This window comes from Gigantopelta aegis, chromosome 6, assembly GCF_016097555.1.
Source record: "Gigantopelta aegis isolate Gae_Host chromosome 6, Gae_host_genome, whole genome shotgun sequence".
Classification (NCBI taxonomy): Eukaryota; Metazoa; Mollusca; class Gastropoda; order Neomphalida; family Peltospiridae; genus Gigantopelta; species Gigantopelta aegis.
The window spans coordinates 101,820,189-101,964,367 of record NC_054704.1 but is presented as its reverse complement, the minus strand read 5'-3'; the positions used below and the strand labels follow the sequence as shown (position 1 = coordinate 101,964,367).

The 144,179-nt window shown below is 36.2% G+C and overlaps 2 protein-coding genes across 3 annotated transcripts in view; both read left to right on the top strand.

The window, feature by feature from the left end:
- Positions 1-22,380, top strand: part of LOC121375779 (protein patched homolog 1-like) — a 48,645-nt gene extending 26,265 nt beyond the window's left edge. Inside the window, exons 13-20 of one of the 2 annotated variants that reach the window (XM_041503410.1) lie at positions 1-125; positions 476-603; positions 3,482-3,661; positions 8,527-8,652; positions 9,820-9,964; positions 13,763-13,884; positions 14,828-15,007; positions 22,278-22,380. The exon at positions 1-125 is cut by the window's left edge and continues 7 nt beyond it. In XM_041503410.1, the coding sequence (XP_041359344.1) occupies positions 1-125; positions 476-603; positions 3,482-3,661; positions 8,527-8,652; positions 9,820-9,964; positions 13,763-13,884; positions 14,828-15,007; positions 22,278-22,298 (1,027 nt within the window). In that variant the 3' untranslated portion in view covers positions 22,299-22,380. Of the gene's footprint in view, positions 126-475; positions 604-3,481; positions 3,662-8,526; positions 8,653-9,819; positions 9,965-13,762; positions 13,885-14,827; positions 15,161-22,277 lie in introns of those variants that run through there. The other variant, XM_041503409.1, reaches the window with a different exon arrangement.
- Positions 22,381-69,667: 47,287 nt separating this feature from the next.
- LOC121374736 lies at positions 69,668-120,609 on the top strand. The gene is made up of 3 exons (XM_041501844.1): positions 69,668-69,861; positions 119,508-119,677; positions 120,389-120,609. The coding sequence occupies exons 1-3, from the start codon at positions 69,733-69,735 to the stop codon at positions 120,501-120,503; spliced, it is 414 nt and encodes a 137-aa protein (XP_041357778.1). The 5' UTR covers positions 69,668-69,732; the 3' UTR covers positions 120,504-120,609.
- Positions 120,610-144,179: the final 23,570 nt, after the last annotated feature.

The following is a 144,179-nucleotide window of genomic DNA, read 5'->3' as shown; positions in this document are numbered from 1 at the left end:
GAGTTACTATGACTATTCTATGTCTATGGACTATGTATACCAGCATGCAGCAGGCAGTGTTTATGTTCAGAACGGATCCATTATCAGCTGGTTCAAGGCTTTTAAAGACTGGAGACATTCTCAAGGTAAATATATATTTCAAATATCAAATTAAAACGTTTCTAATGTTTCATAGTATAAGTACAAATAACAAGAAGTTTACTTGATTTTCTTATAAGCAACAATTTACTTGGTACATGCATGTTTCTGCAAGCTAGGGGTGTGGAGTTGAGCTGTTTTTATCAAAACCTGGAAATGGTTGTCAGTGTTGTTATTAAAACCGTTCTGTGATGCCAAACACGTAATACAAGATGAAACGAGATGATACACATCTTCACCTTTCTCTCATGTACTCTTCTCCCTCCAGTAAATAAGTTAGACTTTTTTTACTTAATTGAATAATCACCAACCATGAAAATGCTCTTTTTATTTTTAGCGATACCAGACCCATTTTCGGAGAGTGACTTCTATGATAAACTGTACACATTCCTGACAAGTCAGTATGGAATACACTATTCCCGTTACATCAAACTGAATTCCACTACACCTCCAGTTCATATTGAGGTAAACTATGTGCAAATGTATCCACCATAGTTTGATTGTCTCACTATTTTTTTTTAATATTGTGCTGTGATTAGTGGAACCAACTGTAGTTAAATCTGAGCCTAAAGCTGCACTCTTTCAAGGTTTAAACTAAATCTAAAAAACATAATAATCATTTGTCAAATTTGTTCAGAAATTTGGTAATGATTTCCCCCAATTGTGCTTAAAACATATAAAAAATCTATTTTGGAAAGACTGTATCATTGCATTCTGTGACTTCTCGTTATTAATTAATGTTTCATCTTTTGAACACTTTTTATCAGAGCCAATTTTTTATAATTTCAATATAAAAATTAACAGCAAATCTTTTTTAAAAAAGAAATGGCTTGGGAAAGGTGTATCTCAAATCTGTGATCTTGTTGATGAGTACGGCAACTTTAAAAAGAAATGGCTTGGGAAAGGTGTATCTCAAATCTGTGATCTTGTTGATGAGTACGGCAACTTTAAAAAGAAATGGCTTGGGAAAGGTGCATCTCAAATCTGTGATCTTGTTGATGAGTACGGCAACTTTAAAAAGAAATGGCTTGGGAAAGGTGCATCTCAAATCTGTGATCTTGTTGATGAGTACGGCAACTTTAAAAAGAAATGGCTTGGGAAAGGTGCATCTCAAATCTGTGATCTTGTTGATGAGTACGGCAACTTTAAAAAGAAATGGCTTGGGAAAGGTGCATCTCAAATCTGTGATCTTGTTGATGAGTACGGCAACTTTAAAAAGAAATGGCTTGGGAAAGGTGCATCTCAAATCTGTGATCTTGTTGATGAGTACGGCAACTTTAAAAAGAAATGGCTTGGGAAAGGTGTATCTCAAATCTGTGATCTTGTTGATGAGTACGGCAACTTTAAAAAGAAATGGCTTGGGAAAGGTGTATCTCAAATCTGTGATCTTGTTGATGAGTACGGCAACTTTAAAAAGAAATGGCTTGGGAAAGGTGTATCTCAAATCTGTGATCTTGTTGATGAGTACGGCAACTTTAAAAAGAAATGGCTTGAAAAAGGTGTATCTCAAATCTGTGATCTTGTTGATGAGTACGGCAACTTTTTAACTTTAACCACATTTAATAATTTATACAAATTAAATGCATCTTTTTTTAGAGTATCAAGGAGTTATTAACTCACTTAAGGCTTACCTTAGGAAGACGAAACTGAATATAATAGAAACAAATATTCCTTTAGATGATTCTCCTGTTCAACGAAAACTTTGATCTATCAGAAATGGCTTGAAACTATATTATTACACACTTGTAACTTCTGAAAAGCCAAATTCTGCAATATCAAAATGGCAAAATTGTTTTATTTCAGACCTTAATTGGCACACTATTTATTTAAAACCATTTGTAACCATGCAAGAAATAAAACTTAGATGGTTCCAATATAGAATACTTCATAGAATATTAATTACTAATAGTTTCGCATATAAATTAAAATTAATTGACAGTGAAACGTGTATGTTTTGTCATGAAGGAAAAGAATCTATAGTGCATTTATTTTGGGAATGTAAAATTGTTCAGAACTTTTGGAATGATTATTTAAATTGGTTATCAAACTCATGTAAGCATATATTTAATTTAAAGCCTTGTCTTGAGCTAGTGATATTTGGATGTAAAGATAAAATTAAAACAGATAATGTTTTTGACCTGCTACTATTATTAGCTAAATATTTTATATATAAATGTAAAGTGCAAAGGGTCCAGTTAAATATTATACACTTCCAAAACGAAGCTAAACAAAGATATAAAGTAGAAAAATGTATTTATCTTAGTAAGAACAATCTTAATAAATTCTTCATCAAGTGGTCAGTGTATTATTCTCTCTTTGAACAGACCTAATGTTTGTAACTTTCCTTGTGCATCGTCTTGTTCCCAGCGGTCCATGCATTAATAATGTAGATAAATACATATATATATATGTATGTATGTGTGTATGTGTATATATATATATATATATATATATATATATATATATATCATGTGCGTATTTTAAATATTTATGTACATCGTTCATAGAATGGAAAAGGATAAAAGTGTGTTGGCTTTTTTGCGTGAGAGAAAGATAAATGGATAGCTACATTGATTAGATATATAGTGAGAGAGAGAGAGAGAGAGAGAGAGAGAGAGAGAGAGAGAGAGAGAGGGAGAGGGGATAAATGGATAGCTACATTGATTAGATATATAGTGAGAGAGAGAGAGAGAGAGAGAGAGAGAGAGAGAGAGAGAGAGAGAGAGAGAGAGAGAGAGAGAGAGAGAGAGAGAGAGAGAGAGAGGGAGAGGGAGAGGGGGTGGGGTGAGGTGGGGTTTGCAAGCCAGTACCCTAAAGTATTATATTATGTTGTTTTATTATTTTTATGTTTTACCCTTGGCATGTGTTGTTCTGATTGTAAACAAGGGCTGGCAATAAAGCTTGTAAACAATAACAAACAATTAAAAAACAAAAAACAAAAACAAACTGAGCCTAAAGCTGCACTCTTTCAGGGTTTAATATATACCTAAAAAACATAATAATAATTTGTCAAATTTGTTCAGAAATTTGTTGCCAAGTTTGAGTTAATCAAACAAAATATAGATATAGAGGATACTAAATGAGTGGCCATTTGATACCATTTATCTTAAAAATGAAAGAAAGCTATTGATAATTGTAAACTGTCCCTAAAGGCAACTATTTAACCTATTATGAATAATTTAGATGAATGGCAATATCAAAGTGTTAAGTTAAGCATAAATGATGCAGTTTACTTGAAATAAAACTAATAATTTATGAATGGCTTCAGCAAACAAATACTTGAAACACAACCATAATAAAATGCAAAGATTCCAGTTTTGATCTGTTGTAGTTTTCATTGTAGGCCTCGTATATCACACTGAAACACCAACTACAACCCGACTCTGCGGGTGAAATATTGTCGATGGACAATCTACGTGGTATCGTGGATAACGCTGCGTTCCCGGTTAGCACGTTTTCCGGTCTACCAGTGACCGAGTGTTTTGCCTACAGCAGAAACTACCTGACATATGAAACTAACAAGGTGTCTTCTTCGTTCATTTTATTCATAATAATATTAATGAAAATAAATATTAGACTGTTATGGTAGTCATAGATAGTGAATGTCAATATTAGATTGTTATTTCAAAAATTGTGCAGAATTTAAAATATTCATCTATTGATACACCCCATCCAACCACCCATCCATTCATTCATATATTCATCCATCCATCCATCCATCCTTCCATCCATCTTCCATCCATCCATCCAATCACAATATTAATATATATAATATATCAGCTGGTTATAATATATAATATATTGTTTCTGTAGAATCCAGTAGACTTGTGATAATTCATTTATTTATTCATTTATCCATCAAATCAAATAACTAAGCATCTGTCCATCAAACTATCAAAACAAGACCTTTCGTGGGATTTGAAAATAAATTCATTGTCCGTTTTAATAATCCTTATTTAATACAGGAAAAATAATTTTATGTCTGTTAGTTTTCATTTCATTTAATTATTTTATATAATATTTGAAGGTGTTGAAGTTTTAATTTTCATATATAATAATATGATCTGTTGATGATAAAGTTTTAATGTTCACACATGATGATATGATCTGTTGTTTGTAGATGGTGACGTTTTAATGTTCACACATGATAACATTATCTGTTGTTTGTAGGTGTTGAAGTTTTAATGTTCACACATGATAACATGATCTGTTGTTTGTAGGTGTTGAAGTTTTAATGTTCACACATGATAACATGATCTGTTGTTTGTAGGTATTAAGTTTTAATGTTCACACATGATAACATGATCTGTTGTTTGTAGTTGTTGAAGTTTTAATGTTCACACATGATGATATGATCTGTTGTTTGTAGATAGTGACGTTTTAATGTTCACACATGATGATATGATCTGTTGTTTGTAGATGTTGAATTTCTTTTCAACATCACCTGTCCTCATAATTAGTGCATATTCCCTATGATTAGTAGACTGGTCCGAACATCCCAACAGCCGATGGGATGGCTTAAAATTCTTCCACTGTGTACCTTTCCTGTTCCGATCACATGACTTTAACTTCCTTCTTTTTCCTTCGCTTCTAGCAGTTCAGATGGATGGTTTTGCCGTTTGGCATTTTGGTAGTTTCATTGGCTGTTCACAAGAATAACAGCCTCAATGGCGCGGGTTTTCATCAGCAGGGTATATCATTTTACCCATGCCTGGACGACTATCTTTTGAAGTGCCAGAACAAGACGAAGTTAGCGGGCCAAGTCAGCTACGTACTTCAGTTCTTGAACCGTCTCGGATGGATTGTCGACCAGAGAAGGTCTCTACTGCTACCAACACAAAATCTCCAATTCATTGGATTCAGATACGTACCGATCTGGGACACCTTCAGGTTCCTGCAGACCGATGGAACAAGATTCATTTAGCGGTATCCAAAGTTCCAGTCGAACCTGTGACATTCCATATGTGGCAAAGCCTTCTGGGCCTGTTGACTTCAGCCCAGGACTTGACCTTACGGGGTCGCCTACAGTTACGAGGTTTACAAGTCTTCCTGAATCCGTACATAGTATTGAACAACCCCAGTCTGTTGATTACTCTACCCGACAATCTTCGACACAGTCTACAATGGTGGTTGACTCTGTTGAACGTCTTAGGAGGAGTCTCTTTGATGCCATTCCAAGTGACTCACCATCTGTTTGTGGACGCTTCAAGAGAAGGTTGGGGAGCACATCTCAACAGTCAGACAGCGTCAGGGCTGTGGTCTGCCAAGGAATCAAGTTTTCACATCAATGTGCTAGAGCTTCTGGCAGTGTTCAATGCGATACGTCATTGGCATCATCTCTTGATAAATGCAACACTAATGGTAGCAGCCGACAATGTGACAGCGGTGGCTTACATCAATCGTTTGTTCAAGATGACAGATGCCATTCCGCTACATCTCAGAGCACGACACATCCCACGAGTGTCAAATGTTCTGGCCAACACATTGTCCAGACCGTCCGCTCCTCAAAGCACTGAATGGATGCTCAATCCGGAAGTGTTCCGGTGGGTTTGTCAAAGACTGTGGACCCCGAATGTAGATCTGTTCGCGACTCGGTTCAATCATCAGCTAAGACCGTACGTGTCGCGGGTACCGGATTCCAACGCACTGGATCTCGACGCCTTGGCCATCAGCTGGGACAATCTGGACGCGTATGCTTTTCCGCCTCCAATATTACTACCACGAGTCCTCCAGCGATTTCAGGAGTTCCATTGTTAATTACTCCTCATCATTCCAAATTGGCCAAGCAGAATCTGGTATTCAGACTTTCTACGTCTTGCGGAACCAGATCCTTTACCGCTACCAGATTGCGATCGCCTCTTGCTTCATCCCACATCGAGACAGCATCATCCAAATCCAAGCTTGTATCAACTACACGCGTGGACATTATCTCCGAGGGTTTAAGGAAGAAGGGATTCACTTCACAAACCACATGGGCGATATTGAAAGCACACAGAGATTCTACAGCGGCTGCATAGAACGTTCGGTGGTTATGCTTTCATCGATGGTGCCTCAGAAAAAACCTAAAACCTCAGACTATTCACATTGAAAGACTTGCTGATTTCCTGCTCGGGTTTGCTACAGCAGCAAGAGTGTCGGAAATACATGCTTTAGATGTCGACATGGTGCGCTTTAATCGCGATTACTCTTCAGTGTCATTGGGACTTTTGATGAACTTTGTTGCTAAAAATCAACTGCCTGATCAATGTCCTCGTACTTATGATGTTACAGGACTCTCTTCTATCGTGGGTTCACACGACGTGGAAGACTTGTCGTTGTGTCCTGTTCGAGCCCTTAAACTGTATGCAAACATCGAAAGAGATTGTTTCTCTCTTGTAATCAGAGACATCTAAAAGACATTACTAAGAACAAAGTGTCTACTTGGATCCGATCCACGATTTTGTGTGCCTACAAATCAGCTGGATTACCTCCACCGTTGGCTGCTAACCCACATGAACTGCGTGCCTTAGCCGCTACTATGTCACTGCATTGTAACACTTCGGTTTCCAGTATTGTATCTGGGTGTTATTGGGCCACCAATTCCATCTTTGCTAACTACTATCTGCGGGATGTATCGACCAAAGATGTAGAAGGATTCCATCATCTGGGTCCGGTGGTTGCAGCTCAAACTTTGGTTAACTCTGGTCGTCCTCGTCGGATTCAGGACTGTACCCCAAGATGTCCATTGAATCGACAAGTGAGGACTTCATTTGACAAATTGTTTTTGCACACCTTTCTGAAGTTTTGCACTGGTTGGTGTCGGAACATTTTGTATGGATAACACTAGTTAGTTAATGCACTGCACACTAACAACCTGTTTTCCTATTAATTGAACTAACTTCTCCACCATTTTACTAGTAAGAAAAAATTGGGGTTTTGTTGGTTTAATGTTCTAATGGATGCTTCCACCATATTTGTTTCCGTTTGGTATACAATTATTGGTTGGTTGGTTACCTAACACCTGCATCCGTGGTGGTGACGCTTACCCACCTTTCAGAACTTCCTTGTTGTAGAACAAATTTGTGACCTTTTTCGTGCTTCACGACTTCGTTCCTCCACACCACTGACGGATGCCTTCTTCCCACTGTCAATACTAACAGCATGGATATTGGTTGTTATGCATCGTTTGGAGGATGGGCTAATTTTGGTTGGCTTTCTTTCTTCCACTGTCAGTTCTTTCCGGTCCATGGGGTGAACACTTGTACATCTTTGGAGTATGGAACCTGCCACCATCTGTTGAATGCTGCACTAGTTATGAGGACAGGTGATGTTGAAAAGAAATGGAGAAAACTTGAGGTGTTTTCTCTTTTATAGATACATCACCTGTCCTCATGGAATGATTTCCCACCCTTCCTCCCCTCTTCCAGTTCTCCGTGCGATTCGCTCAGGGAAAAGAAGGAAGTTGTAGTCATGTGACCGGAACAGGAAGGGTACACAGTGGAAGAATTTAAGCCATCCCATTGGCTATTGGGATGTTCGGACCAGTCTACTAATCGTAAGGAATATGCACTAGTTATGAGGACAGGTGATGTATCTATAAAAGAGAAAACACCTCAAGTTTTCTTCAGTTTTAATGTTCACACATGATGACATGTTCTGTTGTTTGTAGGTGTTGAAGTTTAATGTTCACACATCATATCATGATCTGTTGTTTGCAGGTGTTGAAGTTTTAATATTCACACATGATGACATGTTCTGTTGTTTGTAGGTGTTGACGTTTTAATGTTCACACATGATGATATAATCTGTTGTTTGTAGATGTTGAAGTTTTAATGTTCACACATAATGACATGATCTGTTTGTAGGTGTTGAAGTTTTAATGTTCACACGTGATGACATGACCTGTTGTTTGTAGGGGTTGAAGTTTTAATGTTCACACATGATGACATGATCTGTTGTTTGTAGGTGTTGAATTTTTAATGTTCACACATGATGACATGATCTGTTGTTTGTAGGTGTTGAAGTTTTAATGTTCACACATGATATGACATGTTGTTTGTAGGTGTTGAAGTTTTAATGTTCACACATGATGACATGTTCTATTTTTTGTAGGTGTTGAAGTTTTAATGTTCACACATGATATCATGATCTGTTGTTTGTAGGTGTTGAAGTTTTAATGTTCACACATGATGATATGACCTGTTTGTAGGTGTTGAAGTTTTAATGTTCACACATGACGACATGTTCTGTTGTTTATAGGTGTTGAAGTTTTAATGTTCACACATCATATCATGATCTGTTGTTTGCAGGTGTTGAAGTTTTCATGTTCACACATGATGACATGATCTGTTGTTTGTATGTGTTGAAGTTTTAATGTTCACACATGATAACATGATCTGTTGTTTGCAGGTGTTGAAGTTTGAGCTGTACAGAAACCTGGTGCTGGCTGGGAGTTGTGTTCTTCTCGTCACCCTGCTGTTGATTGCCAATCTTTGGACATCTCTGTTAGTCTTTTCCTGTGTCATCTTTACATTGGTGAGTCTAACATGTCAAACATCAGTTGATCTAAAGCAGCAATGTTTGTAAACACTGAGGTAGGAGAAACGTAAACTAGTAAATATTATTCGAATGAACTCTGGGGGGTGTTAGAACTCGGGGGGGGGGGGGTGTTAGAACTTGGAGGTGACTATTGACACTGCAAGCAGTATTCTACTGATTCTATCAGTGCTCTACAAAGCAAGTTCAAATTTACTCTTCCCTGGCCAGTAAAGTATAATATTTTAGTCTCCAGCCACTTATATTTAGTAGCCAGCTAATATATACTTGTAATTAAATCGATTCATCTGACATTTTGTAGCACATTACTAATGCCGTAATTGTTATTAGGACAGCATTCGAATGAACTCTGGGGGGTGTTAGATTGACACTGCAAGCAGTATTCTACTGATTCTGTTGTTGACAGATTGCTGTGGGTGGTGGGTTACACTTCGGTGGGGGGGGGGGGGTGACTGTTGACACTAAGCAGTATTCTACTAATTCTATTGTTTACAGATTGCTGTGGGTGGTGTGTTAGAACTGTGGGGGGTGACTATTGACACTGCAAGCAGTATTCTACTGATTCTGTTGTTTACAGATTGCTGTGGGTGGTGTGTTAGAACTGTGGGGGGTGACTATTGACACTGCAAGCAGTATTCTACTGATTCTGTTGTTTACAGATTGCTGTGGGTGGTGTGTTAGAACTGTGGGGGGTGACTGTTGACACTGTAAGCAGTATTCTACTGATTCTGTTGTTTACAGATTGCTGTGGGTGGTGGGTTAGAACTGTGGGGGTGACTATTGACACTGCAAGCAGTATTCTACTGATTCTGTTGTTTACAGATTGCTGTGGGTGGTGTGTTAGAACTGTGGGGGTGACTGTTGACACTGTAAGCAGTATTCTACTGATTCTGTTGTTTACAGATTGCTGTGGGTGGTGTGTTAGAACTGTGGGGGGTGACTATTGACACTGCAAGCAGTATTCTACTGATTCTGTTTACAGATTGCTGTGGGTGGTGTGTTAGAACTGTGGGGGGTGACTGTTGACACTGCAAGCAGTATTCTACTGATTCTGTTGTTTACAGATTGCTGTGGGTGGTGTGTTAGAACTGTGGGGGGTGACTGTTGACACTGTAAGCAGTATTCTACTGATTCTGTTGTTTACAGATTGCTGTGGGTGGTGTGTTAGAACTGTGGGGGGTGACTATTGACACTGCTAGCAGTATTCTACTGATTCTGTCTGTGGGTCTCGCCGTCGACTACTCCGCTCACGTCGGCCACACCTTCATGACTTTGCAGGGATCTCGAGAAGGTAATGTTTCTTTTCACTGTGTCTATCAGCTTGAATAAACAATGTAAAAATGTTTTATACGAGTGCAGATATTTTACCCCATTTGGGTTTTTTGTTATGTAACCTGAAACATTTACTATATATTCAAAACTGCATTCATGAATAGCTGAGAACCCATTCTCGTCACACCACTTTGTGAAGTTGTGTGGGATTTTAGAAGGTAAAAAAAACCTCTTCAAAATGTTTAGCAACTCATTCCCCGCACCACAACAGTTTCAAATACATGGTTAGAGGGGACCTCATAGTTATCCAGAGTTACAAGTTATCCATCCACCCATCCAAACATCTATTTATCCATTCATTCATTCATCCAGCCATCCAGCCATTCATCCATCTATCCATTCATGTAGCCAGCCAGCCAGCCATTCATTCATCAATCCATCCATCCATCCATCCAGCTATCTATCCATTCATCCATCCATCCATCCATCAATTCATCTATCCATCTATCCATCCATCCATTCATCCATCCATCTGTTCATCCATCTATCTATCCATCCATCCATCCATCCATCTATCCATTCATTCAGCCATCCATTCATCCATCCATCTATCCATTCATCCAGCCAGCCAGCCATCTATCCATTCATCCATTCATCTATCCATCCATCCATCCATCCATCCATCTATCCATTCATCCAGCCATCCATTCATCCATTCATCCATCTATCCATTCATCCATCTATCCATTTATCCATTCATCTATTCATCCATCCATATATCCATTCATCCATCCATCCATCCATACATCCATCTATCCATTCATCCAGCCATCCATCCATTCATCGATTCATCTATCCATCCATCCATCCATCTATCCATTCATCCAGCCATCCATTCATCCATCTATCCATTCATCTATTCATCCATCCATCTATCCATCATCCATCCATCCATCCATCCATCCATCCAGCTATCTATCCATTCATCCATTCATCCATCCATCCATTCATCCATTCATCCATCCATCCATTTATCCATTCATCTATCCATCCATCCATCTATCCATTCAGCCATCCAGCCATCTATCCATTCATCTATCCATTCATCCAGCCATCCATTCATCCATCTATCCATTCATCCAGTCATCTATCCATCCATCCATCTATCCGTTCATCCATCCATCCATCTATCCATTTATCTATCCATTCATCCAGCCATCCATTCATCCATCTATCCATTCATTCATTCATTCATTCATCTATCCATCTATCCATTCATTCATCCAGCCATCCATTCATTCATCCATCCATCTATCCATTCATCCATCCATCTATTCATCTATCAATTCATCCATCTATCCATCCATTCATACATCCATCTATCCATTCATCTATCCATTCATCCATCCATCCATCTATCCATTCATCCATCTACCCATCTATCCGTTCATCCAGCCAGCCATTCATCTATCCATCTATCTGTCTATCCATCCATCTAATTATTCATCCAGCCAGTCATCTATCCATCCATCCATCCATCCATCCATCTAGCCATCTATCCATCTATCCATCCATCCATCCATCTATCCATTCACCCTGGCAGCCAGCCAGCCAATCAGACACCAGACATCCACCAGCCAGACACCATCCAGCCAGACACCCGCCAGACAGACACTATCCAGTCAGACACCATCCAGCCAGACACCAGATAGCCAAACACCATTCAGCCAGACACCATCCAACCAGACACCAGATAGCCAGACACCATCCAGCCAGACACCATCCAGCTAGACACCATCCAACCAGACACCAGATAGCCAAACACCATTCAGCCAGACACCATCCAGCTAGACACCATCCAACCAGACACCAGATAGCTATCCATCCATCTATCCATTCATCCAGCCAGCCAGCCAACCAGACACCAGCCAGCCATCCAGACACCAGCCAGCCAACCATCCATTCATCCAGCCATCTATCCATCTATCCAAACATCCATCTACCCATTCAGCCATCCAGCAAGCCATCCAGCCATCCATCTATTGATCTATCCATCCATCCAGACACCATCCATCCATCCACCCATCTAGATACCATTCATCCATTCATCCAACTATCCATCCATCCAAACACCATCCATCCATTCATCCATCCATCCAGACACCATCCATCCATCCATCCATCCATCCATCCATCCATCCATCCAATCATCCAGCCAGCCAGCCAGCCATCCATATAGACACCATCCATCCAACCATCCATCCATACACCATCTAGCCATCCAGCCATCCAGCCATCCACCCATCCAGATACCATCCATCTATCCATCCATCCATCCATCCATACATCCACCCATCCATCCATCAAGACACCATCCATCCAACCATCCATCCATCCATCCATCCATCCATCCATCCATCCAGACAACATCCATCCAACCATCCATCCATCCATCCAGACATCATCTATCCATCCATCCATCTATCCATTCACCCAGCCAGCAAGCATTTATCCATTTACCCATCAGTCTATTCATTCATCCTTCTATCCATTCTGAATTCCACCTATTCAATCATCCACTGTTCCATCTGTCCATCCATCCATTATTACACAAGAATCACTGTACAGTACCTTGTAGATTGTTCAAGACAGGTAAATTGATGTTTTACCAGCAGAACCAATTTAGGGACCATGCCCTGTATCACCCGCCCCACGTGTGCTCTTGTCCTCTTTCAGAATTTAAATATTTACAATGGTTCTGCATATATCTATGAGCATCCATGATTTCAAAAATGTTCATGGTAACTTAATTAATTGCTTCTAGACGTGTGTACATATATGTATGTCATGGCCTTCTAATGCCGATGTCAGTCAGTGTTTATATGTACGACCAACTCTTCAACACACACCTGTCCACTTCAGTGTTTTTTAAGCAGACCTCTAACAATGTATTATTGATTCTACATTCACAACAACAACAAAAATGTTTTTACAAATATTTCTAGAATATCAATTATTTAATTCTTTTGGCACCAGTGACAAATTTTATGTGAGCTCCAGTTGACAGTTTGTAGCTGATGTTAGTTATTGGGTGTCCAAGCAACACATTTCCTATGCTGTGGTCTGTCACTGAAAGATGGGCTAATTGGTGGTCTGTTCAGCATCAAGCAGAAAACCAGTGATACAGTGTCTGCTACAAGTTAGAATGTTTGCAAGGTCTCCCAATTTGGCACTGATAGTTGCTAGTGTCTGGAAGATGTCTGTCCTTCAAAGAACTGTGTAGGCAAGAAACATCTCAGTAATGACATATGAACACATTTTAAAATTTAGATGTTGGTCTCATGATTATTTTGACTCTTAGTCAAGAAAAGACAGATGGAGAGAGAGAGGGAGAGAGAGAGAGTTCTGTAACTAAACAGGTGTAATTACAGAGTTTATGGCCCTTGAACGAAGGAGATAATTGTTGAGCCCAGTGGGTGACATGTTTTGTTTTAGCAGTACTCTCAGAATGTTTGTTTTTATTTTTTGTGTGTGATTTTTTTTTTTTACAATGTTTTCATATGCCAGCATGAGTGTTTTGTACTGTAAAACCTTCAAAGAACACATATTCTGTTATATCAGTTATTTAGTTCTTTTTGGCACCAGCCAAAACTTTAAGTACTAACACTGAAGATCATTGGGCCGGCGGTGTTTAATGGTGGTTTCAGCACGTTTAATGTGTTTGTGTTTTCAGAGCGTTCAATACTGACTCTGAAGATCATTGGGCCGGCGGTGTTTAATGGTGGTTTCAGCACGTTTAATGTGTTTGTGTTTTCAGAGCGTTCAATACTGACTCTGAAGATCATTGGGCCGGCGGTGTTTAATGGTGGTTTCAGCACATTCCTTGCGTTCGTCCTGCTTGCAAGTAGTACCAGCTATGGATTTACACTTTTCTTCAGGGTAAGTCCAATTGTGCTGAGAATAATAGTTTTGGGAGGTTTATTGTCCAAAAAAAATATTGCATTTTATGTTGTATAAAAATAGTAGAGTAAGTATGCAAATTTTCATTGACAGATATTTTTATAGCTATTATTCTTAAAATGATGAATAATATTGATCAATAAATTCAGTTTTTCTCTACTATAAATTCTTGGATTTTTAATAATAGATGATTAGCTGACATGTGTTATGGTCACAGCAACTTTTTCATGAAACAATTTTTACTTGGGGTGAGCTTTAGCTAGTAACAAATGAACATTATTTTATGAATGACAAACTTGATAATCATGGTCTAATAAAAGGGTTGGGTTTTTTTTGGGGGGGGGGTTGGGGGGGTCTTTAAACTGTATTTTCCATGACCATTCTAACTCTTCAAGAACTAAGAGCACTGTAAAAAATTCCTGGAAATAGCATTGCCCTTAAATATCACATCTGAAAAACATTTACTAACATGAAATATTGAAGAAAAGCCTTCATATAATGAAGTTTGTGCGTTGTACAGTATATTCCACTTCACTTCAAAAATAAATAAATAAATGAAAAACCCAAAACTTCTCTCCCTTCCATGTTTTTGGATAAGAAAGGGCACTCACCATTGCTTTTTGTTTTCTCGCCTTTATGGAATAAAAATATGAGATATAGGTATTACTGTTCGACAGTGGTGACGATGTCGTCAATTTGTATGTTAAATTGTCACGTTTAGATTAGTTTCTCACAAACTATAAGTCCTAGGTCACTGAAACTTGGTTTATAGTTGCATCTATGGATGTTCATCACAATGCACTGGATAGGTTGATGATAGGCAAGACATTTAATTCTGTGGAATTCTTGTTTTATGTGGCCTAAGATAAAATATAAAAAATATAAGTTTTTCCAAGAGCTGACATGATTAATGTGATTTCAGGTTTTCTTCACGGTTGTCCTGTTTGGCCTGTTCCATGGTCTGGTTTACTTACCCGTGGTTCTCAGCTGGGTTGGTCCCCAGCCCTACACTACCGAGCCACCACACACATCCACCTCTAGAGAACTGCAGTCCAGACACAGCAGTGCAGAGGACGCCAGCGTACAGAATGGCTGTGCCCAGGTAATGACTGACTGTCAGGTACACACGGTCTTATACAGTGCAGACCACAATTATTTACATTATGTATTATTATTATAGTGTTAGTGGCTATAGTACTTTTATCAATATCAGCGTAGGCTACATAAATAGGGTCTGTGGCCAGATGTAGGAGTGTTTGAGGAACTGGGCTGCAGCTTACAGACAAGGGCACCTACTCTATACATTATATAAACTCTGGGAGAAACTTTCATGTGCATGTATTGCACCACATATATTTAAAGGGACATACCCTAGTTTTTAAACACTCAGGCATATTTTTCACTATTAGAGCCATTTATGATCACTGAAATCAAACATTACTTATATTTTATTGTTTAGATTATCCATTTCCGTACAGCTGAAGTGTTTGTGGTTATCCTGATATTTCTAATACAGTGGATTCCACTTAACTGCATGTCGGTTTATAGCATAAATCGGTTATTTGCATATTATATGGCTGCACAGAACCGTTTAGCATTAAAACAGTACAAATAATATTGCTTAATTGAATGACCTTCTGAGCGTACATGTCGGTTATTTGCATGGAGAAACTGGAAAAAAATTATCTTCAGTCAAATGTAAAAGGTGGAGAAAAAAAAAAAAAAAAAAGGAGAGGGAGAGAGAGAGAGAGAGAGAGAGAGAGAGAGAGAGAGAGAGAGAGAGAGAGAGAGAGAGAGAGAGAGAGAGAGAGACACAGAGACACAGAGAGAGAGACACACGAGAGAGAGAGAGAGTGAGAGAGAGAGTGAGAGAGACAGAGAGAGAGAGAGTGAGAGAGAGAGAGTGAGAGAGAGAGAGAGAGAGAGAGAGAGAGAGAGAGACAGAGAGAGAGAGAGAGAGAGAGAGAAGAGAGAGAGAGAGAGAGAGAGAGAGAGAGAGAGAGAGAGAGAGAGAGAGAGAGAGAGAGAGAGAGAGAGAGAGAGAACGGAAAATCACGACGTTTTTTTTGTTGCTGAAGTAAGCCGATCAAAATCATATTATCCAACATGTGAAACCGTAGATTGTGCTACGATAGGAATTAACACTTACCAAATCTTTTGAGTTGTTTATTACTGTACACTGTTAATTGTCAGTCATTTAAGTTACTAGAATAACACCTGTCACATTTGTTAATCTCCATCACCGACTCCGTCTAGCCAGAGTGTCGCAGACAAAACATCAAAGCTCACTGTGTTCACTGCACAGCCTTGCCGGGCTTGCTTGGTTAAGTACACAACAATCGATTGCTGTCATTTGTCATAGCCAGTGTTTTGTAAATAAATAAACATCATTTTAGTGTATTACATCTGAGTTCCTTCATGAGATCTGTTAGTTGTTGTTGTTTTTAAAACGTAATCGAGTAAATTAATGCCTTCGAGTACCACTGTTATTTTTAACTTCAGCACGTGCCGAGATAATGCTTGACGTCATTAATTGAGGCCCTACTTGGGAGAACAGTCAATAGATGTTTTGATAATCAAATGATCAAATAAAATTGTATACAAACAAGCTTATAGTTACACATTAAGATACGAATAGATATATATTTCTTCACTTCTCAGTGCGTTAACCTGTAGGTAACAAGACAGTTCATGCTCTCGAATATGGCAAACAAACGCAAAAGAAACGATTTATCTCTTGCAAACAAATATGAAGTTGTAGAAATGTTAGATAAAAAAATATCGCAAACGGACATCGCGAAGAAACTTGGGTGTTCCCAATCGCAAATTTCTCGACCAAGAAAGAGGAAATTCGTAACCAGTATCACAGCAATGCTAATCCAGATAGAAAACGGCAGAGAACAGGAAAAGTAGCGAATGTTGAGGGGTCCCTTTCTGAGTGGTTTGCAAATAACCGCCTGAAAGATATACCGTTATCTGGGCCGATTTTAACTGAAAAGGCAAAAGAACTTGCAAAAATATTGAAAGTGGATGACTTCAACCCAACTAGTGGATGGCTGTCACGATGGTGTGGTAAAAACTGCACTTTACACACTAATTTGACCGAAGCTAGTCTAGTACTAGGTCAGCTTCATAAATAGGTCAAATCTGAAGTGAAACAAACAAGATTGCTAGCCTGTACGAAACTTTGTAGCCCCAAAATAACAACAACACTCAGGTATATAACATTTATTTCATTAATTCACATAAAAATGAACTATGAACAATCATATTATAATAGCATATATTGTTTTCTCATTGGGAATGCAAGATGTTTACATTTCCTCTGTTATAGACTGGTGATAGGCTTTTATATGGTTACAGCCGACTATATGAACTTTACATCCGGCCAAATGGTTTATTGCATACGCCGTTTAATGGCATATTTTTTTAATTTTAAAAATGCACATGCTTCTGAGAAGTAACTGTTATGGAGTCACATTTTAGTCTGGGCTATTTCAGCGTCACAAACTCTTGTTTCACTCTGTTGTATTCAAATGTGTTACAGGTTTGTAAATTAACCAAACTTAATGTCAGTTTTGACAGGTTGAAACTAGAGTCGAGGTGAAAATTATGCCTTAGTGTTTATAGACTAGGGTCTGTCCCTTTAATGGTAATGAAGAAAAAATAGAATTGTTTTCAAGAAATTAGTTTACGTCATTCGTAAACACTATCAGCAGGGTTTACCCTACAACAAATGTTAGTTTAGGTCATTCGTAAACACTATCAGCAGGGTTTACCCTACAACAAATGTTAGTTTAGGTCATTCGTAAACACTATCAGCAGGGTTTACCCTACAACAAATGTTAGTTTAGCCCATTTTTAGATATGTAATGTATTTCCTTGAAAATTATTAAATTGTGGTTAATTTAATGAATCTTTTATTAACCAAAGACTAAATGTTGTAGCCACTTTGTATAAAAATTAATAATTGTCTAATTTGGCAAAGGACAAGGGTGAGCCCTGTATGAGATGATTGACACAACTATTTTGATGACATCTGTCAAATTTCAACAAAGCACAAACTTTGCATTTGGTTTGATACCATTTTATTTGGTCCACAGTAACTTTTTTTCTGCAAGTATATATGACATTCTATTACAAGACCATCAAGCCAACCAAGATATTACATCCACTGAAATCACATATTGACAATATATACATGTATTAAACAAGGTATTGTTTTTAAACACAACTGTTATCTTTCATTTTAGTCGAATAAACATGATGGAAAGAAAAATAAATGTCAGTAAAGTCATTTATATTACAGTTGGTTTGTAGGAGTTTTGTTCATAACTTAGCATTTTCATTTTTAAAAATAAAAAAGTAAAGTGTGTTTTATTTAACGACGCCGCTACAGCACATTGATTTTTTCATCTTATCATCGGCTATTGGACGTCAAACATATGGTCATTCTGACACAGTTTTTTAGAGGAAACCCGCTGTCGCCACATAGGCTACTCTTTTACAACAGGCAGCAAGGGATCTTTTATTTGCGCTTTCCACAGGCAGGATAGCACAAACCATGGAATTTGTTGAACCAGTTATGGATCACTGGTCGGTGCAAGTGGTTTACACCTACCCATTGAGCCTTGCGGAGCACTCACTCAAGGTTTGGAGTCGGTATCTGGATTAAAAATCCCATGCCTCGACTGGGATCTGAACCCAGTACCTACCAGCCTGTAGACCGTTGGCCTAACCACTGTACCACCGAGGCCGGTTTTTAAAAATAGAGCATACATCTAGAACTGCATGTGTTGACATTTAAACCATGGGGAAAGATGATAGCCAAGTAGATGGCAATTTAGAGGAATATCATTTGAAAATAAAAGGGCTGACAACATAACAAGTCTACCAGACATTACAGACACTTCTTGTACTATAATTAAACTGAATGACTCAACAACAACAAAAAATCTATAATGTATCAGACGGTAATTTACAGTTTAATAAAGAATTATTTTATTACTTGACACTTTAATTTTTATTGCTTCTGTTTACATTACACTTTACTTTACTATTGTTAAACATTAAAAATAGCTGTGTTCTGATTTCCACATATTTTTAAATAACAGTTCTACACCTAGCCCTAGTTCTATACGTATAAATACAGTAATATATTGATATAAAGTTACTAACAGATGATTGTAAATTCTAATGACAGTAGTTCTATAAGTATAGATACAGTAATGTATTGATATAAAGTTACTATAAACAGATGATTGTAAATTCTAATGACAGTAGTTCTATAAGTATAGATACAGTAATATATTGATATAAAGTTACTATAAACAGATGATTGTAAATTCTAATTACAGTGGTTCTATAAGTATAGATACAGTAATATATTGATATAAAGTTACTATAAACAGATGATTGTAAATTCTAATGACAGTGGTTCTATAGGTATAAATACAGTAATATATTGATATAAAGTTACTATAAACAGATGATTGTAAATTCTAATGACAGTAGTTCTATAAGTATAGATACAGTAATATATTGATATAAAGTTACTATAAACAGATGATTGTAAATTCTAATGACAGTAGTTCTATAAGTATAGATACAGTAATATATTGATATAAAGTTACTATAAACAGATGATTGTAAATTCTAATGACAGTAGTTCTATAGGTATAGATACAGTAATATATTGATATAAAGTTACTATAAACAGATGATTGTAAATTCTAATGACAGTAGTTCTATAAGTATAGATACAGTAATATATTGATATAAAGTTACTATAAACAGATGATTGTAAATTCTAATGACAGTAGTTCTATAGGTATAAATACAGTAATATATTGATATGAAGTTACTAACAGATGATTGTAAATTCTAATGACAGTGGTTCTATAGGTATAAATACAGTAATATATTGATATAAAGTTACTATAAACAGATGATTGTAAATTCTAATGACAGTAGTTCTATAAGTATAGATACAGTAATATATTGATATAAAGTTACTATAAACAGATGATTGTAAATTCTAATGACAGTAGTTCTATAAGTATAGATACAGTAATGTATTGATATGAAGTTACTAACAGATGATTGTAAATTCTAATGACAGTGGTTCTATAGGTATAAATACAGTAATATATTGATATAAAGTTACTATAAACAGATGATTGTAAATTCTAATGACAGTAGTTCTATAAGTATAGATACAGTAATATATTGATATAAAGTTACTATAAACAGATGATTGTAAATTCTAATGACAGTAGTTCTATAAGTATAGATACAGTAATGTATTGATATGAAGTTACTAACAGATGATTGTAAATTTTAATGACAGTGGTTCTATAGGTATAAATACAGTAATATATTGATATGAAGTTACTAACAGATGATTGTAAATTCTAATGACAGTGGTTCTATAGGTATAAATACAGTAATATATTGATATGAAGTTACTAACAGATGATTGTAAATTCTAATGACAGTAGTTCTATAGGTATAAATACAGTAATATATTGATATGAAGTTACTAACAGATGATTGTAAATTCTAATGACAGTAGTTCTATAGGTATAAATACAGTAATATATTGATATGAAGTTACTAACAGATGATTGTAAATTCTAATGACAGTGGTTCTATAGGTATAGATACAGTAATATATTGATATGAAGTTACTAACAGATGATTGTAAATTCTAATGACAGTGGTTCTATAGGTATAAATACAGTAATATATTGATATGAAGTTACTAACAGATAATTGTAATTCTAATGACAGCAAACACATTTTTCATACATTGTATTGCTTCTACTGTGTCCTTGAAGAAAGGTTATTACTGTTTACTGGTTGCTTCATTGCAGGGGTATTTTTTCTTCTAAATAAGTCAATAGCAATACCACTTAAATATATAGCCATATCACTTAAATATATAGCAATACCACTTAAATATATAGCCATACCACTTAAATATATAGAGGATTCGTCACGAGTGTTTTTTAACATGAAAAATATCAACTGAGTCTATGTTAATCGGTATTTGTCGAGGCTCTGCCGAGACAAATACCGATTAACTAGACGAGGTTGATATTTTACATATTAAAAAACACGAGTAGCGAATTCTATTTATCCTATAACACTTCTAAAATAACATTCTAATTAATTTTTTTGTAAATCACAGTACAAAAGTCGCTGGCATCGATAATATGACGTCATCACGATTAGCACAGATAAGTTTGACGTCACGCATTTTAAACAAATATTTGAAAACGTTACGCTCAGGTACACGGGTCTTGTTGGCTTATAAGTAAATGACCCATCCACAGCAACACATTACCTAGAGACCTTGTAAATTTGCATACCATTATTAACCAGGTTAATAAAGTAAATTATCACATGGGTTTATGACATGGATATCATGGGTAAGTTATAGGATAAATAGCCATACCACTTAAATATATAACAATACCACTTAAATATATAGCCATACCACTTACATGTAAATATATAGCAGTACCACTGAAATATATAGCAGTACCATTTAAATATTGTAGATACTGAAATTAATGTGTCCCCAAAATTTATGCGAGTGACGATGGGCAGACTAAAATGTGACATGAAATTAATGTGAGTGGCCTCCCTTTAAAAGATCAATTTCCTAACAACACATGTCTGTGTACTTCTCTATTAAATCTGAGTTACAGGGGTTTTCAATAAGATCAACTCACTAACATGTCTGTGTACATATTAATTAACCTGTTTAGTCCGCAATGTTTTTGGTGAGATCAACTCAAAGCATGTTTTTGCAATAATTTACATAACCTGTATAGTTACCTAAATCTGGCTAAACATTAGCATACATGTACCATTACAACTGCATGTATCTTCCTTATCTGTGAACGGTGATTTCAAAATCATAATGAAAGAACAATTCACAAAGTGGTATGCCGACAAACTTGCAATGAACTTGAACAGTAAAAACAAAGAAATGGTCAACCTCAGGATTAACATGCAAAAATCCATTCACGTGCGATGAATCATGTCGGTTTTTGCCAGGGTGACTAAAGACCTTGCAATCATCACACGTGGCTGGCATCTTTCTAGACTATCGGACAATTAGTCTGTCTCACCTATGATGAATTGTTTTCCAGTTGTGTTTTATAAATATGTTAGAATTTTAATCTTTGTTGTTGTTGTTTTCTAATAATGTCGGGACACATCTAGACAAAACATAAAAATAAATGCATCATATTATTAATACGAATAACACAAACTCGCATTTTTTGCATTAATATTATGATCGTATTAATTTCAGGATCTACAGTATATAGCAATACACTAATGTGACTTGTTTATTTTAGCCACTCTATGAATGCACATAGCACTTCTACCAGACAGGTCAAGTATGTTAACACTGTGTTCTCCTTCGTCTTCCATTCACACTAACACTTTGTCTCATTTCAGTCTAGTCCATTATTCCATCCCTTTGACATCACACACCTGATCTTGTGTTATTTTATATTACCTATTAATGTGTGGATTTTTTATTTTATTTTATTTTATTTTTTCGTGTGGGGAGGAGGGAAATAGAAATACTTTTCTTTAAATTTTGAAGTGGTACGTGTGGTTTGTGTGATGTAATGCAAAATTTTAAAATTAAAATCAATCAAGATTAAACAAATAGGTTTTTAATGATAAAAACTATGCTCTTATTAAACTGCTTGTGTGTCTTTCATTCTTGTTCTCGGTGGGTTTCTGGACCAAACCTTTTATATGTGGTTTCTGTGTGGTGGAGATAAGCATGTGTTATTATGGTCTTGATTGGATTATTAACTCAGTAGTAAAACTTTCCATCATACATACTGGTGGGAAATAATCCTGTGCATGATTCAATGAACACAACCGAAATAAACACCTTCAGGCAATGTACATGTGGTGCTGTCTTTTTCATTAGCTTTTCTTTATTATTATTTTTTAAATTATAATTATTACAAATGCCTGAGGAGTGTAGTCTAATACTAACTGAGATACCATCTGTAAATAAAGATTTTACTATTAATTGTATTATTAATTTCAGCCAGACAACTTCAATAATTCTTCATATATAGACTTTTTTCTACTCACTCATTTATGATAACACACCGAAATAACTGACATGCATGTAATAGCAAGGTGATGACCTGATTACCTCAGATATACCATCCAAACAAATAGGCATGATCGAAATTGATAGTTCTGTGACATGTAAGTGAACCTGAAATTGATTGCTATGTGACATGTAAGTGAACCTGAAACTGATTGCTATGTGACGTGTAAGTGAACCTGAAATTGATTGCTATGTGACATGTAAGTGAACCTGAAACTGATTGCTATGTGACGTGTAAGTGAACCTGAAATTGATTGCTATATGATGTGTAAGTGAACCTGAAATTAATAGTTCTGTGACATGTAAGTGAACCTGAAATTGATTGCTATGTGACATGTAAGTGAACCTGAAACTGATTGCTATGTGACATGTAAGTGAACCTGAAACTGATTGCTATGTGACGTGTAAGTGAACCTGAAATTGATTGCTATATGATGTGTAAGTGAACCTGAAATTGATAGTTCTGTGACATGTAAGTGAACCTGAAATTGATTGCTATGTGACATGTAAGTGAACCTGAAACTGATTGCTATGTGACATGTAAGTGAACCTGAAATTGATTGCTATGTGACGTGTAAGTAAACCTGAAATTGATTGCTATGTGACATGTAAGTGAACCTGAAACTCATTGCTATGTGACATGTAAGTGAACCTGAAACTGATTGCTATGTGACATGTAAGTGAACCTGAAATTGATTGCTATGTGACGTGTAAGTGAACCTGAAACTCATTGCTATGTGACATGTAAGTAAACCTGAAATTGATTGCTATGTGACATGTAAGTGAACCTGAAACTGATTGCTATGTGACATGTAAGTGAACCTGAAACTGATTGCTATGTGACATGTAAGTGAACCTGAAACTGATTGCTATGTGACATGTAAGTGAACCTGAAATTGATTGCTATGTGACATGTAAGTGAACCTGAAACTGATTGCTATGTGACATGTAAGTGAACCTGAAACTGATTGCTATGTGACATGTAAGTGAACCTGAAACTCATTGCTATGTGACGTGTAAGTGAACCTGAAACTGATTGCTATGTGACATGTAAGTGAACCTGAAACTGATTGCTATGTGACGTGTAAGTGAACCTGAAACTGATTGCTATGTGACATGTAAGTGAACCTGAAACTCATTGCTATGTGACATGTAAGTGAACCTGAAATTGATTGCTATGTGATGTATAAGTGAACCTGAAACTGATTGCTATGTGACATGTAAGTGAACCTGAAATTGATTGCTATGTGACATGTAAGTGAACCTGAAATTGATTGCTATGTGATGTATAAGTGAACCTGAAATTGATTGCTATGTGACGTGTAAGTGAACCTGAAATTGATTGCTATGTGACGTCTAAGTGAACCTGAAACTCATTGCTATGTGACGTGTAAGTCAACTTGAAATTGATTGCTATATGATGTGTAAGTGAACCTGAAATTGATAGTTCTGTGACATGTAAGTGAACCTGAAATTGATTGCTATGTGACGTGTAAGTGAACCTGAAACTCATTGCTATGTGACGTGTAAGTGAACCTGAAATTGATTGCTATGTGACATGTAAGTGAACCTGAAATTGATTGCTATGTGACGTGTAAGTGAACCTGAAACTCATTGCTATGTGACGTGTAAGTGAACCTGAAATTGATTGCTATGTGACATGTAAGTGAACCTGAAATTGATTGCTATGTGATGTATAAGTGAACCTGAAATTGATTGCTATGTGACGTGTAAGTGAACCTGAAATTGATTGCTATGTGATGTCTAAGTGAACCTGAAACTCATTGCTATGTGACGTGTAAGTCAACTTGAAATTGATTGCTATATGATGTGTAAGTGAACCTGAAATTGATAGTTCTGTGACATGTAAGTGAACCTGAAATTGATTGCTATGTGACGTGTAAGTGAACCTGAAACTCATTGCTATGTGACGTGTAAGTGAACCTGAAATTGATTGCTATGTGACATGTAAGTAAACCTGAAATTGATTGCTATGTGACGTGTAAGTAAACCTGAAACTGATTGCTATGTGACGTGTAAGTGAACCTGAAATTGATTGCTATGTGACATGTAAGTGAACCTGAAACTGATTGCTATGTGACGTGTAAGTGAACCTGAAACTCATTGCTATGTGACGTGTAAGTGAACCTGAAATTGATTGCTATGTGACATGTAAGTGAACCTGAAACTGATTGCTATGTGACATGTAAGTGAACCTGAAATTGATTGCTATGTGACGTGTAAGTGAACCTGAAACTCATTGCTATGTGACATGTAAGTGAACCTGAAACTCATTGCTATGTGACGTGTAAGTCAACCTGAAATTGATTGCTATGTGACGTATAAGTAAACCTGAAACTGATTGCTATGTGACATGTAAGTGAACCTGAAACTGATTGCTATGTAAGTCAACCTGAAATTGATTGCTATGTGACGTTTAAGTGAACCTGAAACTGATTGCTATGTGATGTGTAAGTCAACTTGAAATTGATTGCTATATGGTGTGTAAGTGAACCTGAAATGATTGCTATGTGATGTGTAAGTAAACCTGAAATTGATTGCTATGTGACGTGTAAGTAAACCTGAAACTCATTGCTATGTGACATGTAAGTAAACCTGAAATTGATTGCTATGTGATGTGTAAGTGAACCTGAAATTGATTGCTATGTAACACATTAGTACAAATGCTGTTAATATATTTTACTTTAAAAGAGTGTTTAAAATTTGTTTTAAACCTGGCTTTTGAGGATATGTAAGAAATAGCATACTACATTAACGTCTGTTAGATACCATTTATCTTGCATCTTATTTAAAATATATACAACTAACTTTCGATCATTGGATATATTTGAAACAACTCATTGTAAGATAAATGGTACCTAACAGCCACTCATGTAGTATTTATGGATAACAGGGTTGAAAATTAATATGAAAACCATGGTCGCCAGCAGGGCCAGTTAAACAAAAATCTTACTGGCCCTTCTCAAATTCAACTAGCCCTCCAGTTATGATATTGAAATTTGACTGCACAGCCAGAATCAAAACTCGAATGTTCTTTGTTGAATAGTAATCATGTGCATACCATATGTAGTCCGTTTGCGTCAAAAGGATGCTGACGAATAGGCATGCAACTTCATAATGAATAAAGTTAAAATTCATATAAAAACAATTTATTAAGTTTTAAACCCATACCAACTCAACTAACATTTTTTGAAAATGAAATCCAGTATAAATATATATTTTGTTTTACAAATTACCATTAAATTATACAGATTAAATCTCATTTATAATACAGGGGTGAAGAGAGAATGCTATAACAGCCGATGTTTGCACCTTGACTTGCAATGTCTCAGAAATAATGCAGTACAAAGAGACTAAAAGTAGAACTGTGCATGGTTCAGTAAACTAGTCTGCGAGTGGCAGTCCTCCTTGTGATGATGCAAGAGGGATGAAATCGCCAGTAAAGGATTTCCTCGTGAGTGGCTGTCCTATATATGAGGCACTAGATAGATATATTATAAATGCTACAGTTATTAGGCTACTAATAAAATAAATATGAAAATAAAAATAAATTTATGACGCTCCACCAAAAACCCCACAAAAATCCCCCCCCCCCACCCAAACCCAACATTGTATCAATTAAAAAAAATGATGCACTTTATTATCATATTACAAAGCATAAACACTTACTTATTGTTTATTACAGTAATATTTAGACGGTTATGTCATCATGTAAGATCTGTTCTTATTGCATGGAAATTTCTTAAACTGAAAACGATACCGATAAAGACAATCAATTTTGGAATAATTGCTGTACTAATGGAAAATCCCATTGTTATTTTTATATGCGTGCATGCGCTCACATTAGTATGAGTTAAAACTGCAAGATAGATTTTGATTTTGTCCCAGAATAACATAAGCTAATTAAATATAATTAATTTGTACCATAACATTTAATAACAATTGTTAAAAAGTAGGTTCACTAGACAATTAGGGCGTATCCAGTCCATTCCAATAAGCCGACGACTTCAAGATTTAAAAAATACATGCAGTGTCTGCAATACGTTTTGAGTTTTATTTTTAGAAATACCTGGTCCAAAACCACAGAATATGAGTCTGGCGTTGTCAAAATATAGAGAATGTTTTATGTTTTCTGCTGCCAAATCTGTAGACGTGGTGTGTTTTGTCACATTCGATTCAGTTTAAGTGTGTTTCGTTTTAACTGGTACCATTCTCGCCAGACCCTAAAATCGATGGTCGCCCAATGGACTACCTTTGTAAAATTCTTAGTCACCCTTAGCCAATAAAGGTCACCACGGGCAACCGGGCAACTGCTAATTTTCAACCCTGGTATAACATAGCTAAAGTCGAACAATTTTTGTAAACGTTCATTTGTAGGTGATTCTGTATAACCGCCACCTACCTATAAAGTATATTTCAGTAGGTTCCTTCTGTGTACAGAGAGCAAACTTCACAGTATAAGCTGGTGACAATGCTGTATGTAGTGGGCTGCAATGGGCTCCTTATAGAAGAAATTGTGTTACAAATCACTATAGGTGCATTAGGTTCCTTCTGTGTACAGAGAGCAAACTTCACAGTATAAGCTGGTGATATGTAGTGGGCTGCAATGGGCTCCTTATAGAAGAAATTGTTTTACAAATCACTATAGGTGCATTAGGTTCCTTCTGTGTACAGAGAGCAAACTTCACAGTATAAGCTGGTGATATGTAGTGGGCTGCAATGGGCTCCTTATAGAAGAAATTGTTTTACAAATCACTATAGGTGCATTAGGTTCCTTCTGTGTACAGAGAGCAAACTTCACAGTATAAGCTGGTGATATGTAGTGGGCTGCAATGGGCTCCTTATAGAAGAAATTGTGTTACAAATCACTATAGGTGCATTAGGTTCCTTCTGTGTACAGAGAGCAAACTTCACAGTATAAGCTGGTGATATGTAGTGGGCTGCAATGGGCTCCTTATAGAAGAAATTGTGTTACAAATCACTATAGGTGCATTAGGTTCCTTCTGTGTACAGAGAGCAAACTTCACAGTATAAGCTGGTGATATGTAGTGGGCTGCAATGGGCTCCTTATAGAAGAAATTGTTTTACAAATCACTATAGGTGCATTAGGTTCCTTCTGTGTACAGAGAGCAAACTTCACAGTATAAGCTGGTGATATGTAGTGGGCTGCAATGGGCTCCTTATAGAAGAAATTGTGTTACAAATCACTATAGGTGCATTAGGTTCCTTCTGTGTACAGAGAGCAAACTTCACAGTATAAGCTGGTGATATGTAGTGGGCTGCAATGGGCTCCTTATAGAAGAAATTGTTTTACAAATCACTATAGGTGCATTAGGTTCCTTCTGTGTACAGAGAGCAAACTTCACAGTATAAGCTGGTGACAATGCTGTATGTAGTGAGCTGCAATGGGCTCCTTATAGAAGAAATTGCACCCCCTACACAGAAACACAAAGAAGTCTTAAAGACCAGAAATAATATATTCACGGAACTGAACTTCATTTCATATTAAAGCGTGTTTATTGACAATGGAAAAGTCAGCAAGTATTTGTAACCAAAAGACTGTCATCATCATCTGCATTTCGAACTTTTAGCATTTGTTAAAAAGTTGGTAAAAACTTCACTTATTTTTTAGCAGTTAACTATCATATCTGGTAAGTTTGCTAAAGATATCACTACTGTTTGTGTAATTTACAAAAATACATCTTAAATAGGTTGCAGTGTGCACATACAGTCGGTTGATGTCAGCTGCAAGATATTAACAGTGGACATTTTTTCTTTTTACCTCATCTACAAAATTCCCCACCATAAAACTCACACCCATGTTAATTTTCAAAAAGCATATATTGCTTGGATTATACATTTATTAGTAGTGTGACAGTTTTGACTTTAAAGGCCCATAGGAACTAAGGGGGCTTGTGTTCCCTACTCAAGGATGAAAATATGTGGGGGTTTTGGTCTTACTCTATATAAATAAAGATAAACATTTGGCTTGTGCCCCCTCCACTAGAGATTGTGCCCCCACCCCCACCCCTACTCCAGATGTCATTCATACAGGCCTACATTATCTTGGGAAAATTAATAAACAATTTTTTATTTTGTTTTTGAATTTTTAAACATAAAATCCTTGACGAAACATCTATTTAAATTAGTTGTATATTGAGGTTGTTTAGATTCAGCAATAATTTGAGTGAATTGTGTTGTAAAATACTACAGTAGTTAATACCTAGTCTTTTCCCCCTGTTTTGTTACAGGTTATCTAAACACAGTGAGTGCTTTTGTATTCTTCAAACATTTTCTTGTTAATGCATTTGTTCAGTTTTGTGTTACGTTATATTTGTTGTTTCTTTCATGTTTCATTGTGTTCATTTATTGTATTGCTTAGTGTAATGGCTGCAGTAAATTGGTTTTGTCTTAACTGGGAATATAGCAGTTACCTTTCTATAGATGTATATTGTTAGCATGCTTTGGCAAAACACGGTTGGGACGTAGACCAGTGGTAGAGCACTTGCCTGAGGTGTGATGGGTTGTTCTATCATTTGGCATTGGTAGACCTAGTGGATTTTCCCCATTCTGTTAAAAGTTATGGTATGTGCTGCCCTGTATATGGAAATGTTCATACACAATATCTCTTGCTGTTGTTTGGTAGGAGTAGCCTCTGTGGTGACAAGTTTCCTCTCACTGCCTACCAGGTATTGAAATGTCCACAGAGCTGTTTGTTTAAACATGCTTAGGTGTTATTAAACTAATGTTTTTTCCTTTCTGTGGTGTGGAAATAGTGACTTAACTGGTTTTAAATAAAACCATTTGTCCATGGGGTGTGTGTGTGTGTCATAACAGGAACACTGAGGAAGATCTAAATGTACATTAATCACAACTTATGAATAGTGATATATTGAACATTTAAAAACATGGTGCCTGTGAAATATTATATTGTGTGCTGTTTGTTTGAGTGTTGTAGACGTATGTACATGTGTGGTGGGATGTAATTTAGTGCTGGCTTGGTTTGTTTGAGTGTTGTAGACGTATGTACATGTGTGGTGGGATGTAATTTAGTGCTGGCTTGGTTTGTTTGAGTGTTGTAGACGTATGTACATGTGTGGTGGGATGTAATTTAGTGCTGGCTTGGTTTGTTTGAGTGTTGTAGACGTATGTACATGTGTGGTGGGTACATGTGTGGTGGGATGTAATTTAGTGCTGGCTTGGTTTGTTTGAGTGTTGTAGACGTATGTACATGTGTGGTGGGTACATGTGTGGTGGGATGTAATTTAGTGCTGGCTTGGTTTGTTTGAGTGTTGTAGACGTATGTACATGTGTGGTGGGATGTAAATTAGTGCTGGCTTGATTTGCTTGAGGTGCAGTATGGCATACGATCGGTCACTTTAGGTGGCATTATTCCAAAAACAGCCCCACACTGGTATACATTTAGCCATATAGTGGAACACCAGTTAGCCAGTTTAAGATGAGCTGAAGTGTCATTAATCAGATATTCCTTTCTTTGTTTTCTTTTTAGTAGTTATAAGCTCTAACATGTCTCAAGATAGAGATTTTCACATTCTATGGGAGAAATTTTTTCGGTTCCATGCCCTGTGGTCATCAAAACAAATGGGAAACTGGGTTTTGGTAATCATAGTGGTGGTGAATTATCTTACATGATAATGGGTAACAGGTTTTCGGTTCCATGTTTTTTTGCCAATACACAACTGACACACTACCAGGGTATGCACTTGGGATTTTTTTTGACTGTCAATCAGGCCACTCACAGCAACACTTTGACTCGCCCAAAGAACTTTTGAATGGCCTGCGACCAAATTTCGTTAAAAAAAGAACTTACTTAAAATGGACTTTAAAAACATGTTATCATATCATACAAACAATAATAACAACACAAGAGAAGGAAACAGAACTTGTTTTAGTTTTATTATAAACTGTTGTAATTAAATTATAATTATTATGTTGTCCCTGGGGTAGCTTCTTCTCCCATTTTCTTTAGGACAGCAGTCTTGTGTGCCTCATTCTCTTCATGTAACTGAAAGATGTTAACAGACTGAATCACAATTGACAACATTCAGCAGGCTTTATTATTTTATTCATGCAATATACTGATATTGGAAAAAATATTTTAGTTATTGAGTATGCTTTTCTTGACCATTGAGTAACAGTTGTACGTGAATAGATTGTGAATAGATTGTAATGTGGTCACCAGAATGTAAACATTGTCCGACTAGAGTAAATGTTTATTGACAGTAGAGTAGTATATTACAGTGGCAGTAGAATTCTATGTGAGTTTGTAAATTAAATTCTTCACTTTCCTGATCTATTTATTTATTTTTATCACTTCAAACATTTTTATTTTTTAATATTGGAGCAGATGTCTATTTTTTATGATTTTTATTTTTTTATATTGGAGCAGATGTCTATTTTTTATGATTTTTATTTTTTAATATTGGAGCAGATGTCTATTTTTTATGATTTTTATTTTTTTATATTGGAGCAGATGTCTATTTTTTATGATTTTTATTTTTTAATATTGGAGCAGATGTCTATTTTTTATGATTTTTATTTTTTTAATATTGGAGCAGATGTCTATTTTTTATGATTTTTATTTTTTTAATATTGGAGCAGATGTCTATTTTTTATGATTTTTATTTTTTTATATTGGAGCAGATGTCTATTTTTTATGATTTTTATTTTTTAATATTGGAGCAGATGTCTATTTTTTATGATTTTTATTTTTTTAATATTGGAGCAGATGTCTATTTTTTATGATTTTTATTTTTTTATATTGGAGCAGATGTCTATTTTTTATGATTTTTATTTTTTAATATTGGAGCAGATGTCTATTTTTTATGATTACCCTTTTTGATATTGGAGCAGATGTCTATTTTTTATGATTTTTATTTTTTTATATTGGAGCAGATGTCTATTTTTTTATGATTTTTATTTTTTAATATTGGAGCAGATGTCTATTTTTTATTGTTTTTTTTTTTTTTTTTTTTTAAAGAGACAGATAAGAGAGATTTAGTTTTATCCAACATTTTAACAACACTTCCTTGTGCTATTTGTATAGCTGTTTACCCTGTGTGATAGTGTGACTTTTAAACTGTTTGTATTTGTATAGCTGTTTACCCTGTGTGATAGTGTGACTTTTAAACTGTTTGTATTTGTATAGCTGTTTACCCTGTATGACTATTAAACTGTTTGTATAGCTGTTTACCCTGTGTGATAGTGTGACTATTAAACTGTTTGTATTGAACATACATATCCTAACTACTAGTACGTGTGTATAACTTTATTTGACTCTCAGTAACAGATTTGTATTGTTTCATGCTTGGTTGCTATTACATAATTAATTAATTTGAAAATCTTGAATAAATACATCTAAGACTGATAATTAATGTGCATGCTTGCGTGTGTGCATGCACTGTGCGCATGCAAGCATGTGTGTGACTGAGAATGGGTGTAGTCATGGCTAGTGTGTAAATATTTACTAATATGGCATGCAAGTTACTGACCATATTTATATGTGATATATTGCATGTATATACTAGTAGCAGTGTGCTCTAGTGGTGTCGTTAAGCAAAACAAACTTAAGTACATGGTATCATATACCTGTATAGTTATTCCTAATTAGCATGGTGTATTTAAGACAATGGGTTAACAATAGCAACAGCAATCAATTACTAAATGATTTTCATATGATTTGTATGTCATCATTGGTGGTTATATATTTAAAAATATTTGTTGACCTTTTAAAAAAAAGAAAAAAATAATAATAATAATAATATTATGTTCTTGAGATTTTTACATGAAATATGTATGAATGTGGTAGTCATATTTTAGATGTATTTGGGTCAAGGATATCTGCTGGACTGTTGACCATTCTCCCTAGCCTCCACTCCACCCCCCCCCCCCCCCCCCCCAACCTAATGTACCCATGCACAAGACTACTACCAGCCTAACTATATGTATTTAGTTTATTGATATTTAGTTCTGAGTTAATGATGGATTCAGTAAGGCAAATGAATAATTAAACCTGAGTGTTTAGGGATGTCAGATACCTTTAGTCCAACACATCTAAAATGTAACTGTTCATGTAATATATAATTACATAGAAATATCCAATTGAAGTATTTTCATTATGTGTCATTTTGTGAATTTCCACCGAGTTATAAATCCAGTTTTCATGTTTGTGTACTCCTTTAACATGCCCCTGTCATATCAAAGTCTTCCTGATCATGGATTTCCACTTTATACTACAAGAAATCCTGTCATTGGTAGATGCTGATGTAACATGATGGCGATTTGTTATCAATATTTAGCACTTTCATTAAAAAAAGAGAGGATTGTACTCAATGGTTATGGTGCAATGCCATTTCAAAGAAACCCATGAGATTGTCGTTTTTGTCGTTGGGTAATCGAGCTCAGTGAGTAGAGCATTCGCCAGATGTGCTGGCGTCATGGGATCGAACCACCTCAGTGGACCTGTTCTCCGATTGGGTTTTACCATCCCAACCAGTGCCCCATGACTAGGATATCAAAGGCTGTGGTGTGTGCTGCTCTCTCTGTTGGAAAGTGCACATAAACAGATGCTAATGAATAAAATGTAGCGGGTTTCCTCTTTAAGACTATATGTTAAAAATTACCAAATGTTTAAAATCCAATAACCAATGATTAATAATAAATCAGTGTGCTCCAATGCTGTATTTGGTTTCCATACAGTAATGTTGGATATAGTCAACAGTTATTAATAAATCAGTGTGCTCCAGTGATGTATTTGGCTTCCATACAGTAATGTTGGATATGTCAACAGTTATTAATAAATCAGTGTGCTCCAGTGATGTATTTGGTTTCCATACAGTAATGTTGGATATGGTCAACAGTTATTAATAAATCAGTGTGCTCCAGTGATGTATTTGGTTTCCATACAGTAATGTTGGATATAGTCAACAGTTATTAATAAATCAGTGTGCTCCAGTGATGTATTTGGCTTCCATACAGTAATGTTGGATATGTCAACAGTTATTAATAAATCAGTGTGCTCCAGTGATGTATTTGGTTTCCATACAGTAATGTTGGATATGGTCAACAGTTATTAATAAATCAGTGTGCTCCAGTGATGTATTTGGTTTCCATACAGTAATGTTGAATATGGTCAACAGTTATTAATAAATCAGTGTGCTCCAGTGATGTATTTGGCTTCCATACAGTAATGTTGGATATGGTCAACAGTTATTAATAAATCAGTGTGCTCCAGCGATGTATTTGGTTTCCATACAGTAATGTTGGATATGGTCAACAGTTATTAATAAATCAGTGTGCTCCAGCGATGTATTTGGTTTCCATACAGTAATGTTGGATATGGTCAACAGTTATTAATAAATCAGTGTGCTCCAGTGATGTATTTGGCTTCCATACAGTAATGTTGGATATGGTCAACAGTTATTAATATATCAGTGTGCTCCAGTGCTGTATTTGGCTTCCATACAGTAATGTTGGATATGGTCAACAATTATTAATAAATCAGTGTGCTCCAGTGATGTATTTGGCTTCCATACAGTAATGTTGGATATAGTCAACAGTTATTAATAAATCAGTGTGCTCCAGTGATGTATTTGGCTTCCATACAGTAATGTTGGATATGTCAACAGTTATTAATAAATCAGTGTGCTCCAGTGCTGTATTTGGCTTCCATACAGTAATGTTGGATATGTCAACAGTTATTAATAAATCAGTGTGCTCCAGCGATGTATTTGGTTTCCATACAGTAATGTTGATATGTCAACAGTTATTAATAAATCAGTGTGCTCCAGTGATGTATTTGGCTTCCATACAGTAATGTTGGATATGGTCAACAGTTATTAATAAATCAGTGTGCTCCAGCGATGTATTTGGTTTCCATACAGTAATGTTGGATATGGTCAACAGTTATTAATAAATCAGTGTGCTCCAGCGATGTATTTGGTTTCCATACAGTAATGTTGGATATGGTCAACAGTTATTAATAAATCAGTGTGCTCCAGTGATGTATTTGGCTTCCATACAGTAATGTTGGATATGGTCAACAGTTATTAATATATCAGTGTGCTCCAGTGCTGTATTTGGCTTCCATACAGTAATGTTGGATATGGTCAACAATTATTAATAAATCAGTGTGCTCCAGTGATGTATTTGGCTTCCATACAGTAATGTTGGATATAGTCAACAGTTATTAATAAATCAGTGTGCTCCAGTGATGTATTTGGCTTCCATACAGTAATGTTGGATATGTCAACAGTTATTAATAAATCAGTGTGCTCCAGTGCTGTATTTGGCTTCCATACAGTAATGTTGGATATGTCAACAGTTATTAATAAATCAGTGTGCTCCAGCGATGTATTTGGTTTCCATACAGTAATGTTGATATGTCAACAGTTATTAATAAATCAGTGTGCTCCAGCAATGTATTTGGTTTCCATACAGTAATGTTGATATGTCAACAGTTATTAATAAATCAGTGTGCTCCAGTGATGTATTTGGTTTCCATACAGTAATGTTGGATATGGTCAACAGTTATTAATAAATCAGTGCTCCAGCGATGTATTTGGCTTCCATACAGTAATGTTGAATATGGTCAACAGTTATTAATAAATCAGTGTGCTCCAGCGATGTATTTGGTTTCCATACAGTAATGTTGGATATGGTCAACAGTTATTAATATATCAGTGTGCTCCAGCGATGTATTTGGCTTCCATACAGTAATGTTGGATATGGTCAACAGTTCTTAATAAATCAGTGTGCTCCAGCGATGTATTTGGCTTCCATACAGTAATGTTGGATATGTCAACAGTTATTAATATATCAGTGTGCTCCAGCGATGTATTTGGTTTCCATACAGTAATGTTGGATATGGTCAACAGTTAATAATAAATCAGTGTGCTCCAGCGATGTATTTGGCTTCCATACAGTAATGTTGGATATGTCAACAGTTATTAATATATCAGTGTGCTCCAGCGATGTATTTGGCTTCCATACAGTAATGTTGGATATGGTCAACAGTTATTAATAAATCAGTGTGCTCCAGTGATGTATTTGGTTTCCATACAGTAATGTTGGATATGGTCAACAGTTAATAATAAATCAGTGTGCTCCAGTGATGTATTTGGCTTCCATACAGTAATGTTGGATATGTCAACAGTTATTAATATATCAGTGTGCTCCAGTGATGTATTTGGCTTCCATACAGTAATGTTGGATATAGTCAACAGTTATTAATAAATCAGTGTGCTCCAGTGATGTATTTGGCTTCCATACAGTAATGTTGGATATGTCAACAGTTATTAATAAATCAGTATGCTCCAGTGATGTATTTGGCTTCCATACAGTAATGTTGGATATGTCAACAGTTATTAATAAATCAGTGTGCTCCAATGATGTATTTGGTTTCCATACAGTAATGTTGGATATGGTCAACAGTTATTAATAAATCAGTGTGCTCCAGTGATGTATATACTACTCAAAAGAATTTAAGGGTCAGACGATATTTTCGACATTATTTTCTGAATGTCAATTATATTAGCTAGACCATAATGTCACGCATGGTATTGTTCCATTTTGACGAAAGTGGGTCTAAGCAACCCATAAATGAATTAAAATCCACTGTCATTGACACTGTCGACTAGTTCTAATGGCGAAAACATGCTTACATTTGCACGTAAATTAGGGCAAAAGCGAAAGGTCTGCTAAGTGCCCATAACTTGCTTTTTCACAAAGCGCTTCATTTGCACGCTTTGCACGTGTATTCCATGTTCCCAATGCTGAATTTCCATATAATTGGAGCTTGCGTTCGTGTACGGTGCACACTCCAAATTCGACAATGGTACGACTTCAACTGACTATCGAAGATCGAGGAAGGGCTATTGCTTGGCTTCAGGATGGCAATACGCAAAGAAATGTTGCTCTGAGACTTGATGTCAGTCAGAGTGTCGTTGGCCGACTGTGGCAACGGTACCAAGCAACGAATTCTGTTCGAAATCGTCCACGTTTGGGAAGACCCCGAAGCACTACAAATAAAGAGGACCGCTACATCACCAATATGGCTCTACCTCAACGCACAACCACTGCATGCCGATTACGTGACAATCTGTGGACTGCGACTGGAACTCAAGTGTCTGATCAAACCATACGCAATCGTCTGAGCGCCAATAATCTACGCTGCCGTCGCCAGGCTGTTCGACCACCACTCCTACCACGTCACAGAATGGCCAGACGTCACTGGTGCACGCTTCATCTGCGGTGGCAACGTGTTCAGTGGGGTCGAGTGATGTTCACTGATGAGTCCAGGTTTAGTCTCCAGTTCAACGACGGTCGGGTTCATGTCTACAGACGTCCTGGGGAGCGCTTTACTGACGTTAACGTTAGACAACGTCACTGGTTCGGTGGTGGCAGCGTCATAGTGTGGGGCGGCATCTCTATCCACCACAGGACCCCCCTCTATGTGGTGGATGGCAATCTGAATGGAATCCGCTATCTGAATGAGATTATCCGGCCATTGGTTCTCCCAGGCCTTCAGCAGATTGGCGGTGGGGCAATTCTGCAGGATGACAATGCCAGACTCCACCGCGCCAGGGTGGTAACGGACTTTCTCAGACAACAAGGTATCGCCAGGATGGATTGGCCAGCATATTCGCCTGACTTGGGCCCAATAGAGAACGCCTGGGACGAATTAGGCAGAAGAGTTCGGGATAACCATGCCCCTCCGGCCAACCTTCATGATCTGGGTCAACTTCTTATGGCAGAGTGGCAGGCCATTCCCCAAGAGTTCTTCAGACGTCTTATCAACAGCATGAGGCAACGATGTGTCGAGTGTATTCGTGCCAGGGGTGGATTCACACACTATTAAACGAATGTTCTAATGTGTAAAATCCATGTTTGACAACCTTCAACTTTGACAGCATGTCATGTGACTTTCTTGTATACAGTGACGTTTATTTGTGGTTTTTTGTAAATATGGAACAATAAATAAAAAATTTGGTGTAGTTTACATCATCAATCTAATACACTCTGAAACTTATTTGGTTATAAATTTTTGACCCTTAAATTCTTTTGAGTAGTATATTTGGCTTCCATACAGTAATGTTGGATATGGTCAACAGTTATTAATATATCAGTGTGCTCCAGTGATGTATTTGGCTTCCATACAGTAATGTTGGATATGGTCAACAGTTATTAATAAATCAGTGTGCTCCAGTGATGTATTTGGTTTCCATACAGTAATGTTGAATATGGTCAACAGTTATTAATAAATCAGTGTGCTCCAGTGCTGTATTTGGTTTCCATACAGTAATGTTGGATATGGTCAACAGTTATTAATAAATCAGTGTGCTCCAGTGCTGTATTTGGTTTCCATACAGTAATGTTGGATATGGTCAACAGTTATTAATAAATCAGTGTGCTCCAGTGATGTATTTGGTTTCCATACAGTAATGTTGAATATGGTCAACAGTTATTAATAAATCAGTGTGCTCCAGTGCTGTATTTGGTTTCCATACAGTAATGTTGGATATGGTCAACAGTTATTAATATATCAGTGTGCTCCAGTGCTGTATTTGGCTTCCATACAGTAATGTTGGATATAGTCAACAGTTATTAATATATCAGTGTGCTCCAGTGCTGTATTTGGTTTCCATACAGTAATGTTGGATATGGTCAACAGTTATTAATATATCAGTGTGCTCCAGTGATGTATTTGGTTTCCATACAGTAATGTTGGATATGGTCAACAGTTATTAATAAATCAGTGTGCTCCAGTGATGTATTTGGTTTCCATACAGTAATGTTGGATATGTCAACAGTTATTAATATATCAGTGTGCTCCAGTGATGTATTTGGCTTCCATACAGTAATTTTGGATATAGTCAACAGTTATTAATAAATCAGTGTGCTCCAGTGATGTATTTGGTTTCCATACAGTAATTTTGGATATGGTCAACAATTATTAATTTTCCTGTATTTTGAATGCTATTAGCTCGTTATTAGTCCCCTACCAGTCCATCCGGGGGAGACTATGTTTCATCTTCATCCTTTCTGTCTGTCCGTCCATCTGTCCATCCGTCCCACATACAGTTTTCTGGGTGTTTTTTTCACAAAGCCTTGAGCTATTGAGCTGAAATTTGTGTATAGCTTTAATATTTACTATTACAGATCAAGTTTGACTTTCATAATGATTTACCCATTTTTGACAGAGTTATTTATTGCCTTTGAACTTAGGAAATACGAAAACAAAATTTCCAAAACTTTTTTTGTTTTGTTTTGGCAATCCTTCAAGATATTAAGCTCAAATTTCTTTATCATGTTCTGTTACAAATCAAATTACACTTTCATGGCAATTTACCCATTTTTCAAGGTCCTTGAGATATGAAACAAAACTTTGCCTGGTAGGGGACATGTATTGCTTTAGCATTACTCTTAGAATGCTTGTAATTTATATAAAAGTATTGGTTTAATTTTAAATCGCAATAAGTGAAATGCATTCATAAAATTGTTTTGTTTTGACACAATTATCACCCACAACTATCAGATATTGAGTAACAGAACTTTATCTATAATAATTGTATTTAAAACAAAAATAAATTTATAAAGTTTGTTTTTCTTTTTTTCAACACAGATTTGGTTCCAGTGTGTACTTGACAGGAATTTGGCAACCACGTCAACTGCATATGGTGCATACAGTGTACATCCCCAAACCAGACTACTACTGGTAGTGTGTGATCATTCCTCTAGAATACATGGTTAAATGTGCATTCGTAAAACACTCTGTTGGGTTGAGTTAAGTGGGGGTCTCAGTCATTACAACATAATGTGCTATCATTTTCTCTACAAGCAAAGGAACTCAGTCTTATCGGGTTAAATTTACAAAGCCTGTTTATGTCTTAATTACACGCGTGTAACTACATACAGTTAGTACGTCTTAACTACACGCGTGTAACTACATACAGTTAGTAGGTCTTAACTACACGCGTGTAACTACATACAGTTAGTACGTCTTAACTACACGCGTGTAACTACATACAGTTAGTACGTCTTAACTACACGCGTGTGACTACATACAGTTAGTATGTCTTAATTACACGCGTGTGACTACATACAGTTAGTATGTCTTAATTACACGCGTGTGACTACATACAGTTAGTACGTCTTAACTACACGCGTGTAACTACATACAGTTAGTACGTCTTAACTACACGCGTGTAACTACATACAGTTAGTGTGTCTTAACTACACGCGTGTAACTACATACAGTTAGTGTGTCTTAACTACACGCGTGTAACTACATACAGTTAGTATGTCTTAATTACATGCGTGTAACTACATACAGTTAGTTATGTTGTGTTTAAGAAAAACAAACTTTGTAAATCCGGCCCATATTGTTTCTTATATTGGTATTAAAACAGCCAGTGTTAGGTAGTACTTAGTAATTCACATGCATGTTACATGAATATACAGACCCAGCCAGTGTTAGGTAGTACTCAGTCATTCACATACATGTTACATGAATATACAGACCCAGCCAGTGTTAGGTAGTACTCAGTCATTCACATACATGTTACATGAATATACAGACCCAATAATGTCTTAACTTCTAATGACAAATTGATCAACTTTACATTTTCCATTATTTCTACTACAGAATCCCATCATAGACACACTGGTACTTTGTTAAACATTTGTGTGATTGTCTCTTCTTATCTCTACTACAGAATCCCATCATAGACACACTGGTACTTTGTTAAACATTTGTGTGATTGTCTCTTCTTATCTCTACTACAGAATCCCATCATAGACACACTGGTACTTTGTTAAACATTTGTGTGATTGTCTCTTCTTATCTCTACTACAGAATCCCATCATAGACACACTGGTACTTTGTTAAACATTTGTGTGATTGTCTTCTTATTTCTACTACAGAATCCCATCATAGACACACTGGTACTTTGTTAAACATTTGTGTGATTGTCTCTTCTTATCTCTACTACAGAATCCCATCATAGACACACTGGTACTTTGTTAAACATTTGTGTGATTGTCTCTTCTTATCTCTACTACAGAATCCCATCATAGACACACTGGTACTTTGTTAAACATTTGTGTGATTGTCTCTTCTTATCTCTACTACAGAATCCCATCATAGACACACTGGTACTTTGTTAAACATTTGTGTGATTGTCTCTTCTTATCTCTACTACAGAATCCCATCATAGACACACTGGTACTTTGTTATTTATTCGTGTAATTATCTCTTCTTATCTCTACTACAGAATCCCTTCATAGACACACTGGTACTTTGTTAAACATTTGTGTGATTGTCTCTTCTTATCTCTACTACAGAATCCCATCATAGACACACTGGTACTTTGTTAAACATTTGTGTGATTGTCTCTTCTTATCTCTACTACAGAATCCCTTCATAGACACACTGGTACTTTGTTATTCATTCGTGTAATTATCTCTTCTTATCTCTACTACAGAATCCCATCATAGACACACTGGTACTTTGTTATTTATTTGTGTAATTATCTCTTCTTATCTCTACTACAGAATCCCTTCATAGACACACTGGTACTTTGTTAAACATTTGTGTAATTGTCTTCTTATTTCTACTACAGAATCCCTTCATAGACACACTGGTACTTTGTTATTTATTTGTGTAATTATCTCTTCTTATCTCTACTACAGAATCCCTTCATAGACACACTGGTACTTTGTTAAACATTTGTGTGATTGTCTTCTTATTTCTACTACAGAATCCCTTCATAGACACACTGGTACTTTGTTATTTATTTGTGTAATTATCTCTTCTTATCTCTACTACAGAATCCCTTCATAGACACACTGGTACTTTGTTATACATTCGTGTGATTGTCTCTTCTTATCTCTACTATAGAATCCCTTCATAGACACACTGGTACTTTGTTAAACATTTGTGTGATTGTCTCTTCTTATCTCTACTACAGAATCCCATCATAGACACACTGGTACTTTGTTAAACATTTGTGTGATTGTCTCTTCTTATCTCGACTACAGAATCCCATCATAGACACACTGGTACTTTGTTAAACATTTGTGTGATTGTCTCTTCTTATCTCTACTACAGAATCCCTTCATAGACACACTGGTACTTTGTTATTCATTCGTGTAATTATCTCTTCTTATCTCTACTACAGAATCCCATCATAGACACACTGGTACTTTGTTAAACATTCGTGTAATTATCTCTTCTTATCTCTACTACAGAATCCCATCATAGACACACTGGTACTTTGTTAAACATTTGTGTAATTGTCTTCTTATTTCTACTACAGAATCCCATCATAGACACACTGGTACTTTGTTATTTATTTGTGTAATTATCTCTTCTTATCTCTACTACAGAATCCCTTCATAGACACACTGGTACTTTATTAAACATTTGTGTGATTGTCTCTTCTTATCTCTACTACAGAATCCCTTCATAGACACACTGGTACTTTGTTAAACATTTGTGTGATTGTCTCTTCTTATCTCTACTACAGAATCCCTTCATAGACACACTGGTACTTTGTTAAACATTTGTGTGATTGTCTCTTCTTATCTCTACTACAGAATCCCTTCATAGACACACTGGTACTTTGTTAAACATTTGTGTGATTGTCTCTTCTTATCTCTACTACAGAATCCCTTCATAGACACACTGGTACTTTGTTAAACATTTGTGTGATTGTCTCTTCTTATCTCTACTACAGAATCCCTTCATAGACACACTGGTACTTTGTTAAACATTTGTGTGATTGTCTCTTCTTATCTCTACTACAGAATCCCATCATAGACACACTGGTACTTTGTTAAACATTTGTGTAATTGTCTTCTTATTTCTACTACAGAATCCCATCATAGACACACTGGTACTTTGTTATTTATTTGTGTAATTATCTCTTCTTATTTCTACTACAGAATCCCTTCATAGACACACTGGTACTTTGTTAAACATTTGTGTGATTGTCTCTTCTTATCTCTACTACAGAATCCCTTCATAGACACACTGGTACTTTGTTAAACATTTGTGTGATTGTCTCTTCTTATCTCTACTACAGAATCCCATCATAGACACACTGGTACTTTGTTAAACATTTGTGTAATTATATCTTCTTATCTCTACTACAGAATCCCTTCATCGAAACACTGGTACTTTGTTATACATTCGTGTGATTATCTCTTCTTATTGCACTTGTACTTGTATGTCTATGTGATATCTGAATGATAACGGACAGTTAATCAAAATGTGTGTGCTGGTAGCGTGTTTAAACAGATGTTGTTGAGAATAAAGTACTGTTCTTAACATTTATTTGCATGTGGTAACTTGAAAGGCCATTTTTAACTTATTTTGATGTATGAAAAATTTAATGAAAAATAAAATACATTTTAGTCTTGATTTAAACAATATTTATTAATCATCAAATATACGGCATAGGGATTTGCCAACATGCGGCTGTCTTACCCTACACTGGTTGTACTAGCTCTAGGTACCGTAAGTATGAATGATGAAAATTAGATAAAAAAAATTCTTAAATACAAATTATTTGTATAAAGCCAAGATGACAGATATAATAGTTTGATATTTATAAATTGCTGAGAAAGAAAGGAAATGATGGGTGAGAAGGGAGACTGGGTACCTGGCGGGCTTGTAGTTGTGATTAATAGAGACTGGGTACCTGGTGGGCTGTAGTTGTGATTAATAGAGACTGGGTACCTGGCGGGCTTGTAGTTGTGATTAATAGAGACTGGGTACCTGGCGGGCTGTAGTTGTGATTAATAGAGACTGGGTACCTGGCGGGCTTGTAGTTGTGATTAATAGAGACTGGGTACCTGGCGGGCTTGTAGTTGTGATTAATAGAGACTGGGTACCTGGCGGGCTTGTAGTTGTGATTAATAGAGACTGGGTACCTGGCGGGCTGTAGTTGTGATTAATAGAGACTGGGTACCTGGCGGGCTGTAGTTGTGATTAATAGAGACTGGGTACCTGGCGGGCTGTAGTTGTGATTAATAGAGACTGGGTACCTGGCGGGCTGTAGTTGTGATTAATAGAGACTGGGTACCTGGTGGGCTTGTAGTTGTGATTAATAGAGACTGGGTACCTGGTGGGCTGTAGTTGCGATTAATAGAGACTGGGTACCTGGTGGGCTTGTAGTTGTGATTAATAGAGACTGGGTACCTGGCGGGCTGTAGTTGTGATTAATAGAGACTGGGTACCTGGCGGGCTTGTAGTTGTGATTAATAGAGACTGGGTACCTGGCGGGCTGTAGTTGTGATTAATAGACACTGGGTACCTGGCGGGCTTGTAGTTGTGATTAATAGAGACTGGGTACCTGGCGGGCTTGTAGTTGTGATTAATAGAGACTGGGTACCTGGCGGGCTTGTAGTTGTGATTAATAGAGACTGGGTACCTGGCGGGCTTGTAGTTGTGATTAATAGAGACTGGGTACCTGGCGGGCTTGTAGTTGTGATTAATAAGAGACTGGGTACCTGGCGGGCTGTAGTTGTGATTAATAGAGACTGGGTACCTGGCGGGCTGTAGTTGTGATTAATAGAGACTGGGTACCTGGCGGGCTGTAGTTGTGATTAATAGAGACTGGGTACCTGGTGGGCTTGTAGTTGTGATTAATAGAGACTGGGTACCTGGCGGGCTGTAGTTGTGATTAATAGAGACTGGGTACCTGGCGGGCTGTAGTTGTGATTAATAGAGACTGGGTACCTGGTGGGCTGTAGTTGCGATTAATAGAGACTGGGTACCTGGTGGGCTTGTAGTTGTGATTAATAGAGACTGGGTACCTGGCGGGCTGTAGTTGTGATTAATAGAGACTGGGTACCTGGTGGGCTTGTAGTTGTGATTAATAGAGACTGGGTACCTGGCGGGCTGTAGTTGTGATTAATAGAGACTGGGTACCTGGCGGGCTTGTAGTTGTGATTAATAGAGACTGGGTACCTGGCGGGCTTGTAGTTGTGATTAATAGAGACTGGGTACCTGGCGGGCTTGTAGTTGTGATTAATAGAGACTGGGTACCTGGCGGGCTTGTAGTTGTGATTAACTAAAATTAGAGGACCAATGTTTCTGTCGCCCTATGCAAGCTGCCTCACTTTTAGGTCTGTGATATATTTATTTGGTTTTAGGAATATACTAGTACAGGTCTTTAAACAATGTGAGAGCGGTTGCTTTATATACATGTCACGTAACCCATTTTCATTTGTGTGTTAATTTTACGATATAATTTACATGGTCATGATGGTTTGCACACCAAAAAATGGGTTAGCTGAATTGGTTTTTGTGTTGTCCACAAATGGTTGACAGAAATTTTCAATTCTCATAGACCTGTCACAGTGATGGTGGAAGTTGGTATCTGAATACCTGGTGTATTAATCTGTGTTTTCATTCATTGTGTGTCACTTAATTAATGCAGAGAATGCATCTGTGTATTTTTCTTACAAACAAATCATGTGTTAATGTTATGTTGAAACAATGTAAGTATACAATAGAGATATTTTTGATAGTTTAAAAATTAAGTTTGTTAGTGTCATACCAGCATAATTATATTTCTGTTATAATCATTGCAGTTTAATGATATCCCACTGGTTCAGCTGTAACAACGTGAGTTTGTTCATTTCTTGATAAAATATGAAAACAATGTCGCATCTGATGACATCCCTTTATATTGATACTTAGTAATACTGAGTGTTTTTGTTCCAGAATAGAAAAATCATAATAATTCAAATTTAAATATGATACTGTTTGTGTCTTTCTAAATATGTATGTTTCAAATTTAATTATAAGGATTATCTGTTATTTCTTTTAGGATTGTCGTGGTATGAAAAAAAAAAAAAGCATGGCAAACTTTTGTGTGAATAGCTTCACCGATTTACAGTTTGCCCATGATATGTTTGGTTCATACCCTAACGAACCTAAAAGACATCACAGACAATCCTTAATTAAATAATCTCAGAAAGTAAAGCAATGTCTTTAGATCTTATCATTTTGTTATTTGCTAATTTTGTTTTTAAGTTGCAGTTATGTTGATTTGTATCTTTAAAACGTGTTAAATAATAATTTTAAAAGTTATGAAAGAACTCTCATCTCACATTGCAAATCATGTTAATTAACTTTATATGTTGTTTTAATTGGTATTAGTTTACATAAATGTATGTATACAGATTACAGAGATTATATTCAATATATTAATATATTATTATATGCAGCTATCCTATGTTTACAAGCATTTACAATTATTAATATTTAACCAGACTTATATGACGTGTTATTGTGAATTTGCTATTAATATATTGTAAATTTGTTGGTACTGGTATATTGAAAATTAACATCATTTTGTATTTTGAGTATTCATATTGAAGTTATTTTTTAGCTTTCCGTTGTCTAAGTTGGATGGGTTTGTAATTTATGTTTTCCATCAAAAACTAATAATTACTTTAAAATGATACTGAAACCTTGTGGTATACACATGAATGAGTTTAAAACTGCAGACAACGAGAGGGATTCATCGACTGTCTTTTCAAGCATATATCATTGTATTCATAATTTATTTCTTAAAATGTTTTTAAAGAACTAGATTGATCATTAATGTTACATCAAAAATTATTTCTTTATTCACTGAATCAGTTATGGAAGGGGAGACATTTACTTGTGAGTAATTCCTCTTACAGTAATCACACAGATTTGAAATAGTTTGATATAATTAGGCTTTATTTTACTGTTGTAGATTTTGATCACATGAAATGTTCCAGCAACCTACTCAGACATTTCATATCATAAATAACTACGTTTAGTCTGGTAATATACATTTATTGTTTTATCCACACCTTTATGAATGACATATCATTCATAATTAGTGTGCAGCCCTATCTTTGTTAATTACATTAACAGCACTTTTTGTACAGAATGAAAATAAACATGTTTGTGTGTATTTAGCATTAATCCGACTGTTAACTATAATAGTTGAAAATCAGGGAGAAGACAAGTCAATGGAATGTGATGGTATGCTGCATATTGTTTGCCATTTACTCTGTGCCATTGACAATGTTAAGGCAAATAAAATTGATATATATATCCAAAAACATATCAGGAAAAACTCAGAAAATTTTACTGCATTATTGCAGAAGAAACTTTGTTGATTATGTTAAAAAAATTGTATACTTACTGAATGCATTGATGTTTTCATGTACGGGTAGTGTTAAGTAAATTAATGTAAAGCTGTCCTATATATCTTTTGTCAACTCTGTGTATCTGTCCTTCAGTCATAAACGTGAAGTGACATTTAGATTTGTGATATATTTGTCGCAGGATTTGTCATAAACATGAAGTGACATTTAGATTTGTGATATACGTGTTACAGGATTTGTCATAAGTGATGACTGTCATATTTTATTTTTTGTGTCTGTTCTTGGTTTAGCTTCTAATATTTTAAAACATACATGTGGACTAGTCTTACATTTTGCATTGAATTGATCTAGTATTTACCATGATTATTCATCAGAAAAGATTATCATATCCCATCAGCATGTTACTACAAGTTGTCTTAGTCTGGTAGTTAAGTTAAAAAATCAACACTTTTACAACAAATAATTGTAAGAGCATAGCATTGAAATGTACTGAATGTTTACATGGAACCCACCTGACAGGGATGTTTAACAATCACTATAATGGGGTCAGATAGGGCAAATATTTCATTCCAGTCGTAACTTCCTGTTCAGATGATGGTAGCTATATTCTCATCTTTTTCATGTAATCAGTTGTGATATCAGGCATGATGAACTGTCATCATTCAAGGTCATCTACACACAATAAAATGTGCATGTGGTGCAACTAAAAACTTAGAAAACACAGTGTCCTGGATTTGTGTGATCTGTGCATTTGCAAAATGCTTGAGATCAGCCACAGTGAAATAACTAACCACATTTCTGTTTTATATTGAGCAAATGTGATATGCCTCAAAACACCATAAAATTACATTTACAAAATGGGAGACAGATATTTAATAGAAGGCAAACAATTGGTTACTAATTGGAACAAGTGTTTCTTCCTGCAAAGACCATAAATAAATTTTTTAAATGCATGTTACATTAGATGTAGATGCTCATTAAATATTCAATACTAGTAATACTAGAGGCCGAACCCTGGGCAGACATGCTTGAAACATTCGTGGTATATGAGCATGTTAAAGCATTGCGCACGCACTAGTAATATATAATTAAATACACATTATTAAAAAACACGACAAACACTTCACTTCATATGGATATGTTAAAAACAGTTCTGCTTTCAGATTTTAATAAAGTGCATTGAAGAGATTTTATCAATTGTAGTTGGAACTTTGTTAATGTAGTTGTTTTGAATGCCAGACTGAGACACAAGGGACTGGATACATACAGATACTACATCTAGTCGAGATGGGTTTTAAACGTTAAATGTTTATCATATTTTATTACTTTGCAGCTATGTCAGTGTTTGACAAAGTTTTTACTGAGACTAAGGGCTTTTCCCAAATTGATCGTGGTGTGGGGAAGCAGGAGGCACTATAGTTAGTTATTTAAGTCACGTTTTCCTCATTACACACTTAGTAAAAACATTTTTAATAAAGCGAGAGGTTGTGGGTATATAATACTAGGATGGTGAAAGCCCTTTAAACTGGACACCTAGATAAAGTCTGGTTTAAAGGGGTGTCTAGTTCAGAGAGGTTCTGTTCTGTATAAAAACATCTGGTTTTGAGGGAATTCCGGTTTGCAGAGGGTCTGGTTTTGAGGGAATTCCGGTTTGCAGAGGGTCTGGTTTTGAGAGAATTCCGGTTTGTAGAGGGTCTGGTTTTGAGGGAATTCCGATTTGCAGAGGGTCTGGTTTTGTGAGAATTCCGGTTTGCAGAGGGTCTGGTTTGGAGGGAATTCCGGTTTGCAGAGGATCTGGTTTTGAGGGAATTCCGGTATGCAGAGGGTCTGGTTTTGAGGGGTTTCACAGTATAAATAAACTGCCCTGTCAAACATGTATTCTATTAGTGTTTTGGTACATTACTGTTTACTGTGATGAACTAAAATTGTTTGTTAGAAGTTTACATTGATTTAATTTTACTTGTTAAATCAAGTCTTGTACAAAAATATGCATATATTTTGTATTATTTATATCATAGTAGTTTTTAAAAAGTTGTTTTGAATTTAACTTTAAAACTATTTATTTAACTTATATTTATTGCTCATCCATAATTGTATTGTTACTTGTTTATGTCACAAACCCTAGTTTTAAGCCATGAAAGGGGGCACTAAGTTTGCTTAATCTACAAACATGCCACACATTGGGATAAAGTTACAATAGAGTGAAACTGAAATACCGTTAAACATAAACTAAAACTGGTTTCCATAACCGTTACCTCTTATGGGTACGTGCATTTTTTATAATATGAAAAATTAATTTTGTGGTGTTAGAAACACCAGGATGACCAGAAACACTTTGTATGTATGGAAATTGATAATCTAAACAATAAAATGACAGTAATGTCTGGTTTCAATTATCAAGAGTGGCTTTAATATTAAAAAACATGTCGTAGTGTTTAAAAACTAGGGTCTGTCACTTTAATATTAAAAAACATGTCATAGTGTTTAAAAACTAGGGTCTGTCACTTTGATATTAAAAATTATGTCGTAGTGTTTAAAAACTAGGGTCTGTCACTTTGATATTAAAAAACGTGTAGTGTTTAAAAACTAGGGTCTGTCACTTTGATATTAAAAAACATGTCGTAGTGTTTAAAAACTAGGGTCTGTCACTTTGATATTAAAAAACATGTCGTAGTGTTTAAAAACTAGGGTCTGTCACTTTAATATTAAAAATTATGTCGTAGTGTTTAAAAACTAGGGTCTGTCACTTTAAAGTTTTTAAAGACGTTTGTGTACCAAACAGGAAACTAACCTGCTAATCTAAAGAAAATGTCTGATTATTTTACTATTTGGAGTAGTCCACAACGGTTTCATTGGTAACACAGTTTTTAAAGACGTTTGTGTACCAAACAGGAAACTAACCTGCTAATCTAAAGAAAATGTCTGATTATTTTACTATTTGGAGTAGTCCACAACGGTTTCATTGGTAACACAGTTTTTAAAGACGTTTGTGTACCAAACAGGAAACTAACCTGCTAATCTAAAGAAAATGTCTGATTATTTTACTATTTGGAGTAGTCCACAACGGTTTCATTGGTAACACAGTTTTTAAAGACGTTTGTGTACCAAACAGGAAACTAACCTGCTAATCTAAAGAAAATGTCTGATTATTTTACTATTTGGAGTAGTCCACAACGGTTTCATTGGTAACACAGTTTTTAAAGACGTTTGTGTACCAAACAGGAAACTAACCTGCTAATCTAAAGAAAATGTCTGATTATTTTACTATTTGGAGTAGTCCACAACGGTTTCATTGGTAACACAGTTTTTAAAGACGTTTGTGTACCAAACAGGAAACTAACCTGCTAATCTAAAGAAAATGTCTGATTATTTTACTATTTGGAGTAGTCCACAATGGTTTCATTGGTAACACAGTTTTTAAAGACGTTTGTGTACCAAACAGGAAACTAACCTGCTAATCTAAAGAAAATGTCTGATTATTTTACTATTTGGAGTAGTCCACAACGGTTTCATTGGTAACACAGTTTTTAAAGACGTTTGTGTACCAAACAGGAAACTAACCTGCTAATCTAAAGAAAATGTCTGATTATTTTACTATTTGGAGTAGTCCACAACGGTTTCATTGGCAACACAGTAATTTATTGTAACATGATGTACCAGTATTAGAAATAGCGTATTTAAAATCTTTCTTAATTTTTTGTACATGTATTTTGGTAGGTTTTGTAAAACCAGTCAAGTAACTGATAGTTGTAATAACCTGGTATGTCAATAATATCTAATTTATTCAGTGCCATAAAGGTGTAAATAAAAGTAAAGAAGTATATGTTGTTTGTTTTATATGTCATAACATATTAACTTTGATATAGCTAAAAAGGAGAAAGGAATAAAAAATAATATCTCTTTAACATCACAGCACATTTTAAACTACAGATGGTTACTACACATGTCAAGAGAGAGGGGAAGAAAAACACTGCCACCATATAGGCTACAGTGTTCTAGCTAACAATAAATAGAACGGCACAATACCCTGCCACCATATAGGCTACAGTGTTCTAGCTAACAATAAATAGAACAGCACAATACCCTGCCGCCATTTTGTGCCACCCTGCCACATTTGTTGCTGCCCTGCTTCTGATTATTGTTGCCCTTCCCTAATCTTGCTTTCCTCTCAAAGAGTGTACAGTGTTGTCACGGGTCTCAATTCCCAACTAAGAAATGTTTGACAGTATATTGGTCATAGGTGTGAAAGCTGGCAACAGTACCATTGCATGTTTTTCCTTGCATTGTTAGTTATGACTGCAGATGAGAAGGCAGCCAGTCTGAAAAAGCTTAATTGAGAAGTAATCCTCAAACTGTCCTGCACATAACCACAAATCACTTAACTTGAGCAAACGCCCAGTTGAAAGTGGAACATAAGATAAACGTCAACAGAGCGTCAAATGTGAGGTTTATCTTGATAGCTAAGTTATGCCAGCATGAGTTCAACCTGTAACACCCTTTCAATGGTTAGGGTAGTTTTAGGGATAGGGAAAGAAAAGAAAGAAATGTTTTATTTAACGACGCACTCAACACATTTTATTTACGGTTATATGGCGACAGACATGGTTACGGACCACACAGATTTTGAGAGAAAACCCACTGTTGCCACTACATGGGCTACTCTTTCCGATTAGCAGTAAGGGATCTTTTATTTGCACTTCCCACAAGCAGGATAGCACAAACCATGGCCTTTGTTGAACCAGTTATGGATCACTAGTCAGTGCAAGTGGTATACACCTACCCATTGAGCCTTGCGGAGCACTCACTCAGGGTTTGGAGTCAGTATCTAGATTAAAAATCCCATGCCTCGACTAGGATCCGAACCCAGTACCTACCAGCCTGTAGACTGATGGCCTAACAACGACACCACCGAGGCCGGTTAGGGATAGGGTTAGTTTTTAGAGCCTTTGATATAGAGGGGTACGGGGTCGAACTCTTTCCGTTATGCTTATCGCAAAGTGGAAATGGGTTGTTATACTACCGGTAGTTAGAATGGTAGAAAAGACAAGTCCTTTGATTCAGCAACTAAGGCTAGTAGTCTAGCTACCTTGTGCTTGCTAGCACAGATGATGATTCTTGGTACTGCCCACAGAAATTGTGCACCAGATATTAGATTCTTCACATTCTGCCATTTGCCATACAGTTGTAGCAGATCTAGATGAGGTTCAGGAGGTGCTAAAAAAAATTTAAATTATGATAAAATTACAGCCAAGCATGTACCATTTTTAAAATGATCGCATTCCATTATCTTCTCCAGCCTAGAGTGAGTTTGAATGGACCAGTGGCAGTGAAGAGGTCTGGTATTACTTCTCTCTCACTAACCACTTACCATAACTCAAATACTGGACAGACATCCAGTTTAGCTGATAGTGACCAGAACAGCATGCTTAAACCGTTACTGAATAGAAACAGGAATGTACCCGACCTACCCTAATAACAGATTCTGTTGGCTGTAGTGAATAGAAACAAGAATGTACCCCACCTACCCTAATAACAGATTCTGTTGGCGTTACTAAATAGAAACAGGATTGTACCCCCACCTACCCTAATAACAGATTCTGTTGGCTGTACTGAATAGAAACAGGATTGTACCCCCACCTACCCTAATAACAGATTCTGTTGGCTTTAGTGAATAGAAACAAGAATGTACCCCACCTACCCTAATAACAGTCTTCTGTTGGCTTTACTGAATAGAAACAGGATTGTACCCCACCTACCCTAATAACAGATTCTGTTGGCTTTAGTGAATAGAAACAGGAATGTACCCCACCTACCCTAATAACAGATTCTGTTGGCTTTAGTGAATAGAAACAGGAATGTACCCCACCTACCCTAATAACAGCCTTCTGTTGGCTGTAGTGAATAGAAACAGGAATGTACCCCACCTACCCTAATAACAGATTCTGTTGGCTGTAGTGAATAGAAACAGGAATGTACCCCACCTACCCTAATAACAGATTCTGTTGGCTGTAGTGAATAGAAACAGGAATGTACCCCACCTACCCTAATAACAGCCTTCTGTTGGCTGTAGTGAATAGAAACAGGAATGTACCCCACCTACCCTAATAACAGCCTTCTGTTGGCTGTAGTGAATAGAAACAGGAATGTACCCGACCTACCCTAATAACAGATTCTGTTGGCTTTAGGTAAGACTATATACCAAATAAAATCCCATAGGCGACCATGTTAACGTTTGTGTTTAAAAACACTATATGCAATATATCAACCAAACTATGACCCATAAATATCAGTACTACAACCCCTACCTCAAAGTATTAACTGAAGAAAACGGTACCGTTCATGGCTCATTTTCGGGATAACCAGATGTTTTTACAACACCCTAGGTTTCACACAAAATTTGAATACTTGTTTTTTACAGGTACCCCATACATGTTCCAAGCACAAGGCTACTTGACTCAGTGGTACTAGATGAAATAAAATTGCATACATTTTTATCCCAGATGAAACTAATTTCTTGTACAACAACACATTCACATTTATAACCAATCACTTGACTTGTGGTGTTAACTTCTCTATCAAAAGTTTGGTACACCTCGAACTTTGACCCAGCTGGAAGTTGTTTGGTTTAGTGCTACCTTTAGTGAATAGAAACAAGAATGTACCCCACCTACCCTAATAACAGCCTTCTATTGGCTTTACTGACACATACTCATTTCTTATTGACCTCTCTTTTAAGTACAACATTTTCATTGATGTTTGTTACTTGACAACATAGGTTATCAACAAAGACCTTCACTTGATTGCATTTATTCACTACCAGACTTTATTGTCTTTCAGTGTCTGTTGTTATCAAGTACCAGGATTCAGTGGCACTTCCTTGATATCATAATCCATCAACAATGCTCTGTTGCATGTGTTCAGTACTACATAACCAGACTCAACAGATACCTACTAGCGTTTGTTGTCTTCAAACGGTAATGCAAGAAATAGATGTTTAACCACACCTTTGAACATCTTTAAACTAGGACTGTTTGGTGACTAACATGAACATTTCAATACTTGGTTCATAGAAAGATATAAAACTGTACACTCATATGGGCTATACATACTGGTAAAACAGTCTGAGATCTCTCATGTGCTCTCTCCCATTGACCGGTCTGTACTTCCCTCTGATGTACCAGTGATGGGGAATTGGTGAAGAACCCTGTGATCCATCACACCTTGGTTCACCCTTCTACCAGTGAGATACATCCTGTCCTGTAGTCAAAAGTACTTGGGTTCATTCATATTTATGGGCCATTGATAAATACCTTCTAAGTGCATCCTGCTTTGCTCATTGTTTGTCTGTTGTCGCCAGGACTACCTCCTTTTCTGCATTACAATCCGTTGTCTAGGATCCATTTCTCAGTCCTGACATAAAAACTGGAGATGTTTGATGTTTGTTTTAGTTTGTTTTTTCAAGTGTATGTCTTCATCACCATTCGTTGTGCGATTCACTATGTATCTCCGATGTGTAGAGCACCGACATCTCGTTGTCATATCTTCTTTGTTTAGCTCAGTAGAGTGCTTGCCCGAGGTGTTTTCATCTCAAGATCTAACCTCAATGCACCCATTCTTTGACTGTGTTTTTTTTCATCCCAAATGTTTGACATCTAATAAGCAACGATTAATAAATTAATGTGCTCTAATGGTGTTGTTAAAAGAAAGAAACTTTCGAAAATGATGAAGGTTTTGTTTTCACATCATCTGAATCTCCTGCTAACTGATATCAACTTTGACAGACTGGTAACAACATCTGAATCTCCTGCTAACTGATATCAACTTTGACAGACTGGTAACAACATCTGAATCTCCTGCTAACTGATACCAACTTTGACAGACTGGGTAACAACATCTCATTAATGTGTGTCCAAATTTTATTTTTGTAATATTTGGCTATTACTAAAACAGACACAAAAAGTAAATGTGTGTTTTGTTTAATGACACTACTAGGGCACAATGATCTGTTAATTATTGGGTACCGGATGTCAAAGCATCAGGCGAATGCTTTACCACTGGGTTACATCCCACCCCTTAAAAAGGCAAAGTCACAATCTCTTGCAATGTTAAAACCGACCATAATAATTATGCATTTATGTATTTCATCATTGATAATGAGATATTTTTTCTGGTTTCAAGGGTCACTGTTTGAGACTATGTACATAGCAAGCTCAGTCTATTTAATTTTACCAACTGCTTTTGCAGTAACCTTTGTTAATTACTGATCGATTAGGAAAATCCATATCTGGTATCAAGTATGCTTGTTATAAAATTAACATCATTTTCATGTTCACGGATGCTTGGGGCTGTGGATCAGTTGCTAAGTGAACTCTTTCCTAATTGCAAATCAGGCGTCAGTCAGCATGTTTTTCGCAAACAAGGACTGTGAAAAAGGTTGTCAGAATGTGCTGATAAGTGTTATGATGCACTTAGCTTAGTGCGGATCTATACATGGAGGGTAAGTACCTTTCTTTAGAGGATGCCAACAAATAGGATCATTAGTTTAGCATTCATCCACACATTTCACAGTGATGTCTTCACAATGGTTTCCACAAAAAGACTTGTACTCATTCTTTTATATTATTTTTTTCTAGTTTTAAATATTTTTAAATACTTCTTTTTTATAACGAGTTCACTCTTGCTATTAAATTATCAAAGCATATTTATTGTTTATATACTGTGCTTTAATACGAAATGTTTCTGAAGTTTACTCATTAATTGTTATGATGATGGCCTTCATCCTATATCAAAGCAGATAGCTTAATGCTTGGACTAAGTGTTTACTTTGATGTAAACGTTTAGAGTATATTAGCTAATTTCATGAATTAATGAAGATAATTATTGGTGCATCAAATATACAGTGTCATTACAGGTCTGTAGGAACGATGTTTGGAGTGGGAGTCACTGCCTCTATAGAGGGGGGGGGGGGGGGGAGCACTAGCCATAGTTTTACCTTCACCAGTATATAGAGTAGGAGGACTTAAACAATTTAATTTTGTCCTCGAGTGTTGGGGTATATCACAGGCTATGGTATGTGGGTTGGTGCATATAAAAGATCCCTTGCTACTAATGGAAAAATGTAGTGGGTTTTCTTTGTAAGACTATATGTCAAAATTATCAAATGTTTGACATCCAATAGCCAATGATTAATAAATCAATGTGCTCTAGTGGTATTATTAAACAAACAAACCTTGTTTTAAAAGAAATTTTAAGTTAGATATATTTTATTGTGCTGTCACACATTGCTTGGTAGTGAAGGATTTTAGGAGGCTGTCCCCAATCCTTGCTAACTTTTGCCTACAAACTGCATTTTACTAATATTGGACCTTGCTCACTTTAGTACCAGTGTTTCATTTGACACATAACTTGGTAAAGCAGAGCCATAGCTAGCCGGAAAAAAATATAGAAACTTAAAAAAAACTGTTTAAGGAGTTTTAGACAATTAACTACTCATTTGCCCTAAACAAAAAAATCTTAGCTACAGCCCTGTAAAGGCATCTCCAAATTGCATCTTACAAAAGCCTGCATACGTCTCTGTACATACTTTCTATGATTACAGTACATAATACAGAGAAGCCTGCATACGTCACTGTACACACTTTCTATGATTACAGTACATAACACCGAGAAGCCTGCATACGTCTCTGTACACACTTTCTATGATTACAGTACATAACACAGAGAAGCCTGCATACGTCTTTGTACACACTTTCTATGATTACAGTACATAACACAGAGAAGCCTGCATACGTCTCTGTACACACTTTCTATGATTACAGTACATAACACAAAGAAGCCTGCATACGTCTCTGTTACGGTACATACTTTCTATGATTACAGTACATAACACAAAGAAGCCTACATACGTCTCTGTTACGGTACATACTTTCTATGATTACAGTACATAACACAAAGAAGCCTACATACGTCTCTGTTAAGGTGCATACTTTCTATGATTACAGTACATAACACAAAGAAGCCTACATACGTCTCTGTTAAGGTACATACTTTCTATGATTACAGTACATAACACAAAGAAGCCTACATACGTCTCTGTACATACTTTCTATGATTACAGTACATAACACAAAGAAGCCTGCATACGTCTCTGTTACGGTACATACTTTCTATGATAACAGTACATAATACAAAGAAGCCTGCATACGTCTCTGTTACGGTACATACTTTCTATGATTACTGTACATAACACAAAGAAGTCTGCATACGTCTCTGTTACGGTACATACTTTCTATGATTACAGTACATAACACAAAGAAGCCTGCATACGTCTCTGTTACGGTACATACTTTCTATGATTACAGTACATAACACAAAGAAGCCTGCATACGTCTCTGTTACGGTACATACTTTCTATGATTACTGTACATAACACAAAGAAGCCTGCATACGTCTCTGTTACGGTACATACTTTCTATGATTACTGTACATAACACAAAGAAGCCTGCATACGTCTCTGTTACGGTACATACTTTCTATGATTACAGTACATAAGACAAAGAAGCCTGCATACGTCTCTGTTACGGTACATACTTTCTATGATTACAGTACATAACACAAAGAAGCCTGCATACGTCTCTGTTACGGTACATACTTTCTATGATTACAGTACATAACACAAAGAAGCCTGCATACGTCTCTGTACACACTTTCTATGATTACAGTACATAAGACAAAGAAGCCTCCATACGTCTCTGTTAAGGTACATACTTTCTATGATTACAGTACATAACACAAAGAAGCCTGCATACGTCTCTGTACACACTTTCTATGATTACAGTACATAAGACAAAGAAGCCTCCATACGTCTCTGTTAAGGTACATATACGTCTCATAACACAAAGAAGCCTGTATACGTCTCTGTACATACTTTCTATGATTACAGTACATAACACAAAGAAGCCTGCATACGTCTCTGTACATACTTTCTATGATTACTGTACATAAGACAAAGAAGCCTGCATACGTCTCTGTTAAGGTACATACTTTCTATGATTACAGTACATAACACAAAGAAGCCTGCATACGTCTCTGTTACGGTACATACTTTCTATGATTACAGTACATAAGACAAAGAAGCCTGCATACGTCTCTGTACATACTTTCTATGATTACTGTACATAAGACAAAGGAGCCTGCATACGTCTCTGTACATACTTTCTATGATTACTGTACATAAGACAAAGGAGCTTGCATACGTCTCTGTACATACTTTCTATGATTACAGTACATAAGACAAAGAAGCCTGCATACGTCTCTGTACATACTTTCTATGATTACTGTACATAAGACAAAGAAGCCTGCATACGTCTCTGTACATACTTTCTATGATTACTGTACATAAGACAAAGGAGCCTGCATACGTCTCTGTACATACTTTCTATGATTACAGTACATAAGACAAAGAAGCCTGCATACGTCTCTGTACATACTTTCTATGATTACAGTATATAAGACAAAGAAGCCTGCTTTCCCGTCAAAAGTGATCAATAACTGTACAGGAATACGCTATGGGGCTTAATTTGAGTAACCTCTTCACGGGGAGTATTGACGTTTACTAATTTAAGTACAGGGGTGATGAACTGCGAAGACGGGATCCACATTGCTTATGGGCGTGGAGCGTTAGGACTTGTTTAGCCACCAATTAGTGTCCACGCTCGGCACTGGTAAAGTCGGAGTCTATGCTCAGGGTGGACATGCATAAACCGTAAATGGGATGTAAAAATGTTTTCGATTTGGAGTCGCGTTCAGGCTACTTAGAATATTTAAAACATTCCATATGAAACGTTTCATGTTAAATAGACAACAGTTTTAGTTAGGGCCTACTTGGTTAAACGAGGCGACAGTTGGTATTAATTTTATATCTTGAGATAAATAATTTACCTTTGTTTCGAACTAATGAATGAGGAAATGGGTTAACAAACGCGTGTATAGAGGGGGGTGCTCAGGGGGTCGGACCCCCCTCTCCCTTCACTCGAGCGATTTTTTTTTTTAATATAATTTTCGGGGAAAGCATGACTCGACCCCCTAGCATAGAAACTTCGCTCGCCATAGTCTAGATTATCCAGCATAACTTCCTGCACACGCGCCCAAATAACGGCCATGCTTAACCTAACGTAACAAGGTAGGGCGTCGGTGTGTTAGTGGGTAAAACAAAAACAGGAAACGTAAGGTGAGGGTATAAATTATGTCAGCGTGAAGCTCGACACATACGCCAGTCATCGCTAAATGTGCGCATTTCCCCAAGTTTGACACCCGATAGATAGGAGTGTCGTTAAACTTTCATTCAGTCATTTACTCACGGTGATAAATCTAGCCTAGACAACCGCATCCAGTGCAATTTGAAAGAGGTTAGCCTAGCGTGTTTTCTGCGCAAAATTAAATAATAAATCATTTGATTATAGAAATGAATTAAATTGCACTTTTTCTAATTACAGTGTGGACCTCCCCCGTCTTTTATTTGTAGGTTTATAAATGTCGGCGAACAGCCGTGTTTTAAAAGGACATCAAACAGCCGTATGTAGTTTTAAATGTCCTCAAGCCCTCCCCTGTTTATATGTTGTCATTCAACTTGTCAACATATAAATAGGGGAGGGCTACACACGAGCTACAAACAGAAGTAATTTAAAATGTCACCAAACAGTCGCTTAAAATTTCACCAAACAGCCATAGTTAAAAATTTCACCAAACAGCTGTAGTTAAGAATGGCTAAAACAACCTTAGTTTAAATGTAAAAGATCGCTAACAGCCGTTGTTTAAAATGAGTCTAGCTGTGTGTTAAACAAATATTCTTTTTTGTTTTGCCCTGTCTGATTTGCATTGATTATGGCTATCCAACAGTATTCTCAAACTTTGTCATTTGCATCGATAGCGAGTTAAAGAATGGTCGTTTCTTTGAGTTAAACAACAATTGAAAAAAAAAAATTCAACTCGAAGATAAGAATTTAAAACAAAAACAAAAGAAAAAAAGAAAAAAAAGAAAAAAAAAAGAAGATGGAAATTCCCAAAACAAATTAACGCAGAATTTTTTTAAAAAGAAGTAAGAAAAAAAAGATTTAATTCAGACTGACAAGATGGCTTGCGTACTGAATTAAACGGGCATCAGTCAGAATATTAAATGAGTCAATATTAATCCAAACGTTTTTCTTTTTCATTGATAGTCAGTAGAACTACCTCGAAAAAAAGAAAAGAAAAAGAAAAAAAGCACACAAAACAAATCAAAGCAGAGCCGAAGCCAAAAATAAATAAAAGATAAACACACAAAAAACTACAAAACAAAAAGTAGCCTACCAATGGCAGCCACACTCAAAATCGTGTTTATCAGCCAGCCATAAATCTTCAGCTAATTGGTTTTTACAACAAACCAATTTTATTCAAGACATAGAATGATACTTCCTACAAATTAAGCCACTTATTATCAGTATACAGCTGGAAAGAGGAGTTATGCAAAAATACTTTAGTTCCTTCATTTGGTGTGAGGAATATATGAGAAATTGTCCAGGGGTTGGATAGGATCTAAAAAACGAAAATTCGTATTGAACAGGGGTTTTCGATCCCCAACCCTGTCGCAATTGGGACATCTTGTGCCGGTGTCCGCCCAAGATGTCCCCAGTTGAGACATCCTTCCGCACCAGGATGTCCCAATTGGTACATCTTGGGCAATTGGCATATTTTGAACTTCAACAATTGCCATTAAAATAACGAAATAATTTAGGGTTAAATTTAGAGTTCAGATCAGTTTTTACAATATGTCACAGATACATTCTTACATATTGTTATACTGACAAAATGTCTAAAAATACATAATTTTGTCAAGAACAAAACAAAACAAACAAAAAAAAGAAGAAAAAAAGTTTCTAAATTATGACGTTATGTTGATGTCAGTTTTATGCCACCATATGGATCAAAAGGTGACCTCTCATAAAACAGTTGGCTGCCTTGTATATTAATAGGTCATATTTTTATGTTATCGGCTTATAGTAGAACTATATGGCTAAAAGGTAAACCAGTCCTTTGACGTGACTGTTTAAAAAGAAATGTCGATTCAGTTAGAAATAGCTTCTTATTTCAATAGACCCTACTCAATTGGTAGAGAGAGAGAGAGAGAGAGAGAGAGAGAGAGAGAGAGAGAGAGAGAGAGAGAGAGAGAGAGAGAGAGAGAGAGAGAGAGAAGGGGGTAGGGGGGAGACAGAGAGACCCTCTGCCGCCACACCGCCACACATTGCGAACATTAGTAAGGGATTTTTTATTGGCAATTTCCTGTTGGCATGACAATAGTAGAACATACCACGGCCTTTGATATACCAGTCGCAGGCACTGACTGAAACACGAATATCCAGTATTGCAAATAAAACATTTTTTGTGATAATATATCATCAGGGAACTGATGACATTTGCACCGTTTTAACAGCACTATTAAGCGGTTTCAGGATACCAGCTGATGGCATTTGTCGTGTCCTCAACACTCAGATGTGATTTCCGCCAGAAGTATGTTGTCCCATGGGAGATTTATTATTTACATGTATATTGACACAAAGGGAAGTCTCGCAGGAAAGTCATTTGTCTTTATCCCAGTGTCAGCAGTGATGTTGATTACTTGGATCGCATGCTTCAGATTCAGTGGCGTGTTTGACAGTACAGTTCATACCTCAAGTTTCATCTTTCGTCTTTAGATAACAAACATGCAGCCAAAACAAAACAAAAAACGAAAAAACGAAGTAAGGAATAATTGTTTAACGACACCTCAACACATTTTAATATTTGGTTGACAGAAAGAGAGGCAGCCCGCTGCCGCCACATGAAGCAGCAAGGGATCTTTTATATGCATTCCCCTGCAGACAGGACAACACATACCATGACCTTTGATGTACCATTCATGGGGCACTGGTTAGGATGGGAAGAAAGCCAATGGATCCACCTAGGAGATTTGATCCTACGACCCAAGCACCTCAGACATGACAGAACGTAACACGGCTTTGATCTACCAGACTCTGATTGGTGTCGGGGCGGGACGTAGCTCAGTGGTAAAGCGCACGCCTGAAGCGCTGTCGGTCTAGGATCGATCCACGTCGGTGGGCCCATTGGACTATTTCTCGTTCCAGCCAGTACACCACGACTGGTATATCAAAGGCTGTGGTATGTGCTATCCTGTCTATGGGACGGTGCATATAAAAGATCCCTTGCTACTAATGTAGCGGGTGTCCTCTCTGTGACTGTCAAAAATTACCAAATGTTTGACATCCAATAGCCGATGATTAATAAATCAATGTGCTCTAGTGGTGTAGTTAACCAAAAGAAACTTAAACTGATTGGTGTGGGATTAAACTGAGTACACTGAGGGCGATCGATCGATCGTCAAGCGATCACTCTACCACTGAGCTAGGTCTACATCCCGCATTACATTTTGAAAATGTGGGAGATGCAAACATCGTTAATTTTTCAATAGACATTTGAGTATTAACATTAAAATATAACATTTTGAAAAGGTAGACGTGACCAAAATAGTGGGGTTTTTTTCCAAAATGGTTGCAACCACAACACGTTATCTCGCTAAGTTTAAAACAAAATATTTTGTTGATTCAAACTTGGTAAACAGTTAAAGTTAAAACAATCCACCGACAGCAGTTATGAGCCTGCCTATGGTAATTTGTTTAAAAGTGACTTTTGAAGCAAATTAAAGTTTGTTTCGTTTAACGACACTACTAGAGGACATTGATTTATTAATCATCGGCTATTGGGATGTCAAACATTTGGTGATTCTGACTCGAAGTTATCAGAGGGAACCCGCTACAGTTTTCCATTAGCAGCAAGGGATCTTTTATATGCACTTTCCGACAGGCAGGAACGCACATACCACGGCTTTTGACCAGTTGTGGTGCACTAGTTGGAACGAAAAAAAACCCAATCAGTTTAATGGATCCATCAAGGTGGTTCGATCTTGCGATGCAAGTACCTCAGGCGAGCACTCAACCGACTGATAGTTAAGGAGAGATATTTGGTATCATGTAGGGTTTAACATTTGATATTTTGGAAGGGTCATCCCGGTCCAGTTTATTTTGTTGTGTGGGTCTCAGTGATCTAGAAAACACCTTCATACTTAGTTCCCCGAAAGGTTGTCAGGAATCCTACACAGTTTACTCTGTTAATAGGTTTTTAGTCAATGCCTAAACAAATTCCACAAATGATGTTGAATAGATAGGTTTTGCAACTCCTGTTTTTATTTTTTGTAAACTCGAAACCATCTTTTTAAAATCGAATTTTCATTAGGTTTTTTTCCCAGACACAATGGATGCGCGACAACAGATAAAGAGTTACCCACGTATAACGACGATCTGGTGATAATTTGTTTTTAAGGTTAAAGCACGCTGTCTGGGACACGCAGGTTCACTCTTTGGGGTCAGACGTTAATGCTTCATAACAAAATATTGTCTTAATCAAGGACAGACTCAAGGAATCTTTTAGAAAGTGGACCAAGAGTAAAAGGGCAGATTAACCAACTCCCTAAAAAAATAAGAAGAAAAAATTGGAGAGAGAGAGAGAGAGAGAGAGAGAGAGAGAGAGAGAGAGAGAGAGAGAGAGAGAGAGAGAGATGTTTTAGGAGGCAAAGCCCCCTCCCCCTCGTCCCCGTCCTTGGATCTACCCTTGTTAATGTTTGGCCAGTTTCTTCAAAACCTTCAAGAAAACAAATATGCCGCAGTGCCTGTAGGCTTGCTTTTTGGAAATGAACGGGGATAATGACACCTTGAAATATTATCTCATCAACGGTTATTTCAAAGAACACACGCTTACTTCACATATGAATGGCAGCAAAACTTATAATTTTCACAAACAGGACAACATGTGGATCTAACAGCAGCCCGTTGGAGCTCATGTCCAGTTGACCTCTCATTCGACCAATCAAAACCTTACTAGCAAAATCATGCCAGTGATTTGAAAAGAATTTGAAAACGTTCGGGATTGTGCCGAGGGTATATGAAATGATTCGGGTGAATTACGAAGTATGCCGGAAACTAATTTCAATATAAAATTTTATATAAAATTCGTTTCAAGACGCAAAAAAAACCCGTGATGGTATAGAGTTTGTTACTGCACTTTTCACCCTGTTTTTTTCAATGTTGCAATAGACCAACAAGTTCGCCTATTGCATAGTCTCGACCGATATTTTTAGAATTTGTATGCTACCGAATAACGTTATAAAAGGCGAAGTGTAATTGGTCGATATTTAAATTGTTATTTATAGATAAAATGTCGCCTGGAGATGGGAGTCCACGCAATGCTGTTAGATCTATTGATGAGACCAGTAGAGCTAATTTTAATCAGATTGTTTTATCATGGTGTTTGATACACCATTTGTGCCTGTTGTGGAACGCTGAAAAGAACGAAAAGTGTCCACTAGATCGACTGGGCGGCGTTGAGGATGGACAGATCACCACCCATGTCGAATGAGGTGCACTATGTACCAACGAATAGCTCTTCAATAATGTATTTGTAAAGTAAGGCACAAATTCCATTTGTCCAAAACCTGCCTACACGTATATATGTAATCCGTAATCCACATCAATCACTTTCTATGCAAATGGTTCTCATTCAAACCACTGCACCACGACTGGTGTATCAAAGGCCATGGTATGTGCTATCCTGTATGTGGGATGGTGTATATAAAAGATCCTTACTACTAATGGGAAAAATGTAGAGATTTTCTCTAAGACTATATGTCAAAATTACCAAATGTTTGACATCCAATTGCCAATTGTTTTTTTCTGTACAGATGGTTCGAGTAGATTCCATGTATACGTACTGTGTACACGTGTACGTATCCCATCTCTATGTACTGGGGATGACGCATACGTTACGTTTACTGATCGCGGACAAACGGAATCTACTTACACGACTGGGAAAACATTATGTAAGCATCACATAGACAAGGAAATCATTTTGTCAGTGTTAAAATATCACATGGAAGATGTGAAATGGCTTGTGCACGCATTAAACATTAATTTCTATAGGCCAATTTGTTTGGCAAATTAGATGTATAAAGTAGATCACTGGCATAATTAAGTGTCTACGGCCTGAGGTAAATAATGCCCGCGTCCAATTTGCTTCTATAATGGACTTCATTTTGACGGCGATAGCGAGTCGTTTCTTGGGGTAATGACAAGTTGACGAGAATTCAGCAACCATTCACCTTTCAGCGAATACACGATGGAAGTCATTTTAACTCAACAAAGTCACCACAAACTAAATTATGACGGCGTTATTGCTTTATTAAAATTGTCAATATTTTGCTACGGTTTTCGTCTTATCTTGCCTATGTTGCGATATTGCATTAGTGCTTGGCTGTTAGGTGTAAATGCTATTCGGCAGTCTGCATATACATAGCTGTAGTATTCCGGCAATAACTGTTTGCATGTGTGTCATTTGTCAAGTTGTGTAAATACGTTACTGACGTCCGACAAGACGCGTTAAGTCTCTGAGTACAGATGAGTGACTGACCACTTGGGAATGAGTCATGTGAATACACAGACATAACGGAAATTGTGTCACGATTACAGGTAACATTCTAGTTTATTTCCATCTTCTGTTGTTTTTGTTGTTCTTTTTAATTATACTTTTTTTCTTCTTTTTTAAAAATGTATTTTGTATTTATTATTTTTATTTGTATGTGTCGTAGAGTGTTGTCGTTGTGTGTGGTGTGGTGTGTGTGTGTGTGTGTGTGTGTGTGTGTGTGTGTGTGTAAGTGTGTGTAAATGTGTGTAAGGAGGGGGGGGGGGCAATGTTGTCACTACTTTTCTTCATGATTCTTAATTTATGTTACAATCTGGTTTTAAAAGTTTTTTTTTTATTATTATTGTTTTAATTGCATGTTGTAGAGTTGTTATTGTTGTCGGTGGGTGGAATAATGTGTTCACTATAAATAAAAAAAAGTAGTGTCGTAAATATAATAAAACTGATTTTCGTCGATTATTTCTTTCATATTAAACTGACACGTAAATATTTTGTAAATATCTATTTAATGATACCGGGTATTCTACCTAATTTAGCATTTACTTGTTTGGGCTCTCGCTGATGTACAAGGCGGTGTTTACTTTTGAAATTAAAAGAAAGTTGTCGGTAAACAGGTGATTTGTATACTTTATTGGAATAGACTATAACACATTTTGATCTACATGATTGTTAATTTCATTTACCCGTAAACAAACTTTTTATTTAAAACTGCAAGTTAACTGAGTATTTTGAATTGCTGCAGAAATTATTAATTATGATCAGCATATTTAGTGAATATAAATTCAATATAAGTACATTAGAAATCTACACAATCTTGCAACCACTTAAAGGTGCTATATCATAGTTATATATCAGCATCTGTTTGTGATAAAGATTCTCCAATAAGCATGTATGTTCTACTAGAAGATAAAACTATTTTGTTAGAATCATTTATGGGCATATAGTTGAAGGTGTAGTCTTTTTTTTTTTTTTTTTTTTTTTTATATATTTTGTTTTGCAATAGCTGTCATTATGCAACTTGGAGATAGCACCTTTAATACATAGCACCTTTAACACCGATATAATAGATCACACACTCAGAATGGTTCTTGACAGTTTTACTCAAAAGTTACTTAAAAATGTCTACAAATATTTTGTTGTGGGGAGGGATAGGAGTAAACCGTCATCAGAGACAGTTCCTGACTGTAACAGCAGTGAAATTGACACAATGTCATGTTGATAAAAATGTGTTATAGTCTGTAACAATAAAGTGCACAAATCACCTGTTTTACTGACATTTCTTTTAATTCTAAGAGTAAACACCACCTTGTACATCAATTAAAGCCCAAACAAGTAAATGCTAAATTAGGTAGAGTATCGTTAAATAGATATTTACAAAATATTTACCTGTCAGTTTAATATGAAAGAAATAATCAACGAAAATCAGTTTTATTCTATTTCCGACACTACTTTAGTTTTATTGCATGTTGTAGGTATAGTGTTGTTAATGTTGTGGTGGTGCAGCCCAGCACAGCCATACATGTAAGAAAAAGACAGTCTGACGATGACACTGGTCGGAATGGGAAAAAATATCAAAGAAAAGATCCAGCAAAGGGGATTCGATCCCATAAGGAGATGATGATATCTGATAGTAGCCATGAGATACACGCTGTTCTAACTGTGCGAAAGACCACAGAAACTTCTTAATGTAACTAACCATACGTCTGATGCTGCATAATTGTAGTGCGTCGTTGTAAGTAGTCCTTCCGAGTTGCCAATTTGTGTGAGGTCATTGTACATAATGCCTGTACTAAATGTGACGGTAGCGCTAGCCCGAGTACTCTGACGGTAAGAGAGCTATATAGTCCTTTCCGCCTTTTTTCATACTATACATACACGTTATTTATTTCTGAACAGATTGTTTTCTAAAATGCACACAAAAATGGTAATATTTTTTTATTTTCAAAACACTTTTACTTTTCTTCTTACGTTAAATCAATCTGAAATTATTTACACCCCCCACAAAAATAAAACCCCCAAACATTTGTGTAGGAAGAGGGACGGACTACAAACGGACATTTGGACAGCTGTCACTCTCTCTCTTCTCACATGTTCATCTACCTCTTATCGTCAGAGTACTCGGGCTACGATAGAGGATGTGTGTGTGTGTGTGTGTGTGTGTGTGTGTGTGCGCGCGCGCGTGCATGCGCGTGTGTATGTGTGTGTTTGTTCCTTTTTAAAATATCATTCTGTAGATCAATATCGAAATCGCAATTCTCGCCGCCGGTGAAACAATGTGTTGAGGTGTCATGTTAAAGACATCTTTCTTCCTGATATGTGGGGGTCGAGAGATCGAGATGACTCTTAAAATGAATCCACTGACACTAAGTTCCTGTTAGTACCAACGTCCAAACTAATTTGCATCAAAAGAGGCAACATTGACAGATATCATCTTGTTTGAGTGATTTTTTTTCCCCCTGTAGTTCTTTCTTTAGTAATTTTCTTAAAAAAAAAAAAAAAAATCTATCCTAGTTTTAAAACACTCCCTCTTTGCCTATGTCAGACTTTCCCTTTTTTTCTTCGTCTCTCTCGGAGTTTTTTTTCTCTCTCTCTTTTGCTCTGTGCCTATTGCGAGGTCCGTCGGATTGATCATCTCGGTGGGTCACTGGACTATTTCTCGTTCCAGCCACAACTGGGGTAACAAAGGCCGGGGTATATACTATCCAGTCTGTGGGGAGGGGGTGGAGTTTGGGCAGGGGTGGGGTCTGGACGTAGCTCAGTAGTACAACGCTCGCCTGATGCGCGGTCGGTCTAAGATCGATCCCCGTCGGTGGGCCCATTGGGCTATTTCTCGTTTTAGCCAGTGCACCACGACTGGTATATCAAAGGCCGTAGTATGTATTATCCTGTCTGTGGGATGGTGCATATAAGAGATCCCTTGCTGTTAATCGAAAAGAGTAGCCCATGAAGTGGCGACAGCGGGTTTCCTCTCTTAATATATTTTGTTGTTGTTTATAATATCTGTGTGGTCCTTAACCATCTGTCTGACGTAATATAACCGTAAATAAAATGTGTTGAGTGTGTTGTTAAATAAAAACATTTCCTTTCATTTCCTTTTTCATTATGTGTGAGGTCCTTAACCATATGTCGTACACCATATAACCTTAGTTAAAATGTGTTGCGTCGTTAAATAAAACCTTCCTTTCTTCCTTCCTCTCCTACCCCGGGGGCAGGACGTAACCCGGTGGTAAATCGCCCGCTTCATGTGCGGTCGGTCTGGAATCGATCTCCGTCAGCGGGCCAATTGAGCTATTTATCGTTCCAGCCAATGCACCGCTACTGGTATATTAAAGGTGTGGTACGTGCTATCCTGTCGGTGGGATGGTGTATATAAAAAAAACTCTTGTTACTAATGGAAAAATATAGCGGATTTCCTTTCTAAAGCTGTCAGAATTACTAATTGTTTAACATCCAATAGCCGATGATTAATAAATCAATGTGCTCTAGGGGTGTCGTTAAACAAAACAGACTAACTTTTAACTCTTCTACCCACGATCGTTTCATATATTATATCTTATATGACCGTCCTGCCTCACAAATCACGTATCATCCATTCGTGACGTGTCAATGTGAATGAACTCAAAAGTTTTCTGACCTCGTAAGCAGACGTAATTATGAACTGCACGCGCTGTTCATGCAGAGAGTGTATTCGCAGACGATCCTCTGCATAACGCTGGTAACTTATAAAGTTAGCCAAGCAAGGCAATATATACACACCATAACAGGATGTTGTCCAAGGTATTCCTGGTATTTAATTGTGTTATGTAGACCGTGACCTAATTGCGTGGTTGACCTAATTGCGTGGTTTTCATGCATTGTAGATTTTGTTTTGTTTATTTATAGGTAATTGATTCTGAAAGAAAACCCCCACCATGGAGTCCCCGACGTGTACAAACTCCGCGCCGTCAACCCCGGTGGGTACACGTAACATCTTCGGACGACGTCGTTTGTTGCGACTAGCATCGTTGAACGAACTCCAGGATATAAAAACACGACAAGACGTAAGTAGTTTACAACACAATCAATGTGGGTTTTTTTTTTTATCACATGCAACTCCTAAAGCAAGGGGGCACTGATTTATTTTTCTTTTGATATTTATTTTATTAGTAGCTTACAACTGTAGCATTTACAATATCCAAATTAAACGCACTCATATGCGTGCTTCGTCTATAGGAGGACAGCCATTCCCAAGAAAATCCTTTACTGGAAATGTTATCCCCTCTTGTATCGCCACAAAGTTTATTTCATCCCTCTTGCATCGCTGCAAAGAGGACTGCTACCCAAGAATAGTTTATTCATTTCAACTTATTTTAGTGCTTATATCCAATTAAGGTTCAAGCACGATGTCCTGGGCACACACACCAGCTATCTGGGCTGTCTGTCCAGGACAGTGAGTTAGTTGTTAGTTGGTTAGTCGTTAGTGAAGAATAGTTTATATACTAAAGCATGTGTAGCTCTACTTTTATTCTCTCTTCATACCTTGGCTGTTCTAGCATTTTGTCTTCACCCCTGTATTAAAAATGAGCTTTAATATGTATAATTTAATGGTAATTTGTAAAGAAGCATTTTTATTTATACTGGATTTCTTTTTCAAAAAAATATTATTTAAGTTCTTATGGGTTTAAAACTTAATAACTTGTTTTTATATGAATTTTAACTTTATTCATTATGAAGTTACATGCCAATTTATCGGTTTCCTTTTGCAAGAAATGGACTAGGCTATATATGATGAGCACATGGTTATTATTCAACAAAGAACATTCTCGTTTTGAATTTGGCTGTGCAGTTACTTTTGAAAGTGATAACTGAAGGGCTAGATGAATTTGAGAAGGGCCAGTAAGATTTGTCTTCAACTGGCCCTGCTGGCAACCATTGTTTTCATGTTAATTTTCAACCCTGTAGATAACAATAGTAACACATGAATATAAATAATATAACCCCTTGCACTTAAATTTAATCAGAAAAAAATAGGGGGATGTGACTGACAATTTTAGCAGGACCCAGTGTATGTTTCAATCAAAATAGTAGTTGGTACATCGATATTAGATAAAATTAATGTAAAGGAATTTATTGGCCAGAGCAAACATTTTTTTACCAGTCCTGTCACATATCTCACTGTTGGAACACCTCCCAGACCCACATTATGTCACCGCAGTGTAAAGTAAGGGTCATTTTGAACTTTGTTAGGTTTGTAGTTGCGTAAAACTTTTGAATCCTTTTATAGAATGGCAACACATAATTTTTGTAGTCTTTGAGTTGAAAGTCAAGCAACGATTATGTGGGATCAATTAATGTGTCATCGTTTATCACAGTAAATGTAAACATATTGATAATGCACCTTTAATATTTACAATAGTTAAAATGACAGTTTTGGTTATATTTGGAAACACAATTGCCATTTGTCGTGCCTTGTAGTATATGTCCATGGCTGTTCTCGTGATGTGGCAGTAATTGCAGTACCAACAGGAACCAACAGGAACCAACAGAAAATCATGTTACCATTATGAGGTAAACCAGACAAACGATATAACGAAGCAAATGTAGTCGGGTAAATTGACTGATTGCTTCTTCTTTATGGATTCAGGATGATACCAAGCGGGGTGCTGAAGAATCCCCTACAATACTGTGCCCTTAATCCCTGGTTTACTTGCCCTCCCCTTGTTATTTTAGTAGGCACAATGTGCCTGAACCTTTCTTGGATATAGGCACGCTAATAAAGTTAAAGGTAAAAGTAGGCACAGATTTAGGTGAGTCCAAGGAGCCCAGTTCCTCCTATTTCTGGTCACGTAATTTTGACTTTGTACACAGTGAGAATTCAGGCTTTATTTGTCTAGGGGTCGAACGTAATGGCAGCACTGATGCAATTGCTGTACCTGCAGCATGAATTGTCACACACTTTATTTGTCTAGGGGTCGAACATAATGGCAGCACTGATGCAATTGCTGTACCTGCAGCATGAATTGTCACACACTTTATTTGTCTAGGGGTCGAACGTAATGGCAGCACTGATGCAATTGCTGTACCTGCAGCATGAATTGTCACACACTTTATTTGTCTAGGGGTCGAACGTAATGGCAGCACTGATGCAATTGCTGTACCTGCAGCATGAATTGTCACACACTTTATTTGTCTAGGGGTCGAACGTAATGGCAGCACTGATGCAATTGCTGTACCTGCAGCATGAATTGTCACACACTTTATTTGTCTAGGGCTCGAACGTAATGGCAGCACTGATGCAATTGCTGTACCTGCAGCATGAATTGTCACACACTTTATTTGTCTAGGGGTCGAACGTAATGGCAGCACTGATGCAATTGCTGTACCTGCAGCATGAATTGTCACACACTTTATTTGTCTAGGGGTCGAACGTAATGGCAGCACTGATGCAATTGCTGTACCTGCAGCATGAATTGTCACACACTTTATTTGTCTAGGGCTCGAACGTAATGGCAGCACTGATGCAATTGCTGTACCTGCAGCATGAATTGTCACACACTTTATTTGTCTAGGGCTCGAACGTAATGGCAGCACTGATGCAATTGCTGTACCTGCAGCATGAATTGTCACACACTTTATTTGTCTAGGGGTCGAACGTAATGGCAGCACTGATGCAATTGCTGTACCTGCAGCATGAATTGTCACACACTTTATTTGTCTAGGGGTCGAACGTAATGGCAGCACTGATGCAATTGCTGTACCTGCAGCATGAATTGTCACACACTTTATTTGTCTAGGGGTTGAACATAATGGCAGCAACCAGCCTCGGTGGCGTCGTGGCAGGCCATCGGTCTACAGGCTGGTAGGTACTGGGTTCGGATCCCAGTCGAGGCATGGAATTTTTAATCCAAATACTGACTCCAAACCCTGAGTGAGTGCTCCACAAGGCTTTATGGGTAGGTATAAACCACTTGCACCGACCAGTGATCCATAACTGGTTCAACAAAGGCCATGGTTTGTGCTATCCTGGCTGTGCGAAGCGCAAATAAAAGATCCCTTGCTGCCTGTCGTAAAAGAGTAGCCTATGTGGCGACAGCAGGTTTCCTCTAAAAAACAGTGTCAGAATGACCATATGTTTGACGTCCAATAGCCGATGATAAGATAAAAAATCAATGTGCTCTAGCGGCGTCGTTAAATAAAACAAACTTTACTTTTAATGGCAGCACTGATGCAATTGCTGTACCTGCAGCATGAATTGTCACAGACTTTATTTGTCTAGGGGTCGAACATAATGGCAGCACTGATGCAATTGCTGTACCTGCAGCATGAATTGTCACAGACTTTACCGATGACATTATTTTGCCACTAGGTAAAAATTATTGCTGTGTATTGAAGGAATAATTTTCGTTTTTTAATTTTGTGTTTATTTGTTATCACAGTTTAACAGGTTCGAGCCCTTTGCTGGTGCCACCAAACTAGATCCATTTCTGTTTAAGCTAGGCATGATCCAGGTATTATAATTGTTGGAATAACATGGAGATGGGAGGAATGTGTATAAACATGATAAACCACACACACGTTCATTTAATTAGCAAAACAAAATATGCTCAAAACAGTTGCCAAAATATATTTTCACAAATTTCAAGGAAGGTACTTTGAATAATAAATATTTTATAGGCAGGGGCGGAAAATAGCCCAGTGGTAAAGTGACCACTCGATGCACAGTCGGCCTGGGATCGATCCCCATCAGTGGTCCCATTGGGCGATTTTTCATTCCAGCCAGTGCACAATGACTGGTATATCAAAGGCCGTGGTATGTACTAACTGGTCTGTGGGATGGTGCATATAAAAGATCCCTTGCTGCTAATTGAAAAGAGTAGCCCATGAAGTGGCGACAGTGGGTTTCCTCTCTCAATATCTGTGTGGTCCTTAACCATATGTCTGATGCCATATAACCGTAAATAAAATGTGTTGAGTGCATTGTTAAATAAAACATAGGCGTACTTGAATTGCAGAATAATGTAACTTTATCATATGTTACACTAGTTTTAAATAAAATAAAAAAATCACTATTCACTACAAAGCAGCACAAATTAAAATAGGTGATTTTGGCATTTTTAATACTTGTTAACATGTATTTTAATTTCAGTTTTGATGTTTATATTTCAGTGATATATCTAATAAGCCATCTAGAAAACTGTCGTGATAATTGTTTTGTCTTATAAAAATACAATGGCAATGTATGTCAGGACTAAAAGTTCGTGCGAATCTCTGAATCCGATTCGCGCCAGGATTCACGCAAGCATAAAACATCCGAATCTATTTGGATTTGCGTGAAATATTTCCAGAAATTTATTAAATTTAATAATCAGTCAGTAAAACGTTACTGAATTAACAAAAAAAAAAAAAAATAATAATAATAATAATAAAAAAAAAAAAAATAAAAATTAGTCTGGCTATCAAGTTTCAGTTTAAACTGGCTTCAAAAGCATAGCATACATTCTGTGCATGTTCGAAACATAGTAGTTTATCGAGACTAGTCTGGTTTGGAGCCAAGCGGTGGTTGGCCCATTTCTATGAACCGAAAGAAACATATTTGTTCAGTCCTTACATAATAATAATAGACAGTAATTAAGTGTTCCCAAATTTAGTAATACATCAAACATGTTTATGCTAGTTCGATGATATTATGTTCCTAACCTTGAATTACCTGCTCTTTTTAATCAATACATCTTTTTGTCGGTTGTGGAAATGTGATTCAGAAATATCCATACAAACATTGAACCAATGCGCAACATACATAGGCAAAAGTATCCCATGCGCTGTTTATGAATAAGCAATCTTCGAAAAGTAATGGGCTGCATTCAGCCAGACCGAGCGGGAAAACGTCCACCCGACTGGTTTGTGCGGTTTACGGTAAACCAAATGGCCACATTGGAAACCAATCAAATAGTTGGCGAATGTTAGTGTAACGTTTGTTGGCTGAACTTGGGGCTGGTAAGACACCTAAAAAAAACATTGACTGTAAAGAAAAAATGGAACTAAAAATGTTTTTTGTTTTGTTTTGTTTTGGGTTGGGTTTTTTGGGGGTTTTCTTTTGTTGTTGTTGTTGTTGTTGTTTTTGCTTTAAAATTGGATAAACTGTTACTGGCAAATTGGTTATTCTTTCCAGTAAATAGTAAGGTTTTTTTTTTTTTTCAATCCATATACAGTTAGTAGCATATGACACAGAATTCTATATACTAACACTGTTGATAAAGTTCTCTGAAAATGTTTAGAATCGGAGGATTCCTGTAGACTGCTTCCATGGGATTCCACTTGGATTCTCATGAAAAAAGCCGAATTTGTAGCCCTGTATGTTTTTGATTTCTCAAAATTACGATTCTGCTTTGATAAATATATCGAGGAACATGATCCTAACCCCCTGAAATAGTTTTCCCACATAACAATCTAGACAGAATTTCCTGCACATGCAGACCTATTGTTTGTCCACTTAGGTACATTTTTGTTGTCCAGGCAGATTTTTACTTTTCAAGACAAATGGACAAGTACTTTGAACATTGCATCTTTAAAAAAAATCCACACATTAAATTGATTTTTTATAAAAAAAAATTTTTATGTAACAAGACTTCTGTCCTGCCACTTTTTTCAAGTATTTTGTATCTTTATATTCTATGACTATGTTTCTATCTTTATATTCTACGTCTATGTGCATCCAACTTGTTCATTTGGGAGACGGTTGCTAGAAGAAAGAAGACTTGCAACAGGCCAGACGAGCAGATCAATACGTTCATCCTTTCTGGTTTGGCTTGACTCTTGATGATCTGAATGTTTAGATGGATTCTGTAATGAAGTCCTTGCACACTCTCGCACTGCTGTGCTCAAAGGAAAAACTCCCAAGTTATCACTGTTTTTCATGGACACAGTAATACATTTTTAGACCTGTTAAGAAGCCAACATAATGAAGTTTTAAAAAATAGTTTGAGGACTGAGGTGTATTTGGTTTAAAACATTCTGCTTTTAAATCATACATACGGAAGTTCACTGGTTATTTGAATTTGGTATATATTTAGTTTTATTATTACCAATTTTGTTTTATTACTTCTTGACAGATAGTTCAGGGTCAGTTGTAATTCTGTGGAAATGTAATGAAGAAAGTTGTCATCACAATCATTTTAAAGCTTATTACAGTGGCATTTTGAAATGCTTTGGTGCCATGTTTTCTCAAAAATGTTCAAGATCATATCTCAAGATCAAAGTCATAATCCCCAAAATGCAATATTTTGCACATATTTACATACACTGCAGTATGTATTTTGAGGAATTGTGGTTGTCACTGGCACCATAGTATTACAAATTACAAGGGTGACATTTAATTCTATTTAGTTTCAAAGTCATGTTAAAGTATGAACTTATATGAACACATCTATTCTTTGATAGTTTTTTTCTCGTTCCAGCCAGTGCACCACAACTGGACAAAGGCTGTGGTATGTGCTTTCCTGTCTGTGGAATAGATCCCTTACTGCATTATGAAAAGCGTAGTAGGTTTCCTCTGTTGACTACGAGTTACAATTACCAAATGTTTGACATCCAATAGCCGATGATTAATTAATCAATATGCTCTAGTGGTGTCATTAAACAAAACAAAGTTTTAACTATTCTTTGATAGTTATTGATCATAAGAGCAACATATCCAAATAGTAGTAATTTCATTACAGAAATAGCCTGTAGCTTTATATTTGTGATGACTAGAATCCTGAATTTGGACTGTAAATTTTATTTTAGAAATATCCTGTCACAACTCTACTTATTTGAATTACATTGTACATGTCTAAACACAATAACTGTCTTTTGAGAGGACACAAGGCCTAACCTATATTAATTTAACGTACCATTTTTCTACAGACACCATTACTTAACTGCAGGTAATTGAGCTGAGAGAAACTTTAAGGAAAGCATACATGTAGCTACAAAATGTATGTTCACTCAGCTCAATGTTTTAAACTCTTGGAAGTCACACTGGTGCACTGCTTCTTATTCTTTTCTTCTGCAAATCAAAGCACTTTTTTCTTCTTCTGCAAATCATTAGTTTTTTTGTATAAAAGTCAGATTTTCCTCAAATATAATTTGTCAACTTAAGAATATGCTAAAATGACTATACATATGGTCTTTACATAATTTTAGAATGTTTTCAATGTTGTATCTTAACTTCAAGACACTAAATTAATTGCAGCATATGCTATTTTAATATAAAATAAATTAATGTTAATATGAAATTTTCCAGGTTGCAAACATTTATCATAATTATTTGAGATCTTTTATCTGTAACAAGACAATTGCCATGCATAATGATAATGTTCATTTAAGAATTTACCACAATGACTTTTTGTTGAAGACTGTATGACTCTGTTTAGGGATGGGGAAGGTATGGACCATGGTTTAATTGTTTTTAGTTCATTGATGTAAACACAACAGTGAGCACATTTCAACTAAACAGAATGCCACAAACGGTAGATAGAAAGAAAATTTAATTATATCAGTTTAATCAGATTTTCGCCAAAAACTCATTTTCATCAGTACTGACTGTTATTAAAACCCAATGCTCATCCGTGGACAAATGTGAATGCCATGGTCAAGGTACATGTAGTTGTGAACCAGAATAATGAGTGTGAGCTAAGTAAACAAGTAGTATAGTTTATAGTATGACACAAAACAACAACTTTGATAATATATAGTGAATATATATATATACTCGCGGAAAAAAGTTCCTTTGCACCAAATAATTGCATATAGAATATAATTTACTTGAAATCTGGTAATAAAAATTTCAGTAAATGAACGTGTAAAAACTCCCTTCGATATTCCAGCAGTGTATAAGCTATTCATGTTTTGTGGTCACGAGTTGCATTGCTAGCATTCTTGGTCACATACTCCTGTTTGACATAATTTTTCTTATCATTGGACTCTAAAACTAATTGTGTAGACCATACTTTAGGTTCAAAAGACACAAGAGGATTACTGTACTTTTTAACAGATAAATAATATATCTATGTAAATGAGAATATTTTTAAATTTTAAAAATGCACAGGAACTTTTTTCTATGAGTATATATGTGCTATATCTCTGAGTGTAACCAAATTAAATCTGACATTTACCACATGAAACTTTTCAATCAACATTAACAGCTTAAATATTAATAATAAAACCCCTCAATCTAAAAAAACCATAGTGTGGAGATGCTAATTTTGAATATTATATCCTAGTTTGTCACCCTAAGTCATGAGAAATGGATCATCAATATCAGTTATAATAGTATTTCATGTTCTATTTAACGTTAAGGACACTTCTAAGTTTGAATTGCAGGGGACAATATTTCAAAATCTTAGATAACCGGAAGTCTGTTCACGTGAGTTTTAATTGGATAACCGATTGTTTGGTTACGTGAATATAGTTCTGTGTTACATTATTGGTTCATATGTATTTAAAAACAAACTGATGTTCGCTTCATTACTGATATATGGTACTTTTAATGTTAGAATGTTCACCACATAAGAGATTGGCGTTTCTTGTGATTTTAAAGTTGTGTAACAGACACGTGAACACAATAACGGTTCTCGTGAAATATTGTGCCCTGAACCGTCAGATGTTATTTAATATATACTGACACACAATGAAAATGCAAAACAGATATTTTTCAATATTTGTTGTGATTAATGAAAAATATATTTATTGGACTTAAAATAACAATTTATGAGAGGAAGCCATTGATTGATACTTTTGACTGGGTTTTAATCCTGTTTTGTTCTTGTTACACATACAATAGCAGAAACACACAAAATGGTGTGAAATGCGTTCACTACATGCTCAATCATGCTGCATGCAATGCACATGAAATGCCAGTATGTGAACACATAAAAGTCACGTAACGGTGTCATATTCCTCGTCACATTAAGAATGTCACAACTCAGAGAAGAACAAAGGGAGCGAGTGTTGGGCATGGTTCAAGGGGGGACTTCACAAAGCCAAGTTGCTAGGCCCTTCAGAGTCCATCCATCAACTATTGGACGACTTGGTCAACATCCCGTTACGATCCCATGCCAAGATCGGCAGATTCGACGACACCACCTCCATGACTGGTTCAGAACTGTGCCGATGACAGCAAGCAACACAATAAGATGTCATGGAAGGCCTATCCATCCGATGCTCTCCAGAATGGTAATCATCCACCAGCCTTTTACCGGAGCATTGTTTTCTCAGATGAGTCCTGTTCTCTGTCTCCTTTGCCGATGGAAGAGCACGTGTGTACAGGAGACTCCATGAACAGTATGCTGACGGATGTGTGAGGGAATGTGATCGGTTTGGCGGTGGTTGTCTGAAGGTATGGGGGGCAATCAACTGTGATTTCAGGAGTGATCTCATCATTGTCCACGATGCCCTTACAGCCCAGCGTTATGTTGACATTATTCTAAGACCAGTTCTCCAGCCACTTTGCGCCATCACCGAAGACCAGGAGGTCCCCTTCTGTTTCAACAAGACAATGCCTGTCCACATACTGCAAGAATTACCCAGGCATTCCTGCAACAAGCCGGTATAACCGTTATGAAATGGCCCGACCTTTCACTGGATTTGAACCCAATTGAACACTTGTGGGATGAGTTAAGATGTCATGTACGTTACCGCCAGCCACCACTGCATAACGTTGCAGAGCTTGCACAGGTGTTGCAGGAGGAGTTGAGGAACATTCCTGTGGCTTATTTGAGATGTTTGTGCCAATCCTTTCCCCGTCGTCTTCACGAATGCTCACGGGCGAATGGTGGACACACCAGATACTGACCTTGATATGGGGGGTTGAACTTTTCGATTACCTGGCCATGTATCCATGTGAATGTATCTCATGAATACCAGTCATTAATGTCATATTACATTATCCATCAATTCATTAATAGTTTGTCGTTATTTGCAATAAAAAGTTGTTTTTGCATTTTCATTGTGTTTCAGTATAATATATTGCTACCTAATTGCTAAAACCACTTGTATCAGTGTAAATATGTTAAGATAGAAGTAAATCCATTATGAATTAAGTGAGCTCAGTATGTACATGTTTTTCTTGGATTGATTCAGCTGTATTTAACAATTCTTGACCTTTGACTTTGAAATGTGACCTTGAAGTGAGGAAAAAATGGATATATGTCAATTTCTTAGGATAGACATAAATATGTTAATTATTATTAATTAGTATTATTAATTTCACTCAATATGTACATTTTTCTTGGATTGACTCCCTTATAAAACCTCTGAAGCTGTATTTAACAATTCTTGACGTTTGACCTGATGTTTTCTTGCTGTCAGGACAAAATGGCACCAAACATTAAAAAAATCTCCAAGGCCTAAGCTTCAAAATAGTGTTTGTTGCTTTCTTTGTTAAATTCCCCCGGGAGATTATGTGGGAGATTATGTGTGAATGAATGGCCATGGACATGTGCTAGTGTGGTACAATATTTGTACAAGCCTCTGACAGTTGGGAGAACGATCAAGCCATTCATGTGTTACTCATGCACATTTTTTGTTTATGCATTAAATTTAGGACATCATTTACATGGACATAATTGATCATGCAAAAAGGAAATGGATTACCAAAATTTATTTTTGTGTAACCCATAAATGGGTAAAGCACATTTTCAGTTTTCAAAGAGGCCTGTTGCTCTCAAGAATTCTGAATTAAGAATAATTTACAAAACCCCCTGCTAACAATATAATTATTATGCAGACTAAGTGGAAATTATGAAAAGTTTTCAAAAACAAACAATTTTAAAACAACAGACATGCAAAAAATGAATGAATGAATGAATGTTTAACGACACCCCAGCACAAAAATACACATTGGCTATTGGGTGTCACAAATGGTAAGTATATGAAAATATTATTAGACATGCAAAAAAGATTCTATTTTCTCCTAATGTATTTTCGATATTCATGACCAATTCCAGTTTATATTAAGTCTTATATGCCTCGTCATCTGGTTAAGCTATATTGTTGGTGTACAGTTTGATTTTGAAATGGTCATGATGATATAGTACAGCCATAATCTCACCCACTCACACTGCGATGGAGTCCAAGTGAGCCCTACCAATAATTTTATCCTGTGGTAAATCACTTTTGCCTGATGTGCAGTCAGTCTAGGATCAGTCCCCATCAGTGGGCCCATGGGTTATTTCTTGTTCCAGCCAGTGCTCCTCAGCTAGTGTAAAAAGGCTGTGGTATATGCCAGCCTGTTTGTGGAATGCATCATATAAAATATGCTGATCTGAAAGAATAGCCCATTGTGTTGCAGAATCGGGGTTTTCTGTTATCTTTGTGGTCCTTAACCGTATTTCCAGTGCTATATAACAATGATTAAAATGTTGAGTGCTTCATTAAATAAAACATTCTTTATTCATTCTTCTTGGAATCAAAGCAACATTAATTTTCATTCCACTGTTGGAAGTTTTGTTATCAGTTTACCATGGACTTCAGATGACAAGTTTTGATTAAATTGCCAGTATCAGTGGGTTAAGAAGGCAGACACTTTGCTCCAGTGAAATCATTGCTCATTTTAAAGGATGAAAGTATGTAATCTAGATGGCTGGGTAGTATAGCCAGCTCTCATCTCTGGATAGGCCAACTGCTTAGTTGTCCATCAGTATCTGGTACAAAAGATTGGTATGATGTACAAGCTCAGAGGAAATATATGGGGGGAGGGGGGGGGGGGGGAGGGAAAAAGGGAATATGGAAATATGGACCAACTCTTAAAAAGTGCAACCCAATGAAAATGTTTTTTAAAAAGCCAGAACAACAGGCACTTAAATATATTTAGAAAGGGATGGTCTGAAAATCACCATAATTTTTTAGCTGAATATCAAGAGTTGCTCTGGCAATAGGGGTAGGGAGCAGCTGACCCCACCTCCGATCCCCCTGTCTTGTATGCTTATGCAAATGAAACCACCGCATCTAGACATCACTGGCCAATAAATACCATTTGTGACACCCAATAGCCGATGTGTATTTTTGTGCTGGGGTGTCGTTAAAGATCCAATCTTTCATTCATTCATTCATTCATTCATTCACTGGCCAATAAATGTAGTTTTGTTTTTATAAAGGCAGTGTGCATAAATTATTTAACATGCAAGACATGTAACTAATGAAGAACATTACTACTTCCATTGAAAAGATTCTGATCTTTTAATTTCCAATTATAGAATAAATAAATGACATTAAGTAAAACATATCAGTTATGACAAGTTAAATCTGTTACCAAGGACTAAATATCAAACGCCATGTATTTGATGGTCACAACAAAATGTAATTAATATTAAAGGCTATGATATGTACCATCCATATGGGAAACTGCGGTGGTCACAACAAAATGTAATTAATATTAAAGGCTGTGATATGTACCATCCTGTGTATGGGAAACTGCGGTGGTCACAACAAAATGTAATTAATATTAAAGGCTGTGATATGTACCATCCTGTGTATGGGAAACTGCAGTGGTCACAACAAAATGTAATTAATATTAAAGGCTGTGATATGTACCATCCTGTGTATGGGGAAACTGCGGTGGTCACAACAAAATGTAATTAATATTAAAGGCTGTGATATGTACCATCCTGTGTATGGGGAAACTGCGGTGGTCACAACAAAATGTAATTAATATTAAAGGCTGTGATATGTACCATCCTGTGTATGGGGAAACTGCGGTGGTCACAACAAAATGTAATTAATATTAAAGGCTGTGATATGTACCATCCTGTGTATGGGGAAACTGCGGTGGTCACAACAAAATGTAATTAATATTAAAGGCTGTGATATGTACCATCCTGTATATGGGGAAACTGCGGTGGTCACAACAAAATGTAATTAATATTAAAGGCTGTGATATGTACCATCCTGTGTATGGGGAAACTGCGGTGGTCACAACAAAATGTAATTAATATTAAAGGCTGTGATATGTACCATCCTGTGTATGGGAAACTGTGTATAAAAGATCCTTATTGGTTTCTCAGTAGAAGTAGCCATGTGGTAGCTATGGATTTTCTTTCTTTATCTGGACCAAGTGTCGAAGAAATATTATGTTACTTTACCACAGTTTAAAATGTGCCAAGATGCCATTATACAAACATTCCTTTCCTTTCTAATACATGTACATCATATAATTTGCACTCTTGTTAACAATATAAATGGCTATGGCAGTTCAGATTCTTCTAATTTCCCTTGTAAATTGTTCATTACCCTGTGTTCAGATGTGAGGTTAGGTTAGAACTCAAACACTTAGTGATGTAACAGAGTAGCAGCAAAAACATTATCAGATTATTTCAAAATGCCATCTTTCGTTCAATCTTGCACTTAATTCCCAGTCAGATCACTTAATATCGGGATTCAGCCATGTGCTTCTCATTGAGTCAGTACACTTCTGGAGACCGAGAAATAATGGTTTGCACTAAAACAGTGAGCAGTGATATTTCACTGATACATTTGTGTATTACCCTAGAAATTTCACAAAGCAAATTTGAGTAAACACATTTAGGCTATTTAAACCATTTTCATAGAACGTTTTCCTTATAATATATTTTTTTATTTAATTTAATGAATTTATTTTATTAATGTGCATGCTTTGATAAATGAACAGCAAAACAAACTGTAACAGGGATATTCTATTAATTAATAATAGATATATAAATTACAATTAGTCCCATTTGAATTGGGATAAGCCATACGTGTATGCTTCCCCAGACCTCCACCCCACAATTTTTGTTATTTTAATTTAAAAAAAAAAGAAGTTTACATAGCATTTGATATGATTTCCTAGCATTTGATGTAGAAAATGATAATATTATAGGTGACAATTTTTGGTGTATATAAAGAGATGATTCTGCTTCTCAAATGGGCAGAGGATGGCACAGGGCCTCTTCAGCTCGTAGACAAGTTTGTGTAATAATGCTACTAAATTATAGTTGTTTCCTTTATTAGAATTAATAGCTATCGTTGTTGCTCCCCATCACCGCCCTAAGATTAGTTCAAGGAGAGTAATTTCTAGGTCCCCAGTAGTACAGATATGCAATAAAGATAAAAACTTTATTGCATATAGACATTCCACATATGGAACTGGATGCAAACATATGCACAAACAAGACACAAACAAACATCTTACTATTCTAATGACTAAGTAAGGACTAATTATGGGCATTACATGTATAATCGTGAACAAATAAACATACCGCACCAGCACAGGCTGCATTTTGGTTTTGAATAATAAATATAAATTTTTCTTGCATACTCATACTTGTAAATAGGTAATTATTGAAAGTTAAATATGCATATAATTAGACATGTTGACTATTATATTTCTTACATATTGTGATATGATGGTATTCATCTTCAATTACATTGCAGTGGTCACATAAACCTTCTTCCTCCAGCGTAAAGGGTTTTATATTGCGCTCAGTCTCTATTTTCAATTTGTGGTCACTGAGATGTAATTTAGTGAAAACTTTACGGTGTTCTGGATGTATATAATGTAATAAATATGGCTCTAGCTGAATATTGTGTTTATATAATTTGTGCGTTTGCATCTTATTACAGAATCTATCTCTTTTGGCTGGAGCTGTAAGATTTTCTTTTAAAGTGAGCTCCATGGTCTAGTGGATAAGCTGCTGAATAATCAAGCTGATGACAGTGGTTCAAATCCCGTTAAAGCTGGCTAACACATTCATTCATCTTTCTCATCTATCACCCTCTGCCTATCATTCTCATTATCTTAATATAAAAAACTTTCCAATTTCTCCCACGATTTCAATCTGTTTCGACCCTTTCTGTCAGTTTCCTCCGACTCTGTCTTCTGAGCTGTCCACACCATCGCCTACCTTTCTCAACTCCGTGGATGCAGTCTGTGTGTATTATCCTGCACCCACCTGGCATCCTTGTCCTCTGCCACTAATAAAGCTGGTCTGACCCATGGCACTAACTAACATAGTGGTGCATAGTAGGTGGTTACAAGTGCCTCTTAACAGTGCCAGAAGTAACTAATGAACACTCCCCGAAGTGGTCAGACTAAGCCCACAGCTAAAAGCTGATAGGGAATGGCAGGTGTGTGACACAGATAGCCACAAGAGACAAGCACCTGTCGCAGTTGGAGAGACGAGGACTGGGATGTGGAGGTTGACAGTGAAAGAAGTTGAAAGATAGAAGTTGCCAGATCGGGAAGAAATGAGATGGAATATCAAAGGAGAGAAAGGAAAGGGGGCAGTGGGATAAAAAAAGAAGAAAATAAAAGAGATTTTCTTTTAAAATATTGTGATACTTAGTTTTAATTATATTTATAAGATGAATGGGATAATTGACAGTGCTTTGTTTTTGATTCAACTCACCAATGTAATAATATAATATAGTTTGTGAAGCCAACCAATATTTTTCTTTTCAAGGATTGTGCATTCAGAGAAAGCACGTTATGGAATAATGTTGAAAGTAAAAATGTAACATTCTATTTACCACAGACAACAGGAGTGGGTACAAACCTAGCTCAGCTCTAGAGGCCCAGTTATGGGTATGACTGTTAACCTGTAGTGTTGATTTACAGAATTTTAAAAGCAGGAAAGTTTTCAAAGATTTTAATGATATGAACTGGGCGCTCCAAACCTCACTGGCATATAAAAGGACAGGCTCAACAAAAGAATTAAATAACTGATATGAAATGTCTACTGGTAGGTTAATATTTGAGAATTCTTTCTGCATTTTGTAAAAACAACCTAGTCCTTTGCTCTAAAGTGATTGGGAACATTCTTTAAAATTTCTAGTTTGAATAAAGTCAACCCCTAAATATGTATACTTTGTTACAACTGGTAATTTATTGCCCAAGAGATGAATTTATATGATATCAGTATGGTATGTACTTTCTATCTCCCCTTAGCATGTGAATGTATGCAGTGGTTGCAACAAAGCTGTTCTCGCCAGTGAACACCTTAGCATGTGAATGTATGCAGTGGTTGCAACAAAGCTGTCCTCGCCAGTGAACACCTTAGCATGTGAATGTATGCAGTGGTTGCAACAAAGCTGTCCTCACCAGTGAACACCTTAGCATGTGAATGTATGCAGTGGTTGCAACAAAGCTGTTCTCACCAGTGAACACCTTAGCATGTGAATGTATGCAGTGGTTGCAACAAAGCTGTTCTCACCAGTGAACACCTTAGCATGTGAATGTATGCAGTGGTTTCAACAAAGCTGTTCTCACCAGTGAACACCTTAGCATGTGAATGTATGCAGTGGTTGCAACAAAGCTGTCCTCACCAGTGAACACCTTAGCATGTGAATGTATGCAGTGGTTGCAACAAAGCTGTCCTCACCAGTGAACACCTTAGCATGTGAATGTATGCAGTGGTTGCAACAAAGCTGTCCTCGCCAGTGAACACCTTCATGGGCTGGGAGATATTTTTACCCGACATCCCACCAGACTGGCAATTAGTTTGTTTCACACATTCAATAGCTGGAGTCAATCATGTTTGGTCTGGCAGATTTTGATTTGGGCCAGCAGAATTTACAGTTTGCCAAACCGAATGTTTGGTATGAATTTCAGACAATTTGGACCCATTATGATATCAGTGTAGGGTAATATCTTAAATGGCTCCGCATGATGTAAGTTAACAAAGCAATTAATCACTACCCTCAATTGTTTTCTGAATTAATTTTTTTTTTATAATCATGACATTAAATTTTAAAACTGTTTATCATTTGTAATTTGTTTCCCATGTGAGTCCTTTTAAATAATATTTCTTTTATGAAATGGTTGCAGCATAATGGTAGAATAGAAATTCCTTTCAAAAATCTGTGTTTAGATTATTAAACTAAATACTCAATTCATAGTCGTCACTTTGACATTAAAACAAACAATTCATTTCTGTATCATGTGTACAGTAACAGTTTTACCATATAGTTGTCTTATAAGGGTTTTAACATATAGTTTTCTCATAACAGTTTTAGCATATAGTTGTCTCATAACGGTTTTAGCATATAGTTGTCTCATAACGGTTTTAGCATATAGTTGTCTCATAAGGGTTTTAGCATATAGTTGTCTCATAACGGTTTTAGCATATAGTTGTCTCATAACGGTTTTAGCATATAGTTGTCTCATAACGGTTTTAGCATGTAGTTGTCTTATAACGGTTTTAGCTTGTAGTTGTCTCATAACGGTTTTAACATGTAGTTGTCTTATAACGGTTTTAGCTTGTAGTTGTGTCTTATAACGGTTTTAGCATTTAGTTGTGTCTTATAACAGTTTTAGCATATAGCTGTCTTATAATGGTTTTAGCATTTAGTTGTGTCTTATAATGGTTTTAGGGTGTATACTACCAAATCAAATCCCATAGACGACAATAGTAACATATGTGGCTAAAACTCCTACCTGCAGCATATCAGTTGACATAAATGCCACGGATATAAATACTACCACCCCTCACACTTAAAGTGAATCAGAAAAAATTGGGGGTCAAGCTGCTCGTTTCTGAGATTATGTGTAGCATCTATGACTACCCTAGTTCCGCACAAAATTCGAGTACTTTTTTTAACAGGTACCCTATACATGTTTCAAGCACAAGGCTACTTGACACATTGGTACTAGATGAAATAAAATTGCATTTTTTTCCCTCCCATATGAAACAATTATTTTTTACAACCAACACACTCACATTTATAACCAATCACAGGACTTGTGGTGTTCACTTCTCTATCAAAAGTTGGTGCACCTCGAACTTTGACCCAGCCGGAAGTTATTTGGTTTAGTACTACCTATATAGCATATAGTTGTCTTATAATGGTTTTAGCATATAGTTGTGTCTTATAACGGTTTTAGCTTATAGTTGTCTGATAACGGTTTTAGCATATAGTTGTCTTATAATGGTTTTAGCATTTAGTTGTCTCATAACGGTTTTAGCATATAGTTGTCTTATAACAGTTTTAGCATTTAGTTGTCTCATAACGGTTTTAGCATATAGTTGTCTTATAACTGGTTTAGCATCTAGTTGTCTTATAACTGGTTTAGCATATAGTTGTCTTATAACTGGTTTAGCATATAGTTGTCTTATAACTGCTTTAGCATATAGTTGTATTATAACTGCTTTAGCATATAGTTGTCTTATAACTGCTTTAGCATATAGTTGTATTATAACTGCTTTAGCATATAGTTCTTATAACTGCTTTAGCATATAGTTGTTTTATAACTGGTTTAGCATATAGTTGTCTTATAACAGTTTTAGCATATAGTTGTCTTTTAACGGTTTTAGCATATAGTTGTCTTTTAACGGTTTTAGCATATAGTTGTCTTATAACTGGTTTAGCATATAGCTGTCTTTTAACGGTTTTAGCATATAGTTGTCTTATAATTGGTTTAGCATATAGTTGTCTTATAATGGTTTTAGCATATAGTTGTATTATAACTGGTTTAGTATATAGTTGTCTTATAACTGGTTTAGCATATAGTTGTCTTATAACGGTTTTAACATGTACATGTAGTTGTGTCTTATGACGGTTTTAGCTTATAGTTGTCTTATAACGGTTATAGCATGTACATGTAGTTGTGTCTTATAACTGGTTTAGCATATAGTTGTCTTATAATGGTTTTAGCATGTACATTTAGTTGTGTCTTATAACGGTTTTAGCTTATAGTTGTCTTATAACGGTTTTAGCATGTACATGTAGTTGTGTCTTATAATGGTTTTAGCATATAATTATCTTATAAGGGTTTTAGCATATAGTTGTCTTATAGCGGTTTTAGCATTTAGTTGTCTCGTAACGGTTTTAGCATATAATTCGGTGTAGCGTGTCTGGGACGTGTTTGAGCGTTTGTCAAACAATGCTCTAATTAGTCTCTGTTACCTAGATTTCGGTTAAGCCGTGTCATTCAATTAACAGCTTTAAGTTTGTAACGGGAATAATCATGTGCACCGTGTTTATTGGGAATGAGATTATTACCTCTTCCGAACAAATGTATTTGTGTTATTTGTTCACAAAAGCTCAACAATCTACATAAAGAGTTTCCACTTTAATTTGGTTATTGTTGATTTATAAATGTAATTTAACACACGTTTGTACCTTGGTAATATTAATAGTAAAAATTTTAAAAATGGTTATCAAGGCTGTTTCTTAAAACTTCAGTAACCGAACACCCCTCTAAACCGAACATTTTATTCGGTCCAAAGGGTGATCGGTTTAGAGAAGTTTCACTGTAGTTGTCTTTTAACGGTTTTAGCTTATAGTTGTGTCTTATAAGGGGTTTAGCATATAGTTGTCTTATAACAGTTTTAGCTTATAGTTGTGTCTTATAAGGGGTTTAGCATATAGTTGTCTTATAACGGTTTTAGCTTATAGTTGTGTCTTATAAGGGGTTTAGCATATAGTTGTTTTATAACGGTTTTAGCATGTACATGTAGTTGTGTCTTATAAGGGTTTTGACATGTAGTTGTCTTATAACGGTTTTAGCATGTAGTTGTCTTATAATTCCAATCTCTAAAAATCCCTTTATTATAAACCCTTGGATGGGTCAAATTCGTATCACGTGATGATAAAAACTGGCATTCATAGCACCATGAATCTCAGTTTAGCACTATTTTTGGCTATATAGCCGGAACTACTTTATGAATTATGTCAACAAAGGAATACCCGAGGAATTTCCTTGAGATTCTATTTTTAAGACATCAAACAGTAATCGTCTGCTGTCAAACTTCTACACATCTTCACATATAAATTATACCATACAAAATAGGTCGCTTCAGACATTTTTATTAAAGGTTAAAAGTTATTGAAATTACTTACGTTATATTTTTATAGTGAATTCAAAATCCCACAGATAAAAAATCTATTCCGCCAATCCAAAAAAAGTATATAATTCTAATGGAATTTGGTATTTTACAAAAGCGATTTCAAAAACAAAATTCAGTCAGTTCATGCCAACCATTAGCAGTAACGCGCATTCAACGGCATTGTAGTATGACGTACACAACACATAGTTTCTAAGTTTGCGCGCCACTGCGGTGCAATCTTTAAACGAGTCGGGTTTTGAAACTACAGTAGGCATATCATGTACATGTCGGGACACAGGAATGAAGCTTCAATTCGAAGCTACAACAGAGAATGTTCCACTTTCCAAAAACGAAACATGAGCATGGCACTGTCAAATCTCACGAATACTTGTGTCGCACCACTTGAAGTCACACATGCCAAAACCATCCTGTTGCCACTTCCACAATTACAAGGCCAGTAAACACGGAAACTCGCGACACACCTGTTTCATCCATTTCCGAAAACATTGAAACCACTTTCTCAATGTCAAATCTATCAACACATGGAATTATCACGCACTCAAAATTTTATAACTGTAATTTCAACGTTGTAATTGGTAAATCTGGACAGTAATAAAAAAATGGCGCCCATCCACAGTTCGTAGTTAAATATTCATACACCAACCGCTTCACATATAAATTATAGCATACATAATAGGTCGCTTCAGACATTTTTATTACAGGTTAAAAGTTATTAAAATTACTTACGTTATATGTTTCTAGTGAATTCAAAATGTTTTTAGTTGGTATTGACATTTAATGCAAAAAATTAATATGAATTGTATTAATGATTGTAACATTGTCATTCTCTCATTCGGCTATTGACGGAAAAAGTCGAACCACCATAGGGATTCCGCTAATGTTGAGTATGAATTTCGTGTTAATAAAATAGTAAATATTTGGAAAATAGAGTTCACTTTTTATTTTAAAGAGCTTTACATTAATGACATGGTTATGTGTTTGGAATTATAAGAATTGAACGTGAAATATTGAGTTTCATGCTAGTATGAAACGCAAAACCGCTTTACACACTTTAGTATGAATGGCTTTGCGCTAATGCGCTACACCATTCATACAGTGTGTAAAGCGGTTTTGCGTTTCATACTAGCATGAAACTTTAAAATTTTCACGTTCAATTCTTAAATAACGGTTTTAGCATGTACATGTAGTTGTGTCTTATAAGGGTTTTGACATGTACATGTAGTTGTCTTATAACGGTTTTAGCATGTAGTTGTCTTATAACGGTTTTAACATGTAGTTGTGTCTTATAACAGTTTTAGCTTATAGTTGTGTTATAACGGTTTTAGCATATAGTTGTCTTATAACTGGTTTAGCATATAGTTGTCTTATAACGGGTCTCATAACGGTTTTAGCATATACATTGTAGTTGTCTTATAACTGGTTTAGCATATAGTTGTCTTATAACTGGTTTAGTATATAGTTGTCTTATAACTGGTTTAGCATCTAGTTGTCTTATAACGGTTTTAGCATATAGTTGTCTTATAACTGGTTTAGCATATAGTTGTCTTATAACTGGTTTAGCATATAGTTGTCTTATAATGGTTTTAGCATATAGTTGTGTCTTTTAACGGTTTTATCATATAGTTGTCTTATAACTGGTTTAGCATATAGTTGTCTTATAATTGGTTTAGCATATACATGTAGTTGTCTTATAACTGGTTTAGCATATAGTTGTCTTATAACTGGTTTAGCATATAGTTGTCTTATAACTGGTTTAGCATATAGTTGTCTTATAACTGGTTTAGCATATAGTTGTTTTTTAACGGTTTTAGCATATAGTTGTGTCTTATAAGGGTTTTAGCATATAGTTGTCTTATAACGGTTTTAGCATATACCTGTCTTATAAGCGTTTTAGCATATAGCTGTCTTATAATGGTTTTAGCATATAGCTGTCTTATAATGGTTTTAGCATATAGTTGTCTTATAACGGTTTTAGGATATAGTTGTCTTATAACGGTTTTAGCATATAGTTGTCTTATAATGGTTTTAGCATATGGTTGTCTTATAACGGTTTTAGCATATAGTTATGTCTTTTAACAGTTTTAACATAAAGTTGTGTGTTTTTGGACGGGGTGTAGCCCGTTGGTAAAGCGCTTGCTCGATGCACGGTTGGTCTGGGATCAATCCCCGTCGATGGACCCATTGGGCTATTTCTCATTCCAGCCAGTGCACCACGACTGGCATATCAAAGGTCGTGGTATGTACTACCCTGTCTGGGATGGTGCATATAAAAGATCCCAGGTTTGTTGCTAATTGGAAAGAGTAACTCATGCAGTGGCAACAGTGGGTTTCCTTCCTCAGTATCTGTGTGGTCCTTAACCATATATCTGATGCCATATAACCGTAATAAAATGTGTTGAGTGCATCGTTAAATAAAACGTTTCCTTATAACGGTTTTAGCATATAGTTGTGTCTTTTTAAGTGAGTTTAACACTGTATTTTATTTTCATATGCAAAATCATTACCCTGAGCTAAAACTATCTTCATTTCATTTAAATCCTTGTTTTGTCTTGCAGGAAATGGATGATTAGTTTTGTCATTGCTACAAAGACTTAACCTAAAATCCTACAGCTAAGCAGAATATCTGTTCATTTCTTGCTGGGCTCATAAGAAAATTGAAACTTTGCTATCATCATCATTCATTTGCATTCAGCAACCTTTCAGATGCTTCTTAGACAATCCTATATGAGAAATCCATTTCATTACCCATAACCTAGCAGGTTATTCTTCAGAGATGCCTGGAGGGGAAAGCTATCAAATTAGTTTGTTAAAAAACCTGTTGATCAGTGCACTTTTTTTTGTACTGAAAAGTCTTGCAGTGTTTTTCAAATGGATTTCAGTGTGTACAGATTTTCATTTTTGTTTTTCTTAAACATCAGCTGGTAGTAATATTAAAAAACAAAAACAAATCTCCACACAATTTAGTTGTGTCTGAAAAGGTTTCACACTGTTGGACCAAGACATTTTACCCGATTTAACATTCTTGATACAATGTTCATCAAAAATGAATATGACAGCTGTGAGAGATGAATCCAACAATTGTTTTTTTACATCATGGCATTGACCAAGATGGATAATAACTGATTGTTTGCAAAATGGTTATTCATTAGTCATGTTAAAAATAACCTGGAAATAGACTAGACATGAATTTTGATGCATACAATGTGACCTTTTGTAAGATTGAATTCATTTACAATTAGGTATACAGTCTAAATGGTTACCAGAGGTGTGAAACATTATTTAGTCAGCCATAAGAAATATGCAAGATACCAAATTATTGATGTGAGGAACTGCATGCCATTGACTCACTAGTTTTACATAGCAAGTCATCAGATATTATTTGTAACACTGAAATATGTGCTGGCAGACCACTCTAATTACTACAAGACATTACCCTTTGTTCTTGAAATTATATCTGCTTCTCCACTATAGCTACTAACAATTGCCGATACGTTCCACATTTAATTGTTAATTGTTGCCCTGGTTTCTCCACTATAGCTACTAACAATTGCTGATACATTCCACGTTTAATTGTTAATTGTTGCCCTGGCTTCTCCACTATAGCTACTAACAATTGCTGATACATTCCACGTTTAATTGTTAATTGTTGCCCTGGTTTCTCCACTATAGCTACTAACAATTGCTGATACATTCCACGTTTAATTGTTAATTGTTGCCCTGGTTTCTCCACTATAGCTACTAACAATTGCTGATACATTCCACGTTTAATTGTTAATTGTTGCCCTGGCTTCTCCACTATAGCTACTAACAATTGCTGATACATTCCACGTTTAATTGTTAATTGTTGCCCTGGTTTCTCCACTATAGCTACTAACAATTGCTGATACATTTCACGTTTAATTGTTAATTGTTGCCCTGGTTTCTCCACTATAGCTACTAACAATTGCTGATACATTCCACGTTTAATTGTTAATTGTTGCCCTGGTTTCTCCACTATAGCTACTAACAATTGCTGATACATTCCATGTTTAATTGTTAATTGTTGCCCTGGTTTCTCCCCACATTTACTCTCCACTGACACTAATTGAAATAAAAATCCAAGGCATCTTTCCAAACTTGTTGATTTTAGTTTTGATCCTTGTGAACATTTAATTTATGATCTTAGTTTTGTCCCATTGGGAACACCCTGTTTATTGCAAATAATTTTAAAAGTAAAACAATGATTGAAACTTGTGTAATTATTGCAAGACCCAGTACTGTTTATATACAGCTTTTAAAAGTAAAACAGTGATTGAAACTTGTGTAATTATTGAAAGACCCAGTACTGTATATATACAGCTTTTAAAACTAAAACAACGATTGAAACTTGTGTAATTATTGCAAGACCCAGTACTGTTTATATACAGCTTTTAAAAGTAAAACAGTGATTGAAACTTGTGTAATTATTGAAAGACCCAGTACTGTATATATACAGCTTTTCATCTGTTCAATCTTCAGACATGTTACAGTTATTTGAATAAACATTATCGCCTGAATGGGATAAAACTGAGACCTCAATATTAAATGGCCCCTTTTTCTTTCTTAACTATGGTTAATTGGGATTCCATATTTATGGAAGACTTGATTGACCGACCATGGTTCCAGGCTGTCAGATGTCATTGAATCCATGCAGTAGGTTCAAATCCTGCCAACTGACACTTTGTGTTTTTAAATATTGATAAAAAGATATTGTAAAGTATTCCGGAATTTTTTTTTGTCAAGTCATCTTCATCCCTGATTTATGATGATAAGATAATTTTAGCACCTTTAATGGAGGAACATTACCAGTGTATTTAACAGCAGTGTAATATGTTTGAAAATGTATTAAAGTCAAATTCATTCACCAAAGCCTCTCATCTTCCTGATTTCTCTCATTGATTTACACTAAACTATAATACTTCAATGGAAAATCGAACATTTAATTAGACTTAATGAACAGATGGCATGTTGGTCTTTATAAAGGAATTGCCATAGGTTATGGAAAAGTCAAGGATTTAATAAAGCTAAACTCTTACAATGAAGCCTCTGAAATCAAAACCAGTGGAATTCCCTCACAACAGGATGTTTTTCATGGTCCCTTTTTAAATATCAGTACAGAACATAATCTCTCTAAACTGAACATACCCCATAAAACCGAATTTCTTATTTGGCTTCATGGGTGTCCAGAACGGATATAGCCCAGTGGTAGAGTGCTCGCCTAATGCATGGTCAATTTGTTACTTGACTTCATGGGTGTCTAGGATGGGATGTAGCCCAGTGGTAGAGTGCTCGCCTAATGCATGGTCAATTTGTTACTTGACTTCATGGGTGTCCAGAACGGATATAGCCCAGTGGTAGAGTGCTCGCCTAATCCATGGTCAATTTGTTACTTGACTTCATGGGTGTCTAGGATGGGATGTAGCCCAGTGGTAGAGTGCTCGCCTAATGCATGGTCAATTTGTTACTTGGCTTCATGGGTGTCTAGGACGGATGTAGCCCAGTGGTAAAGTGCTCACCTAATGCATGGTCAATTTGTTACTTGGCTTCATGGGTGTCTAGGACGGATGTAGCCCAGTGGTAGAGTGCTCGCCTAATGCATGGTCAATTTGTTACTTGACTTCATGGGTGTCTAGGATGGGATGTAGCCCAGTGGTAGAGTGCTCGCCTAATGCATGGTCAATTTGTTACTTGGCTTCATAGGTGTCCAGGACGGATATAGCCCAGTGGTAGAGTGCTCGCCTAATGCATGGTCAATTTGTTACTTGGCTTCATGGGTGTCCAGGACGGATGTAGCCCAGTGGTAGAGTGCTCACCTAATGCATGGTCAATTTGTTACTTGGCTTCATGGGTGTCCAGGACGGATGTAGCCCAGTGGTAGAGTGCTCGCCTAATGCATGGTCAATTTGTTACTTGGCTTCATGGGTGTCTAGGACGGATGTAGCCCAGTGGTAGAGTGCTCGCCTAATGCATGGTCAATTTGTTACTTGACTTCATGGGTGTCTAGGGGTGTCTAGGACGGATGTAGCCCAGTGGTAGAGTGCTCGCCTAATGCATGGTCAATTTGTTACTTGACTTCATGGGTGTCTAGGATGGGATGTAGCCCAGTGGTAGAGTGCTCGCCTAATGCATGGTCAATTTGTTACTTGGCTTCATGGGTGTCTAGGATGGGATGTAGCCCAGTGGTAGAGTGCTCGCCTAATGCATGGTCAATTTGTTACTTGACTTCATGGGTGTCTAGGATGGGATGTAGCCCAGTGGTAGAGTGCTCGCCTAATGCATGGTCAATTTGTTACTTGACTTCATGGGTGTCCAGAACGGATATAGCCCAGTGGTAGAGTGCTCGCCTAATCCATGGTCAATTTGTTACTTGACTTCATGGGTGTCTAGGATGGGATGTAGCCCAGTGGTAGAGTGCTCGCCTAATGCATGGTCAATTTGTTACTTGGCTTCATGGGTGTCTAGGACGGATGTAGCCCAGTGGTAGAGTGCTCGCCTAATGCATGGTCAATTTGTTACTTGACTTCATGGGTGTCTAGGATGGGATGTAGCCCAGTGGTAGAGTGCTCGCCTAATGCATGGTCAATTTGTTACTTGGCTTCATAGGTGTCCAGGACGGATATAGCCCAGTGGTAGAGTGCTCGCCTAATGCATGGTCAATTTGTTACTTGACTTCATGGGTGTCCAGGACGGATGTAGCCCAGTGGTAGAGTGCTCGCCTAATGCATGGTCAATTTGTTACTTGGCTTCATGGGTGTCCATGACGGATGTAGCCTAGCCCAGTGGTAAAGCGCTCGCCTAATGCATGGTCAATTTGTTACTTGGCTTCATGGGTGTCCAGAACGGATGTAGCCCAGTGGTAGAGTGCTCGCCTAATGCATGGTCAATTTGTTACTTGGCTTCATGGGTGTCCAGTACGGATATAGCCCAGTGGTAAAGCGCTTGCCTAATGCATGGTCAATTTGTTACTTGACTTCATGGGTGTCTAGGACGGATGTAGCCCAGTGGTAGAGTGCTCGCCTAATGTATGGTCAATTTGTTACTTGGCTTCATGGGTGTCTAGGACGGATGTAGCCCAGTGGTAGAGTGCTCGCCTAATGCATGGTCAATTTGTTACTTGACTTCATGGGTGTCTAGGATGGGATGTAGCCCAGTGGTAGAGTGCTCGCCTAATGCATGGTCAATTTGTTACTTGGCTTCATGGGTGTCTAGGATGGATGTAGCCCAGTGGTAGAGTGCTCGCCTAATGCATGGTCAATTTGTTACTTGACTTCATGGGTGTCTAGGATGGGATGTAGCCCAGTGGTAGAGTGCTCGCCTAATGCATGGTCAATTTGTTACTTGGCTTCATGGGTGTCTAGGACGGATGTAGCCCAGTGGTAAAGCGCTTGCTTGATGCGTGGTTGGTTTGGGATCGATGCCCATCAGTGGGTCCATTGGGCTACTTCTCATTCTAGCCAGTGCACCAGGACTGGTATATCAAAGGCTGTGGTATGTGCTATCCTGTCTGTGGGATGATGCATATAAAAGATGCCTTGCTACTAATGGAAAAATGTAGCGGGTGTCCTCTCTAAGACTATGTCAGAATTACCAAGTGTTTGACATCCAATGGCCGATGATTAATAAATCAATGTGCTCTTGTGGTGTCATTAAACAAAACACTTTTTTTTTTTATGAGTGTCCAGTTTAGAGTGGCATCACTGTATATACTGTAGGAAAATTCCAAATTGGAAAATGTTAAACATTAAAAGATAATTGCTGTTGAGAATCACGTTCGCCTAATGAGGGTGGCTGGATGCTGCTGAAACATTGGGTAGAAATTACCAAAGTAATTACATGTCAAACTATTATCAAGTAAGCCTGGTTATGGAAAGTAGAGTTTTACACGCACTTATACAATGGATGAACACACAAAGTTGGTTATAAAAGCAACAGCCACAGGCTTTGAAAAAGTGATGGATTTAAAATGCAAATTACTGTGAAAGTTCTTAAAATTTTGGTTTGGTTATAAAAACCAGTGTTTTGCATGAATATATTGAAGATCATTGGGAAACTATTTTGTGTTAATTAACATTAAAAACTTCAATTATTTTTAAATTTCAAAGTGGAGGGGGTGGGGGGGGGGGGTGGTGAAGAAAATAAAAGAATTCAATCTATACATGGTTATTAAAAAAAAAAAAATGATCTGTATAAAAGTATGTAATACCATCAAAGGTTGTGGTATGTGTTGTCTTGACTCGGAAACATGCAGGTAGAGATCCCTTGCTGCTAAATGTAAGGAGTAACTTGTGTTATGGCACAAGGGAGTTTTATCAAAGATATGGTAGGCAAGACATTTGATTCTGTGGAATTCTTGTTACTGATTGTTCCGTTATATGAATTTTATTACTTCAAATCATATCCCATAGATAACAATACAGGGTTGAAAATTAACATGGAAACCAAAGGTCGCCAGCAGGGCCAATTGAAGACAAATCTTACTGGCCCATCTCAAATTCAACTAGCCTTCCAATTATCACATTGTATTTAAATGCACAGCCAAAATCAAAACTAGAATATTGAATACAGTTAAAATTCATATAGAAACATGTTATTAAGTTTTAAACCCATACCGACTCGATAACAAATTTTGAAGAAAAAAAAGAAAGAAATCCAGTATACATAAAAAGAATTCTTTACAAATTACCATTAAATTATGATGATTAAATCTCATTTTTAATACAGGGGTGAAAACAAAATGCTAGAACAGCCAAGGTATATAGCTCTAATTGTATTGTCTCTGAAGTAAAAACAAATAATGTAATATGAAGAGAATAAAGGTAGAACTGTGTGTGCTTTAGCATATAAAATTAACCTAGTCTCAGGGTGGCAGTCCTCTTTGTGGCAATGCAAGAAGGGGTACAATCTCCAGTATCAGATTTCCTCAAAATGGACGAAGCATGCACATGTGTGCATTTAATTTGGATATTGTAAATGCTACAGTAGTAGGTTACTAATAAAATAAATATCAAAAGAAAAATACATTGCTAAAAAACCCCAACATTTTACCAAAATATACAATGTATTTAGTTATTATATTACATAGCATAACGGTGTACTTATTGTTTATCACAGTAATATTTGGACAGTTATGTCATTATGTAAGTCTTGGTGTCAAGACTTTAGATCTGATATGTTCTTATTTAATGCAAATCGCTTAAATTTAAAACAATATCGACAACGACAATCAGTTAATTGACCTTTGGAATAAGCCCTGGGCTGTAGTAATGGAAAAGGCCATTGTTATTTGAATATATGTGCATGCACTCGTGTTAGTGTGAGTTAAAACAACAAGATATATTTTGATTTTGTCCCAGAATAATGTAAGCTAATTAAATCCGATTTCTTTTCACCATAACACATTAAACATTCATTCATTCATTCATTCATTCATTTTACCATAACATTGAATAACAGTTGTCAAATAGTAACTCTACTAGATAATCCAGTCCATTCTAATAAGCCAATGACTTCTAGATTTAACAAATACATGCAATGTTTTCAATACATTTTGAGCTCTATTTTAAGAAGACCCAGCCCAAAGCCACAGAAGCTGAATCTGGCGTATTTAATATAGAGCATGTTGCTATTTCTTTTGCTGCTGTAGTTTGTGCCAATACAGACGCGATGTGTTTTGTCACATTTGATTCAGTTTCAGTGGCTTTCTTTTTTAACTGGTACCATACTCGCCAAATCCTAATACTACCTTTGTAAAATTCTTAGTCACCCATAGCCAATAAAGGTCACCACGGGTGACTGGGCGACTGCTAATTTTCAACCCTGACAATATTAACATGTGGCTAAAACACAATCTCAATATGTGACTAAAATTCAGCATATCAATCAATATATACACCACAGATATAACTACTACCACCCCTCACCCTTAAAATAAATCAGAAAAAATTTGGGGGTTGAGCTGCTCATTTCAGAGATAATGGGTAGCATCTATGACTACCCAAATTCTGCAAAAAAATATAGTACTTTTTGTTACGGTACCCCATACATGTTTCAAGCACAAGGCTACTTGACACAGTGGTACTAGATGAAATACAATTGCATACATCTTTTGCCCAGATGAAACTGATTTTTTTTCACAACAAACACACATTTATCACCAATGACAGGACTTATGGTATTAACTTCTCTATCAAAAGTTAGGTGCACCTTGAATTTTGACCCAGCTGCATGTTATTTGGTTTTGCACTACCTCTATTTCAAAGCATATTACTGTTGACCATGTAACTGACTGGCAGTTTGCTTTATTTTAAGGTTGCCCATAACCAATGAGTGGACAGAAAAATTGTTCCAGTTCTGTAATACAAGCTACAGATTTCAAAGCTATCTGACAGGGCTACAGTATCATAAAACTGTTTAAGCTATGATGTCACAACAATGCAAACCATAGCCTACAGTGATTTTATGATATTGTAGTTCTAAGATAACTTTGAAAATTTTGGCTCAGAATGCTATATTATGTAATAATATTTAAACCCAAATACTGATATTTAACTTAAACTTGTTATATTCAGAATTTGATTATTTAAAAAAAAATAACATGAGATTTTGTCTATATTTGCAGAAGGGTAAATAATAAGAATTTATCGAAGGCTGACAACCAGAATAGTTACATCCAAAGTCTTAATTTACAGAAAAGCCTGTTAGAAATTGGGGATCGGTATGTAGCCCAGTGGTGAAGTGCTCTCCTAATGCACAGTCAGTCTGGAATCAACCCGTCAGTGGCCCATTGGGCTATTTCTTGTTCCAGTCAGTACACCACAACTGGTATATCAAATGCTATGGTATGTGTTATCCTGTCTGTGGGATAGTGCATATAGCAGATCACTTGCTACTAAAGGAAACATGTAGCAGGTTTTCTCTCTAAGACTATATGTAAAAATTAACAATTGTTTGACATCTAACAGCCGATGATTAATAAATCAATGTGCTCTAGTGGTGTCATTAAACAAAGCAAACTTTACTTTTTAGAAATTGTGTAGAATTTTACAATGCAGTAATATAATAATAATAATATTTTAAACACCTTTTTATAATCTGTGATTAAATGGTGTGCTCAGATGTCATTATCGAAAATCATTAGGTATTTAAATTTAGATGCAATAAAACTTTTCTACAATGGGTATATTTTACCACTCATCGATTACTGCTGTGTAATTTGTGGAAACTAATCAGGATGGATTAGAATGTTTACTAAAACTGCAGAAGAGAGCTGCAAGGATGATATTAGATGTAGATCCTATTACTCCATCTACCCCACTATAGATCCTATTACTCCGTCTACCCCACTGTAGATCCTATTACTCCGTCTGCCCCACTGTAGATCCTATTACTCCGTCTGCCCCACTGTAGATCCTATTACTCCGTCTGCCCCACTGTAGATCCTATTACTTCGTCTGCCCCACTGTAGATCCTATTACTTCGTCTGCCCCACTGTAGATCCTATTACTTCGTCTGCCCCACTGTAGATCCTATTACTCCGTCTGCCCCACTGTAGATCCTATTACTGCGTCTGCCCCACTGTAGATCCTATTACTTGTCTGCCCCACTGTAGATCCTATTACTCCGTCTGCCCCACTATTTAAACAGTTAAAATGGATGACAATGAAAACACAAATCCATTATCACAAATGTTAACAAATTTATAAATGTCTGTGCAATGAAGCCCCAAACTATCTGTCAAACTTATTAATATAATATGTTGGAGAAAACAATCCCTACAACCTTACAAATGTAGAGGATGGAAATCTTATTTATTCCAAGACCTAAAATGTCTTTATTTAAAAATGTTTTCAGCTACTCTGGACCAGTACTTTGGAATCAATTACCTAAAGCTATCCGATCATTGCCAAATATTGCTGTTTTTAAATATAGACTCAAGAAATATTTGTTATAATAATAACAGGGCTCGACCTTAGCGGTAGCCCGAGGTGTTTTGGCTACCAATTTCTCACTCGGACTACCAGCTGTCTAACCCTGGTAGTCCGCCGGGCTACCAAATATTTTGGCATGTCCAGTCACTCAACAATCAACAAGATGTTTCTGAAATTCCACCTTTCATCTGCATGCTCTCTGCTGCCAGGAGTCGCTGTAACTGTTAATTGCTCCCCTAGTCTGACCCACAGGTGGCGGTTGCACAATACGATTTAGTGAAATAAAGAAGTATATTTGCCAGTACAAACAAAAACTAATAATTTGACGTAATCCAGTGGCCAGATATACCTGGTTCATATGGGTCATGGCATTTTCATTGGAGTCGTGGGTTAACTATGTGTAGTCATTTATGACAATCAGCAACACGACCAGTTGTTTATACATCTACTTATAACAAACCCTTTGTATGATCAAGACTATTTACTGCCAGCTGAAGTCTAAACTAAACGATAATTCAATAGCGGTCTATTTCCTTCTAGGCTACTTATGTAAATTGTCAAATTATTGTTTAAAAATTAATATCTATTACTATATTAAATAAATGTATAAATTGACGAATATTTTCAATGTTAAAAATATTAATCTTTCTTACAAATTAATTTTAATGAAATCTCTTTATCGTTTGTTATGGCTTTGCGCGATAACCTCGCTCAAAATAACATCTGACCTTGTCACGTGATAACACAAACACACATGGCAATCCCCAGGCACTTACAAGTTTATTGTCATCAATAAAAACCGCTATTGTTTTGGAATAAAGACAAGTTTTGTTAAGATTCTTCAAAATTACACCTATTGAACATAGTTGCAGCCATTTTAAGTATTAAAATATGCAATATCGATCTGAAGATTGTACGATTAGCAGACATACTGTTCTACTCGTGAAAACCGTATGAAGTGTTTCAATAATATTTTATAAGCCTTCATTACGAGATTAGGCCTAAAAACAATAAATAATAATAATAATAATAAATACTATTGTGTATTTCTGGAATCGTACCAAACAAGTTACCGTATATCTTCGCCTGTAAGTCGATCTCGGCTATAAGTCGAGTCCCTAATTTCAAGCCCTGAAAACTTATTTTTTTATTGACCCGTTTATAAGTCGACCCATGAAAAACTACTTATAAATATTGAAATATTTCTTATTTTCAGCACATGAGAACAATAATATTTGAACAAAAGAAAATTATTTTACAAACTTCGGTTTTCACATTTTGTACATCGCAATATAATCAGACTATTCCAATCAAACTATCATTATTACATAGCATCAAAACGAAATATTCCCTTAGTAGAGAGTGAAAGCTGTTTGACTGTTACTGTATAGTACTGTACAGATGGTTTTGTGCACAGACAACAACTTTATTTATAAACACTGACAACAGATCACTACGATAAACTGAAAGTATCACGTTTTGCCGCCATATTAATACATGTAAGGAGGATAACTCTGGAAAGTACACTGGTTTTTGTACCAACTGATGTGTGTCCCTATTGCTCTAGATAGTGAACTGCAGAGATCAGTCTATTTTAAGGGAAAGCTCAGTAATATTCATGAAGTTAATCACCGCCAAAACATTGTTTGAACAACCATTAATGCCAGTGACCAGATTTCAAAATAAACTCAGGCAACAGGTAGTTAGTATTGTTTACATTTTTACTATTAGTGATGACTGTTAATTTAACTAAGTGGACTGTTGTCTTGGCATGTGAGTGAGATCGTACGCCTTTTCGCATATCCAAAACCGTTCTAATGCCAAAAAAAATAGGTTATAAAAAATAAATGTGTCAAATTAACATATTTGAGTATAAATACATGGCATACTTCAACAATAAAACTTGTAAAATAATCCCCAAAACAGTAATATTTTTTGTTGAATTTTTTTTACCCTCTTATAAGTCGACCCCCCAAGTTATAAAATAATTTTTGGGTGAAAAAAATTCGACTTATAGGCGAAGATATACGGTAATGCAGGTAGAATAGGTCGGTTGTTTGGTGGTTATGGTTAGATTTTTTTGAGGCCATCCTTAAACATGTTTTGTTTTGTCCATTTGCTCATGATTTACAAAAAGCCACCCTAAAACATTTATATAAAAATAAATTATTTTTCTTTTTTCTCTTTTTTCTCTTTTCTTTTAAAGTTGTGGGGCTACCAATTTTTACTAATGGCTACTAGATTTTATAACCTGGTAGCCCTGTGGGCTACCACTGAAAAAACTTAAGGTCAAGGCCTGAATAACATTTAATCTTTCTATTAAATGAAGTTATAAAAGTTACAACAATATAATTATTTGCCAGTTAAATTGTTTTATTGACTCTTAGTTATTGTAATAAATGCATATTCAGAGGCTTGAAATAACAAATTATTAGGATTTGTGTGCTGTCAGTTGTGATGTTACATCACATTGCTATAAGTGACGTCATATTGAGGTATGACATAAGTTAGTTATTTAAAATTTTAAACATAAAACATTTCAAGTGTTAGCCGATTATTTACAAACAAATGAAAGGATTGTATTTTTCAAACAACGGTGTTGAAGAAAGTTTTGGTTATCATGTGTTAAAAGTTGAACACAACATCATTTTTGGAGAAGTGTTTCAGTTTTAAAAGGGAATAGTCTTTGGAACAAAGTGAATTCCAAATGAGTGCCGAAGTCATCTTTATTTTCATCAGTAGAGCCATTGAAATCTGGACAGCCTCCCTGGACCTGACATAGGAGCACAAGTACCCCCAAACGGAGATCCATAGTGCAAGTGCTGTAGTTGCATATATAAGGAGTATACTCTTTATTACATTACGTTATTGTGGCGTGTCTGACGTTATTGTTTGGGGATACCTGTGCATAGGAGTAGCTGCAAAGTTTGTGACGCTTTTAATGTCAAATATGGAATCCTTATCACTGAGTCTAACTCCTGCTGCAGGTATACGTAAATGTCTTTTAAAGTTATTGGCTGAATTGGCCACAGCTTAATTTAAGGTTACCACCCGGAAATAGGGCAATTGGGCAACCGAAATATAACTAAATGGACACAAATAGATAAATAGATAAACTGAGCAACAGTGTACACTGGAACCAGATATACACATGTACAAAATATGCAAATAAATCATCAATGAAAATATAGCAAAATCCAATTCAAATAAAATCTAAATAAATAAATAAATATACTCTTCAAAAGAAGAAACGCAAAACCACATTGTCGTAACATTTGGAGAATTGATTTAATTATTGAATGGTGAGTCCGATAATTACCAAATGTTACAGGATTGTTCACAATTCACTCTAGTCCATTGTGAGTAAGTGATAGGACACACCACCAAGGTCAAGGTCATCTGGAGTTAATACCGGGTGTGGCCTCCGCGTGTGTTGACAACTGCCTGGCACCGCCTGCCCATTGAAGCAACCAGAGTACGGATGACGTCCCGGGGGATGGTGGCCCACTCGGCCTGCAAGGCTGCTGCCAGCTCGGGCAGGGTCTGGGGCTGTGGTTGTCGCTGTCGGAGGCGTCGGTCCAACTCGTCCCATAGATGCTCAATTGGGTTCAAATCCGGTGATATCGATGGCCAAGGAAGGACATTAATGTTGTTGTTCTGTAGGAAAGCCGTTGTGAGACGTGCTGTGTGAGGCCTGGCGTTGTCATGTTGGAACACTGCGTTGGCGTTGGCCATAACTGGAACGATGTGTGGCCGGAGGATCTGGTCAATGTAGCCCTGTGCATTCAGGTTGCCCTGCACGTGGACCAGGTCAGTTCTGCCAGTGTGTGAGATGGCTGCCCACACCATGACACTACCCCCGCCGAATCTGTCCACTTCCTGCACGCAGTTTGCCGCATAACGTTCACCACGACGCCTATACACGCTACATCTTCCATCATGACGTCGGAGCAGAAATCGGGACTCGTCACTGAACCACACCTGTCTCCATCGCAGTTGAGGCCATTGTCGATGAATCTGGCACCACTGCAGTCGGAGTCGACGGTGTTGTGGTGTTAAGATGACACCTCGAACTGGAGGTCTGGCACGAATTCCTACCTCACGTAGGCAGTTCCGTACGGTCTGGTCGTATATCCTGTGCAAACCTGGTATTGCTGCGGCTGTGGAGGTGGCAGTAGTCAATCGTTCCCGAAGGTGGCGTACCCGGATGTAGCGGTCCTGCCCGGGGGTAGTGACCCGTGGTCGACCGGATCTAGGGAGGTCACGTGTTGATCCATGTTGCTGGTAACGGTCCCACAGTCTGGAGATGGTGCTTGGGGACACATGGAATGCCCTGGCAACGACCGTTCTGGATTCGCCTGCGTCTAGTCGGCCGATGGCATTGTTTCTCTGCGGTTCACTGAGATGTGGCATGTCCTGGATTGTCAACTGTCGGCCAGATACAGAGGCCAGGCAAGCGAACACCCTGCACTTTTATACTGTCGGTGTTCATGTTGCACGTGCAGACAACGCACGTGCAGTGGTGACATGGTTTGCACGTGGCTGCGTTTTTTGCGAATATTCACATTTTGGAACTTTATTGTACAGTAGCTGCGTTTTATCGAATGTAACCGTGGGAATGTGTTTGGGACATGCAATGACCTTATATTCACAAAGCATGAACCGGTAGGAAACATAAAATCGGAGTTATAACCCATTTGTACCCTTTTGCGTTTCTTTTTTTGAAGAGTATACATAAACGGTACTGTTGTTGAGCGAGAAACTGCCACATGGCGAGATCTAGTGTCACCATGCGGATATCAGCCACCGCCAACAGAACCGCACTGTGGCCAATTGTATATATGCCATGTCAGCCAGTGGCTACCCACAAAACTGCAATGGACCAACTTCTCCACATGAATGACATACATTATCGGTGGTAGTTACAAAGCACTGAAAAAATGTGCAGTTGTTACCAGGAGAAGATAAATGAACCTGATCGGGGAAAATAAATTGGAATTTGATGCTATAATTCTAAGGTATTTTATGTATCCATCCAAACGAATTAATTCTGCAACTCTAATTCTGGCTTTCTCAAGTACATCAAACCTCAATTTCTTAATTAAAAATCAATGAAAAATATTCTCTGGGGTGTAGCCAGAGAGGAAAAAAATGCCGAGGAAAACCCAGATCTGTAAAATAAATATCAGTGTCATGGGGAAAAATTAAATAAATCTGGGGAAATTTCAGAAGAGGCAAGTGCCTCATTTGGCTCATGCTGGCTACGCCATTGGTTCTGTGTATTTTTTTACCACTAAATAAATAATCATATAAATAATCGATCAATTTCCTTTTGTTAATGAAATTTAAATATCCATTCTAAATATGAAGAACAAGGCACATACTGAACAGCCTATTGGCAAATATTTAATATTATCAACAAATATGTGTTCAAATAACTTGAAAAAAGTTCAAAATCTGATGGAAATTTTGAAAGTGTTAAAAGCTGATTTGATATCCATCTTTGCTATCAAAGTACCATGTCCCAAACTATTTACCGTTTTGATTGCTTTATCAAATGTGCAATAATTAACGGGACTGCAGTCTAGGTAAATGAAATTATTCATCCAATTCAATAAATAGGCAAATAAATAAATAAATGAATAAATAAATAAACAGTACTGTTGTTGAGCAAGCGAGAAACTGCCGGTTCGTTATATAGTAAATATGATTAAACTCTCATCTAGGCTAGATCCCCAGTTTATAGGCATAAGATAGACATTATACCAACTAACCAAAACTGTGTTTACATGCCTAAATTGACTGAAGGTTCGTGCACATCCATCCCGATCTCGATCGTGACATGAACATGTGTATACAGACTATAATGATGTTCACAAACGTGCACAATATACACTAAGAAAAAATATATAAATTAATGTATTGTACATCAATAGCAAATGTGTAGCTTACATGTATGTAATATATACACTCCGTTTTCACGTGTGATGGTCTGTTTTGTATTTGGTAGTGTTATGATAATCTGGTTTTAAGTTAAATCTGGCTTTGGGTTATGTAATATGGACGTTTTTATCGTCGGGTGAAAATTCAAGTAAAAATATGGAAGATTATGTGTTTCGCTGGCTGGAGAAAATAAAATATAACTGTGGCGGACATATCTCATTATGTCCTATCATGTGTTTAAACAACGACGGCGTGCTGAAATAATAAAATAATGACTTACCTGGAGAGCAAACATGTGTTCGGCAAGGTGGCTGACATTTTGTTTTTGTCTGTTCGTATAGCCAGACCGTGATCTGTGGAGCACCTGTCTGGTGGCTTTTCGTTTTTGGAATGATTTGATTGGTCGGCGAATTAATTTACATCGTAAGTTATGAGTTCTGCACGATGTTCTTGTGGAGTGCATTCTGTTGCACACGTCTTCAGATGCCTATATAAACTGGGAATCAACGCACAATCTTCAGAACTCGAAGTTAGAGTATCTCCTGTCCAGCACCGTCAGAAGTTACCACGTCAACAAAGCATGAAGGAGCGGCGACCGGTCATCTTGTTTAGCAGCCCTTGGCAGTCGTGCATTGAACTTTTCGTGATGGACTGATTTTCGTTTGGTGACTATTAGTTAATAACTTAAACGCCAGAATTCTGTGGGAAAACTTTATGTATTTAAACATATATATTTTATATAAAAACATTTAAACACTTGCTACTTGTTATGTAATTTTGTCAAGAACGTGTGTGCTCAATGTTTTAGCTATTTAGTCAATTTATTAATCGGGCAATTAGTTTATTGCATTGAATAATGTGATATTAAATATCACACAGTCTATATCTAATAATTGTATTTAATTGCATGTGATAACCTGTACACATGGCAATTGTTTAGTACCATGATTGGATAATTCGGATTTATCAATTTTGGTACACGTGACTTCTGCGGTCTATTAAAGTTTTTAATCCAGTTAGTGGTTATTGTGGATCGGGAAGGTCACAAATGGGGGCTCGTCCGGGATCTTTCTTGTAATATATATCATTGGATGGTATTAGGAGATTACAAATTGATCTATTTTGATTATTAGAATAGATGATAATAGTTGACTAGTTAGAGTTTTATTTTGAGCACACGTTTTGACAATTACATAATCAAGTTCACATGGATAGCATATGGTCAGTAGAACAAGTAGTTGATAATTTTATATCTAGTTTAGATGAAACTGAGATAAATTATTTAACTGTAGCACGGTTGAAAGAAATTGCTGAACACGTAGGATTAGAGTTGGACATTGGTTTGAAGAAAGCTGAAATAAAATCGTTGGTGATAGATTTCTTAAGAAATATGGCAGAAAGTAAAATTCAGTTAGATTCAAAGGTGTATACTGGTAGGGAAATTGGTAGTGTTGAACTTGATAATGAAGATAGTTTAGCTATGTTGAAACTTAAGTTGGACTTTCAGAGAGAACAATTAATGTATGAGAGGGAACAAAGAAATTTGGAGAGAGAAAATGAGAGGGAACAAAGAAATTTGGAGAGAGAAGATAGAGAAAAACATAGAGAATGGGAGACAACACAAAGATCTCTCGATAGGGATATTAAAAGTAGAGAGTTGGATAACTATAGCAAGTTTGATCCACAAAGATATATTAGGATGGTTCCTATTTTTAATGAAAATCAAGTTGATGAATTTTTTGATTGTTTTTGAAAAGATAGCTCTTGGGGCTGAATGGCCAAAACGGTATTGGTGTTTATTGTTGCAATCTGCTTTGAAAGGTAAAGCACAAATGGCTTATGCAGCGCTTTCTGTTGATGATTCTTCGTCATATGACTTAGTTAAAGCTGCTATTTTAAGAGCTTATGAAAAGGTGCCTGAGGGTTGTACCAACAAGATTTTCGAAATCTTAGGATTTCAGGTGGACAATCTTATTTAGAGTTTGCCAAAGAAAAAGAAAGGTTATTTCGGAAATGGTGTAGTTCAAAGTCTGTGAATAATAATTGTGGGAAATTAGAAGAACTCATTCTTATAGAAGAGTTTATGAGAGGTTTGCCATCAGAAGTGGTAATTCACTTACAGGTGCTTGAACCAAGTACATTAGCTGAGGCAGCTATAATGGCTGATAAATTTGTTTTAGCAAACCGTAAACCTGATTTCAGTAATAAACCGAAGTCACAAAGTTATACTTTCAAACAAAGTGGAAGCAGTAGAGATGGTTCAGTTAGGAATAATAATACACCGCGAGATATGGGTAAATCTCAAGATCAGAAAAATTCGGGATCACTCCAGTGTTTTTATTGTAAAAGAATGGGTCACATTAGACGTGATTGCCGGAAATTGAAATATGATCTTGGAAGTGGCAATCGTTCTGGGCACACACATTTTGTATCTCAGTTGTCTGAACCTTTGAATTCAAAATGTCAAATTAAAGATGCGTTATCTAGGGTTAAGAAAAGAAATCCAAGGTTTGAACCATTTCTGACTTCTGGTCATGTGGTTACATCACACGATGGTGATGTGAAACAATCTATAGTGATTTTGCGAGATACTGGTGCTGAACGAACAATCTTACTTGAAAAAGAATTGTTAGATAAGGACAACACATTTTTGGGCGAGTATATTACTTTGTCCACAGTTGAAGGTACTATATCTAGTCCGTTACATACTGTCGAGTTGGATAGTGATTTGGTTAAAGGCAGTATTGTGGTAGCAGCGGTTAGCCATATACCAATTGCGGGTGTATCATTATTGTTAGGGAATGATGTAGCTCAGGAAAGGGTTATTCCTGTACCCATTATGACTGAAATTCCTGAAACTGATGTTGAAACAGAAAAGTTATCTGATGTGATTGATAACATCTTTCCCGCATGTGTTACAACTCGGTCTCAAAACAAAAAGTTGCACAGGAAAATTAGGGTTGAGAATGAGGTTGCCAATAAAAATTGGGATATTTCTGATTTAGGTGATACTTTTATTGGTCATGATTCTGCGCCCGAATTAGGTTCAAATCTGGAAAATGGTTCAGATCGGGAAAAATGTTTTGACCATGAAGTAGGTAACCCAGAAGAAGAAAAAAATATTGCAACAGTTACCAGATGACAATGATAGGTTAATTTTAAATCTTAACCATGATCAGTTTATTCTTGAGCAACAAGCTGATAGTGAATTACAAATCCTTTCAAAGGAAGTGTTAGAAAAATCCGAGTTGGATGAAGAACCAGTTGGCTATTATTTCGAAAATGGTGTTTTAATGAGAAAGTTTCGAGATAAACATTCACAGAATAATGATTGGCAGGTGATGCATCAAATCGTTGTTCCTAAAAGTTGTCGGAAAACTGTGTTGAGTTTAGCTCATGATGGTCCATTAGCAGGGCATTCAGGGGTACGTAAAACGTATCAAAGGATTTTGAAACAATTTCATTGGCCGCATTTACATCGTGATGTTGTTAGGTATTGTTTAACCTGTAAAACATGTCAGATTGTTGGTAAACCCAATCAAAGTATTAAACCAGCTAGTTTGATACCCATTCCCGCAGTTAATGAAGCTTTCAGTGAGGTTATAGTTGATTGCGTTGGTCCTTTACCTCGCACTGTTCATGGTAAAGAATACTTATTGACCGTTCTTTGCAAAAATACACGGTTTCCTGAAGCCATACCTCTGAGCAATATTAGGGCTAAAACAGTTGTTGAGGAATTGATTAAAATCTTTACTCGATATGGATTTCCGAAATTCATTCAAACTGATCAAGGTAGCAATTTCACTTCGAAATTGTTTCAGCAAGTGATGGATGAATTGGCCATTAAACATCATTTTTCTTCTGCTTATCATCCTGAAACCCAAGGTGCGTTGGAACGATTTCATGGAACTTTGAAATCCATGATTCGAAAGTTTTGCCTGGAAAAGGGTAAAGACTGGGATGAAGGTATTCATTTGCTGATGTTTGCGATTAGAGATACTTATCACGAATCCATGGGATTCACTCCTTTTGAAATGTTATATGGACATTCAGTTCGTGGTCCATTACAAATGTTACACGAGTTTTGGACAAACTCGGAGGTAAAAAGTGAAACTAGTGTGTTGAAATATGCGATTGATTTGCGGGAAAAATTGCAAACAGTTAGAGAAATATCCCGAAATGTGTTATCCGATAGTCAAGATAAAATGAAAACATGGTTTGATAAAAGAGCTAGAGATAGATCTTTCGATGCCGGGGAAGAAGTGTTAGTTTTGTTTCCTTTGGTTAATCAACCATTAAGTGCAAAATTTCAAGGACCGTATATTGTTGAAAAAAAAAATCAGTGCGGTTGATTATGTCATCCGTACTCCTGATCGTAAAAAGAAAACTCAGCTTTGCCATGTTAATATGCTTAAAAAATATTATAATCGGGAAAACGTCTTGGCTAATACAATAATTCTTTCAGGGATAGATTCTGATGTTAAGATGAAAGATGATAATTTTAATCCAGTTGAGCCGAAATTGGTAAATTCGAGGATATTGTTTAATCTTCATTTAAAAATCAGCCATTTAAGTGAAAAACAACAAAGTGATGTTCAACAAATCATTTCTGAATTTAGCCAAATTTTCCCAGATGTTCCCAGTCGAACAAATGTTATTAAACATGATGTTGATGTTGGTGATTCCAAGTCAATTAAGCAACATGCTTATCGAGTTAATCCACAAAAACAGGAACTTATCCGAAAAGAAATAGATTATATGCTTGAGAACGGCATTATTCAACCTAGTTTTAGTAACTGGAGTTCTCCTTGTTTACTTGTTCCTAAACCTGATGGTAGTGTACGGTTCTGTACAGATTTTCGCAAAGTTAATGCTGTGACCAAATCAGATTCGTTTCCTATCCCACGAATTGATGACTGCATTGATAAATTAGGAACTGCTAAGTATATTAGCAAGTTTGACCTTTTGAAAGGTTACTGGCAAATACCATTAACTAAACGGGCCAGAGAAATCTCTGCGTTTGTAACCGCTGATGGGTTATTCGAATATCTGGTTTGTCCATTTGGAATGAAAAATTCTCAGGCTACATTCCAAAGAATGATTAATCAGGTCATTTCTGGAGTAGAACAATGTCAGGCTTATGTTGATGATATTGTTGTTTATAGTCATAGTTGGAATCAGCATATTAGTCAAATCAAGGAACTGTTTGGTAGACTTTCTAAAGCCCGGTTGACTGTGAACTTGGGTAAAAGTGATTTTGCTAAAGCTACTGTTGTTTTTCTTGGACATGTGGTTGGTCAAGGGCAAGTAAGGCCACTTGAGGCCAAAGTTGAAAGCATTGATGCATTCGGCGTACCTAAAACAAGAAAACAGTTAATGAGATTTTTAGGAATGGCTGGGTATTATAGGAAATTTTGTAAAAATTTCAGTATAATTACTTTCCCTTTAACAAATTTACTCAAACAAAATGTTAAATACATTTGGACCAAAGAATGTCAAGATGCGTTCAATAGTGTGAAAAACATATTGAAAAGTAAACCTGTGCTTATGGCACCCGATTTTAGGAAACCTTTTCAATTGACTGTAGATGCTAGCGATATTGGAGCTGGTGCAGTTTTGTCACAATGCAATGAACAAGGAGTATTTCATCCTGTCGCTTACTTTTCTAGAAAGTTCAATAGTCATCAAAATAAATATTCAACTGTTGAAAAGGAAACATTATCACTGTTGTTGGCCTTGGATCATTTTGAGGTTTACGTGTGTAACCCAATTGAATCAATTATCGTTTGGACTGATCATAATCCCCTTGTGTTTTTACATAAAATGAAAAATAAAAATCAAAGATTGTTAAGGTGGTCTTTGCAGTTACAGGAATACGATCTTCAGATATGCCATATAAAGGGAAAGGAAAATGTGGTAGCAGATGCTTTATCTAGAATGGAATAAATAATTGAGATAATTGTTAGGTTAGTGGAAAATATAAGCATTAAGAAGATTAGTGTTATGCAATTCCTATAGTGTGTAAGGTTTTGTATATAGATAAGAATTACTGTAGGAATGTGTATATAGTTATTTTATGATATGGTATTTATAATATTGACCATATGAATGTGTTCCCAAGTGTGTATAATGAATAAAAAAATATTGTTTTATTAAAACAATATTTTTGAAAAATTGGGGGGAGATGTTATGATAATCTGGTTTTAAGTTAAATCTGGCTTTGGGTTATGTAATATGGACGTTTTTATCGTCGGGTGAAAATTCAAGTAAAAATATGGAAGATTATGTGTTTCGCTGGCTGGAGAAAATAAAATATAACTGTGGCGGACATATCTCATTATGTCCTATCATGTGTTTAAACAACGACGGCGTGCTGAAATAATAAAATAATGACTTACCTGGAGAGCAAACATGTGTTCGGCAAGGTGGCTGACATTTTGTTTTTGTCTGTTCGTATAGCCAGACCGTGATCTGTGGAGCACCTGTCTGGTGGCTTTTCGTTTTTGGAATGATTTGATTGGTCGGCGAATTAATTTACATCGTAAGTTATGAGTTCTGCACGATGTTCTTGTGGAGTGCATTCTGTTGCACACGTCTTCAGATGCCTATATAAACTGGGAATCAACGCACAATCTTCAGAACTCGAAGTTAGAGTATCTCCTGTCCAGCACCGTCAGAAGTTACCACGTCAACAAAGCATGAAGGAGCGGCGACCGGTCATCTTGTTTAGCAGCCCTTGGCAGTCGTGCATTGAACTTTTCGTGATGGACTGATTTTCGTTTGGTGACTATTAGTTAATAACTTAAACGCCAGAATTCTGTGGGAAAACTTTATGTATTTAAACATATTTTATATAAAAACATTTAAACACTTGCTACTTGTTATGTAATTTTGTCAAGAACGTGTGTGCTCAATGTTTTAGCTATTTAGTCAATTTATTAATCGGGCAATTAGTTTATTGCATTGAATAATGTGATATTAAATATCACACAGTCTATATCTAATAATTGTATTTAATTGCATGTGATAACCTGTACACATGGCAATTGTTTAGTACCATGATTGGATAATTCGGATTTATCAATTTTGGTACACGTGACTTCTGCGGTCTATTAAAGTTTTTAATCCAGTTAGTGGTTATTGTGGATCGGGAAGGTCACAGTAGCTTAATCAGAAATCCACATAGTTTAATCAACTGTCGTGTTATCAATGGACAGTAGTTGATTTAATTTATATATTGATGGTTTATTGTAAGGAAATGTGGGTTTTCTAAGCTAGTCTTGGGAGTGGTAGTAATCCTACATGTTACGAATCTCCTAAGGACGAGCACTTGATATTGGATTATGGAAACAATAATCTAGTAAATACTTTGTGTAATATATTTTTAACTGTGTTGTGCAGAGATATGATTGGTTTTGGTTTAATGTATCTGCCTCATAAATACTCTAAAACTATGATGAAATGGTAATTGTTCTTTACACCATTGATATTACAGAGTTGATTCTACCATTTATGTCTATATTATATCTACTGTTTATATAGAAAGGCTACATGCAGGTATCTTGTATTTATAAAAACTGTTTGTATTTAAATGCAGTAGGTGTCTGTAGATAAGATTTAAAGGATACACTATTAGCAATATGTTTGTAAATTCATTACGGTGATGTATCTAGTACAGTAAACTAGTGAAGTTCCTGTGATCGATTATAACTGAAAACTGATCGGTTTGGCTGTACCGATGTGATGATAGATTATAAAATTCTTAATCGATTGTCACAGAAAATGTTAACAATAATTGTGCCTACAGTTCAGACGATGGAACTGATGTAAAATACGATTCCCAATACGACAGTAACACAGACTGGATAAACAGAACTGTATCCTCTGTTTTAATTGTGAAGAAACACATTTCTCAGCACTTCTGTTAACTGTGATGCAAATGTTGAACAATAAATCCCACACTTGACTGACCCAGTTACATACAGTTGTGTGTACTTTTCTTATACATTAATCAACAAGTTATCGGTGTTTATTGGTTTTAACCAATATTGTACAATGCGGATATTTCTGCTTATATAAGGTGGAACGGACTAGTTCATAATATACTATCATGTGTGATGTGCTTCGTTTTACATCTAAGATTTGTTTTCGTGACGATTGACTTAATGAGGCCCCACTTTTCACAGCCATCATTTAATACTGTGTAGGTGTCATCTTTCTTTGATCTCATACCTATAAGAGATGGCTTTAAATTTGTAATGGGCGATTAACAATTGGCTCACCAATGGTAACTCTACATATACATATATCTCTAATGACACTTTTTGAAAGGCTGATACTTCATCAGTGTAGACAAATAATAGATTATTACAATTAGTTGAGTTTCGGAGGTTAGTTTAACCTTGGTGGTATAAAATGAAGTATTTCTCTCACAAATAACCAGGTATGTATGCCGCCTGTTGAATGGAATGGTCTACTCTGTGGTTACAAGACTGTATTTTGCTAAAGTGACGGAAAATATAATGCCACCCGATCTGAATTACATTTATAACAGAACTGTTTTCCTGATACCAGTTCATAAACAGTTGATTACCTGAACAGTCCAGGTATTTGTAATAACGAACTGGTCTGGAGCACAGGTATCCCCAAACAGAAACCCCCAATACAAACACTGCAGCTACACACATAAAGATTATATAACGTTACTATAACATATCTGACACCACCACTTGGGGACACTATGGTTTGAAATAGGTGTCAGCATTGTTAAAAGTATGACATTTCAAATACTTGCATAGAATATAGGTAAACGTCCTATTAAATATATGTGCCCATTACTTAAAAATATGTTTTTCAGATAAGATTAAGTTACCATTAGTTTATGCCTGATACATATCTGATACACGGACTCTCAAATACTCAAAAACATGGGCTATGTGTTATACATTATCATTTATGCCTACTCTAAGAGATATACTATTTCAATCTGTTTTACTGTGCACGTAGGCCTACTTTGTAGCTCTAATAACGGGTAAGAAAATCACTAATCCCACCTTTCTGTCACATAAGCACCGCAAAGTAATTTACAAAATACCTACATGTACGGTATAGACATACCAAACGTTATTCGAAAAAAGATGTGATGTCATTTTTTAATAATTTTTTCAATTTGAACACCACACAACCGCAGTTGGTGAAAAAACACAAACGAGTAATTATTCAATGGTCCTTTTACTTTTTGCAAATTTGCAAGTTAATGCTATTTGAGTATGTCCTGGGGCATAGCCAGAGAGGAAAAAATGCTGAGGGAAATCCAGACCTGTAAAATAAATATCAGTGTCATGGGGAAAAAAAAATATATATCTGGGAAAAATCCAGACCATGCAAGCGCCTCGTCTGCCTCATGCTGGCTATGCCATTTTATAAATTGATCGACACGGACAGAAGACATTGCTACCATTGCCATTGAAATTATAGAATTTATCTTTGTGCACAATATTTTGCATGATGTGAATACGGTACCTGAGAGCAAAAAGATCCTTGCGAAGTGCGGTATCGGGTAAGAACAAAGAAGAATGTCAGCGAAGCAAAAGAGAAGCAGTCACAATGATAGGAAATATAAAACGACCTTGCTTATTATATAGGCTTTATTATTATAACTATATTACGAACTAGTCCGTTCCCCCTTATATAAGCAGAAATATCTGCATTAATATCATTTGTACATATGTTTTATGCCATGTATGTATGTATATTCTATTTCTTCATAAATGTATGTATTGTAATGCTGTATTGTTTGTATCTGAGGGCCTCAGAAGAGATTAGCTTTTGCTAACACTGTTATCCTCACAAAATAAGAATTTATTATTATTACTATTACTATTATTATTATTATTATTATTATTAAAACTCACTATTTTCCTTCAGAATATTATACAGCGAAACCTCTCAAAACCATACCCTCTGTACACCAGAATTCTTTTTTTACTGGCACCTAGAGATCAGTTTGGCTTCATGTAACTCCTGTCGGCCCGCAGCCATGTTTCTCTGAACACAATGACTTTATCAAACCAACCACTTGAGAAAACAAATTTGATTTTCTTTCTTTTAATGTGCTGACTTGAAGTCTTTTGAAGAAAAAAAACCAGGACATGTTTGACATTTTATCTTGTGTACATGTCCATGTATACATCTCAAGTTAAATTACAATGTAGGAAACATGCCTTGACTACCAATTTCAGTCTCAGGACTAATCGAATGCAATCATGAACAACATGAGCCTGAAGCATTGTATCACCAGTTGCCAGTGATGGTAACAGCAATTCTTTGTGATGAAGGCCAGACTGAATGGTGGCTATCACTTGAAGTCATGGAAACATGGTTATGTGATTTTTATTTGAAACTTGATACCAATTAATAATTGTTACATCTTCTGTATTTATACTATTGCCTTAGTCAAGACCCAGTAAGAAAATGCTCGAGAAATGTAATATGCACCAAAAATAACCAACCCACACAAATAATTACCATTCTAAACTAGAATGTAATAAGGCATGTAATCTGCAGTAACAGTTACAACAGAGGTTCTCTTCATTTTTGTTTCTTATATAATTATGTACATAAATAACTATGTTTGGTTGTTAAATTAATACACAGAAAAAGAAAGAAAGAAATGTTTTATTTAATGATGCACTCAACACATTTTATTTATGGTTATATGGGGTCAGACATATGGTTAAGGACCACACAAAAATTGAAAGAGGATCGAAACCTGCTGTTGCCACTTCATGAGCTACTCTTTTTCGATTAGCAGCAAGGGATCTTTTATATGCACCATCCCACAGACAGGGTAGTACACACCATGGCCTTTGTTACACCAGTTGTGAAGCACTGGCTGGAACGAGAAATAGCCCAATGGGTCCACCTACAAGAATCGATCCCACACTGTACCACAATTAATACACAGATTATGGTTAAGTAATCCACAACATATGATATGTTTCTGGACACCCTGATATTTGTAGAGAAGTTAAAAACTGTCTTATTACATTAAAAAAAATCCTTGTGTCATTGTGTTTAGAATTTTGTGTAATTGTGTTTTGAATTTCAAAAGTTGCTGTTCTTAGATGATAAAACTTGGCAGTCGATCCAGTGTTCCACAAAATCTTAGGAATATTGAATTTGTTTTTTAAACAAATAATTTTCCTTCCAGGAGCTTTTTTAGCAAATAAATCCCCCACAATAATTTAAATTTCTCTGTTGGGAAACTATATATTTTGTGCCTAAAACTGTGATTGTTCTTTTTAATAAATATTTTTGTTCAAAGATTATGATTATAAAGTAGATTTTTGTGAAAATCTGTCAAATTTGCTTTTATATTCTGCATTAGAGTTCATGTAGTTGCTTTATATTTTGTATTTTAACCATAAATCCTTAGTTAAAAAAAGAAAGCTTGATTCACAAGGAAAACAATTCAGAAAACAACACCCCTACCTTTTAAACAGTATTGGTTCCTTTTAATAAATTATATTTAGTTCAAATGATATGTTTATAAAGTAGATTTTTGTCAAAATCTGTAAAATGTGATTTTATATTTTGCATCAACTATAATATCCACAGTTGCTTTTATAGTTTGCATTAACTATAAACCCTTGGTTCAAAAAAGAATACATGATTGAAAAAAAAGCACCTCTTAAAATTGGATGACAGTTTTGGAGACGTTTTGCAATATGGATGAGCTGTTTCCCATCTCTTTATATTATTGATTTCACGTGCTGAGCTTTAAGCTATGGATATCACAGGAGACAACATTGTAATTGGTATACGGAAGAATCGTGTAAGTTTGTTGATATATACTCGACATTTTTTCTACTAATAATTAGTCCCTTGGTGGACATAGACGAAACCTACATTGTAGAGGAGAGAATACTGCACATAAACTGGTGTTAATATTGATCTCTAAAGCATTGCGTTTTTCAGGAGCTGAGGTTATCACTTGACACCACTGGTGGTCACGGTGTTGACAAGTTTGGAAAACATCGTGCTCGATTTTATTCTTCAGGAAATATGGCTGATCACGACAAACGACCAAATCAGCTGTTCATTCCACGGATTTCAGTTACATCCACAGGAATACGAAAAAGTTTGAGGTAAGGATCTGCAGTTATTATTTTAAAAAATTCATTGCTGATGGCAGTTCCCTATAACTGACTGTTACATGAATAGTGATAAAGTTTAGAGCTTGTAGACAAGTGACTTGCTTGTATATTTACAGTGGAAATTAGTTTTATTTGATTTATTTGACAAACAATAAAAATTAAAAACATTTGATAAAGATATGAATGTTGGGCTTCCATTTTGGAATATCTCGGTGGCTGAGTTGTTAGATCCTAGACTGTACGAGTTGGTGCATGGGTTCGAATCCTGCCAGTTGTCATAATGTTTTAAATCACATTAAAATCTGCTATGATGTGCATTTAAATTATATAACAGTCACCTGCTTATAAGCAGCACTGCAAAATGCATGTGTTTTAACCTGTACATAATGGATACCTGTTTTGTGGACAGAAGACACAAGATGAAACTCTGGATTGTGATTTAAGCATAAATATCATGAATTTTATAAGTTACTTTGTAAATAAAGTTGATGCAGTAAAGTTACTTTTTCCTGTTGTTGTAAATAAAGTTGATGGTGTATTGAATGCAGTAAAGTATAAAGTTACTTTTCCTGTGGTTGTAAATAAAGTTGATGGTGTATTGAATGCAGTAAAGTATAAAGTTACTTTTCCTGTGGTTGTAAATAAAGTTGATGGTGTATTGATTGCAGTAAAGTATAACGTTACTTTTCCTTGTGGTTTCAGGACAGAAGTGCATTTCAACCAATATTGCAATAACAAATTTGTTTCACAATTTGAAGTATGTTTAACAGCAATGAAGAAAAAACAGTATGTTTGGTCATTATATAGTAATGACTGATATGGTTTGCACAATTATGTTAATACACTCTTCAAAAAAAGTAGGGGAACTCTAATAAGAATTCACAATTGCCCAAATTGTAAGGTATATTAGCTGTGGGGAATGGTTATATGATAATAGTGAATTAATTGGGCAAACATTACAACCTGTAGTTCAGTATTACAGTAGGTTTTATGACCACCAAAGATCTTGGAGGACGATTGGGGTCAGAAGTGTTGAAAGTTGACATTTTTTGATATCAGTAAATTGCAAATTCAAACAATAAAAATGACTAAAAACAAAACAATAACAACTGTATGATCAACATAATGAAAAAGATTGACAGAAATAATGTTCCACAGTGATTAATGGACCTTCCTGGAAATTGTCAAAATCGAGAATGATACCCCATGCACGTGTACAGGGCAACTGCATGTTGCATGTGCAAACTATGGAATGTGTTTCTGTGTGTTGATAAACAGACCTGAACGTTCTTTTCTAGGATGTCTGTTGTCAAAACGTATGTTCAGTCTAACAGTTGATATTAACATTAATATTTCAGGTTCCCCTACCTTTTTTTTGAAGAGTATATATATATATATATATATTACATTCAGAATGTATGATGTCTGAACATATTAATCTTATGCTGTGGATTGTGAAGGACCTGTTTATAACTTATATTAAATGTCAGGAAACATTAGGTTTTTCTACACTCAGTTATTTATTTTAATTTACTTTTGAACTCATTTAAACATTTTAACTTGCATCATTTGATTGAAATAGTAGTCCAATTGTAATTGCATAATTTAGTTGAATTGTATAGCACAATTGTAATTGCATCATTTGGTTGATTAATAGCTAAAAGCTTTCAACTCTATTGTAATACAATTTGCAATGTGTAATGCAGGCATGACATTGACCATGCCACAATGAAGCAATTTAAACAACCAAGTCTTTAAAGTTTATGTGTTAATGGGCATTTAATCATCATAGTTTTCTGACTTTATCCTTGCCTGAGGCAGGTTAACAATTGTAGCCCAGTGAAAAATTTAAAGCACTTGTCTGATGTGTGGCTGGTCTGTGATCGATCCTTTATGGTGGGCCCATTGGGCTATTTTTCATTCCAACCAGTGCACAATAACTAGCATATCAAAGGCTGTGGTATGTGCTATCCTGTCTGGGATAGAGCATATAAAAAATCCATTGCTACTAATGGAAAAATGTAGCGGGTTTTCTCTCTAAGACTATGTCAAATTACCAAATGTTTGAAATCCACTAGTTGATAATTGATAAATCAATGTACTCTAGTGATGTGCTTAAAAAAATAAAGCTGTATATAAGTTTATTTCATAATAGACAGAGACAGTGATTGGGGGGAACATGCTGCCACCACATAGGTTATTTAATTCTACCAACAAGGCAGCAAGGGATCTTTTCCATAGGCAGAACAGTCTACATCACAGCCTCTGTACACATCAACATATCAGTTGTGTAGAACTGGTTGGGATGGGGCAAAAAATCAGTTACGGCCAATCGTTCCTTTGATCTGTCATGCTTCAGGCAACTGCTATTTACCACTGAGCTATATCCCCCCCCCCCCCCAACCCCACCCTACAGATGTGCAGTCAGATAACTGCATAAAAAACTAGTGTTGTTAAATTTGAACCTAGGAGTTAAAGGTTTATTTAAGAATTGACCGCAATTATTTTTTAGTTCATGCAAGTCTGAACCGAAAAAACGCTGTGCACACTGTATGACTCTGTGTAGGGGGCTATACAAAAGTGTGCCCATCATTTTTTCAGTATATACTTGCATGAACCAAAAAATAATTGCAGTCAATTATTGTAATTAAATTTATATGCATACTTTAACAATACATAACTGAATTTTTGTTTAGCTTTAAATATGCCTGTAAACTTCATTGATATTTATGTTGCATAAGAATGAAAATGTTTATTCACTATTATTTGAATCAGGTGATTTTTAAATGACATCATTTGGTAAATGACATCATTTTGACAAAAGACACCATTTCCTCTAGCTGCTGTGTGCATTTTTACAGATCATTTAGTTATATTGGAAGTACATGTTGTAGTTGTCCGATTTGTGCTTAGTTTATATTTGTGAATGTGAATGAAGGGAACGTGTTAAACATTTACACTGTTGAGGGAACCATTTAATTTTTGTCAACAGCTGTAGAACAACGCTTACAGGTAAGTTTCAAGTGTGAATGTACCTACAAGGTAAGCTACATTTCTTTGGCCACTGACCGAGTCTCATTTTAATAGTGAAGAGGTGTTTTTATTTTAAAATTATCAATGCATATGCATGTCAACTCTGCTATGGCATTTCCCATTAATTTATCATATAAAAAAGTACTATTATGTGGTATCTGTGTCACAATGTTATTGCTTTTGCATCTTTCATGTGTGTTGTCTTCAAAATATCTAAATATGGTTGCATGAATAATACAGCTTGTTGCACAAAAGTGGTGTGAGTCAGCTGGTGTGTGTGTGTGTGTGTGTGTGTGTGTGTGTGTGTGTGTGTTGGTAGGTGTGACTTAAATTTGTTTGGTTCATCGAGATATAAACAAAAAAAAGTAAGCACTTCTGCACCAATCAGATTGCCATAAAGTGTATAGACTCAAAGAAAATTGAATTACATATGTATGAGCTACAGGTTATATATTTGTCCATTCAGAACCGTAAAGATGATGTGTTAAATTACATATGTATGAGCTACAGGTTGTATATTTGTCCATTCAGAACCGTAAAGGTGATGTGTTAAATTACATATGTATGAGCTACAGGTTATATATTTGTCCATTCAGAACCGTAAAGGTGATGTGTTAAATTACATATGTATGAGCTACAGGTTATATATTTGTTCATTCAGAACCGTAAAGGTGATGTGTTAAACTACATATGTAAAAGCTACAGGTTATATATTTGTTCATTCAGAACTGTTAGAGCACTTTGATTAATTAATTATTGTTTGGAAATGTTAACTCCGTCGTCAAAGGAAACCCCCTACATTTTTCTGTTAGGAACTTCTATATGCATTTTCCCCCACAGACAAGACCATACATGCCACAGCCTTTTAATATACCAGTCATGAAGCACTGACTTGGATGGCGGACCAATACTGGGTCCGCCAAGGAGGAAAGGTGATCTGTAATCCAAGCAATGGCTGTTGTAAACCATACAACAGAGTAGTCATTATTGCAGTAATCCCTGGAGAAAGTCATATTGAAGCGAGACTGCTGAATTAGATGTCTAATTTGAAGTTAATTATGATTATATTTCATACAAAAACACACACAGACAATACAAACATAAGTGATGAATTTTTTTTTTTTTTAAATCATTCTCTTGTGCATTCATTATAGTTAATGTGATGCAATCAATATCAGATTTAGAAGTAACTCTGGCTGTCTTAATGCATCTGAACATTTTCAGCCCCTAATTAATTTTTAAATAGAACAATAATTTTCTTCTTCTGATGACAACATTTGGTTGACTTTTAACCTTTTGGTTTTAAACAGATTTATTTTCATTAAATAATTTTAAACAACAACAACAACAACAAAAAAAAGATTTTGAAACCGAGATTATGTTGACAACTTGCAGTGTTCATTAATTGAGACAGATTTATTTTGTTCTTTGTTTTGACTGAAATTGGTAGTGGTATGCCAAACAATCGGAAATGTTAGGAAATTATGCTGCCTGTCTCCAACTCTGGTTCATTTGCTAAATGTCAAATAGTTTACAAAATTTTAAGATTCGTGTGATTACGAAAAATATATGTTAAGGTTTGTGTCATTAAACAAAATCTAAATGAAATCTATTTTACTGTATGACAGCAAGGTTGTTTACCTGCACATACATATAGGTATGGCCCATCGGTAAAGTGCTTGCTTGATACGTGCACTGTTGGTCGTGAATCGATACCCATTGGGATATTTCTTGTTTTATCCAGTGCAACACAACTGGTATGTCAAAAGCCATGGTATGTGCTATCCTATATGTATAATGGTGCATAATAAAGATACCTTTCTACTTATGGAAAAAATATAGTGGGTTTCTTCTCTGAGACATGTCAAAGTTACAAATGGTTGACATGCAATAGCCGATGATGAATAAATTGATGTGCTCTAGTGGTGTCATTAAACAAAACTAAGTTTAACTTTACCTATAAGTGAACAGATACCAGTCATAGGCACAAGTTAAAATGGGAACAAGTTAGTTTAGTTTGTTGGACACCACTAGAGGACTTTGATTTATTAATCATCAGCTATTAGATGTCAAATATTTAGTCATTTGACATGTAGTCTTAGAGAGGAAACCTGATACATTTTTCCATCAGTAGCAAGGGATCTTTTATATGCGCCATCCCACAGACAGGATAGCACATACCACAGCCTTTGATATACCATTCGTGGTGCACTGGCTAGAGCAAGAAATAGCCCAATGAGCCCACCGATGGAGATTCATCCTAGACTGACCGTGCATTAGGTGAGCACTTTACGACTGGTCTATGTCCCGCCCTTAAAAATGTGAAAAAGCCAGGTGGGTTCACCAAGGAGATTGATCCTAGACTGACCGCGCATTAGGTAAGCACTTTACGACTGGTCTACTTCCCTCCCTTAAAAATGTGAAAAAGCCAGGTGGGTTCACCAAGGAGATTGATCCTAGACTGACTGCGCATTAGGTAAGCACTTTACGACTGGTCTACTTCCCTCCCTTAAAAATGTGAAAAAGCCAGGTGGGTTCACCAAGGAGATTGATCCTAGACTGACCGCGCATTAGGTAAGACTTTACGACTGGTCTACTTCCCTCCCTTAAAAATGTGAAAAAGCCAGGTGGGTTCACCAAGGAGATTGATCCTAGACTGACCGCGCATTAGGTAAGCACTTTACGACTGGTCTACTTCCCTCCCTTAAAAATGTGAAAAAGCCAGGTGGGTTCACCAAGGAGATTGATCCTAGACTGACTGCGCATTAGGTAAGCACTTTACGACTGGTCTACTTCCCTCCCTTAAAAATGTGAAAAAGCCAGGTGGGTTCACCAAGGAGATTGATCCTAGACTGACCGCGCATTAGGTAAGACTTTACGACTGGTCTACTTCCCTCCCTTAAAAATGTGAAAAAGCCAGGTGGGTTCACCAAGGAGATTGATCCTAGACTGACCGCGCATTAGGTAAGCACTTTACGACTGGTCTACTTCCCTCCCTTAAAAATGTGAAAAAGCCAGGTGGGTTCACCAAGGAGATTGATCCTAGACTGACCGCGCATTAGGTAAGCACTTTACGACTGGTCTACTTCCCTCCCTTAAAAATGTGAAAAAGCCAGGTGGGTTCACCAAGGAGATTGATCCTAGACTGACCGCGCATTAGGTAAGCACTTTACGACTGGTCTACTTCCCTCCCTTAAAAATGTGAAAAAGCCAGGTGGGTTCACCAAGGAGATTGATCCTAGGACCCCAGGCACCTCCAGCACCAAGTCAAATACAACAACCCAAAATACAACAACCCAAAATACATAGAGGATTTGTCATAAGGTTTTGACATGGACAACATCTGGTTCTGTCGAGACAAAAATGCTGATTAAGATTGGTATTTTATATAGTACAAAACACATAATGAATTTTATTTATCCTATAACACTTCTAAAATAAAATAAAATTTTAATTCCATATTTAGTAAATCATAGTTCTAAAGTCACCATCAGTAATACGGCATCATCATGATTGACACAAATGTAGTTTGACATCAAGTATTTTAACTAAATCTGATCAAAACGCTAAGCTCAGGTGTACAGGTCTTTTTGGCATGAAAACAAATGACACACTGACTGCAAAAAACTATTAACTGGGTTATTAAACCAAAATAACAAATGAGTTTATGGCATGGATATGATAAGTTTTAGGATAAAATGACATATTAAAGCTGTTATATGATAGTCACAAGTGCCATATTTCACTATTTTTACATTTATTTTTAATAAATAACTGCAAATTAATCGATCCCATACAAACTTTTTGCATAAATAAATTGGGAATATCAAATTGCAAAGTGTTATACGCGGTATAAATTGCAATGTCTTACCCGTGTAAATGGTCACATTTAGTACAACTAGATCCATGTCATCATTAAATCTAGACAACTATATTCATGACAACTAGATCCATGTCATCATTAAATCTAGACAACTCTATTCATGACAACTAGATTCATGTTTCAAATCTTAAGAAATCGGTGAATACACAAAGTCTTTAATTATTAATATAAAATTAATGTACCAGAATGAATGAATGTGATTTCTTTATAATGGATGGCTTTAATGTTTAGTGTAAGTGATTAGCATGATAGTGCAGTATTACCCCCAGGACAAGGTCATGGTCATCTGGAACTTGGTTAACATTAATTTTGGTTAATTGCCTTTGTAATTCTTAAATTCCTTAATGGGATCCTTTAATATTTAGTATAGGTGTTTATCAGTATTATTGTGCAATATAACCCCAGGACAAGGTCATTTAGAACTTATTTAACATAAATTTTGGTTTGTTTCTCTAATTGCCTTTATAGTTCTTGAATCTCTTAATGGATGACTTTTATGTTTGGTACATGTATGAGTGTTCACCAGGTGAGTCTTTCATCTAAACCCTCCCACCAACCACACACCCCACCCCCTTGCTTCATGAGGTCAAGATCATTTAGGACTTGCTTAAAGTTTACAAAATTGCTTTTAACTTTAAAAATCATTTGAACTCTTTGAGGCCTGGCGGCCATTTTGAATTCCAGCCCTAGGCAGTGTTTACCTGCTGGTGCCCTAAAGCATAAACACAGATTTCATGCACTGCAGCAAAAATAACTCTTAACTTAATCAATAAACAAATCTGCATCAAATTTTGTGAGCTATTTAATTATGTGCAATTAATGAAGAACATATATTATTTTATATGATGTAATTGTAAAAAAGTTGTTTAATTGTCTATAAATAACAGAAATAAACAAAAGTTTTAATAAAAGTTACTGGTAATTGTCAGGAAGTTCTGATTAATTTTGGGGTTTTTCACTGAAACAATGCTAGAAATCTGGCTTTGTGGTATTGCTTGAAACATCCAACACACAGGTTCACGTTGCACTGTTCACAGCCTGTGGCTGGCTCACGTCGAATGCCTTGTGTACTACATTGTTTACATGTCCGTTTTTTACCCAGCACAACAGGCCAGTGTAAGAGTCCTACCGATATTCCGTCTATTTCGAAAATGTGACAATGGTATGTCGTCACTATCGCTACTTAAGTCTACATCCGAATTACTGTTATTTAAATCGAGTACGTCATCGTTCGTGAAACCTTCAAATTCCGAAATACTATCATCATCAGAATTGAGAAATACGTCGTCGTCCATTTTGTTAAACAAAATTTCAAAGCGAACAAAGCCGAACAAAGCCAAGCAAAGCCACGAGGTGCATGAACAAACCCAGCTGTAAGACTACTTTTTATTGGTCACTGGATTAATCTTCTACAAGCTGATAATGAAAACTTCTAATTATATTAGCCAATGACGTCTCGTTTTACATGTACAGTCGGCCACGCTTCCAGTCGGCATTCGATAATAGCTACTGCTTGTAAACCACGCGTACAGGCGGGACTCGACATTTCGCGCAAATTAACATCACGACGTGAGTCGGGATTCGGCCCCAAAGAGTTAATGAATGATTTTTATATTTGGTATGTTTCTTAAGTACCATAACAGTAATTTCAAGGTAAGGTCAAGGTCATTTGGAATTTAGTTTAACAAATTTCTCCAATTACTTTCTAATATGTAATTCTTTCAAGTGTGGTTTTTCATATTTGGTATAAGTATTTAGTTAGCCAGACTGTCAGCCCACCATTCTCTACCAGTGTGTCTGACCCCAATTTATATAGTAAGGTTATTTTGAACTTTTTAGGATTTATAGCTGCTTACAACTTTAAAATCCTTCAATGGATTCTTTAATATTTTGTATCCATGTCACCATGTGCACATTTCTGTTTATAAATATGATACAAGAACATGGGAGATATTTGTAAACAAATATAATGAAACTTAATTGTTTAAAACAGTCATAAGCTACTAAGGAAAATAGTGTACAGTAGTCATTTAGGGTGTATACTACCAAATCAAATCCCATAGACGACAATAGTAACATATTTGGCTAAAGCTCCTACCTGCAGCGTATCAATCGACATAAACGCCATGGATATAAATACTACCACCCCTCACCCTTAAAGTGAATCAGAACAAATTGGGAGTCAAACTGCTCATTTCTGAGATAATGGGCAGTGTTCGAGATTAAATTTTTTGACCAGTATCCCAGTTGGATACTAACATTTCAAAATCTGGTATCCCACCTGAGAATTTAGTATTATATGGCATCCCGGTGGGATACTGGGTTCTTGAAGTCTGGTATCCAAAATTAAATTCTGGTATCCCCGAGATATCAGGATACCGTTAATCTCGAACACTCACGGGTAGCGTCTATGGCTATCGTAGTTCCGCACAAAATTTGAGTACTTTTTTTTTACAGGTACCCTATACATGTTTCAAGCACAAGGCTACTTGATAAGTGGTACTAGATGAAATAAAATTGCATACATTTTTTGCTCAGATGAAACTATTTTTTTTTATAACCAACACACTCACATTTATCACTAACTACAGGACTTGTGTTGTTCACTTCTCTATCAAAAGTTTGGTGCACTCAAACCAGATGGACATTATTTGGTTTATGCTCTAAATGAAATAGGGTTCTTGAATTATTACACAATTTTAAAGGAATCTGGTGTTGGACTAATGCTCCCTACTTACTTAAAAAAAAACCTGTCTAGCAGTTATGTGGATCGATTTATCTTTTCACTATTCAACATATGACATGCGAGCCATCATAGCTTTGCCTTCTAGTTCAGAATAAAATCATTTCTCCTAAACTCTTGCCACTCGTAACTGTATTAACTATAGCTGTTGGCTGCCAGTAATCTAGATACTGACAGCGGACATGTTCTCCTGTTTATTTCTCAGGAGATTTCATTCTATAATCGTCTGCGTAGCACTTAAATAGGACCACCATTATTTTGCCAATATAGAATGATTGCATCATTAAAAAAATTGTGTATACAGATATTCTGTAAAATGTTCTGTTAGATTATATTTCCCTTTCCATTTGAAGCCATGCCTGATTGCATTTACTATAGTACCGACAATCACTCGTCCTTTTATCGGAGTAGATCTAGTGTGTGATGGGGTGTGCTAAAGTACATATTACAGTTTTTGTACTGCAGAATGTGAAATCCGTGCTGTAGGTTTACGCCAATTAGCTTTTGGTCCCAGTGGCATCGTTCAGACAGGTTCCCTGCCCACTTGTCTGGAAACAGTATTTTTATGATCACGTAAATTACAAGTTTAATGGAAAGCCAACAAATAATTAAACAGAAGCCAATATTAGATCTTCCGGGTTTTGTGTATGCGACTAGTAAAATGACCTGGGGTGAGTGATATTGTTATGAATGCACATGATCAAAACTGGAAAGTACAGGCAATTTTTTAGGTATTTTTTAATATATATATTTTTTTTATGATGAGCCCAAAGTAGATGATCATGATGGAAGTGGATAATATATAACTTAAGGACTAAAAGATTATTATTAGGAATAATTGCACCTGTGCTTGCAATTTGAACTTGAGAGTGATAAAAATTGCTCATCTAGCTGGAAAATTACTGAACTTCATTAAAATTTAAAATGTTAAAATTACAATTGCAGAATTAGTATTTGCAGCTTTGAAAATCAGACATGTCTATGATAGTCACTTTAAGGTCACCTCTCTCCCCCATGCATTTAATTCACTATCTGACTAAATCTAGAAAATGGTTCATCACTTCTGTAGTTTTCAAGCATGATCGATAGGCTGGAAATGAAGCATGATTAAAGCTGTTGGTAACAGGCTAAAAACAAGTACATTGATATTGTAGTGATGCATTTAGGCGAGATATAAATGAAGATGTACAGTGAAACCCTTAAAATCAGATACCACAGGACAAAGTAAAAAGTCTGGTTTAAAAGAATGCTCACACAAGGCTTTTGAACTGGTATGCATATTTAGCAATATATAATGTACATTATTGCCTAATATGAACAAGTATATTATTATATTTGATTAATAAAATGGTTAAATGTGATGTCTATTATATATAACGGGCGCAGCCATTTTGCACAATCCCAGTGAATATGCTCTCTGGTTAACGTGTCATTTCAGGAATTAGTCTTAGAACTGAAGAAACAAACGTACCAGATTTTTGCAGATGCATCGCAATGTTCTGTAATAATATCCATCCTAGTAAGCCAGCAATAAGTATATATTATTTCTGAGTACAAAATAAACCACCATTGTCAGTGTCAAAATAACTGTATCATATTTTGTCTATGCATTAACCTGCATACTGAAATGATAAACAGAGTGTTTTCTTAGTTAATTGGTCTATTATTTCTGTGGCTTGCACCTGTGATTCCTGATTGGTAGGTGTATATTTGGAAGATCACCAGTCAAGGTAATTAATTATTGCTGTCTGGACACAAAAAAACCTATGCCGGTTTTATTCACATCACAGGGTATTATGGAATAACCTGCTATCCCTAAAATGGTAATGGACATTGCAAGCCGCCCTGCCTTATTACTGTAAATAATTATGTGAAACCCTTGATTAAGTAGACTTTCTCATCTAAAATCACAAAACTCACCAATTACATAGTGCCAAAGAAAATAAAAGTATCACTTTGGGTATCATGAGTGGTAGTTTTTGCTCCAACGCACCCAACCAATAGGCCTAATAATATGCATTTTTTCTTTGGATTTTTTTATGAACAAAAAATACTATAACCCCATTTTATTCTATTAATGCAAATTGAAATCTATTTAGTTAAATAGTTTATTATACTATCAAATCATTTATGTTGTTTTACAAGTCAGGTTGATGAAAGTGAAGCACCTTGTCATAAATTACTGCATTTTTTTACACTGTGCATACAATAATCATGGGTTTTTTTATTAACTCTAAAATTATGTGTTTTTTATTTGTTAAAGTGTCAGTATGTGTTGGTGGTCCGGGTATGCATCTTTCCAACACATAAGGCTCATGTTTGAGTTTACTTCCCCTTTAAGGAGTATCCAGTTTAAAGCTCTCTAGGTCATGTTCTATACTGATACTTGAAAAGGAACCATAAGAAATATCCAATTTTTGGGGAACTCCGTTCTACAAAGGATCTGCTTTTGAGAGGTTTCAGTACATATTAAAGAAAAATTGTATGCATAAGTATTATTTTGATTTATTTCAGCTTTTTTTTTATTGCAATTAGACTGGTTATTCCAGTTGGCAATCTCAAAGTTGCATGTAAAGATTATACCTTGAATTACAATTACATCCAAATTTCATTTATTACTATTTTTAAAATTTATATTATTGCAAAATCGAATGAGGGCGAGTGACCGTTTAACATGTGGTGCCACACATCGACATTTGAATTACAGCTCCATATTGAAAAAGAATTGGCTGCTTTTTTAATAGTTATGTGAAGAATATTTTTTATGTGTTTATATGTTTTGCCTTGAGGATTCTTAAAGAAAGCACTCTTTATGCTGAGTAGTAACCCATTACAATTTGGAAATACGTGAGTTAATAATAGACAGATTTTATGTGGAATCAATTAACTTTGCAGGTAAATCACAAATGCTCATAAAAATAGCAAAATAGACACTTGCAACCATAATAATTAATTAAGAATTGACTGAAATGATGTTTTGGTTGATGCATACATGAACTGAAAAAATGGTGTTAGGCATGTCTTAAATTTGTTTTGATTCATCGAGATATGAGCGCAAAAATGTAAGCACCACTTAACAAATCAGATTGTCGTAAAGTGTGTAGATTCAAAGAAAGTTCAGTTATTGTATTTTTAATCTAGAACTAGGTACACAATCATATGGTCCACATATACACATCCTTATGTAATACACATGAATATAAAAATGACCACCGGGAAGCAAAATATTATTCATGATTACCATTGGCATCTTCAGGAGGTCGAGCGATCACAGTCGCTCACTTGCTAGACAGGATTTTGTGCCTAATGTTAGCTCAGTGTGTTGTGTTAGAAGATGATGGTACCAGTCAGTATGACTGTGAGTGCTGGGCAAACTCCATAGAGAGCAGTCTTGACATGAAGTACATGCTTGTCTTCCTCAAGAGTGTCTCTACGTTTTGCAAGAGCAGTCAAAGCTAGAAGATTTCAGTTAATTGCTAAATGCTTATTTTTATAGCCATTGTTCAGTTTTATTAAAAAGCCAGCAGATGGTCTTTAAATGATTTTAATGACCATTTTAAACTACAAACGAAATTGCCTTTGCTTAGCAAAGGTGGGCAACTGTTTACGATTCCCACTATGATGTCCACCAACACGATTCAAATTTTACTACAGCAATGATAGCAAGTGCCATGATTGCCCTTTACTTGTCAGTGTGCCCCAAAAATCAGACATTGTCAACTGGTTTGCCAACATGCCCTTCCCATACATTCCATGATGTATTTATAAGAAATAAAAAATAAATTATCATGGGAAATGTGATTTAAAAATATCCATATCCATATCCATAACATTGCATAAGGTAGAGCCCAAGGCTGAAATCATTTTTAATGGAAAGTTTTCCATCATGCCCATCATTTCTCTTGTTAAACCAAAAGCAGCACATTGCTGTGCCTCCAAAAGTAAAATTCAACCATTGCCACAATACATTTCACTATATATTTTAACTCTGTATGACAATCATCTGAAGTCAGAGGTAATTGGGCTGCAAGGCACACTATAATAGATCACAATACCATGCATATACAGCTGCTATGATGTGATCGGTGCTCACCCTGCGATGACTCACGAGGCAGGTGCAGTGCCGTGCTCCTTACTTCGCGGGAGTACATCCTCAGCTCCTGGAGGTTCTTTTCGCCCATCTCGTGGAGCCAGGGGACAAGGAAGTAAAGCTACTGGCCAGACAAAAACAACAAAAAACTCCCGAATAATCATAATGCACTGGAATGCAGAATCCATGAACTTCAAGGTCAGAGGGTACCAAACCTTCAGAAGTGATCACACTGGAAGAACCAAAGATGGGGTAGTCATTCTGGTTAGGAACAGAACCAGTGCCACTGAAATCAATAGATATATGGAGGAAGCTGAATTCATTAGAGTCGAGATCAAAACAAAATCATCTGAGCTTCACATTGTAAACTTCTATTGCCCTTATGTCAAAGAACTCTACCTTGATGATATCCAGACCTCAGACAGTAACTTTCTCCTAGCTGGGGACCTCAACAGCCATTCCCAGAGCTGGGATACAACAATATCGATAAACAAGGAAAGGAGATAGAAAGTTAGCATGAGGAAAAGAACCTCAATCTCATCAATAACCCACTGGATCAACTATGGTTGTTCAGTGTATTACATTGCATAAGTGCTTGAATACGAGAAATTGTCTGCAATCAGTAGACCAGTGTAGTGAATAAATCATAAGTTGACTGTTGTGCCATTACCACCGCTGCTGCTAGAAATATAACACCTATATCTTGTATTCGAATGTTGAGCTAAGATAAATCATAAGTTGACTGTTGTGCCATTACCACCGCTGCTGCTAGAAATATAAACCTATATCTTGTATTCGAATGTTGAGCTAAGATAAATCATAAGTTGACTGTTGTGCCATTACCACCTCTGCTGCTAGAAATATAACACCTATATCTTGTATTCGAATGTTGAGCTAAGATAAATCATAAGTTGACTGTTGTGCCATTACCATCGCTGCTGCTAGAAATATAACACCTATATCTTGTATTCGAATGTTGAGCTAAGACAAAACATGTCCAGCGATTATGTGGATTGATTCATCTTGTCACTTTTAAATACATGCGTTCAAGCTACAGTGAAACCCCTCTAAACCGGACACCCTCGGGACTAAATAAAAAGTCTGGTTTTAAGAGGTGTCCAGTTTAGAGAGGTTCTCTTTTGTACAGATATTTAAAAATGGGCTGTGAAATATGTCTGGTTTTGAGGGAATTCCAGTTTACAGAGGGTCCAGTTTTGAGGGAATTCCAGTTTACAGAGGGTCCAGTTTTGAGGGAATTCCAGCTTACAGAGGGTCCAGTTTTGAGAGGTTTCTCTGTATTACCACTTTGTCATTTTGTTTTATGTTCAACAATGAAATCACAAATAATTTTATTATTTTGGGATTGCTATGTTGTATTTGACCATTTGATGTGTTTGATGAATTGGTGTGTTAATATTGTCACAAATTGAATGTTACTGTCAATGTGAAGTAAATGGAGTAAAACAGATATCTGCAAGAATAAAACCAGCATTAGCATTTGCAAGTACACATGGACAACATACTTTCCCTATTCCAGTTAAAAAAACACTTAAAACAAAACAAAAAGACAAAACATTTGTGTAAATAATCATTGTTGAAAAAGAACACAGCATTAAAAACTCATCAAATCATCTGCTTTCTAAATTAGAATGCAGACAAATTAAAACTACTTCTCTATAAGGCCATTACAACTGTGCTGCTAATTTTAGTTTATCATTTGATTGGTTTAACAACAACAGTTATTACTAATTGTATTTTGTCTAGACATTTACCATGATTTACTAGTCCTAAATATTTTATATTCTGCATAAATGCCATTATTTTCTTTTGGTTTCCTGTTAGCAACATATATGTGACATCATAACTCCCCCCCCCCCCCCCCCCCCCCCCAAACAAAAACCACCAAGAACAAAACAAAAAGAACAAACGAACAAATCATGATGAACAATATTCATGGTACAGGTACATCCATTTTGCTTAAGAAACTAAATTTCTTAAAGATGGTATTTAAAAAGAACAGGGCTGCAGAAAAGTACTTGCCTGGTCGCCAAACGTGAGTACAAATTCTGACGGACGAGTTATAAAATGCAACAACCAGTCCGACGGGCGATCTGTCTTTTTCATTGAATCCGTGGTGTGTTCTCAATGGATTGTTCTGTTAAACACTTGAATTTTGTAAATCTATATAAAAGAAATGTGAAAAAATTAGTATTTACCAGAGTATTTAAAAATTTATTGATTTGTCAGTCAAGGTTTGGGTCTTGTCTTCATTTGCTACATGATGTTGATCACTTATCAAGTGTCCATAATTTTTTGTCATTAAAAAAAAGAAGAAATAAAATATATATCATTTGAAGTGAAAAAAGAGTATATTATAAGATTGTTGAACAATAATATATTCTGAATGGCTGATGGACTAGTAAATTTTAGTTGGTTCTGGTCCAGCGAGCTAGTGAAATATTTTCAATTCCTACACCATGAGGTATCATTGGAGTAAATAAGTTCTTGGAGATTCCTATAATTTTGGACATATTGTTGCCGATTTAAATGTCACTCTGGTTTAAATAGGTATGTGTATTTTTCGCACATTTCTTTACACTGTGTTTTTACAAACTTTTAAATTGATGTTGCTCATCACTTGAAGTTTTGCCTTTACCATAGTTTGACAGTCAATAGACGATGTATTTTTCATGCTGGGGTGGTGTTAAACATTCATTCATTCATTCATTCATTCATTCAAATAGGAATGTGGATAACAAAGATATCTGTATAGAGTCCGCTATATTTACTAAACTGTAGCTTGTATATATAGCTTGTTGTTCATTAGCTGTATCCCATAATTCATGTCCGACTAATTTGTACAGACAGCACTTAAACAGACTTTATTTTGTTATTTTGTTTACAAGTACTATAGATTCGTTGTCAACACCACTGGTGTTTCAGAATATTGCAGGAACCTGGTAACAGATGGTGATGTGTGTCCCTTGGGCTTCTAGCAATTTGCTTAAACCCATTTCAACAGTTTATAATCTTGTTAAATACTCTTTCGGTAGTGTGGTCTGAAACACTGCTTGTTTGGGCATCCAGTGTGAATTATTCACACGCGGCTGGTTCATGATTGACTTGTGTGTGTATGTCCGTTAGCTCCCATTAAAGGCATTTCAGAGTGATCGCATTGAGCGTATTAGACATCATGAAGTCTAGCTAGTTCAGTCCATTACACATTTCAGAGTGATCGCATTGAGCGTATTAGACATCATGAAGTCTAGCTAGTTCAGTCCATTACACATTTCAGAGTGATCGCATTGAGCGTATTAGACATCATGAAGTCTAGCTAGTTCAGTCCATTACACATTTCAGAGTGATCGCATTGAGCGTATTAGACATCATGAAGTCTAGCTAGTTCAGTCCATTACACATTTTCAGTGGATGTAACGCTTGCTTTCCACTTTAATAGAATCTTCATGTTTATATCACATGTCTGATTAGATGTCGGCCTGTAGCGACACTAGATGATTTGTGGGTGTTTGATTTGACACGTTAAAATAGACTGGAGAATTACAATTTTTTTTTGGTAAATGCTTTTAATTTGCACAGTAAATACCTCAAGCTTTGCTGAATTTGAAATGTTTAGATTTATAACCTGAAGTAAAAATAAAATCAGTCTACTGAAACAAATTGAATTTTGTAACTCGAACAAGAAGTTGACATGTTTATGGATTTGTTTGAACAAGTGTGTTAAGGTGAATTTAAAAAATATTTTTTGAGTTAATGTGGGGAAAAAATATATTGGAGAACACTTTTTAATTCAGTTAACATTAACTATTTTAATATTGAAGGTCTTAGTATTGAACCTTAAAGACTTGATCAGGTTATGAAATTAATTTTTTTTAACTGACCCAGATTACAATAGCCTATCATTTTATTAAATTGTTTAGCTGGATGTATATTTTTTGCAAACTTTAAAACAGTCTATGATCATTTTAAATTGGCATTACTAGCATGAAACTTATATATATCTTGCATCGAAATACTTTCATGTGTTCCGTCAAATATTTAAAGTACTCTTGTACAATATGTACATTGGGTGGGATCTAACTGTGTGGTAGAGTGCTCATAACATGTGATGGTCATAACATGATTTGTCCTCCGTGAACCCATCAGATTTATTACAACATGCCCAAAACTGGTATATCAAAGGCTGTGATATAAAAAGTACTTATAAAAGATGCCTTGCTGCTATTTGCTAGAAATAGCTTATAGCTGGTTTCCTCTTTCTATCTAGACCATGTGTCTAAGGAACATAGTATTTGTCACACTCAACACTTGTCCAGACCAACATATAGCAGTAACAAGAGATATTTTATGTGTAACTTCCCTCCACCAGAATAGCACATTCCACAGCCTATGAAATGCCAATCAGAGCACTGGCTGGGCCACGAGTCCATCAAAGACGGTTGATCTTATAACCCACTGCAAGGCTGAAAATAGAAGGGAAACCAGAAGCAATTGTCACTTAAAGTACCCAATATCCTTTCTGATAATCAATCTCACAAGCAGCTTTTGCTTTCCATCTTGAAGCATTGTGCAACTGGTCACATTAAGAAATTAGTGCCATCTATGTCAACATTACGATGTCCAATTAGACAATGTAAAAAAGAAAGAAAAACAGATTACCTAAAATTAGAGTAAACGTTTATATCGGTACAAGCTGTTTAGATCCGCTTCTGAGTTTCAAGCATTTGTTTCCAGATTAAAATGTCAGAAGCCTTGTTTTGTAATTACTGGCGAGTTCATTTCATTTTTCATTTTAACTTGCTTTTGTGCATGCTCACATCAAATTAAGTTTTAAACATACTTTCATGACCTTGGCCGTCTGGAGCCAGTTTACAAAACATTGTAAGTTTGTTTGTGACATGCAGATATAGGATATATTTCATGACCAAAATTACTTCATTAGGGAAAATGGAGCATTGTTAAGATAAAATAAATAAAATATATTGTTTAAACTATGTTTGTTGTACTCTTAGTACATTTACTTTTATGTGCAAAACTACAATGTTTTCTGAAATTGGTCCCTGCATGGGCAGTGTGTCTAAAGTAGGTTAATGGATAGTTGTTGTAGTGCACCACAGCTGGTATACCAAAAGCCGTAGTATGTGCTATCCTGCCTTTGGGATGGTGAATATAAAAGATACCTTGCTACTAATGAAAAAATGTAGCAGGTTTCCTCTCTAAGACTGTATGTCAAAAATTACTAAATGTTTAACATTCAATAGCCGATGATTAATAAATCAAATGTGCTCTAGTGGTGTCATTAAACAAAACAAATTTTATCACTGATGGTATTTTGTCATTTGAACTTGCATCCTACATGTAATTAAGTAAGAACATAAATTCACATCACAACCCCTTCAAATAAGAAAGTGTCAACAGCAAAAAAATGATGCTATAGAAAAACAAATTAAATATAGTCCACAGCATAAAAACATGCCGCGGAGAATTAAAAAACTATAATCTCCATGATATTGCTGATAACTATGGGCAATTGCTGGGGTTGAATTTACCACAAAGTCAAGAGTCAGTTTGTTTTGTTTAACAATACCACGAGAATACATTGATTAATTAATTAATCATCGGCTATTGAATGTTAAACATTTGATAATTTTTCTGAATAACTTAGTTAAACTGACTATATTTTCCTAATAGTTGCAAGGGATCTTGTGATGGGAATACCCCACTCGGAGAACGAGCCCGAGGGTGTTTTGGCACTGGTTGTGATGGGAATACCCCACTCGGAGAATGAGTCCGAGGGTGTTTGTGCACTGGTTGTGATGGGAATACCCCAATCGGAGGGTGTTTGGGCACTGGTTGTGATGGGAAAATCCCAATCGGAGAAGGAGTCTGAGGGTGTTTGATCTTATGACTCAAGCATATCAAGTTGGTGTCGTTAAACAAAACAAACTTTAAAGCACCTAAGAGAGTTCTCTACTGACTGAGCTAGATCCTGCACTTACGACTACAAGGAGCGGGATTTAGCTGTCAGTTGAGTGCTCACCTGAGGTGCTTGTGTCACAGGATTGAACCACCTTAGTGGACCTATTCAACTGCTTTTAATACTCCCATCTGTGATGGGTTGTATTATGGTATGGTGTTGTCCGTCCATCCATATGTCCATCCATCCGTCCGTCTGTCTGTCAACTTTTTATTGTCCGGATCATATCTTGCATACAGATGCATACAGGACCATCAAACCTCACATGTAGGAAAAACTTGGGATGGTGGTGTGTCGCGTAATATTACTAGGTCACTGTGACCTACTGTTCATGGTCTACTGCATATAACAGTAAATCCTTGTCCAGACCATATCTTGCATACATATGCATACAGGACCATCAAACCACATGTAGGAACAACTTGGGATGGTGGTTGGTCCAAAACAAGCTGTTCATACATCCCATTGCAAACATTTCACATAATTATACTTGAATCATACCCGTAATATATTCATTAATATAGATTGGTTTTCCATCAAACTTCTGATTGGCGTATCATGTATGTCACCGGTACTCTTTGTTTTCTCTCATTCCAACCAGTGCACCACAATTGGTCAAAGGCCATGGTATGTGCTTTCCTGTCTGGGAAAGTGCATATAAAAGATCCCTTGCTGCTAATGAAAAAATATAGCAGGTTACCTCTGATGACTACATGTCAGAATTCTCAAATGTTTGACATCCAATAGTTGATGATTAATTATGCAGTCAATGTGTTCTAGTGGTGTCGTTAAACAAAACAAACTTTAACTCAAACTTTGTGGCAAAACAAACTTCTTCTTTTTTGTGACTGCAAGACTGCACAGTAGTTAATCTACTAAATGACAAGAAGATTTTACCTGAAAAGGATACAATGAAACCCTTTAAACCAAACCTCCACAGGACCAAGTAAAACGTCTGGTTTTAAAGGGTATTTGGTTTTTAGAGTTTGAATTCTGAATTAATTTTTAAAAGGGACCATAAAAAACATTCAATTTTGAGAGATATCAGTTTAAGAAGGCTTGGTGGTGTAGTGGTTAAGCCATCATGACTTGAGGTTGGTATGTTCTGAGTTTGCATCCTGGTACCGGCTCCCACCCAGAGTGAGTTAAATGACTTGGTGGGTAGGTGTAAGGCCACTACCCTGACTTCTCTCTCACTAACAACAAACCACTGTCTGACAGTCCACTACAGCTGAGGTGTGTACCCAGGACAGCGTGCTTGAACCTTAATTGGCTATAAGCACAAAAATAAGTATATTACAGTACGTGCAATTTTGTCTGAAAAACCACTTCATTCAACCAGTTACATGTAGTCATCATATCCCATATGTTATCAATATTCTAGGATGTTGAATTAAGACTACATAGCTTCATTCAGAAAAGTAACTTAGTAATTTGTACCTACTCCTGTGTGTTAAAGATGTTCGCAGCGTGACTTGTGATGGCCGGTTGAAGAAGGATGAATGTACACACAGTGGAGTGGTGCTCCATTGATCTACACGAATCACAATTGATCGGTTTGGCTCTACCCATGTGATGGTCGATTACACAAATCCATTATTGATTGTGTGGGGAAAATTTTCACTGTAATTGTTCCTCATGTTTAGATGATGAAATTGATTTGAAAATGTTGGGATTAGTGTTTGTTTCCATGTGTACATAAACAAAACATATATTAAATAGTTATTAAAGGTAATATTAGCCAATTGTAGAGACTAGAAACCGATGAACATGTGACGATAGGTGCATGATCCTTATAGTACAAGTCCTCCTTATGGGTATATAATTCTAACTGATTGTATAATCGAAAATTGGTCGATTATAAGGCTTAAAAAAAAGGTGTTTCAGGTTTCATCCTTGAAAAAAATAGGGTAGGTAGGAACTTTTATTTTTTAAACTGAGAAACTGTAATCGACCAAAGTGTTCGGAATCTAGTTTGCTGATTGCAAAAAATCAGAGATAATGAATTTTTTTTTTTGCTTCAAAACATTTCAGGGTCGCTATATAAAAATAAGGTAGGTCGGGATACCGGAAAGACACATATTTTATTTTAGGCCTAACCAGTGATCAATGATGAAATTCTAACACTAACACCATTAGATGTAGATCAACTAAGCTTATTCTCCAATTTCAAAGCTTGAAACTAGTGTCTGTGACTTTGAGACTTGTCTGCTTGTGGTTCTAGGAGTAGGACAAGTCAATATTGTTCTAACCATGTGTCCCACCAGACAGGTCAACTGATAATCAACTTGCATATTGTTTAACTCTTTCAACAGGTGCTTCCCTGTCTGTGGGACATACACATGTAGTACATAGAAGAGATCCCTTGCTGCTAATGGAAAACTATAGCAAATTTCCTCTATGCCAAATGTTTGACAGCCAATAGCTGATGATGAATAAATCAATATGCTCAAGTGGTGTCGTTAAACAAAAGAAATTTAACTTTAAGTTCCTGCGTAAAGCCTAGACCACATAATACAATGTGCCTCAACTGGATGGTCTTGACGCATTGTGAGCCACATGGTTCAGTTGTGAACCATGTGGTTCAGTCATGAGCCACATGGTTCATTTGTGAGTTGTGTGATTCATTCGAGAGCCACCTGGTTCATTCGAGAGTCATGTGATTCAGTTGTGAGCCACGTAGTTCATTCGAGAGTCATGTGGTTACTTTTAGAGCCACGTGGTTCATTTGAGAGCCACATGGTTCAGTTGTGAGCTACGTGGTTCAGTTGTGAGCCACGTAGTTCAGTTATGATCCATGTGTTTCATTTGAGAGCCACATGGTTCATTCGAGAGTCACGTGGTTCAGTTGTGAGCCACGTGTTTCATTTGAGAGCCATGTGGTTCAGTCGCGAGACACGTGGTTCAGTCGAGCCATGTGGTTAATTTGAGAGCCACGTGGTTCATTCGTAAGCCACTTGATTCAGTCATGTCAAATGCCATCGGTCTGACTAAAAATCAATGGCAGCTAGCAACTGGCATTTCAATACACACTAAATGATGAGACACAACTCAGTAGTTAAGTTGTGGTCATGTCATATAATGTGATCTGCGCTTGAAGAGAGTGGGACAAGCACATTTTTGATGCTACATTTAATGATGTGACTGTTATGAATTTCATTCTGTGTTAAAAATCTGTCATACTGACAAATGATACATCAATTAAATTCAGTGTCTTGATTTCAATTTGAAAGTCATGGGTTTTCTTTCTTTTCCTTTTTAGCACATAAATAACCAAATTGCTGAACCTTTTTGTCTGAGTATAATTTAGTGGTAACAGTAGCATTTGGTATATTGTCATTAGTGTGATATAAATATCTTGGTGGGTATAATTAAATTAAATACTAATTAAACAAATGTTCTGAGATAAGGCAATATGTCCCCTATTGATCACAACAAATTTTCCTATTTCCTAAGTTCAAGAACCATAACTCTGAAAAATGGATAAATCACCATGAAAGTCAAACTTGATTTGTATGAAAACTTCACCTTAATATCTTAAGGTGTTATAAAAAAAGGTCTGGAAAATTTGGGACAGACGGGTGGACAGACATACAGACAGAAGTAAGATGAAACCGTTTGGACTGGAAGGGGCCCCCAAAAATGTAAGATAAAAAAGTAAATTAATATAGAAGATATTAACTGAACAGTATTAATATTTAGATTACGCACATAATGCAAATGAAATTCTTAGTTAGCATCAAACAATTCAAGAGAGATAACTCTTGATAGCTTGTGTTTACTACACAGCTGCTGTAATCCAAAATACCAGTAATAATCAACCAGCTTTTGCAGTTCATTTAAACCCAACCTCTAAATCAAGACTTCCTTGGGCGTGGATAAATTTCCCCCCTTTCCTGGTAACTTCTCCCCCTTTTTTTTTTTTTTTTTTTTTTCCTCGAATAGACTTTGGGGCAATTAAATTGGTTAAAAATAATTAAATTAAAATTAAATTATGATTGTTTTTATATTTGGGTTGCTCAATCAAATGCGACAAAATTTAAATTAGATTTAGAGTTCTGTATTTTATAGTGATAATTTTGGGGGAAAATCACAAATAAATTTTAATTAATATGTTAAAGTCCCATATTTTTAAATTTACAAATAATAATCAAAATTGTCCTGTAAAGTTTTCAGCCCAGAGTCAAGTAACTGGCATCCAGAGACAGGATAGACATGTTCGAAACCTTCGTGGTATAGGAGCATGATAAAACCTTCAAGTCAGTCAGTCATTTAAACCATGGATATTTGTTTTAAACTTCTGTGGAGCTATTATTAACATTCTGTGTCCTGAAATTGATACTGACCTTTGTGGTTAGCCATCAGATTTAAGGCTGGTAGGTTTTGGGTTCGCATCCCAAACTGGCTCTAAGCCAAAGCAAGTTTAATAACTCAGTGTGTAGTGTAATGCCACTACACTGACATCTCTCTCACTAATCACAAAGTCACCATCCTGAATAGACGGCCCACATAGCTGATGTGTGTGCTCAGGACAGTTTGCTTGAACCTTATAAGCATGAAATATAGATTTAAATGAAATGAAATGAAATTGGTTCAGTATTATGTGTGGGTGGATTATTTCTGTCATGTTTTTAATTTTGTTTTGGTTTATTACTATTATTTTTGCATATATTTTGAATCATTCTAGTGGATGTAGTCATTTCAGTTTTATCATCTACTAACATTGCAACTGGAAGACTGGCATAAAAA

What these genes read in the sequence shown, in the direction of transcription:
- LOC121374736 (XM_041501844.1), top strand. Translation starts at nt 69,733, where the DNA reads ATGGAGTCCCCGACGTGTACAAACTCCGCGCCGTCAACCCCGGTGGGT. An exon ending in ATATAAAAACACGACAAGAC is followed by an intron (nt 69,862 to 119,507) that starts GTAAGTAGTTTA and finishes TGCGTTTTTCAG; the next exon opens with GAGCTGAGGTTATCACTTGA. An exon ending in GGAATACGAAAAAGTTTGAG is followed by an intron (nt 119,678 to 120,388) that starts GTAAGGATCTGC and finishes TTGTGGTTTCAG; the next exon opens with GACAGAAGTGCATTTCAACC.